The sequence below is a fragment of the Stegostoma tigrinum genome, chromosome 15 (genome assembly GCF_030684315.1).
Source record: "Stegostoma tigrinum isolate sSteTig4 chromosome 15, sSteTig4.hap1, whole genome shotgun sequence".
NCBI classification, from domain to species: Eukaryota; Metazoa; Chordata; class Chondrichthyes; order Orectolobiformes; family Stegostomatidae; genus Stegostoma; species Stegostoma tigrinum.
In genome coordinates this window covers 49,709,041-49,842,572 of record NC_081368.1, presented here as the reverse complement: position 1 = coordinate 49,842,572, position 133,532 = coordinate 49,709,041, and the positions used below count along the sequence as shown (strand labels likewise).

General features: G+C 42.0%; 1 protein-coding gene across 1 annotated transcript; it reads right to left on the bottom strand.

The window, feature by feature from the left end:
- Window positions 1-13,771: 13,771 nt before the first annotated feature.
- On the bottom strand, window positions 13,772-97,728 carry f8 (coagulation factor VIII, procoagulant component). Its single transcript, XM_048544030.2, has 25 exons — window positions 97,433-97,728; window positions 96,556-96,659; window positions 82,187-82,309; window positions 79,529-79,741; window positions 78,264-78,446; window positions 76,535-76,756; window positions 74,941-75,202; window positions 71,683-71,863; window positions 68,573-68,654; window positions 64,095-64,306; window positions 61,741-61,891; window positions 58,572-58,781; window positions 55,491-56,679; window positions 52,224-52,392; window positions 48,461-48,700; window positions 47,941-48,169; window positions 39,859-40,041; window positions 38,094-38,210; window positions 34,676-34,747; window positions 30,041-30,126; window positions 28,147-28,302; window positions 25,826-25,970; window positions 24,461-24,606; window positions 24,080-24,262; window positions 13,772-16,553 (listed from the first exon to the last, which is right to left on the bottom strand). Exons 1-25 carry the CDS (start codon window positions 97,726-97,728, stop codon window positions 16,398-16,400), a joined length of 5,310 nt encoding a protein of 1,769 aa, XP_048399987.2. The 3' UTR covers window positions 13,772-16,397.
- Between the last annotated feature and the right edge of the window lie 35,804 nt (window positions 97,729-133,532).

Below are 133,532 nucleotides of genomic sequence, written 5' to 3'. Positions count from 1 at the left end.
AGTCTGTGATGTTTTCTCATTTCCAATGCAGAAACAATTAACTTTAATTCAACATCTTGCTCCTGATAGCAGCTTTTGCTTATGTTAGGAAAATGATGGGACCTGATTAGGTTAGGATGGAAGGATGTTTTGGTTAGTTTAGGATGTTTGAAATAGGTTCCGCCCCGAGAATGAAAGCAGACTAGGCTTTGATTGAGTTAGCTCTGTGCGGATATTGAATGAAAAGCCAAGTCGTGTCGCATTTCATTCTTATTATTTTCTTTTAGTGATAAATTATACCTCACATATAGTCTGCTTGGCAGTCAAGCCACTCCTAAATCATTCTGTTTGGAACCTTGTAGTCGGCTAGCAGCACAAACAAACTCTCCACCCAATATTATTCCCATTTCCTCTGTGGGAAGATAATTGCCCGCTTAGTAGAACTCAGGAAGTGGCTGAAACTTTATTTCCCTTCACTCACCGAATATTTGTGGTCTCGGCTTCAGCAAGATTAAACTGCTCCAATAAATCACTTTACAGCTAATAAGGTAACTTAACTTCCTATAAAACAATAACAACTGAAGAACAGACCTGGTAGAACAGCTGTCTGAATGAGCTGTGCATACTGCCTCACCACAGCTGTGATGGTGGTCATCTCTGCAGGTGACATTTATCAAAATGAAAATGAACATGCAAAAAAGTTAACAACTCAAAAAATGGTAAAAATAAGCATGTTATCAAATGATATTTTCCTAAAGGTAGAAATACAAAACTAAGAACTTACTTTTGTTCTCAAAATTATTTTTCAGAAAGTTATGTATTTCATTTCTTATGGAGGTAAGAACAGTTGCAGCTGGAACAAAAACAATTGGAAAGAAATACAGAGCTATTCAACAAGCACAGCAGCAAATTATTAAACAGATTGTTAATACTTCTAACAATAGACTGGTCAGTATGGGACAATCATTAGCAACAGGATACACGAAAGAAGTTATAATCTTTTCATGTTGATTTTGGCAGTAGACTATGCAGGCTGTAAGTGTCGTACTTTTGATCTTTGATTTTTGGCTAAGTCATTACATCTTAGCCAGAGTGACTATAGTTAGCGACAATAGTACTGGCTTATCCTTTGAAAGCAAAGGATAAGGGCTGTTGTGCCACAGTGGTAGAATCCCTGCCTCTGAGCCAGGAGACCTGGATTCAAGTGCCACCTGCTCCAAGGGAGATGTAATAACATCTCTGCACAGATTGATTAGAAAGTGTCCACAATATTGACACAGGCAAGGTCTAGATTAGAAGCAACTCAGATGGATTTGCAACGAATATCTGGTGACAACCTTGCCTGATGCTTGGTGCCACGGAAGAATGATCATCTAGGCATGCTGGATGGTGGCAAAGCATTATCGAAATGAAAAACTTCCCTTTTCCAGCATCAAAATCTTTCATTTTCACAAATGTCAAATGAATACAAACATCCTTAGAGTGTTAAATCCCATCTGATTTGCGTGAGCAATTCTGAGAAATAAAAAAGTAAAAAAAAAGAAAAATAAGAATTAAAAGCAGAGATAGGTCATTTGGGCCCTTGAGCCTGCTCTGCCAATGAAGAAGGTCATGTCTTAGAGGCTACCATCACAATAAAGTGTTGAGTCCAAAGACACTGACTCTTGTTATGATTCACATATAGGTCTTTTTGCAGTTAAAAACTTTACCATAGTGATTGACTTATCTCCTACTTATAGGAAATATTGTTCAACCAACAGTAGCAAGTAATAAATAATGTGACTAGATCCCAACACATGTTCTGACATCAGAGTCCCCTCTGCAGGCGCCATTTATCAAAATGGAAATTAACACAGGAAATGAACAACTAATTAATCTGGGGTACCAGTTCTGGTGTAGTCAAGTCCCATTTTTCAGTCACTTCTGAGGCTTTCTTGCTTTTAACCTCAAGAATGCTCTGCCTTAAAAGAATCTGGTTCTCTTCTTACAATGCAACCTGGTTCGTCCTTACATTATGCAAAGAATATGCATTTAGCTGAAGCAACTAGCTTAGGTGTTTATTCAACCCATAAACTGCATAGTCTTTGCCTCTGTAATACATACGTGCTCTGTTAATACTTCAGTAAGTATGTATAATATATCTTATCCCCTGGTGCCACTGATGCTGAGATTGGAATAGTTTATAGTGCACTTGTATAAAGATAAGGTAAACATAAGCATTTTCTCCAAGTTTACTAATATATCAACCAACAACTAAAACTGAAACAGAGAATACCAGAGAAACTTAGCAGGTCTGGCAGTAACTCTGGAGAGAGAAACAGAGTTGATGTTCAAAGCCCTGTATGACTCTTCTTCAGTTCCCACCCACCTTCCTGCAAAAGGAATTAATATGTTGTGAAGAGCAAATAATTCACAAGCAATTTAAAATTAAAGGTATCTGCAGTAGGATTAACTGAAACACAATTCAGAGTGAGGGAGAGGCTCTCATCCTGTTTATGCCATCGTTCTGAAACAAATTTATAAGACGGCTAGAGAACAATTGGAGGCCATTGTCAAATGAAGTGCCTCAAGCAAAAGAGGAGAAAGGAATTTTAAATTTTTTTAATAAACCAGAAAACTATTCATACAGATTTACCTGCTAGATTGAATTTAACAGGGCCTGCGTTTTCTCCAGTAAAATAGGAGGACTCACATCAAAAGCAAGGGCACGATATGGTTTTCAGCAAACATCCCATGATGCTCCATTGTATCAATCAATTGACCCAAGATTGGAGCAAGTTGGGACTCCATCAAACTGATCAGATAAGCATGCCAAGACTGTTACCTTCCTTGTCTAACTGCAACAAAATGCGAGTGCAGGATGAGGCCCTTAAGGGTTGTTAATTGACCACCTTCGGGTTTCAACGGGAAGATTGACCATGGGCCTTCCTATCTGGAACATAATTGTCAAGGTCACTTCAAGATTGGCGTTATCTGCCTGGTGTCAACCTGCCCAATTATTTGCCTTTCTCGCCAGCTTCACCTCCACTTCTAGAAGAGAGAAAATCTGGGCCATGACTCTATTTCTGACTTTACAGATGCTTCTGCTCCTGCTGCGCATTTCCAGTTGTCGTTATTTTCAATATCTGCCGAATATTGCTATTGTATCATAAGAAGCAAGCCTGTCCATATTCAATACACTGCTAAATAAAAGTTACTTAAATGCACATAGATTTCACATAACTAAAAGAGCCTTCAATCCTCAAGCACCCAATCTAATTAGCACTGGGCATAAGAGTCTAACCCTCTCTGTCTCCATCTCAGGCAAGCACCTAGAAACAAACATCCATTTCAAGCCCGCCGATTCCCACAGCTACTTAGAATACAGTCTTCCCACCCACCTTCCTGCAAAAATGCTATTTCCTGTTCCGAATTCCTTCACCTCCACCACATCTGCTCCCAGGATGAGGCTTTCCACTCCCGTATATCTCAGATGTCCTCGTTTTTCAAGGACAGCGACATCCCCCCGGCAGTGGTCGAGAACGCCATCGACGGTGTCTCCTGCATTTCCCACAACTCATCTCTCACACCCCATCCCCGCAATAACCACCAAAAGAGAATCCCCCTCATCCTCACGTACCACCCCGCCAACCTCCGGATACAACACATCATCCTCCGACACTTCCGCCATCTGCAACCTGACCCCACCAGCAAAGACATTTTTCCCTCCCCACCCTTGTCTGCTTTCTGGAGGGACCACTCTGTTCGTGGCTCCTTTGTCTGCTCCAGACTCCCCTCCAGGCCCACCACACCTGGCACTTTTCCCCTCAACCGCAGGAAGTGCTACACCTTGCACCCCCACCTCCTCCCTCACCCCCATCCCAGGCCCCAAGAAGACTTTCCACATCAAGCAGATGTTCACCTGTACATCTGCCAATGTGGTATTCTGCATCCGCTGTACCCATTGTGGCCAGCTCTACATTGGGGAAACCAAGCGGAGGCTTGGGGACTGCTTTGCAGAACATCTACACTCGGTTTGCAGTAAACAACTGCACCTCCCAGTCGCAGACCATTTTTACTCCCCCTCCCATTCCTTAGACGACATGTCCATCCTGGGCCTCCTGCAGTGCCACAACGATGCCACCTGAAGGTTGCAGGAGCAGCAACTCATATTCCACTTGGGAACCCTGCAGCCCTATGGTATCAATGTGGATTTCACAAGCTTCAAATTCTCCCTTCCCCCTACCGCATCCCAAAATCAGCCAGCTTGTACCCGCCTCCCTAACCTGTTCTTCGCCTCACCTATCCTCTCCTCCCACCTCAAGGCACACCCCCATTTCCTTCCTACTCATCCTGCCCCCTTGACCTGTCCATCCTCCCGGATTGACCTATCCCCTCCCTACCTCCCCACCTACACTCACTTTCACTGGCTCCATTCCCACCTCATTAACTTGTCTGTCTCCTCTCCACCATCCATCTTCGATCCGCTTTCCCCTCTCTCCCTATTTATTTCAGAACCCTCTCCCCCTTTTCTGATAAGGGTCTAGGCCTGAAACATCAGCATTTGTGCTCCTAAGATGCTGCTTGGCCTGCTGTGTTCATCCAGATCTATACTTTGTTATCTCTTGTACTGGGCATAATCCTACTGCAGATAAATTTTAATTTGCTTTTCTCACAGAACATTTGGAAATAACTTAGAAACAGATGCAAAGATTATTCTAAAGTGACATGTACAAAATGATGGCATTTTATGTACAACTGTTACAACTGGTTTTGTAGTACTGATGGGATTACCATAGTTTCAAAACAACCAAATATACCTGCTTAGAGATCGTAGGAACAGCAGATACTGGAGTTGGAGATAACACAGTGTGGAGCTGGGGGAACACACCTCCACACTGTGTTATCCCAAATATACCCACTATCTAAATATACAAAAATATTCAGAATCTGAAGCACTGACACACAGCATTGTCATCCATTCATGTACCCTGAAGCAGTAAATTATAAAGGAATTCCTTCAAACCATAACAGCAGTACTTACATAACTCTGTAGGATTGGCCAGTTCCTTATGAATGTTCTCTGTTAATGGCAAGTTCTGTGAACCCATGGACAGTTTCTTCCCTTGGAGGAAAGCATGAATGAAAGTAAGTTGTGTTACGTGATTACTACCACTTGGATATAGCCGGATCTGGTAGTCAATGAGTTTCAAGGTAGATTGAATTTTCTTTTCGCATTTCAAACAAGATGTCTCCACCATGGACACTGAGGATAATCCAAAAGCAGAAACCCACAGCAAAGCTAGATGGCCAATGTTAAAAGTGATCATCATCTGCAGGTCGTTCTGGGCCAGCAGATGCGACCACATTGGTGCGTTTTCCCCTTGTGTTAAGTCTAAGTGAGCTAACTTGTTCCTGTCTATTGTTTCTCTTTACCAATCAGGATCCTAGTCAATGGGAGTTGTAAAGCTCCATGTTGTTGAATTTGATTGAAAGGCAGCCTGGGTCCTTGTCCTTTCCCACCAACTCTGCACGAACCAGCCTTGTCTTATGACGAGTGATTGAGCATGCTCCGAACTCAGACACGGGCACGCGTTCCCCTGTGACGGCACAGAGATCGAAGAGCGAGCGCAGGCGGATCAAACCATTCCAATTCCAGGAGGGAGCGAGGGAAGAGGTAACAAGGTGTCGAGCTGGATGAACACAGCAAGCCAAGCAGCATCAGAGGAGCGGGAAGGCTGACGTATCGGGCCTAGACCCTTCTTCACAAATTCAGAGAGGGAACACGCTTTTACCCCAACGTGCCATTTCCGTACTTTTTTTTGCAATTAGATCTTAATTTATTGGAGGGAAAAAAATCTTACTAATGTTACAGCCGTACACCCCCAATAGGTTTGCTTCAGTAAACATGGGTTTATCTTTTTTATTTGCCTGTTTGTCTCCCGTACGTCGGGTTTCGTCCAGAATGTGTCTAGACGATGTTTCACGTTGGAAAGCTAGCTCGGGAGGATAACGATAGTCGCGAAGCGGAGGTGCCACTGCAGGATTTATGGGGTGGAGGGGTGGGCAAACTGAGAATAGTTCATTCCGCTAGCCCTCACGCTTAGCTTTCTGTGACGTCACAGCGGAGCACGTGCCGCGTGGCCAACTTCGGAGCATGCTCAATCACTCAACATAGACCAAGGCGGGAGCTGTGGTTTTAGGTATGTTATTCCAAATAAACCTTATATTCATTTTATTATAATCCTGTTAGATTATAACCTGGTGTCGTGTGACTTCTGACTTCAAGAGGAGAGGAGTTGCGTGATGAGAAAGACTGGCTCTTCGCTGCTGATACCAAACGCAGCTCATCTTCAGCCAAAGGTGGTTGAACCAACGGAAGTTTAGAGCAGCTTAACCCACACATTGCATTTAGCAGACGTTCACATTAGAAACCAATTCACTTCCAGGGCAGCATCCTGACTAGTTTTCATAAAATACAAGAGGCGGGACCAGACAATTTGTTTTAATTTGTGCACTGCCCACACGATGCACTGCAGAAGTTAACCAAAGATCTTCAGCGCCTCACAAACCCACAACTGCTTACATCTAGAAGAACAGGGTCACCTGGTATATGGGAACACCAAGTTCCCCCGAAGCCACTCACCATCCTGACTTGGAAGTATACCACCATTTCTTTGCTGTTGCTGGGTCAAAATGACCTTCTTCTCTCTGATATCATTCTATAATGTACAATTTTTTGATAAGTTAATGAAACTCAGTTTACCTTTGTAAATGTTGGTGGTCATTTATTAACCCCTATGCTTCCAAGTGACAATTCAGTTTGTCCAAGATGATTATCCTTAAAAAAACTCTCTCAATGGTCCTAACTATGATTCCAACTAAGCCTGGCTTATAGTCGTCTGATTTATTACCCTCCCGTTTTGAACAAATTTTTTGGAAATTTTTGAGGACATAACCAAAAATATTGATAGGAGCAGAACAGTTGTCTACGTGGATTTCAGTAAATCATGGACATAGGTCTGCACAATAGACTATTTAGTAAAATTAGATCATATGGCATTCGGGGAGAACTTGCCAAATGGATACAAAATTGGCTTGACGGTAGGAGGCAGAGGGTGGTAATGGAGGGTTACTTGTTGGAATGGAGGCTTGTGACCAGCGCTGTTCCACAGAAATTGGTGCTGAGTCCACATTTGTATGTAATTTATATTAATGATTTGGATGAGAATTTAGGAGCCATGGTTACTAAGTTTGCAGATGACACCAGAATTAGTGGTATAGTTGACAGTGATAAAGGTCATCTAACATTACAAACAGAGTGGCAGATGCAGTTTAATTTGGATAAATGCAAAATATTGGACTTTGGTAAAACAAACAAGGGCAGGACTTATACAGTTAATGGCAGGGCCTCAAGTGGTGTCATTGCACAGAGACACCCAGATGTTCAGGCACACAGTTCTTTGAAAGTTGTGTCATATGTAGACAGGATGGCTAAGAAGGCATTTAGCATTCTCGCCTTCATTACTCAGCCGATTGAGTACAGAAGTTGAGATGTCATGTTGAGGTTGTACAAGACATTGATGAGGCATCTTCTGGACACCTGTGTCCAGTTCTGGTCATCCTGTTATAGGAAGGATATTATTAAAGTGGAGAGGGTTCAGTAAAGATTTGCCAAGATGTTGCTGGGATTGGAGAGTTTGAGTTGTAAGAAGAGGCTGGATAGGTTGGGTCTTCTTTCATTGGAGTGTAGGAGGTTTAGGGGTGACCTTACAGAGGTTTATAAAATCATGAGGGGCATAGATAAGGTGAATAGCAAAGGTCGTTCCCCTAGGGTGGTTGGGTTCAAAATTAGGGGACATATTTTTAATGTGAGAGGAGAAACATTTAAAAGGGATCCGAGGGGCAACTTTTTCAAACAGTGAGTCGTTCATGTGTGGAATGAACTGGCAGAGGAAATGGTAGATGCAGGCATGGTTACAACATTTAAAGATGTTTTGACAAGTACATGACTAGGAAAGGTTCCAAGGAAAATGGGCCAAACTCAAGCGAGTGTGACTAGTTTATTTTGGGAAACTTTGTCGGCATGTACAAGCTGGACTAAAGGGTCTGTTTCAGTGCTGTATGACTCCATAAACGTGTAACATTTGCAAATCTCCAGTGCTCTGACACCATGCCCATTTCTGATGAGGATTGGAAAATTGTGACCAGAGCCATCCTTTGTCCACCTTTTCTATTATTGATAAGTTTATAAAAAGACTTTTGGGCTCCCATTTCTGTTACCTCCTAGTTTATTTTCATGCATTTCTTTTGCCCCTTTTATTTCCTTTATCCGTTCATCTCTATACTTGCCATTTTCAGCTTAGTTTTCCAAGTATCCAAGAACCTGATATTGTAAGAATCCCTTATCTATTTCATTTTAATCACTATAACTCTCGTCATCTTGAGTGCTGTTATTTTGGATGCCCCTTCTTTTCTCCTAACGAAACTATGTAAGTCTGATACTCAACTTATCTCTTGTTTGAAGGCTTTTCATTGCACATTTACAGGTTTACCTTCCAGTCATTAATTACAAACCATTTGAGCCAGAACCCGTTTCAACTCCGTGAAATCAACCCTTCTCCACCTAAGCCTTTGTTTCGCATTTGACTGTTCCCTATACTTTCATAAACTAATGTAAAATTAACTTTTGTCCACTATATTTCTCTCATTCATTACATCTTTTATCCTCTTGTCCAGACGTTCAGTGCAGAAGTTACATATGTGAACATCAAAATGGCAACTTCCAAGGTTTTTGTTACATCATGGAGAACATACTACAACAACACAAATAGTTTGAAAATTTCAAAGGAACAATGCTGAGGCTTTGTTCTTTATTTGAAATACAGTGTCAGAGGACCCACAAAGTGACAAGAAGCCAGATATTGGGATTAATCACCCATGAGGACATAGAGAAGCTAGAGTAGCGTTGGCACCCATGAAGTAAGACATGGTGAAAAAGGTTAGTGGTAGAGAAATGAAAAGGCAGCCATTATAGGGTCAGTGACCCAAGAGACATAGAGAGAAGGAGAGAAAACAGTAAATTTAAAAGATGCAAGAGGGGAAATGGCACAGTACCCAAAGTGGGAAGAAGTTATAAAAAAGTGCCTGTATGGTGGGTTGACCGATACAGTGAGCAAATATTGGGTCTGGGACTGGTGAGACAGAAGTACTGGGAGGCAGTCCGGAAAGCTTGAAGGGAAACTGTGCCAGGATGAGGTGGGGTGTTTGGATAGAGTACGTAATAGGTTTACCCGGATATTGTATCATCCAGGCCCAAAATGTCAGCTTTTGTGCTCCGAAGATGCACCTTGGCCTGCTGTGTTCATCCAGCTCCACACTTTGTTGTCTTGGTTTACCCGGATACTGCCTGGTTTGGAGGGTATTAGCTATCAGGAGGGATTGGACAAACTTGGTTTGCTTTTACTTGAACATTGAAAGCTGAGGGATGACCTGATAGAAGTTTATAAAATTATGAGGCATGGGTAGAATGGTTAGTTGGAGTCTTATTCCCAGGATAAAAATATCAGTTACTAGGGGATATGGGTTTAAGGTAAAAGGGGAAAAGTTTAAGGGGGATGTGCAAGGTAAATTTTTACACAGAGCGTGGTAGGTACGTAGAATGCACTGCCAGAGTGGATGGTAGAAACAGATACAATAGCAGTGTTCAGAAGCCATCGTGAACAATCATAGAATTCCTACAGTATGAGAGCAGGCCATTCGGTCTATTGAATTCACACCAACCGTCCAAAGAGCATCACACTCAGACCCACCCCTACCCTATTCCTGTAACCCTGCATTTCCTATGACTAATCCACATGGCCTGCATATCCTTAACACTATCAGCAATTCAGAATGGCCATCCACCTATCTTGCATATCTTAGGACTATGTGAGGAAACAAAACTCATGAAGCCACAGGGAGAATGTGCAGACTCCACACGGACAGTCACCCAATGGTAAAATTAAACTCGGGTCCTTGGTACTGTGAGGCCGGAGTGCGAACCACTGTGCTACCCTAAATTTATGAATAAGCAGGGAATAGAGCGATATGGACTGCATGGAGGCAAAGGTTGTTTAGAAAGGCTTCATGTGTTGATGCAGGCTGAAGGGGCTGTTGTTGTGCTGTCCTGTTCTTTGTACTATTCCATAAGACATAGGAGTGGAAGTAAGGCCATTCGGCCCATCAAGTCCACTCCGCCATTCAAATCATGGCTGATGGGCATTTCAATACCACTTCGCTGCACTCCCCCCGTAGCCCTTGATTCCTTTTGAGATCAAGAGCCTTGAAGGCATCCAACGTCCCGGCCTCCACTGCACTCTGCGGCAATGAATTCCACAAGCCCACCACTCTCTGGCTGAAGAAATGTCGTCTCATTTCAGTTTTAAATTTACCCCCTTTAATTTTAAGGCTGTGCCCATGGGTCCTAGTCTCCCCGCCTAACAGAAACAACTTCCTAGTGTCCACCCCTTCTAAACCATACATTATTTTGTAAGTTTCTATTAGATCTCCCCTCAACCTTCTAAACTCTAATGCGTACAATCCCAGGATCCTTAGCCGTTCATCATACGTTAAATCATCTGGGACTTTCCCTGACCCCAGTGACTTTTGAAAGATCATGACCAAAGCCTCCGCTATTTCTTCAGCCACCTCCCTCAGAACTCTAGGATGTAGCCCATCGGGGCCAGGAGATTTATCAATTTTTAGGCCCGTTAGCTTTTCCAGCACTTTCTCTTTTGTAATGCCTACCATACTCAACTCTGCCCCCTGGCGCTCCCTAATTGTTGGCATACTACTCATGTCTTCCACTGTGAAGACTGACGCAAAGTACTTATTAAGTTCTTTAGCTATTTCCTTATCTCCCATCACTAGCCTTCCAGCATCAATTTGGAGCGGCCTAATATCTACTTTTGCCTCTTGTTTGTTTCTTATGTATTGAAAGAAGCTTTTACTATCATTTCTAATATTACTAGCTAGCCTACCTTCATATTTGATCTTCTCCTTCCTTATTGCTGTCTTTGTTATCCTCTGTCTGTTTTTGTCGCCTTCCCAATCTTCTGATACAACTCCTCCCACCCACCCTCCTGCAAAAATTCCATCCCCTATTCCCAATTCCTCCGCCGCATCTGCTCCCAGGATGAGGCAATCCACTCCCACACATCCCAGATGTCCAAGTTCTTCAAGGACCGTAAATTTCCCCCCACAGTGGTTGAGAACGCCCTTGACTGCGTCTCCTGCATTTCCCGCAATACATCCCTCACACCCCGCCCTGCCACAACCGTCCAAAGAGGATCCCCCTTGTTCTCACACACCACCCCACCAATCTCTGGATACAACGAATCATCCTCCGACACTTCCGCCATCTACAATCCGACCCACCACCCAAGACATTTTTCCAGCGCCACCCTTGTCTGCTTTCCGGAGAGGCCAATCTCTCCGTGACTCCCTTGTTCCCTCCACACTGCCCTCCAACCCGACCACACCCGGCACCTTTCCCTGCAACCGCAGGAAGTGCTACACTTGCCCCCACACCTCCTCCCTCACCCCCATCCCAGGCCCCAAGATGACTTTCCATATTAAGCAGAGGTTCACCTGCACATCTGCCAATGTGGTATACTGTATCCATTGTACCCGGTGTAGCTTCCTCTACATTGGGGAAACCAAGCGGAGGCTTGGGGACCGCTTTGCAGAACACCTCTGCTCGGTTTGCAATAAACAACTGCACCTCCCAGTCGCGAACCATTTCCACTCCCCCTCCCATTCTTTAGATGATATGTCCATCATGGGCCTCCTGCAGTGCCACAATGATGCCACCCGAAGGTTGCAGGAACAGTGACTCATATTCCGCTTGGGAACCCTGCAGCCCAATGGTATCAATGTGGACTTCACCAGCTTCAAAATCTCCCCTTCCCCCACCGCATCCCAAAACCAGCCCAGTTCGTCCCGTCCCCCCACTGGATCACACAACCAGCCCAGCTCATCCCCTCCCCCCACTGCATCCCAAAACCAGCCCAGCCTGTCTCTGCCTCCCTAACCTGTTCTTCCTCTCACCCATCCCTTCCTCCCACCTCAAGCCGCACCTCCATTTCCTACCTACTAACCTCATCCCACGTCCTTGACCTGCCCGTCTTCCCTGGACTGACCTATCCCCTCCCTACCTCCCCACCTATACTCTCCTCTCCACCTATCTTCTTTTCTCTCCATCTTCGGTCCGACTCCCCCTCTCTCCCTATTTATTCCAGAACCCTCACCCCATCCCCCTCTCTGATAAAGGGTCTAGGCCCGAAACGTCAGCTTTTGTGCTCCTGTGATGTTGCTTGGCCTGCTGTGTTAATCCAGCTTCACACTTTGTTATCTTCTGATTTCCCAGTGCTCTTGGCCACTTTATAGGCTGTCTCTTTTTCTTTGACATATTTCCTGACTTCCTTTGTCAGCCATGGCTGTCTAATCCCACCCCAGATAATCTTTCTTTTCTTTGGGATGAACCTCTGTACTGTGTCCTGAATTACACCCAGAAACTCCTGCCATTGTTGCTCTACTGTCTTCCCCACTAGGCTCTGCTTCCAGTCGATTTTTGTCAATTCTTCTCATGCCCCTGTAATTACCTTTATTTAACTTTAACACCATTACATCCGATTTTGCCTTCTCTCTTTCAAACTGCAGACTGAACTCTACAATATTATGATCGCTGCCTCCTAAGTGTTCCCTTACTTTGAGGTCTTTTATAAAGTCAGGCTCATTACATAGCACTAAGTCCAGAATTGCCTGCTCCCTTGTGGGCTCCATCACAAGCTGTTCCAAAAAGCCATCCTGCAAACATTCCATGAATTCTCTTTCTTTAGATCCACCAGCAACATTATTCACCCAATCCACCTGCATACTGAAGGCCCCCATGATCACCGTGACCTTGCCTTTCTGACATGCCCTATCTATTTCTCGGCGCATCTTGCGCCCCTGGTCCTGATCACTGTTAGGAGCTCTGTACATAACTCCCATTATAGTTTTTTTGCCTTTGTGGTTCCTCAATTCCACCCACACAGACTCCACATCTCCTGACCTTTTGTCATTTAGTGCCGTAGATTTAATTCCATTCTTAACTAACAAGGCAACCCCACCCCTTCTGCCCACCTCCCTGTCTTTTCGATATGTTGTGAATCCTTGGATGTTTAACTGCCAGTCCTGAGATCCCTGCAACCATGTCTCTGTGATGCCTACCACATCATAATCATTCAAGAGGATTTATGCTGTTAATTCATCTACTTTGTTGCGAATACTACGAGCATTTAGATAAAGTGTCTTAATGCTAGCTTTCTTATCATTATTAGAGAGGTTGGAAATCCCAAGATGTCTTAAGCTATCCTTCCTTTTTGCTGTATTCCTAGTCTGCCTCGAGCTTAAATCCACATGTACACATGCTATCCTGTTGCTTATCTTTCCATTTGACTCCATATTCCCTCTCTCTTTCACTTTCCCTTCCCCCCGACTCACTAGTTTAAAGTCCTACTGACCACCCTATTTATCCTTTTTGCTAGAACACTGGTTCCAGATCGGTTCAGGTGGACACCATCCCAACGGTACAGATCCCCCCGGTTCCAAAACCAATGCCAATGCCCCCTATTCATACAGTTGTGTTTAAAATGTAACTTTGGGTTTTTAGGAGTACATATTGAATGCTTGAACAGAACTTTCAGGACATCAGTTTAATGTTTTTCATCCATCTTGCAAAATTAATTGCGTTGTGAAACGTTCTTAATGTTGTAAAAGGCCTCTCAGATCATTGGCAAATGATGGTCTTTTCCATATTTAAGGATGTCATTTTTTGGTTTACAAAACGTTGTTATGCTCCGACTATTTTGTCAGAGTTGTAATTCTACCAAACTACAGCATTGATAAGTAGCTGCCATTGCCCTAGCAGACAAGAAACAGCTCCACACAAACCATCAATTCGAACAGATTTAGGGTATTTACTTAACAAATGAAATATTTTTAACACATTGTTAGGTCACATCTATCCAGATGACCTGATGGACCATCATCTGTCTACACATCTGTACATTTGTGATACTAAATTATGCACTGTGTACGGAGAGGGAAATGCATTCATACATGTGTAAGGATAAATGCACTCCATTTGGACAGATAAACTCAAAACACTCTCTACAAATTATGACAGAAAGTCAGTCTTGCATGGCAGGTAGTTTTAATGGCCTATATATATATATACCTTGAAATACTCAAACAATACTTCTTGTTTCATTGTCGTGGTGAACTTCAAATATTGGACATGAACCAGTGGGCAATGAACTAAAAAATAGTATTGGATACCATAGAGTAGATTTTGTTTGCCTCTGACTTAACTCAATGGAATGTATCCATTATTATATCCATACAACCATGACCTCCTGAGTTAATTAGGCTAATTAAAATTCAGTCACCATAATCTTCAATGTAAAAGGACAGCAAATAATGTTTTGGCAAAGGAATACAGAGATTTACTGGGCCTTTCCAAAGGGGAGTGTGATACAACAAACTGATTGCCATGACGTTCTGTGTTTTATCAATGAAAATTTAACTGCCAAAATTCTCTTATTAAAAAGCATTTATTTTGTCAGTTCCTTAGAATTTCATTAAATATTACCAATCTACACTTGGAACAGTGCAAAATGCACAAACAATTTTTAAATTATGGAAGTGCAGAAAGCTGGGAATGAGTAATTTTTTTTCCCCAATAAGGGCACTTTTCAATCAACATTCGAAAACAAAGGAACATACTTGAAGTCTTCTTACAGGTGGCCATGGAGAAAGATGAAGAAGGTCGAGGAATATAACAACAATTTGAGATTGTACAGCACTGCTGCTGTTTCTGCGGCAACAACCTCATCATCCAGTTGCAGTTCTGAGGAAGGGTCACCAAACCCAAAATGTTAACTCTGCTTTCTCCTCCACAGATGCTGCCAGACTTGCTGAGCTTTTCCAGCAACTTTGTTTTTGTTCCCTATTTACAGCATCCGCAGTTCTTTTGGTTTTTACCTGATCATCCTGTCACATGTGTGATTCATATTGCTTGTTTAACTGACCTGTACTTCATTGTGGCCATCATGAGAGCAGCTTTCAGTGGACCATCACTGATATTGATACCAGTAAATGATGAACCCACTAAGAAATCCTTGACACCTGTCTGATCAACAGTGTTAGTAGCTCTCATTCCAATATAAAAATCAACATTGATTATGTGACAAATGGATGTGAGAACAAGTTTCACAATGATGTCATTTACCAATGAAGATAATCAGACTTTGTTTCTTAAGAATTACGTAAATCGTTGAAGAACACAAAAGGCACTTATAAAGTATGTGGGATACTTGTGGGATCATCTGGTAATATTGATATTTGTTACTCATGACATAATGAATCGAGATTCTAGTTGCTGTCATTCGGGGAGGAAACAACAGGTGAATATATAATAAGGGTAGATAAATAAGTAATCATACTGATAATCTTGGATAAATGCGAGGTATTGCATTTTGGTAAAACAAATAAGGGTAGGACTTACACAGTCAATGGTAGGACCCTGGGTACTGTTGTTGAACAGAGAGACCTGAGGGTTCAGGTACGTAGTTCTTTGAAAGTTGCGTCACGTGTAGACAGGGTGTTTAAGAAGGCATTTCGTATACTTGCCTTCATTGCACAGACCATTGAGTGTACAAGTTGGGATGACATGTTGAGGTTGTACAGCATGTTGGTGAGGCCACTTTTGGAGTACTGTGAACAGTCTGGTCGGCCTATTAGTGGATGAATATTACTAAAGTGGAAAGGATTCATAAAGATCTACCAGGATGTTGCTGGGACTGGGGGATTTGAGTTATAAGGGGAGGCTGGATAGGCTGGGACTTTTCTCACTGGAGCATCGGAAGTTGAGGGGCGACCTTTCAGAGGCTTATAAAATCATGAGGGGCATAGATAAGAGGAATAGCAAAGGTCTTTTCCCTAAAGTGGGGGAGTTCAAAACTAGGGGACATAAGGTGAGAGTGGTTCATCAGTGTAATGAACTGCCAGAGGAAGTAGTAGATGCAGGTACAGTTACAACATTTAAAAGAGGTTTGGGTAAGTAAGCATATGCATAGGAAAGGTTTGAAGGGATATGGGCCAAATGCAGGCAGGTGGGACTAGTTTAGTGTGGGAACATGATCATGGGAATACAGGTTGGACCAAAGGGTCTGTTTCCATGCTGTATGACTCTATAACAGACTCAAGGTAAAAGTGCCACACTCACACACATACATTGACATGATACACTGGAATAGAAGCAGAACTTGAAAATCTGGCTATCTACAATACATTTTCTTTCAAAAATCTTTAATATATTCAGTTTTATTCATTTTTAATACATTATTTTGTCTTTAAAGTCTCTGTTCCGTCTCACATCCCAATACCTCAACACGTAAGGCAATATTTTGTTGCCAGGTTTTTGGAAAAATTCTCAAATACTGAGCAAATATGGGAGGATCAAAGGTGTTCTGAACTTGGCCTTTACCATCCACATTCCCTTTGAATACCTGTGGAAAAAAATGTTCAAGCTAATCATGAGCATTTAGTCAAGGATCATGAGATGCCATTAGACTAACACAGATAAATCTTGCAGGGGAACTGGGAAGAAAAACATATTATAGCCAGATTGTAGGAAAGAAAATGTATATACTGCCTTCACAACATCAAGACATCCCAAGATACTTTACAGCCAACTAAGTATTTTGAATTGTAGATGGTAATGTAATGAGGCAAACGTAGCAACAAATTTGTATATGCGTAGCTCCTTCAAATGAAGACTTGAAAATAATGAGACTTTCTCTTTTTGTGTTTGAGACTGAAGGATAAATTTGGTCAGGATACTGGAAATAATTCCCTTGTCTTTTTTTGTGAGATTTGAAGCCACAATCATCTTACTCATTTAAAAGTATTTTCATTTCACTCTTATTTCAATGCCTCACCATCCCACCATTGTGTTCACAATGTGAGAGACCGGAATAAAACAAAGAACTGTGGATGCTGAAGAACTGTAGAAGGGTCAATGGACTCAAAACATTAAATCTATTTTTTTCTTCATAGATATTGCAAGAGCTGCAGAGTTTCTCCAGCAATTTCTGTTTTTGTTTGTTTTATGAGGGACACCAGTTATGGTGATGGAAACACTGTGTCACTGTCACAATAAGTTATACTACATTCCTGAAGCTAAATTTGGGCAACAGTTGGGTATTATTTAATCAAAAGGATGTTGATTAATTAGACAATGCTCAGGGAAGATTAATGAGTATGAATTCAAGGCTTTGGTTATACAAAATCTCATAGCAATAATCTTGTTTTTGCTAAGACGTGTGTGAGGCAATAGCATCCCTTTTTTTAAATGATGAGAATCGATAATGTGATCAAAAATATCTTAGCTGAATTTAAAACCTGTTTTGACAAATTATGTCAGCACAATTTGAGAGTGGAACCAGTGTTTTCCATCCACTCACTTGTACAAAATAAATCCTCAGATTGTTTTGGGGTTATTGTGTTATTGAAAATTGTGTTATTGATGCATGAGTATCTTGTAAAGAAAGGGATTAAAGATAGAACAAATGCAGAAGACGTAAGAACGTACTGTGTGAAATATGAAAGTTATCAAATGATGTGGTCTCTTTCACAGAGGGATACAGTTTCTTATAAGCATTGAAGGTATGGGACTGGATGTGGTGAATATGTTTTTGCCTCAATTACTTTTGGAAGCAGGAAAACCTTTCAGGTCAGTTGTCTGTGATAGAATGGACTGTCTGTGCTCTGTAAAAGAGTGTGCTAGGCAAGCAATTTAATATTATCTTGTACCATGCTCACTTACAAGTTACCTCCACTATATTTTATCTGAGATTTACAGGCCAGTTGGAATATTTGTCCAAACTATCCAAATATCTATCTTCTATCCAAACAAATACAAACAGAGTGGAACAATTTTTAGTGATAGTGGGAACTGCAGATGCTGGAGAATCCAAGATAATAAAATGTGAGGCTGGATGAACACAGCAGGCCCAGCAGCATCTCAGGAGCACAAAAGCTGACGTTTCGGGCCTAGACCCTTCATCAGAGAGGGGGATGGGGAGAGGGAACTGGAATAAATAGGGAGAGAGGGTGAGGCGGACCGAAGATGGAGAGAAAAGAACTTCACCAGCTTCAAAATCTCACCTTCCCCCACCGCATCCCAAAACCAGCCCAGTTCGTCCCCTCCCCCCACTGCACCACACAACCAGCCCAGCTCTTCCCCTCCACCCACTGCATCCCAAAACCAGTCCAACCTGTCTCTGCTTCCCTAACCTGTTCTTCCTCTCACCCATCCCTTCCTCCCACCCCAAGCCGCACCTCCATCTCCTACCTACTAACCTTATCCCACCTCCTTGACCTGTCCGTCTTCCCTGGACTGACCTATCCCCTCCCTACCTCCTCACCTATACTCTCCTCTCCACCTATCTTCTTTTCTCTCCATCTTCAGTCCACCTCCCCCTCTCTCCCTATTTATTCCAGAACCCTCACCCCATCCCCCTCTCTGATGAAGGGTCTAGGCCCGAAACACCAGCGTTTGTGCTCCTGAGATGCTGCTGGGCCTGCTGTGTTCATCCAGCCTCACATTATCTTGGAACAATTTTTACTGCAGTTAAGACCTCTTTCCATGGGTTTTCTAAGTTGGTTTCAGTTTTGTTGATGTATGGGAAGCTTTGTACTCTGCCCAGAGGTACCAAGATTATAACACTTGGGAATAAAAAAAATTATTGCCCAATGATGGGCTCGGAGTGTGGTGTGCGACCAATTTACACCCGTTGCTCACAATCAAGGTGACAGGAGAACTTCATTCAGCCTGCTCATTTAAGTGTTTGCATTTTGCAGCCAGCTCTAAATACATGCTGACTGGCTGCACATTTGAGTAAAAGGCACAATGTCATGAGCGCCTAGCATGAGTTCAAGTCAGATTGTGCAAGTGAAAAGCCAGCCTGCAGCACCTTAAAGGGAGTTCTGGAAGTCATTCTAGAAGTTAGTTTGACCTGGGAAATATTCAGTGGCAGAGAACGAACTGCAGGACTCTCCAATGCAACACCAGATACCTTGGTGCAAGAGGTGCACAGGAAGAGAAATGTCCTGTATCCATGGGGCCAGAGTTTCACTGTGCCTTTCTTCGTTCAGATAGCCAGGAACTATACTTGGCCAACTCTAGGTGCAAGAGCATGAAGCGGAAAAAAAGAAGTGATAGTACAATCTCTCTCCCATTGCAACTCTCTTGTAATCTCTTCGGCCTTGAAACTGCTCGACCATGTCCTGAAGCAAACCAGGTACTACAGCCACATCACCTTCCTCAGCACCTGCCTACGGAACCAGATCATCCCCAAGGGACTACAGTCCACATTTCAGCCTTCCCAATTTGGCCCCAACCGTGACCACCTCTACACCCAGAATATTCAGACCCTTCAGAAGCGTTTCTCCCTGCGAGTCCTCAAACAGACACTTGCAGCCATGCGCCGGCACCTCCAGGCACTGCAATCCAGCCTGCCCCAGCTCAGAGCCTCCCTCTCCCAGACCTGCAAAGGACCTCTGCTGTTTTTTATCCTCCGCAGGATCCACAGACTGAATACCCAGTTTCACTCAGCTTTACTGGACACCAAACATCGTAAGTACAACCAACTCACGGGCCCCTGCCACACACAAGAGGATTCCTGCCCCTCCCCCACCATGCACCCGCCGCCATTGACCATGAGGACATGGCCGGAGACCCCACCGATGACGTCACATCCGCCTCCGCCGGCCACAGAACTTCCGGAACGGCTGCTGCAGTCACCACCTCCACTTCCGGGTACAACACCTCACACACCACCCTCACCTCAACTGCTGCCGCCCACCCCGCTCCTCCAACCGCCGACGGAACTCCGCCCACGGCCGATGCCGGCGGAACCCCGCCCACGGCTGACGACCTCATCGCTCCGCCCACAACCTCCACAGCCAGCAACCCCAGAGAAGACAGCCACACTGAGCCCTGCCGCATCTTCACCATCCCCCCAGACCTCCCACTGACTGAGGACGAACGGTCAGTCCTTAGTAAGGGGCTCACCTTTGTCCCCCTACAACCACACATCAACGAATACCAGTCACGGTTGGACATAGAGCAGTTTTTCCGCCGTCTTCGCCTCCATGCCTACTTCTTCAACCGGGAACCTAACCCTCCCTCCACTGACCCCTTCACCTGCTTCCAACACAAGTCCTCCTCCTGGACACCACCCCCAGGCCTCCTACCCTCCCTCGACCTCTTAATTTCCAACTGCCGTCGAGACATCAACCGCCTCAACCTCTCCACCCCTCTCACCCACTCCATCCTCTCCCCCGCAGAACGGGCAGCCCTCCGCTCCAACCCCAACCTCACCATCAAACGCGCAGACAAGGGTGGCGCAGTGGTAGTATGGCGCACTGACCTCTACATCGCCGAGGCCAGACGCCAACTCTCCGACACCACCTCCTACTGCCCCCTCGATCATGACCCCACACCCGAGCACCAAACCATCATCTCCAACACCATTCACGACCTCATCACCTCAGGGGACCTCCCACCCACAGCCTCCAACCTCATTGTTCCCCAACCCCACACGGCCTGTTTCTATCTCCTTCCCAAAATCCACAAACCTGCCTGCCCTGGTCGACCCATCGTCTCAGCCTGCTCCTGCCCCACCGAACTCATTTCCACCTATCTGGACTCCATTTTCTCCCCATTGATCCAGGAACTCCGCACCTACGTCCGTGACACCACCCATGCCCTCCACCTCCTCCAGGACTTCCAATTCCCTGGCCCCCAACACCTCATATTCACCATGGACGTCCAGTCCCTATACACCTGCATTCCGCATGCAGATGGCCTCAAGGCCCTCCGCTTCTTCCTATCCCGCAGGCCCGAACAGTCCCCTTCCACCGACACTCTCATCCGCCTAGCTGAACTCGTCCTCACCCTCAACCACTTCTCTTTTGACTCCTCCCACTTCCTACAGACTAAGGGGGTGGCCATGGGCACCCGCATGGGCCCCAGCTATGCCTGCCTCTTTGTAGGTTACGTGGAACAGTCCCTCTTCCGCACCTACACAGGCCCCAAACCCCACCTCTTCCTCCGGTACATTGATGACTGTATCGGCGCCGCCTCTTGCTCCCCAGAGGAGCTCGAACAGTTCATCCACTTCACCAACACCTTCCACCCCAACCTTCAGTTCACCTGGGCCATCTCCAGCACATCCCTCACCTTCCTGGACCTCTCAGTCTCCATCTCAGGCAACCAGCTTGTAACTGATGTCCATTTCAAGCCCACCGACTCCCACAGCTACCTAGAATACACCTCCTCCCACCCACCCTCCTGCAAAAATTCCATCCCCTATTCCCAATTCCTCCATCTCCGCCACATCTGCTCCCATGGTAAGACATTCCACTCCCGCACATCCCAGATGTCCAAGTTCTTCAAGGACCGCAACTTTCCCCCCACAGTGATCGAGAACACCCTTGACCGCGTCTCCCGTATTTCCCGCAACACATCCCTCACACCCCGCCCCCGCCACAACCACCCTAAGAGGATCCCCCTTGTTCTCACACACCACCCTACCAACCTCCGGATACAACGCATCATCCTCCGACACTTTCGCCATTTACAATCCGACCCCACCACCCAAGACATTTTTCCATCCCCACCCCTGTCTGCTTTCCGGAGAGACCACTCTCTCCGTGACTCCCTTGTTCGCTCCACACTGCCCTCCAAACCCACCACACCCGGCACCTTCCCCTGCAACCGCAGGAAATGCTACACTTGCCCCCACACCTCCTCCCTCACCCCTATCCCAGGCCCCAAGATGACATTCCACATTAAGCAGAGGTTCACCTGCACATCTGCCAATGTGGTATACTGCATCCACTGTACCCGGTGTGGCACCCTCTACATTGGGGAAACCAAGCGGAGGCTTGGAGACCGCTTTGCAGAACACCTCCGCTCAGTTCGCAACAAACAACTGCACCTCCCAGTCGCAAACCATTTAGACTCCCCCTCCCATTCTCTAGATGACATGTCCATCATGGGCCTCCTGCAGTGCCACAATGATGCCACCCGAAGGTTGCAGGAACAGCAACTCATATTCTGCCTGGGAACCCCGCAGCCTAATGGTATCAATGTGGACTTCACCAGTTTCAAAATCTCCCCTTCCCCTACTGCATCCCTAAACCAGCCCAGTTCGTCCCCTCCCCCCACTGCACCACACAACCAGCCCAGCTCTTCCCCCCCACTCACTGCATCCCAAAACCAGTCCAACCTGTCTCTGCCTCCCTAACCGGTTCTTCCTCTCACCCATCCCTTCCTCCCACCCCAAGCCACACCCCCATCTACCTACTAACCTCATCTCACCTCCTTGACCTGTCCGTCTTCCCTGGACTGACCTATCCCCTCCCTACCTCCCCACCTATACTCTCTCCACCTATCTTCTTTACTCTCCATCTTAGGTCCGCCTCCCCCTCTCTTCCTATTTATTCCAGTTCCCTCTCCCCATCCCCCTCTCTGATGAAGGGTCTAGGCCCGAAACCTCAGCTTTTGTGCTCCTGAGATGCTGCTTGGCCTGCTGTGTTCATCCAGCCTCACATTTTATTATTATGATAGTACGTTATCATGCCCACTAATAAGCCTCTTGTGACTGTCAAGGAGCCCAGATAAAACTTTGAGCGTGGCTTTGAACAACACTTGAAGTCATCTCTTCCAGTGTGGGAAGACGTCATCAACAAGAATACATATTCTATAAGCTGGTATTATTAATTACATTGCAGCTCAAGTAGACTGTATGATGAATGCTGCAGAGCATACTCAGACCAAGATCAGGCATGTTCAGTTTACTGGCTCATAACCACAGACTACTGCCTGAATGACTGCAGATATCAACATTCAAAGAGGTGTGCAGGATCTGGCTGCAGTCTGACAATTGACCCACGTTATAGCAGTGGTTCAAGGACCATGTACCTTCTATTTCTTTCAAGAATAGAGCATTTATCCTCCCACCACTGCCACTCTATCTTGCTGTTTCCTGTCTGCATTTCCTCACAGTAAATATATTTTTAAGTGTTATTAATTCTCGAGAAGGAACCGGTTTTGTTTGAGATAATCAGGTAATTATTATCTTGTCAATCTGGAATGGTATTTGGCATAAAGAAATCTAAAGAGAACTTCATATACAACATAACAAAGTGTGAAGCTGGATGAACACAGCAGGCCAAGCAGCATCTTAGGAGCACAAAAGCTGACGTTTCAGGCCTAGAGGGCCGAGGCACGAAACGTCAGCTTTTGTGCTCCTAAGATGCTGCTTGGCCTGCTGTGTTCATCCAGCTTCACACTTTGTTATCTCGGATTCTCCAGCATCTGCAGTTCCCATTATCTCTGTTCATATGCAACAGATAAGTTCATTGTTTATCATTGAATCACTGACAATTTCAAGTTAGAAATAATTGAAAAATGTTTTTGTCTGACTTGAAGGAACTAGTTTTGTGAGGATGATATCATGTATTGCCCAGCTAATTTGTACTAATGAGGCCCAAAAAATTCTCAATTCCAGTATTATTATCTCAACTCAATTAAACATATAGCTGGTACAGCACCGCTGGTATTTAGTTAATAAAAGAACTTATATTTGCATTTTTGATTAAAGTAACAGTGATTAAGGTCCCTTGAATGTTCACCATTGTATTAAATCTTGCTCATTGTGGTCACTTGCAAAAAATAAGTTTGCTTCCATGCATTCATGATGCCTCATTGAACGCTGTCTCATTTTTGCTGTGTTTGATGGGAGCAGTGGGAGGTGAAAATGAGCATAAAGAGTGAAGGTATTCTTTTGGATTTAAGAGTGTAACGAATAAATGGAGAAAGCTTCATACTTAGAAAATTGAAAGAATTTATCAGAACCTATCTAGTTTTTAATAATGAACTACAAAGCATGATCAACAATTAGACTCCCATTACATAAATAGTTAATAGTTAGATTATAATTCCTTTTTTTTCAGAACCTACCTTTTCCTTTAAGGTTTTTCTCTCTTTGAATACTGTCCAGTTGTTACGATTATCACTGTAGGAGACAATAAACTCCTTCACAAACATAGCCCGCCCTAGGTGACTGGCACCTTGGGTTATGATTCCTGTGATCTTTTTCCTACGTTGGAAGTTGATCTGGAGCCATTCATGAGGGTTATTTCTCTGTGAATAGAAGACAGTTTGTCACATTTGGACTTTGAAAAATTGTCATTTGTTAGTTATAGACAGCAATGTAAATAATGTATTAGCATCATAAAATTGAATGAAAATTGTAGTATTCTATTATATAAACTACTGGAATAATTTCATAAGGCACCACATGTAACTCACTCCTGAGTATCTAAGTTCTTTATTTGTTACCTTTGGTACCCATGCATTTGTGAATCCTTCTTTGTTGAGTCGAGCCAGTGACGGGGTCCAAGCACTAATGCTAACCCAGAATGAAGAGGCACTGAGTTGGTGGTCTGCAATGACTCTATTCTCCATCCCTAATGGCAGAGAACAACCTGGGAAGCATAATGGAAGACAGTCTGAGACACAATTTTGTGGTGCTGTTTAGAAAGCTCAGCTCATAAACTCAGAATAGCCCGATGGAAGCTTCAATTTCTCAGCTAATTCCTTTGGAATCTGCTACAACTGGGTCCCCATGTTCAACTCCCATGTATGTCGGAGTAACAACTCAGAATCGAGGCCTAGGTACTTAAATCTGACCAAAGCAAACAACAAAGTTGTGTTAAGCGTGTTGGTTAAGGTAGATTGGCAAACATATACCACCATAAATAAGCCTTGGTAAGCATTTAAAATAAATTGTTCACCAATTGTCAAAATACATGTCCTAAAAGGATAAAATCTTTGTAGGAAAAGTGATTTAATGCTGGTTATTGAGAAGCTGTAAGTGAATTAATTTAAAGTAAAGAGGCTTACAACGTTGTCTAAAAAAGGAGTACTGAGGTGATTTTACAGCTCAGTGAAATATTACAATGATATTGTTCAAAGGAGAAAATTTAATGGGATCAAACTAACAAGAGACATAAACGTGAATTTTAAGAATTTCTAGAGTTACGTAATGGCAGAGATTAGTGCAAGGTGGAAGCTACCTGCAGAGCATGAGAGAAAAGGCAGATGCAGCTATGCCAGCTTTTTTTTTTGTTTTTCCTGTTTTGTTTAGGTTTTCCTTTTATTGCTGATTCTAGTTTGTTTTCAGTCAATGTTCATGATCCTGTTGTTTATGCCTTTTCTGATTCATCTTTTCTTTCTTGTCCTATTTGCACAACATTTGGCTATGCACTACCCATCCCTTTACCAATTTGTCTCATTCGCCTCGCACCCTATCTGTTTCTGTTTTAGCATCACAGGCTAACACGTGCATTTTGCTGCCATTTCAATGAGTGGTTTTAACTAAATCAGATATGAACAGAAATGGTAATCTTGATAATGAAAAATTATAATGTCTTTGAATCACCACACTTTCCTTTTATTCCTTTCCTCTCGTACTTTCACTTGCTTAAAACCCATTACATTTCTAACTTCTCCCAGCGTTAATGAAATGTTAGCCCTCCCTACCAATGCTGTTTGACATTCTCTGCATTTTTACAATTTTCTGCTTTTGATTCAGATTTTGTACACATACAATATTTCACTTTCTTTACCCTTTTTTGTTACTCTCAATTCTGACCATTCAGTGATGAATTTACAAAATTATTGGGATTGTGTCCCTGAACTTACTCTGTAGATCACAGCCCAGCAGTTCCATTCGTAGTGCTGACTGTCCTGTGCTTGGCTTTGGGTAGACTCTGATATACCGAGCTATGATTGGTGGATTGAAATAGTTTTTCACTGTCCCTGTTGCATCAGTGTTTCCTTTAAAGATCTGGAATTAAAATGTGGAAATCTGAAGTCCTGCAATTAGAGATTCATACTTCTAAGCAATAATTAAAGAGAAGTCTTTATAAAAAATAAGAATACTGTAAGATCAAGTCCGTCAGATTTTGCACTATATTTTAAATCACATTGTTTCAGAATAACTTGAAATTAATATGTTGCCTACCCATCAAAGAAAGTCCTTTGTAAAATATTTCCTTTTCCCCTTATTACAAGCCTTCACTCTCTGTTAACCAGCTGAATTGGTTATCTGCCGTTTGTTGGTGGATAACCCTACTGACTGCACCCCCACTCTGCCTCAGAGAAAAGTGGAATGGAGTCAGGGGAGTACAGCAGCCAGCAATACAAACCAATATGCCTGTCCATCTTTACTCTGCCTGTCCAAGGCTTACAATTTCAGTGTTTTCATTCATTGAAAAGTCAGACAGACAGACTCCCACTTTATAGATTTTCATTTCCATTGCACACAATGGATATGAAAATTGGGATAAGGTAATGAATGGATTTTGCCCATACACACCACCCAATTACCTTCAGTGAGTTCACTTTCCAGTGATAAGGCAGTGGAAGAATTGTAACTTTGATTTTATTGCCATGTATTGAAATGCAGTGAAAGCTTTGTTTATGAGTGATACAGGCAGATCAGAGCAAATAAAGAATATGCAATTCAGAAGACTTAAGAGGCAAACAGGTTACATCGCAGGTTACATTATTTGAGGATACAGTCCATTCAACAGTGTGATAACAGCTGGAAAGAAGCTGTTCCTTTGTCTCCCGCATTTCCTGCAACACACCCCTCACACCCCGCCCCTGCCACAACCGCCCTCGTTCTCACACACCACCCCACCAACCTCCGGATACAACGCATCATCCTCTGACACTTCCGCCATCTACAATCCGACCCCACCACCCAAGACATTTTTCCATTCCCACCCTTGTCTGCTTTCCGGAGAGACCACTCTCTCCGTGACTCCCTTGTTCGCTCCACACTGCCCTCCAACCCCACCACACCCGGCACCTTCCCCTGCAACCGCAGGAAATGCTACACTTGCACCCACACCTCCTCCCTCACCCCTATCCCAGGCCCCAAGATGACTTTCCATATTAAGCAGAGGTTCACCTGCACATCTGCCAATGTGGTATACTGCATCCACTGTACCCAGTGTGGCATCCTCTACATTGGGAAAACCAAGCGGAGGCTTGGGGACCGCTTTGCAGAACACCTCCGCTCGGTTCGCAGTAAACAACTGCACCTCCCAGTCGCAAACCATTTCCACTCCCCCTCCCATTCTTTAGATGACATGTCCATCATGGGCCTCCTGCAGTGCCACAATGATGCCACCCAAAAGTCGCGGGAACAGCAACTCATATTCCGCTTGGGAACCCTGCAGCCCAATGGTATCAATGTGGACTTCACCAGCTTCAAAATCTCCCCTTCCCCCACCGCATCCCAAAACCAGCCCAGTTCGTCCCCTCCCTCCACTGCATCCCAAAACCAGTCCAACCTGTCTCTGCCTCCCTAAACTGTTCTTACTCTCACCCATCCCTTCCTCCCACCCCAAGCCGCACCTCCATCTCCTACCTACTAACCTCATTCCACCTCCTTGACCTGTCCGTCTTCCCTGGACTGACCTATCCCCTCCCTACCTCCCCACCTATACTCTCCTCTCCACCTATCTTCTTTTCTCTCCATCTTCGGTCCGCCTCCCCCTCTCTCCCTATTTATTCCAGAACCCTCACCCCATCCCCCTCTCTGATGAAGGGTCAAGGCCCGAAACGTCAGCTTTTGTGCTCCTGAGATGCTGCTTGGCCTGCTGTGTTCATCCAGCCTCACATTTTATTATCTTGGATTCTCCAGCATCTGCAGTTCCCATTATCACTGTTTCTGAGTCTGAGCCTGCTTGTGCGTGTGTTCAGGCTTCTGTATCTCCTCCCTGATGGAAGAGGTTGTGGGAGGTCATTACCAGGGTGCGATGGATCTTTGATGTTGTTGGCCACCATTCCAAGGCAGCGAACCATGTAAATAGAGTCCATGGAAATAAGGTAGGCTTCTGTGATGGTCTGGGCTGTGCACAACACTATAGATACTTTAGAAAGATGAAGTTCTGATTGTATCTGAGGATGCTATTTGTTTTATTTTTGTTATAAGAAAAAGTGTGACTTACTTTAATGTCCAAGGTTGAATTGCTTTTGTATTTTCTCCAAGTATAAGTGTCCAGGCTGTAAGCAATATAGAAGTGGTCAACATAGAGGTGTTTAAAATAGTGACGGGCTCCCTGTGTAATTATTCCATGAACAAACATTGGTGACTTTAAATCAACCTGGAAGTAAAAGTCAAAGGTTAATATTCAATCAATAAATGGAATAGCTGTACTTTACCAAAGTGTTTGAAAAGATGAGGTGCTAATTTATGTATAATATAGCAGTAAGTGTATATATTCAATACAAATGGAAGGGATGCATAATTGGTCAAGGCAGAGATGTGTTCAGACTGCCTGTACATACTTAAACCTTTCCATCTTGTTTAAAAATATCCCACAGCCTCTTTTAAAAGAATGAACTTAAGGTCTCATGATAAGACTCAAACAACAAATATTCTTCTATAACAAACACAGAAATTGCTGGAAAAGCTCAGCAGGCCTGGAAGCATCTGTGAAGAGAAATCACAGTTAATGTTTCAGGTCTGGTGACCCTCAGAACAGAATATTCTTCTATGGTTAGTGAGTGGAATATAATGTGGCAAATGTGAGATTATGTACTATGGCAGGCAGAATACACGTGCTGAATATTATTTAATTGGAGAAAAACTACAGAAAGTCCCAGCAAGGAGGGACTTGGGTGTCCTTGGACATGGATCTCAAAGAACTAGCATGCAAGTTCAGCAGGTAATAGGAAAAGAAAATGGACAATAGACAATAGGTGCTGAAGTAGGCCATTCGGTCCTTCGAGCCAGCACCACCATTCATTATGATCATGGCTGATCATCCACAATTAGTATCCTGTTCCTGCCTTATCTCCGTAACCCTTGATCCCACTATCTTTAAGAGCTCTAACTATCTCTTTCTTGAAAACTTGGACTGTTAGCCTTTGATTCAAAGGAAATGGAATATAAGGGAATGGGAATGGAATCTTGTTAAATCTATACAAGGCAGTAGTTAGGCCACCCTAGAATACTGTGAATAGTATTGATCCCTTATTGAAGGAACGATAGGCTGGCATTAGAGACAGTTGACAAAAGGTTCACTAGGTTGATCCTGGGTATGGAGGCATTTTCTTCTGGGAGATGTTGAGTAGCCTGGTTCTGTACTCAGTGGAGTTTATAAGAATAAGAGGAGACCTTGTAGAAATATATTAGATCCTTAGGGGCTTGACAGGTAGATGTTGAGAACTTGTTTTCCAATGCAGGAGCGTTAAGGAACAGAGGGCATAATCTCAGAATGAGGGCTCATCATTTATGATGAGGAATTTCTCCTCTGAGGGTAGTTATTAATCCGTGGAATTCTTTGCTGCATAGACCATTGAGTTTGGGTCGTTAAGTGTACTCAAGGCTAGGAAGACAGATCTGTAATCAGTAAGAGAATCAAGGGTTCTGGGGAAAAGGCAAGAAAGTGGAGTTGCGAGTTATTAGATCATCCATGATCTCATTGAATGGCGGAGGAGACCTGATAGATTGAATGGCCTACTTCTGTTCCTACATCATATGGTATTGCAATTTGAACTAGGCTTTCATATCTAAATGCTTGGATCATCTTAGACCCATTACTGATTATGCGATCAGTGATCAGCAATGTTGCTAACACTAGCAGCACAAATCTTTGGACTTCCAACAAGACTCATTTCTTTTCATTTGACTTATTTAGATAGGTTGATTATGGGAAATAATAACTTTTCTGTTTAAACCTACTGCTTCTAAAATTCAGAAGTACCTGCAGCTTGTATGAGCAAGCATTGAGGCCATCTCCCCTCAATAACGCATTACTGGGTGTGTGCTCATATTCTGTGTCAAAGTATAGCATTCCGCATTATAAATTCAATAAAATCTCCTGATGGCAGTTGTACCTGAATCCATGGTCGACTTCCTTTACCCCGCCATGCATTGGTGAATCCAGAGTTGTGTAATCTTGCCAACTGAGGTCTCCATTTTCCTATAAAATCCAGTAAGAGTGAACCTCAGTAATTTGTGATTACCTTACCATCTTACCCAACTTGTTGGTTGAATAAAAATGATAAAATGGAGTTAGATAACAAGCTTCTTCTTAAACCAGGTATAATTGAAACAAAGGCCATGTTTGTAATTTTAAAGATGAACAAAAAGGAAAGAGGTCAAGTAACAGGGACCTTACTTTGAGTTTACTCCATGAAAGGAATAAGTAACCTCTAGTGATTGTTCAACAGAATTGTAAATGCAATTGCATTTTTAAGTGAAATCAAAATATTTTTTGAAGCATTCTTATTATAAATAGAGTATATTTGATCTTCATATTTGTTTATTTTATTCTGACATACTGACACACCTAATCTCTTCCCTTCTCTTGAAAAACGTAAGATACTTTGTCTAAAATTGGCTTCTCTTCACATTTATATTCACAATTGGTAGGTGTTAGTAGACTATAAAACTTCTAAGGTAGTAAGCAATATGGAACGTAGTAATAGGCTTCACACTTGCAGATGAAAAGTCTGGGATACGCTTTGGTAGGAAGAATCGGAAGAGACAATAGACGTTAAATTGTACAATTTGAAAGGGGCGACACGAAGAGGGTCTTGGGGATGCTTGTGAATACATTTTTGTAAGTGACAACACAGATTGACAAACCAATTATTAACATTTACGTAATCCTAGACTTTATAAATAGAGGCATTGGAAACAAAAATCAGGAAATTATGCTTAATCTACGTAAAACACTAATTGGATCCAAATTGAAGTATTTTGTTCAATTCTGTGCATTGCACTTTCGGAATGATATGAAAGGATTGGACAGGAAGAGAGAATAGATTTCACCAGAATGGCTCAAAGCTATATGGTTACATTTTTGTGGTTAAGCTAGTTGTTCCTCCCAGAGCACAAAATTAGATGAAAGTTGATAGTGGTGTTAAAGTCATGTAGGATTCCGACGAAGTAAGTGAGGAGAGAAGGGTTGGGCTGGTGAGCTCAAATGGCTAGTGTTTGATGCAAAGTAATGCCTTCAGTGGGGGTTCAGTTCCTGTCCCAACTGAGGTAGTTCTTGGAGCCTATTCTTTCTCATTCTGCCTGTGGCTATATCATGGCATGAGTAATGATTATCAACCTGCAGACAGTGAGGACCATGCATGGAGCAAAGAGAGAGAAACTATTAACAGTGGTCAGTAGCCTAAGAGTTGTAAGGTGAGGTTGGATAGTCTGGGACTGTTTTCTCTGAAGCATAGGAAGTTGAAAGGTGACCTTACAGAATCATGACGGTCATTGATAAGGTGAATAACAAAGGTCTTTTCCATAGGGTAGGGAAGTTCAAAACTAGGGGGCATATTTTTAAGGTGAGAGGAGAAAGATTTAAAGGGTTATAAAGGGCATCTTTTTCACACACAGGTTGATTCGTACATGGAATGAACTGCTAGAGGAAGTGAAAGATGTTTGAACTGGTACATGAATCGGAAAGATTTAGAGGAACATGGACAAAATGCAGCAAATGGGTCTGGTTTAGTTTGGGAAACTGGTCGCATAGACAAGTTTGACTGAAGGTCTGTTTCTGTGCTCTATGATTCTAGCTGAGTGAGCACAGATTAAGATAATTGGCAAAAGACGGAGGTGGCAAGAGGGATAACTATTTTACACAATGTGGTGAACTTTACCAGCCCACATGAGTTAGGAGTAAGATTGAAGACGTAATAACATTGGGGGGACCCATGAGACAGATATGCTTCTGCAGTCAATAAGTTTTGCTGATGGCAACTAAGGGAGCAGATAGCTTGCCCACCACAAGGAACCAAATTAGATTGTGTAGTACCCCTGTGACGACCAATCAACCAGAGTGTCAGCATCTTGCTGATTGTGGATTGGTCTCTTGCTAGGAGGGGAAGCCACTGGCTGGATATCGATGGCCTCCCAGCAGCACATAGGAAGAGAAAGATTTTTTTTATTTAAGATAAGAAGTGATATTGGGTAGGAAGGCAGCTCCAGTGCTTTCCTTGGAGGACTGTCCCCTCCATCAGTGCTAGCTTTTTGTAATTATCTTCAGCTCATCTTCTGGAGGCTGTTGGGAGCACATCTTTCCTCAGCAGTTGGTGGCATCTGAGATGCAAGCCAAGTTCTCTGAGATGAGACTTCATTCTAAGTGAAGGGGGAGGGTGAAATCCTCTCTTCAAACAGTTGGAAGTGGCTGTGTTGATCAGCAGCCCTGCAGCCATCCGCTGGGATGCATTTCCTGCTAACTTTTCCGGTGGTAGGACACAAACTAAGCCAATTAAAAACTGCTGCCCACTGAGTTGTAAGGATATGGGCTGCACTGCCTGTTTGGCCAGTGCATGTAGATTCAGTAGGGGTTTTCAAAAGGGAATTGGGCAAAAAAACTTAAAAGATGAAAATTTGTATTGTTGTAGAAAAAGACAGAGTACTGAGGCGAACCACATTGTTCTTTAAAAAATCTTCACAACTCAGTGGTTAGAGTTGCCTTTCTGTGTGTTGTGATCCTATGATTCAATTCTGTGTTTTTATTTTAAGAGGAACCACAGCCAGCCCTGAACTATGCTGCTTTCTAAGAGTGATACATTGAAGTCCTAGCTGTTTTTGAGCTCCATGGTAGAATTAGACTTAGATTTATTGTCATGTGTATGCAAGTTACAAAGAACAGTACAGTGAAAACTGTACAATGTCACCAATACGTGGTGCAATCTTAGGTACAAAGTATCTAGGTACAAAAATAGAGAAAATAAGAAAAAAGTTATATTATGTTACAGATTTACATAGTACAAGTATGAGGTACTGCTGCCAATTTAGGAATTGAACCTTGCTTGACCTTGATGTGGCTCTATTCCTACACTTAAGAAAAGCATCCCAAGAAAATCTTGAGTATGTGGCTTGTTGTATTTGTTCTGTCAGTGTTGTGATATAAATACACAGCTATCCAATAAACAGAAATCACAACAATCATGCAACATTATATTTATTTTTTGTCTTCAAGGGGCTACTGAAATAATAGTTCAAGAGAAATGACTTGTGTAGGTAAAAACTAAAAGAACTGTGGATGCTGCAAATGAGGAAGAAAAACAAAGCTGCTGGAAAAGCTCAGCAGGTCCAGCAGCATCTGTGAAGAAATAAAAACCAAAGTTAATGTTTTGGGACCCTTCCTCAGAACTGATGGTAGCTGGGAAAACATCAGTTTATGTGCAGAAAATAGGGAGGTGGATGGGGTAGGGAGTAAACAATAGGATAGAGCCTAAAGACACAGAAGGGCATTTGGATATGCAAAGAAGTTGATAATAATGTGGCTGGGAGTGTGAATAGTTGTTAATGGGGACTGTTAGTGACTAACAACAGGTAGTGTGTAATGGCAGGCTATGTGATAGCAAGGTCTCTGGACTCAATATCAAGTTCAATCATTTTAGGGCCTAAACTCTCCCATGTCCCAACCCCCTACTCCACACACCAGGCCTTGTTATCACATAGCCTGCTCTTACACACACCACCTGTCAAAAGTTCCCGTTAACAACAATTCACACTCTCAGCCTGATTGTTATCAACTCCTTTGTCTTTGGGCTCTATCCTATCGTTTACTGTCTACCCCACCCACCTCCCTATTTTCTACATATAAACTGACATTTTCCCAGCTACCCTCAGTTCTGAGGAAGGGTCACTGGAACTAAAATGCTAACTTTTGATTTTTTTCTTCGCAGTTGCTGCAAGACCTGCTGAGCTCTTCCATAAACTTTGACTTGTGTAAGTGCACAGTTTGAGCAGGTTTTCAGCGCAAAACTCAGGTTATATTACTTTTTCGGAGATAGCAAGATGTAGAGCTGGATGAACACAGCAGGCCATGCAGCATCAGAGGAGCAGGAAGGCTGACGTTTTGGGCCTAGACCCTTCTTCTCTCCGTTCTTATTACTTTTTCTGTCTGGCTACAGCGGCAAGAGGCCAAGGGGCTTTTGACCATTGGGCCTAGTTACTGTGATGCCAGTGCACTTTACAGCTGGAATGAATTTCCTGCTCAGGCCCAATGAAAACACCAGTAGAGTTTGTTTGATTTTTGTCAGACACTAATTAGCACATTGATATTTTCCCTGCCTAACCTGTTCTTAGATATTGTTATGCTGTAATGAACTTGAATGCATGCCTCCTGGTTCAAAGGTAGAGATACTATCACTGAGCCACAAGGATCCTTTTGCTGATTAGCATATTTAGAAGGAAAACCTACAGGCTTTGTGTGAGTGTCTTTCATCCCCATGCAAAAGGACTGATTAAATGGCCCAGGTTCAAGTCCCACCTGCTCCCAAGGTGTGTCCATAACATGAGCGGACTGGTTGAATAAAAAAAACCATTAAATCGGACAGGTGGGGACCGGTTGGTTTTCTGGTATTTAGGTAACCTAGACCATTTTAATTGTCCACTGTGGGACTGAGAAAGTAAGGCCAAACTCTGTCCTCCACCACTGCCCTCCAACATACCTCAGTGCTGAAGAATTCAAACTAATCAACATTAGAAGATTGCAATAAAGTTTTACTGACCTATTTGTCCAGAAGCTGTGAGCTGTGAATCTGCTATTCTTCCAGTGGCCAGACCTAGGGGTACTACGCAATCTGAAAGATGCAGAATATTGTTACAGCCTAACCACCAATCCATTATGATATTTCACTCCAAGTCATGTTTTATTTGTTAATGAGAAACCCTGTTATATTCACAATATGATTGAAATTGTTTTTTCTGGCTTGTGTCTGGAAACTCACTCCCATAGTTAGGAAGCTTAAAGGCCACATCCTCTCCGGTTAGGGAGCAAACAAATTTGTGCAAAGTTACCTTCAATTTGAATATGAATTTGTCATACTTTTTGATGTCCAGAATCTGTGAACACACTAAAGCATTCCATTTATAAAAATATATTTTTGATTAGAATATAAATAGCAGCAAGTCAGGTAGTATTCAAACCACACTTTAGCCCGCCCTGATAGCGGAGGCGAAAATGGTCTTGGAATCTGTGTTGACACCCAGTGGAATACTCACAAGTGGGGTAACAACATGTGAGTTGTGAACACTTATTAGATCTTCTGTCTTTGTGGGACTAACAACTAACTGGCTGAAATACCAGTGGTTACTACCAGAGAAGTTGTGTTTACATTGCAGCCTTTCAGACTGTTAATCAATCCACACATTTTCCTAACTTTATCCTGTTCTGTCTTGAAAAATCACTGTTGTCTTTTATCTCAGTCCAGTGAGAGCTTATGGTGTCAGCATTTACAATAGATAAAGAAATATTACTGTACAGTTCCAATGTTTATTGTTGTCTCATGTGCTTTAAAGTGCAATCACTCCACCAATGGTGAATTGGATGAACTTGTTTCTAAACAATAAAGCGATTGAAAATTCTGAAGTTCAATGTGTTTCAGTCTTGTTATTTCTATAGTTCCTTTATTTCACTCACTGCAAGTACAGATATTTTAATTATGCTGGTGCCTTCTGGAATTTTGGGCTGTTTTATATATCACTGAGCTGGACAAGTAGCAGGAAGATGATCAGAGTTCTGTGGACTTTAACAGATTTAAATTACTTGCACTCCAGAATACGTCTGTGTTCATTTGGGATCCCTACTGTTATCCCTACCCATGTTGTTTCTGACCAGTTGGGCTAACAGCTGACAAGGAAGGCATTTGCATTTTGAGTGAGGTGCCCTAGCCTTTTGGCATAACTCTGAATTCTCCTCTGTATCAAATGTTTGTCTTCTTTTCCTTAAAAGATACAAGTGTCTGTCTCAATTCTCTGTGTGACAAAGCAATCCACTCTGTAACAACGCTGTAAATAAATTCCTTCTGTCCTTCCCCTACACTCTTTGTGATGAATGAATATTCCACAGACAAAGGAAGTTGTCTTTCCCTCTTTACTGTGGCAAAACAGTCTATAATTTTCTAACAACTTAAATTTCCTTTTAGCCAGGGAAATAATTCCAGGGCTGGATTTCCACAGAGGCAGGCCAATTCTGGAGGCCTTTATAAAATGATAGGTCGGTCTCAGATCCAGCTTTCCTGCAGATCCTGGGAAAAAGACTGAAGTGTGAATCACAGGCAGGAATCCAAAACTTAGGTTGTTTGAAACTAGTACTGAGTTCACACAGACACCCACTTTTACTGAGCCTCTGACTTGCTATCCCACAGATTAGTTGAGCAACAGTCCAACATAATCAGTTTCATTGTATCTGCATTGTATCTTACAATGTTACAGACACAAATCATTGTACTTGGTATGTTTTGACCCAACAGCAGGATAGACCCACCAGAGGTGGGAGTGCAATGGGCCACAGTCTGAAGAATGATGCCCTTAGAGATTTACATCTCAAAAAATGGCCTCTGCCTACACACATATATCTTCATTCAGGAGTTGAATAGTGATCAGCAGGAATCTTGGTTAATTTAGCTCCTCCTTTAAAACTTAGTCTCGAGACAGTGGAAAGTCTGCCACCTACCACCATGGTTGTGCTCGGATAACTAATCATGACTAGGAATCAACTATTGACCTTGTTAGTCACTGTTATTGATATTAAACTCTGAACAGTGATTGCTGATTCATTGATAGTATGAACTGCAGATGCTGGAGAATCTGAGATAACAAGATGTAGAGCTGGATAAACACAGCAGGCCAATCAGCATCAGAGGAGCAGGAAAGCTGACGATTTGGGCCTAGACCCTTCTTCAGAAATGGCTGCCTTCGCAGTGGGGTTAAAATTGTTTCAGAGATAGTAGGAACTGCATTTCTGAAGAAGGGTCTAGGCCCGAAACGTCAGCTTTCCTGCTCCTGTGATGCTGCTTGGCCTGCTGTGTTCATCCAGCTCTACACCTTGTTATTGTTGATTCATTGTTCTTTTAAGATTCACAAAACAACTGCAATGTTCAATGTCGCCAGTTTAGAAAACCGGATGGAACGTGTTGATAATAAGCAGTATGTCATCAAATGTAATTATTGCTCTATCAAAACACTGCCCTTTCTATACAGTGAACAATAGGTTATGAAGAAGTTGGCCTGGCTCCATTAAAAATGTGATGGTTTTCAGATTCCTACGCCCACAACGGGCTGGAAAGGTTATAGTGCAGGGCGTGGGCTTACTACCTATATCTTTACCCTGCTCCAGTGAAAATTGCTGGCACTGGGCATGAAGGTGGGAACCCTGGGATCACATTCTTTCACCATTTTTAAATGGCTCTGGATTCATTCCAAATCCACAAAAATCCAACCCAAATCTTCCCTCAGTCTATCTTTTTCTGACAATTTTCAATCTTTTAAAGGTGAGTTTTAACATAACCACTTAATTAGTGGCACAGCAATCTTTATTTTAACTGGCATGCTATGAATTGGCACTCTCGATAAATCAGCAAATATTATGTACATCAAATACCATGAAGTTTACTGTATTATTCTGTCTAATTGTTATAGTTTTATAAATTTATTTACTTTGATGTAAATATACTTATCCAATCGAATTACCACATGAAATATCAACAGCTGGTTCAATTTCAAGTCAATTTCTCCTCAGATGCTGTGATCTACCACAATGACGAGCAGTCAGTTGAGGTTGCAAGTGAGAAGGCTCTCTGCTGGTAAGTTTTATTTAAGACAAAGTCAAGTTATTATTTGAGTGATTTGTGCTGTAAATAAAGTATAACAGCAGTGTGTATACCCCCTGCATTATGTTTCTGTTAATTAGTATGTGTTTTTACATTGATTATATGGAATATTTGATCAACCGGCGCACTCCCTGGTCCCAGAAGTCCCAGTTAATAAAAAGTTTGATGGATTTGGAGCCGGGGTCCTTGATCTTGGATCCCTCAGCCAAATTCCTGTATCTGTTCAAATAATTATTTGTGTCTTTTGCAATCTGCTCATTGATGTAGCATTATCTAATTCCCTTATCCATGATTCACATAGGACAATAGTACCTACAGGTATTGTATACCAGGAAGATGGCACGCATCCCTGCCTGTTGGTGTTCAGCAGTCTCACAGTCCACAAGCCAATAGCCTACTTTAGTTGGAAGCATTTCAATTGTACCAAACGAACCTGTAACAATGATCATATTGAAGAAATTCAATAAAATAGAAGCAGAAAAATACAAAAATTAAAGCTGTTGGTGAATTATTACAAGTCAGTAGTGTTGCTTTCCTTCTCTGATTTCCTTGTCTGTCCTGTTCTTCTATGCCAAGTGCATAGGCACCAGTTTTTCTCCCATTCTTGTCCAAACTGTCATTATTTTTGTTTGAGCATTATTCAGTCAGAAGGCATAATGTAACAATGCTTGATTTTGTCCATCAATGGCCACCTTTTTTAATGTGGGCATCTCTGGCTAGAGCAGCATTTATTGCCCATCACTATTTGTTCAGAGGACAGTCAATGGTTAATTGCACTGCTGTGGCTCTGGCGTCACAGATCAGCCAGACCAGGTAAGAACAAACGATTTCTTTCCCTAAAAAAATATTAGCGAACCAGATCAGTTTTTCCTCACAACTGATAATAATTTCATGGTTATCATTAGACCCTTAATTCCAGATTCTTTATTGAACATATCCAATGGCGAACTGGGTGGGCAGAATACTACCTAGGTCTTTGCATTAATAGTCTAGTGATAATACCACTAGGCTATCACCTACCCAACTCCATTCCCAGTGCCATTTGCACATCTTTTTCTTGATAATCTCTGAACTCGGCCTATGGGCTCGGGAAGTCCAAATTTGGATCACCTGCCATTGTGGGTGTGATGACCTAACACAGCCTGACTGAGATCAATCACATTCCATAATTATGCTAATGGTATAAACCTGCTTAATGATAGCTGTGCCATTGCCCTTTTAAGACAGGGAAATAGCAAAACGTTTAACAATACCAGTTTAGGAAAGCAAATGGAATGTGTAGAAGGTAAGCAATGTGCTATTAAATATCATCACTGCTGTGCCAAAATGCAATGTTACTCAATGCTAAATGTGATCTGACATTTTAGGAGGTGACAGCACCATTTTACTGCCTATGTTAAGATAGAGGGAAATAAACTACTCATTATCTATCATAGATACTTGATGAATAGTCAACCTCATGTAAGAGTTGACCCTCAAATCTAGCTTAAAACCTTTAATGTTTCACATAGCTCTTGCTAGTTTTGGAAGCAAGTTTAGTGCCAACAGTCTGGTGAGTTCTTTTTTAAATTGTTTCAGAGATAGTAGGAACTGCATTTCTGAAGAAGGGTCTAGACCTGAAATGTCAGCTTTCCTGCTCCTGGGATGCTGTTTTCTCACTTAAGCAATCAAAAATAGATAGACTGGGACAGCACTTCTCGTTGAATTCAGAACCATGGATTCCATCCACTTCAAATTCTACTTGTATGTGTATCAACCGCTTCCTTTTGATTAGAAATTTGGTTTTAAAACCTGTGTTTACACCAGAATGTACTGTTTTGCAACATCATTTAGCGAGGACAGAAAGGAGTGGACATTGCAGTTTAGAGGAATAAACATTTAGGATATCACAAGTGGATGATGATAAAAATATATCTGTAGCTTAAACTCTTAATAAATAGTAATTAATGTTTAATATATCCATGTGTACCAAATGAGGAGCATAAAATACATCAGATTGTGCTACAATAATTGGTGTAGTGTGTATTGGAGATTGCAACATGAAGAGTTGAGATCTAGAAGTTATACTTCAAAGTACTTACCAGGGAATAGTGTGTAAACACCCATCCTGTGCTCTTTAAATCTTCTCATTATAAAAGGTTGGCCATGGAAATGCACACTGTAAATATCAGTTGATCCACCCATGTTTATGAGATACCAGCGGACTAAGCGGTTCTGTGCCATTACCAGCCCAGGCAGACTTTCTGCCACGTGCCCATTGATTGCTGCAAGAAAAATCAAAGACTAAAGGCATGTTACTGGATTACTCTAAAATGAGCTCTAGTGCTCAAGTGCTCAATGGTTAAGCAACTTAGACATTCAACAATTTACATAATCTCTACTCTGTCTTTGATCTGCAGAAAGCTGGCCAGTCCTGGATGAAATACTTTATCTGACTTTCTTCGCTCCTGGGGAAGGCATGCACCCAATTTGTTTAATTGAAAATCAAGCTTGTGGAAAAAAATATCAGAAGCATCTTACAACATTCGTAAAAGATGCCTTGAATTGCATCCCACCAATGCAGGCCTACAAGAAAAATATTTAACAACACTTAACTGCCTTCTTTGTGAAAAGCATAAATCCTTTGAAATAATTCAAAAAAATCCTTGTTGAGTCCAGGACACAATCCTCAGACTGAATCTTCAGGCCTTGCTGATGCCAAGAATGGAGGTGATAAAGGCCTGAATATTCCTGCTTTCAAACTTTGTTCCTATTGTCAGCCATTTTGGACGAGGTGGGTTTGGGGATGGGAGGTTGCTTCTTTACGTCATCCCCACCCAGTATGAGACAGAGACCCAATTATGATCCTTAAGGCCCTCGTGAAAATTAGGTTTAAGAGGCTGACTGTGGTCGTTCAGTTGGATTTCCATTTCTCTTGGGGTTTGGAGGGTGCAGGGGGGAGGTGGATGTGAGGGAAGGTTTAAGGGGTGATCATGCAGATCGATTGCCGAGGTGTATACCAAACATCATTCCCAATTAGGCTGACACGCTTGCCTTTCTGCTTGCATGGGATTGTAGCTAAGGTCACCCTTTAGTGAGCTCCTCCCTCCTTGTTCTAATACCCGTCTCAGGAATTGTGTCAGAATTATAGTGTATATTTGATCCCATGATTTCCAGCAATGATTTTAGCTTTGCACTGATTTTGTTTCTCCTGGCACACACTTCTAAATCTGAAAGTAACTCTTCATAGTTGATTAGCTTTAAACCTCGAATTACAATTGGTTGTGAAAACTTAAATGAGTTAGAAGTGTGAATTATACAAACTGAGAACATATAATAAGTCTGCTTTAATTTCATCCATTGCAATAAAATCCTATTAAGTGTGGAAATCAAGGAAAAATTGACTTAGAACTTTTAAAGAACTGGTGAGCTGTGGTGAGTAGCTCCACACTGAGACCAAGTCAGGAATAGACAGTCTTATAGTCTAGATTGTCAGTGACAGAAATATCACAAAATACATTCAATTTTTGGCACCCTCTGAATTGTGACAGTTTGGAAAGTTTTTTATTTTCTTTACTAGCACATAAAGTTGGATACATTCTCTGAGTTTCAGAGCTGACCTATACAACCCGGTTCATTAAAAGAAAAAGAACAGAAAAGGTTAGAATAGAAATGGCATGAATTTACAAAGCGAGAATGATCTATTAGAGATGTTCTTTTTTTGATTGTCTTTGTTATATTTCCAATTGCTTTTGTCAGGCATGTTAACGTTGTGAGCGCTGCCCCTTTGTCGGTCCAAGTGCAGAGAGGCACATAGGCACAGACTCTATAGCAGAGATATCAAAATATCATATGGTAGAGGGTAAACAGGTTGAATAATAAGTCTCTGCAAGTGACCAAAAGTGTCAGATAGTGTCAGTAAAGTGTCAACAGCTGGATAACATGTGAAGGGATGACCTATAATTTGATCAATTTAGGCAAAGAGATAATTGCAAAAAATTAATAATAAGGCGGTGCTGGAGACAAACTAAATGACTGAACGAACATGATTGATGTAAGAGCCACATGCCAAGGGTCAAACCAAAGTAACAAGTAATTCAAAACAGTACAAACTAATCAAGGTAGAGAGATCATATCAAATTATCAAAGTGATGGTGTCAACACAGAACAGTGAGGAAGATTTTACAAACACAGAACAATATGGTAGGGTTACAGGTAGCATGACATGAACCCTAGATCATGGTTGATGTTGTCTTCATGGGTGTGGAACTTGGCTATCAGTTTCTGCTCGGTAATTCTGCATGGTTGTGTATTTCAAAGGCTGCCTTGGAAGACACTTACCTGAAGATCTGAGACTAAATGTCCTTGACCACTGAAGTGTCTCCCGGCTAGGAGGGAGCATTCCTGTCTGATGATTGTTGCCGGTGTCCATTCTTCTGTTGTTGTAGCACCTACATGGTCTCGCCAATATACCATGCCTCACGGCACCCTTGCGTGCAGTGTATGGGAAGATAACATTGGCCAAACCACATGAGTATCTGCCATGTGCATGATGGGCGGTGTTCCCATGTGTGATTGTAGTATCCATGTTGAAGATCTGACATGTCTTGCAGAGATTGCTCTAACAGGGTTGTGTGGTATTGTGGTTGTTGGTGGCCTCATGGATAGGTAGTTTGCTGTGAATGATGGTTTATTTAAGGTTTGGTAGTTGTTTGAAGGTGAGAAGTGGGGGCAATTGGATGATCTTAGCGAGATGTCCATCTTCGTCAATGACATGTTCAAGTCTGCAGAGAACTTGGCAGAGTCTCTCTGCTCCAGAGTAGAACTGGACCACAAAAGGTACTCTATTGGTCATGTCCTGTTTCTATCTTCTGAAGAATTTGTTATGGTTTTACATTTTATGGTTTGGAACTGGTGATCAATGAGGTGAACATCGTAGCCCATTCTTATGAGAGTGTCCTTCAAATTCTTTAGGTGTCCACCATGTTCCACCTCATCTGAGCAGATTGTGTGTATGCGCAGTGCATGTCTGTAGGAGCTAGCTTCTTTAACATGTTTAGGATGGAAGCTAGAGAAATGCAGCATTGTGAAGATATCTGTTGACTTGCAATAAATGAGGTACTGAGGGGTCAATCCTGGATGGAGATATGTGTCCAAGAATGAAACTAAATCTGAAGAGTAGGCCATGGTAAATCTGATGAAATTTGTTGATACCATTGTGCAGTCATTTTCAGTGATTCCTCGCCATGAGTCCAAAGGGAGAAAAGTCGATGATGTAGCTGGTGTATAGCATTAATTGAAGGTCCTGAGCAGAAAAGAAGTCTTGCTTGAAATTGTGCATGAAAATGTTGGCATATTGGGATGTAAGCTTTGTCCCCATGGCTGTTCCGTGTGTTTGGATGAAGCACTGGTTATCGAAGGTGAAGATGTGTGGTCGAGGATGAAGCAGGTGTGTTGTAGGATGGTATCTAGAAATTGGCAGTTTGTGACATTGAGTACTGAGCCCGTTGCAGCGATGCTGTTGTTGTGGGCGATGCTGGTGTAGAGTGCTGAAATGTCCATTGTGACAAGAAATGTTCCAGATTTGGCTGCTGTGTGGATCCTGACTTTCTGTAACAAGTCTATAGCGTCGTGATGGAAGCTGTGGGTTTCTTGTACAATGGGTTTCAAAATGCTCTTGACATAGCCAGAGAGATTCTCACACAGGGTCCTGATGTCTAATAAGATGGGGCATCCAGTTGTGTTGTTTATCTTGGAAGGCAGTAGAAGTCTCTGTGAGAAGAATACATGATGAGAGTTTATTGGATACTCTGGAGGTCTGGATCAAAGGTCTTAATTAGTCTGCTGTATTGACGGGTATGTTCTTTGGTCACACCAACAGGTAATTGTTTATAATGTTCCGAGTTGTTCAGTTGTCGGTGTGCTTCTTTGCTGTAGTCTGTTCTGCTCTGTATTACGATGGCTCCTCCTTTGTCTGCTCATTTGATGACGATGTTGTGATTGGTCTTGAGAGCGGATGGCGTTGCTTTGTGCCTGGGTGACATTCTGCATGACCTTGTGTGTGTGGCTGATGAATCTGTCGTTCATGCATCTCCTGAGCCCAGTTCAACTGTCTCTCCTTTGGCCTCTGCATTGCAGATGTCTCTGTCAACTGTTCCACCTCATTGGTTGTCTCACTCAGCTTGTTGCAGAGCATCTTGGGGCTTGTGGAAGAATCCCCAGAAACTTATTCACCTGATGAATTCCTCTGAGTCCGCTGCAAGACCAATGGGGTTCGTTTTGGTAATGCGGCAGAAATTGCCCTCAGCTGCAAACTTTGATTTGGCTGGTTGAAGGGTGTGGTCAGAGAAATTGACAATGGAATTCCCTATTACGGTACTGGTTTCAATTGTGTTACTGAGGAAGGCTTTGTTACTGCTGGTGGTGATGCAAAATTTCTCCAGTTTCCCATTCTTAATGTGCATGTAGGTGGCATAGTTCCATTGCCTCATTTGATTCACAGTGTCTCGTAGCAGGCAAGCATGCCCCAAGGCATGGTATATTGGTAAAACAATGCACATTCTACGACAACGGATGAATGGACACTGCACAACAATTGCTACATAGGATTGTTCCCTCCCAGTCAGGGAACCTTTCAGCATTCAAGGGCATCCTCCGATCTTCGGGTAAGTGCCCTTCAAAGCAGCCTTGGTGATACACAACCAAGGCAAAATCACCAAGCAGAAATTGATAGCCAATTCTGTCCCCACGGAGATAGCCACAACTGGAATGTTGTACTACATGTGACCCCACAATACTGTTCTGCAAAATCTTCCTTACTGTCCTGTTATGTAGCTGTCACCTTGATAACTTGTTATGATCTCTCTACCTTAATTAATTTGTACAGTTTTGGATTACTTGTTACTTTGGTTAGCCCCTCAACATGCAACACTTATAACCTATTATGTTATTCCCAGTCGTTTAGTTTGTCTCCAGCAACACTTTATTTTTAATTCTTTGTAATTATCTCTCTGCCCCTTCTAATCAGATTGTAGGTCATCCTTTCACTTGTTATTCAGCTGTTGACACTTTACTCACACTGTCTGACACTTTTGATCACTTGCAGACTTATCATTCAACCTGTCGACACTCCATTCACACCATTCGAATGATTTTTTTCATCTCTCTGTTATAAATTCTGGGTCTATGTGCCTCTCAGTATGTCACCCGATGAAGGGGCAGCGCTGAGAAAGCTTGTGATTTCAATTAAACCGGTTGGACTATAACTTGGTGCCACAATAACTTACGACCTTGTCCTTGCCAGTCTTACTCTGACACCTCTACATCATGGCTACTCGGAAAAAGGAACTCAGATGTCAGTTAAGTAGTTTTGATGATAAAATATCAATAGCTATGTAAAGAAAAGTGTCTCAGAATTCAGTGATTTAATAGTGGAAATGTGAAACAATTTTGAATATTTTGGCATATTCTTTAGGTGGATGCTTGCAGCAAACTGAGAGCTAAATTATGATGAATGAAGTAGAGCTCTCAGAATGAAGAGAAACACTTATCTAGTGGCTGCACTATACTTTGAACCTTAAGGATATGATATTGCACCAAATGCTGGGAAGTGCAAGCTGAAACAAGTATAGTGAGACTCTACTGACAGCATGACTGAAAGGGTACAGTTTCCATGATGGTTTCAAGTTCAGTACAAATTTGTGGAAGTGGATGAACTATTGATTCAATCCACATGATTAAACTATGGATACTAAAATACCTTATTCCAAGTTTTTCAAGCTGGAGAATTTAACGGTTATTGGAGCTTGAATTCCTTTCAATTTTCCAAACAACTTAAAGTGCTTATAGTGGAATGAGGAAAACATTCATGGAAAAATTGTTACCCATCAACCATATGGAACCCAGGGAGAAGCAATGGTTTGACTTGTGATTGGAAATAGAGGAGAGTCATGCAGAGTCTAAAGGGTGAGAAGAGATGGCAGAGGGAATGGGGAGCAGTAAATGGGATGTCATTGAGTGATGTTACTTTGTAAAAGTGAAAAGCCATCTTTGTATCCGTTAACTTACGTGGCGGGACACATATGCTGGGGGATGTAATGTGTACCGACTGTACTTGGTAACTGTTCTTGTTTTACTGGACAGTTTGTGTCAGGAGTTACAGTGTGAAGTGTACTCAAGTACAATTGGGAACGTAGGAACAGAAGTTAAAAAAGTAAAAGCATGCAGCGCCCCCCCCCCTCCCCAAACCTACTTGGAGAGCCAATGACATTATGTTTGTTATATTTACTAACTCTGACTGCCTTATCTATCAATTCTCTTGACCTGCAAAAAAAATCAATATGATTTTTGAAATTATTGATTGAGGAAATATTTACTTTTGGCTTTTGGCCCCAGTTGGGATTTCCCATGCATGAATCACAAAAAGATAGCATCCAAGCTCAGCGGGTAAAAGAGGTTGGCAAATGGAATGTTGGGCTTTATTTCAAAGGGAATGCAGTATAAAAATTCTAAGGAAGGGTCACTAGACCCGAAACGTTAACTCTGATTTCTCATCACAGATGCTGCCAGACCTGCTGAGCATTTCCAGAAATTTCTGTTTTTGTTTGTACAAGTAGAAAGGTGTTGCTAAAACCATATAAGACACTAGTCAGATCACAGCTGGAGTAATGTGAACAGGTTTGAGTCCCTTATCTAAGGAAAAGGTATACTGTATTGGAGGCTATGCAGAGAAAGTTCACTAGGCTGATACAAGGTATGGAGTTTAGAAGAATGAGAGGCAATCTTATTGTAACTTAAGGGAACTTGACCAGATGGATGTGGAAAGGTTGTCTCTTCTTGTCAGAGACTCTGGGACCAAAGGACATCATCTCAGAATGAAGGTTGCCCATTTAAGGCAGTAACGAGGATGAATTTCTTCTCTTAGACAGTTGTGAATCTGTGGTATTCTTTACCGGGGTTGTGTGTGTGTGTGTGTGTGTGTGTGTGTGTGTGTGTGTGTGTGGGGGGGGGTGGGGGGCGGTCATAGACAATTTTTTTAATCAGTAAGGGGATCATAGGTTATGAGAAAAGAGAGTAAAGTGTTGAGGAATTTCAGATCAGCTATGATCTCATTGAAGCAGACTAATGGGTTGAATGTCTTACTTCTGCTCCTACATCTTATGGTCTTTTTGCAGAAGGAAATATTTCCACCTCCTTTCTTGAATGCTGTAGCTCTGATTTTAAGGTTACATCTTCTCATCCCAAATGCCCTCACCAGCAGAAGAAATGTTTTCCCTTTCCGCAAGTATCAGTATATTCCAACATCTGTAAAGGACAATTAAATCACCCAGTATCTTCCAAATTCATGAGATTACGAGCCTATTCTGTATGTTCTGGTAAATTTCAGATCAATCTGTACTGCATGCCTACCAGAAGACAATACACAGAACTCAAATCCAATCAGGGTTGCAGCACAACTTACTCAGTCTTCATTTCTTGCCTCCAGTTATAAAAGATAACATTCCAGTCATCTCTTTGACCTCTTATTGTACCTATTATATTTTAGTAATGTGTATACATGTGCTCCTTAATCTTTTTGGATTTCCGTGTTCCGACCTTGCAGCGATTCAGAAAACTTGAAATGATTCTCTATTGCATTGAGTTATTGATAAATACGGAGTAAACTATAAATTCCTTTGCAGTACTACAAACCATTTCATTCCAATTTGAGTACATACCTATTAACCTTAGTCTGTGGTTCACAATAATTTACTTTTAATATGAGTCTTAATTTTAGTTGACAATTAATTGTACATCAAGGTGCAAACTCCTCAGTGAATAGCTGTTCCACTTGGAGAATTGAACACGCTATAAGTAGAAACGCTGACCATAATCACAATAGATGAGACATTTTGACCAAATTAAACAATGGCCAGAGTGAAACAATGGGAAAGTAGAATTTTGTAACCAAAGCTAGTTTGTAGCTTGTCTTCAGTGCCTACTGTGGGGAATTATAAGGCATGATCCTGTGCTGGAGTGCTGAAGATAATAGTGTAGGTTAGATGGGCTTGAGATCAGTATGACAGGTCGGCACAACATCGAGGGCCTGAGGGCCTGTACTGTGCTGTAATGTTCTATGTTCTAAGAGCTGAATGGCAATCTCCTGCCCAAGCTTCAAAAGCTGGAATCAGTTTATGAACTCTTACCGTGAAATTTATTGTTGTTTTGAAATGCGGGGTCTTCGGCTCTGACATGACAAGGGTACTTGCAGAACATTTTGATGTTGTCTTCCAAGTACCAGCTTTTGTTTTCATCAAAAGTCATGAAAAGCAAAGAGAATTCCTGAATCTTTAGCTGCCCACTATAGATCTTGTTCAGCGTCCCTTTTCTACAGATGATTAAAGGACCAATCAAGCCTGTATGGATGTCTCGTTCCTGGTTAGATAAACAACACAGTATAAATCTGTAACAATGCAGCCAGCTTCATGTAACCCTTTAAATTTACAGCATCATACCTTTATGTACGCTCAGCAGTATTAAGCATGAAGTTATTTAAATGGGGAGCTGAAAAGTAGTAGAGTTAAACATAGCTTAAAACTTAAGTTAAAACTTTAAAAAAATCATCTTCCTTAAAATCCAGAGGTTGCAATAAGCCTGAAATTCAGTTCATACCACAGACAGCTCAACTCACCAGGAAATGTTTGCAGAGTTTGATTTTTGCCTTACCGGATTGACATCTGAATGATATGTCCAGGCTCTGCAATCAAAGTCCTTATCGGTTGGTGCTGATCCCTTTGTTACGTGCCAAATGTAAACCTTTGTTTTATTTGGATAAACAATATCATCAGCCTTTCTAGGCCAGTCTATCACCACCTCCTCTTCATATTTGTATTCGTATGGTATCTCACGTGGCACTCCATGAGTGTGAATGGAGAAAGGTCTGGAGGCCATATTCTTGAACTTCACCTGGATGTATGGAATAATTTTACATCAGGGTAAGGAGTAGCTTTCAAACCACAGTTCTGATCATTGTTAGATTAAGTCTCTGTTTTGAAGTTTGTTCCTGTTTTTTCTGAATAATGTGCAATCATCTGTTTTTCCGAATTAGCAGGGAAATCAAAAAAATCTTGTAATAGCAAACAAAAATGGCAGCAATGATTATTCTAAGTCGTGATTTGCAAAGGCATCACCATTAAAATAACTGTGTAGAGAAAAGGGAAGGGTTTAGATTGGGAGACAAAGATAAACTTTTCCAAAGATAGAATGACCAGTAACCAGAGAGGATCAGTACAAGTGATTGATAATACAGGTGACACAAGGAAACCTTTCTTCTACATGAATTTTTGAATGCATGGCCTGGTAGAGTGTGACTACAGATTAAAAAGCAGTCTTGTAAATAAATTTGGATAAATACTTTGAAGGAGAAAAATATTTCAGGGACATCGACAAAGAACTGAAAAGTGAGGATAACTGGATTTTTCTTTGAAAGATTCAGCAGACACTAGCTGCCTCCTTTTCTGCAGCAGTACTGTGATTCTTTTCTGTGAGTCACCTTAGGTGCCTTTGCAAGCAAACATTGTTTTAACTGGCACCTGTGAATAGGTGATCTTGATAAACTGGCAATAGCTACACCTAAATACCAGGAGTTTATTGTCGTGATCCCTGTGTAGTTAGCTGACTGTGTGAATAAGAAGGCTCTCGGGAGGCTGGAAGAACACAGCAAGCTGGGCAGCATCTGGAGAAAAGGAGAAGTCAACATTTCAAGAGGTCCTGAAGAAGGGGAATATCCGAAACATTGACAGTTCCTTTCCTCCAGATGCTGCCTGGCCTGCTGTGTTCTTCCAGCCTCCTGTTTGTCTACTTTGGATTCCATCATCTGAAGTTTTTTTTGTCTTTCAGAAGGCTCTCTGCTAGTAAGTTTTGTTTAAGGCAAAGTTGCATTATCATTTCAGTGATTAATGCTGTAAAAAGACCAAAACAGAGATATGTATACCTCCTGCATTATGTTTCTATTACTTTGTGTGTGTTTTTACATGGTTAGGTTGACCTATTGATCAACCGGAAGATTTGATCAACCGGCACTCACCTGCACCACCACTATACCGCAACCCCCCCCCCCCCTGCCGCAACCCACCAGGCACCAGTTATTAAAATGTTTGTATAATTGTTCTTGATGCAATTGATCTTGTTGTCAAATAGAAATTGTTAACCATGAACTTTGGTGTATAAATGCTGTCTCATTTGGGTTGCTATGACTCCAGCTTTCATCTTGACTCAATAAATATTACTTGCTTATTGTATTAAACTGTGGGTGGAATTTTATAAGAATCTGAGTGTTGTGGGTTATTATGAGGAGCAACTGTTAGCTAGGTAGCAGTGAATTGCCAAACAAGGGGGTTTGCAGATTGTTAAATGCCTTGTCAATAGCCCAACTTACCCTTTCATATCAATTTCCTATCCTACCCAATGTGTCAAACTACCTAGATGTTGTGAAACCTCAACCTGGGAGTTAGAGCAGGTACCTGACACTCAGCTTGCCACCAATTGTGATGAGCCTCCATGTTGATTAGTGCTGATTTGAGACATGGCTGCATGCATAATGCATGTGCAATGTGTTTAGTGTGTAAACTGCTGACACATGATGAGCTGTGAGATTGACATAGTTCACTGCTGTACAGCATGATGTATTTGCCCTTGACTCTGGACTGCTGAAGTTAACACTGTCTGGTTTTGAGATTGTTCTACTTGGCACAGCGAGCAAGGCATGGCAGGCTTACTGTGAGCATGCAGGTAGGTGTAAGTGAGCGAGTGCTTGGAGACTGAGTAGCTCAGAGGTACAGCCTGGTCCAATATGTGAGCTGAGTGCCTGTCCCTGTGTGCAAAGAGTCCTTGCAACAGCCTTTCTAAGCTAGTTGCTATTGCACCCTGCAAAGCAACTCTGTACTTCCTCTGTACTTCCTGTGCCTTGATCAGATGGTTATAAGCAAATGGCAGTTGGCAAATTCCAGTGCCCATGGCTGAAGGCTGGTAGTTGTGGATCATCCCCTGAGGTGTTGTATGGTGCCAAGTAACATGGAGGATTCTTGCAGCTAGCATTAAGCTGAAGTCATCAGGTACTCACACCGACTTCCATGTCGAGATTTCTCAATGTCTATATTGCTCGCCCAGTTTGGTAAGATCGGAAGCTGAATATTAATTAGATGGCTTCCAGCTCTACTAAGACATTTAACAAGCAGTAATCCATTTTAATTAGTAACTCACCACTGCCTGGTAAGAAACTTGCCACACCGCTATGCAAATGCTTAAAAAATGGAACGAGATACTCCTGTCTTTGAGATAGAATCATGCAAAAAGTCGAGAAAGGTCTACACAGGTCTTGCCGCAGCGCGCATCATTCAGGCCACTGGGGGAATTCCACTCTAATTGACAGAACAAAACAGAGAATGAAGGGATAGCAAGGTGTGGAGTTGGAGGAACACAGCAGGCCAGGCAGTATCAGAGAAGCAAGAAAGCTGACGTTTTGGGTCTGGACCCTTCTTCAGAAATGGGGGAGGGGAAGGAGGCTCTGAAATAAATAGAGAAGGGGGAGATGATAGAAGGTGAATAGTGGAGCAGATAGGTGGACGGACAGGTCAAGGAGGCGGGGATAAAGCTAGTAAAGGGGAGTGTAGGTAGGAAGTTGGGATAGGAGTTGGTCAGTGAGGAGGCAGGGATGGATAGGTGGGAGAGAAGATGGATAGGTCAAAGAGGCGGGGATGGGGGCGGGGTGCTGGTCTTGGAATGTGGTCGGGTCTGGGGAGTTTTTGAGGCTAGTAAAGTCAACATTGAGACCATTGGGTTTTAGGCTTCCAGATCAAAATATGAGATGCTGGTCCCACAACCTTCGCGTGGCATCATTGTGACACTGGAGGAGGCCCAGGATGGACATGTCATCCAGGGATTGGGAGAGGGAGTTGAAGTGGTTCGCGATTGGGAAGTGCAGTCGTTTGTCGCGAATTGAGTGTAAGTGCTGCACAAAATGGTTCTTCAGCCTTCGCTTGGTCTCCCCGAAGTAGAGGAGGCCACATTGGGAACAGCAGGTACAATAGACTGCGTTAGCAGATGTGCAGGTGAACATATGTTTAATGTGGAAGGTTTTTTTGGGGAATGGGATGGACGTGACCCGAAATGTCAGCTTTGCTGCTCCTCTGATGCTGCCTGGCCTGCTGTGTTCCCCCAGCTCCACACCTTGTTATCTCAGACTCTAGCATCGGCAGTTCCTACTATCCCTGAGTGAGAGAATGAAGGGAGATGTTTAGCAAATTAAAAAAGAGGAAAGTCCGAGTTCTGCGGTGCACACATAAGTATCTGGACTGGAGCTAATTGGATTAGCGACCCATTGAAATCCATTTAATGTAAAACTAATTTATGAGCCTAAATGTAGCCTGCAATCAATTTACAAAACTTCAATTTAAATCCATATATTGGTTTTGAATAAATAGTGACTCACCACAATGATATCATTGACCTCAGCACTGATAACAGGCCCGAGAATACCCAAATGTTCCTCAGCCTCTCCACGGACTACAGGATGTTTAAACATGTTGTCTTTGTATTGCAAAAACATTGCCTTCTTGAATTTGCTGCCAAGACTCTTCCCCTGTGATTGCTGTCTCTGCCTATGTAAAATTGGCATTAGTTTAATATGGAGCCGATGATATTTATCTCAGTTAGAAACTGAACAGGGTCATTTCTGCAAAACATCATCAGTTTCTTGCAAATAAAATTTAAATATTTTTCTGCACCCAGAAAGTAACAAAGGTATTCTGTACATACTCAAAATGCCTAGTAAAGCAGATAATTGCTAAGTGCTTAATAACTCAACGAATGTTGCAATACTTAATGCCTGACTAGACATTTATGAAATAACAGTTAAACAACAAGCCCCAAAACAAGCTCAGTAACTGAAGTGATTTCTCATTATCTCTCGATTAAAACCTTGACAATCATTACTTTTTGTTTAAACTTCATGATTTATTGCTTTTGTTGCTTTACATCTATAAACCCTCTGCATTTTCCAGTTAATAAGCTAAGCATGTTGCATCTGTATTTGTATTTGTTCATGTTAACACTTGCTCATTTTATCAAAATAGCCCTTTGCAGCTGCAAAAAAAGCAGATTGCAACTCTTCTAGAATACCTGCTTCTTCCTCAGGGAAAAATCAGTTCAAGAAAACTCAGTAATTCTTGGAAAATAACAGATGGGGTGTTGGAACTCCATTTTGTAGCATTTGTGATGTGCCACGTTATTACATGTCGTACACAATAAAAACTGAAAGAACTGCAGAGTCTGTAAATCAGAAAGAAAAACAGAAATTGCTGCAAAAGCTCAGCCGGTCAGCAGCATCTGTGAAGAGAAATCAGAGTTAATATTTAGGGTTAATCCCAGGCTAGTTCTGAGGAAGGGTCACTCAATCTGAAATGTTAACCGTGATTTCTCTCCACAGATGCCAAATGACCTGCTGAGCTTTTTGAGCAATTTCTGTTTTTGAATATCACACACAAGTTTTACTTGATTTTTCCTTTCGGCTTTGCAATATGCTTCAACACCTCCATGGAATTTCAGTATTGCTGTCAAGATCAGTATTGATTGCTCATCCCAAACTGTCCTTCAAACGGTAATTATAAATCACCTATTTGAACTGTTGCAGTTTTGATGGTGTAAGTATACCAACAGTACTGCTATAGCGTGATTTCCAGGTGTTGACCCAACAACAGTGAAGGAACACAACACATTGTCAGGATGGTGTCATGACAAGTAGATTTGGAAGGAGCTTTCAAGGTCCCTATGGCGAGTTGTTTCTTATATAGGGTGCACATTGTGGAAATAGTGAAGTTGAGTGGCTTAGAGACAGTTAGGATTGCAGATGCTGGAAGCTGTAGTCAAGAAATGTGGAGCTGGAAAAGCACAGCTGATCAGACAGCATCCATGGAGCTGGAAACTCAACATTCCATGCTGAAACCCTCCGATAAGATGGATTGGGTGCTGATCAAGCAAGCTGCTTTATCCTGCATGGTGTTGTGCCTTATAAGTACTTAAGTACCACGCAAGTTGAGAATATTCTCCTGATTTGTGACTTTTGGATGATGAACAAACTTAGGGGAGTCAGGAGCTGTGTTGCTTGGTACAGAATTCCTAGTCTTTGACTTGTTTTTGTAACTAGAATTTTATGCTTATCCTGGTACTCTTCTAGTCCCTGATGATTTCTAGATTGCTGATGGTGAGGGATTCAGTGATGACAATCTAACTGGGTGCCAAAGGGAGAAGTTTAAATTTTTCTCCATTAGGAGATGACCATTGCCTGGTTGTTCTGTTGTGGAACATGATTGGCATTTATCACTTATGTGCTCAAGCTGGGATGTTGACTTAGTTTTGATGCATATGAGCCCAGACTGGTTCAGTAACTGAGGAGCTGAATGGTGTCAATCAGCGAACGTCCCTCATTAATGACCTTATGATGGAGGGAAGGTCATAGATGCAGGAGCTGGAGATGGTTGGTACTAGACAGTATCCTGACAAACTCTTGCCTTGACACTGAAATGATTAACGTCCAGCAAACACAACCAACTTCCTTTGTGCTAGCTATGATTCAAATGAATGGAGAGTTGTTCCTTGATTTCCATTGACTTCAGTTTTAATCATGATTTCTTGATGCCACACTCAGTCAAATCCTCTCAATATCAAAGGAAATCACTCTCAGCTCAACACTGACATTTAGCTGTTTTGTCCATAACTGGATCAATACTGTACTGTTTGGAGCTGAATGGTCTTCACAATCAGAAAACTGGGCATCAGTGACCACGTTGTTTCTCAGGAAGTGCTGCTTGATAGCAGTATCAACCATATGTTCTCCCACTTTGCTGATAGGGCCATAATTTCGTCCTGCACTTTGTGGACACAACATGGTAATTTACTATATGTCTTTATTATTTAAACTGTGTAACTGCTAACAATATTTTGTCCATTATTTTGAATGGTTGTTATATTAATTTTGTGCTTTTTTGGCTAGGGTTGTGGATATACAATCAAACTTTTCTAGGGGTATGGATAATTCTTAAGCATAATTCTTCACTATTAAATCGGGGAACTTATTGAGATCTGGAGTCTCAGCTGTGTCAGGTGAATTGCATTTGCTGAAGACTGACATCTGCAATGTTGAAACTCAGAAGAAGGCTAAGATAAATAATTTGTTTGACATTTGCCATTCAGAATGTGCCTGTGACCCTTTAGCCATGTTTTTGGTTAATGTGTTGGGCTCTCATGTCACTCAATGTGGTGACATTCGTTGAACCTACTCCTCTGGCTCATTGTTTAGTTCTGAAGTAGGGTCAGTGGATCCGAAATTCTGCTTTCTCTCCAAAGATGGTGCCAGACCTGCTGAGTATTTCCAGCAATTTCTGTTTTCCAATACTGCAGTTCTTAATGAATTTTTTTGTTCATTGTTTAATTATCTGGGCCATTTATGACTGGATGTGGAAGGGCAATAGAGCCTTATTTAATCTGCTCTATGTCACTTTGTCTATAATGTTCTGTTTGCTGTTTAACAAGTTTGTAGTCCTGTGCTTTACCTGCAACACGTTGGTAGCTATTTATATGAATTGCAAAAGTGTTGGGCTTGAATGGGATTGCTACATGTGCAATCATTAGTTAATTGATTAGATATTGTTATCTTTTTTGATATATCCACCCTTATGATGCAAAATTGATATTCACTCACCTGTGCTTAGAAGCTTCAGTTGTTTGCTTGGCTGCATAATCCCAAATCAGTTCCTCAGCTGCAATGTAATAGTATTTAGACTGCGAATTAGCTGTTCGAAGGATCTGTATTGGAGCCTCCTCTGGGCACCACTCTCTATTTGAGAAATCTCCAAAGTTAGCATTATGCTGATTTCTGTAGTTGGAATCATCACCACCTCCACTGTTAATGTCATCTGCGTAGTCATCATAATCAATTGACTCTTCCCTGGCTTGTTGAGGATTGATTATAGTTTCAGTGGTTGAAGTTCTGTTAAAAGATGTTTGATTAGACGTTATATCAGATTCCCTGAAGGTTGCTGCTGTATCATTGTCCCAGAGTTTCACCCCAGTTGTTTCATTGCTAATTATCTGCTCAAATGTAAATGTTTTGTGAAGCTGTTTTTTTGCGATAGTTCCATGGTCCAGTTTTTTACTTTGATTCAATTGCAATTTGTTGGTTGATATGATATCTTTTTTAAGAAACTGATTTGCATACAGGAAGTCTAGTTTTCCATCCATTCTTGTAAAGGTCAGGTTATGTTCTGGATGATCATGCAATGGCATCTCTCTCATTCTGCCTTTCCAAACAAGTTCATCCAGTCTGTGATCTGGTTTAATTAACTCATCAATTTCCCCTTGTTTATTGTGTTGTTTAATTTTGCTATTTTTAATGAAGGAAGAATTATCAAGTTCCTTTGTACTTTGCTTCTTGCTGGTTTCAGTAATGTGAGACAAATCCTTTCTAATAGCTTGATTCAGTTTCTTGGAGTCTTTAGATAAATGATTGGTATGATATAGAAAGTCATTTTCTTTTTTGCCGTCAGTGTATTGCTTATGTAAGATGTGATTTGGCCTTGGTCTGCAATGTGACCAGATTGGATCTTTCTCAGTCATATTTTCCACATCATTAGTGATATTCATTAATTCCTCCAGTTCAATTGCTTCATATAGTTTTGTTATGTTGTTGTTGTGTGCGTTGAATGATCGGGGTTTGAAAATAAGTTCCTCTGTTTCCTCTTGAAGTATGTTTCCATATGCCTCATCAGGATCAATTTCCTTCAGGGACTCTTCCAAGGCTTCCAGGTCATTGTCACAGTTACGAACTCTGAACTTTGCCCTCATGCCCTGAACTTGATAATGATAATTGAGGGGCTCAAGGAACCACAAACCTGAAGGTTGAGAGATTGACAGCAAAGTGAGTAACCAAGTAAAATAATAAAGCCAGAAAGAATTAATCTTTATTAAAATTTAAGTGTAACCAAACATAACCAGTTTAAATTTGGTATTTGAAGTGAAAACAGAGACTGCTGGAGAAACTCAGCACATCTGGCATCATCTATGGAAAATGAGACAGAGTTCACATTTTGAGCCCAGTGATTCTCCTTCAGAACTAGCAATTCTTCAGTTTTGAGAGTGATTTAGATGGGATGTCAGTCCTAGATTAGAAATATTCAGAAGGAAAAGGAATCCAGATAGATTTTTTTTATGCTTTCTGGATGTCAGCGTTGCTGGCCAGGCCTGCATTTACTGGCACATCCATAATTGCTCCCGAGAACCTGGTACAAAAACATAAATTGCTGGAAAATCTTAGCAAGTCTAGCAGCATCTGTGGAGAAAAAAAAGTTAACATTTCAGGTCCGATGACTTCTCTCCACACATGCTGCTAGCCCTGATTAGATTTTCTAGCAATTTGTTTTCATTTCTGATTTCCAGCATGAACAGTTCTTTTGCTTTTTTTTTTCTTGAGAAGATGTTGATGGTGAGCTCCCTTCCTGATCTGCTGCTTTCCATGCAGTGTAGGTACACCCTGCGTTGATGTTAGCAAAAGAGCATGCAGGTGGTGGTGTTCCCATGCATCTGCTGCAGGGTACAGATCATGGGTTTAGAAGGTGCTGTTAAAGGAAGCTTTGTGAGTTGTTGCAGTATATCTTGTAGATGAAACACAACTGCTGCCACTGTGCATTAGCAGTGGAGGGAGTGGGTGTTGAAGGTATTGAAGGTGGGCTGCTTTGTCCTAAGTGGAGTTAAGTTTCTTGAGTGTTGTTGGAACTGCACTGATCCAAGCAAGTGGGCAATATTACCTGACACCCCCAATGTATATTATTGATGGTGGACAGGCTTTGGAGACGTAAGAGGTGAGTTATTTGCTGTAGAATTCCCAGTCACTGACCTGCTTTGGCATTCATTGTATTTAAATGGCTGGTCAAGGTCAATTTTTGTCAGTTGTTTTCCTCAGGACGTTACTAGTGGGGTATTCGACAGTGATACGACCACTGAATGACCCGAGAAGGTGGTTAGATTCTCTCTTGTTGGAAATCATCATTCCCTAGCGTTTGTGTGGCATGATTGTTATTTGTTACTTAATTGCACAAGCCTGATGCTGTCCAGGTTATGCTGTATTTGAACTGTTTCAGTACCTGAGGAGTTGCGAATGGTGCTGATCAGTGAACATCTTCCACTTCTGACCTTGTATGGAAGGAAGGCCATTGATGAAGCAACTGAAGATGGTTGGCTAAGGACATTACCCTGAGAGAGATATTCTGAAGCTCAAATTATTCCATTTGAACTAACATTTGCTGGATTTTTATGACATGCCTTGTAAAGGGCAAAACTGCTAACCATCTTTACAAACTAACATTGTTGATCTTCATGGAGTGGAAACAAAGCCAGACCCAGAGTCTTTCTATGCTAGAAGTTTTGACTTAGGGCTTAGTAAGTTCCAGCATGTTGGTTTCTAGGTAGTCCCACTGACTAAAGTGATCTGGACCCTGTCTCAAAGTTAGGGAGTGGGAATGCCAACATTTACTTGCTTTGTTGCCTTCAGGATTATGACTGGATCAAATTTTCTGACTGCATAAGAGAGGAGATGCTGGAATTTACAGCTGTCAGTAACTGTTTGCTAATTAGATCCCAGTCCACTGCTGCCATACATACTGGGGAAGCAGGGGCTGAACTAAAACAGAAGCCATGATCCCACCATAACTGCCAGGATCACGTACAAAGGATTTGAAGGGTCCCTATATTTCCCTGCAAGCTAAGCACAAGATTCTGCATTACTGACCAATGTTATCCATGTGCATGTGGATTGTTTCACTCGAAAGTGGGAAGAGAGTCAACACATCTTCATACACCCCATCATGTTTAAAAGTTTGTCCATGGAAGTAAATTGAAACAAAGTTGTCTTGAGCACCAACGATTACGTGCCAAAAAATCACATCATCCTCACAGAACTTCAACTTGGGTACATTTTCATAGACAAACCCATTAATACCTGCAAAATAACATGCACACATATGGATCAGTACCTGAAAGATAGCATACAGATATGTTAACAATGCAGACAAGCCACAAATGTCAAGAAAAAACATTTGGGATAGGGTTTCATTTCCTGAATTGAGACTCGAGCATGATATTCGTTTCTGGGTTCCACATATTGCCCTTTTAATTGATAATCAACTTAATTTGCCCGAAGTTCATTCGCTGCTCGTAGTCCAATTAGTGAAAGCAGCAAAGAATGGAAACGATTCAGAGGAAGTAGCAGGCTCAGTTTAAAGGGCAAGTTGCAGTTATTGCAGTTTATCTCAGTAGTTGAAAGATGTGTTGAACAGAGGGGCAATGAATTGGGGAGTTCAGTAAGCCCCACACCATTTCTCTAATTCCTCAGTTGCTACATGTTGGTGGTGATGACAGCAAGAAGAAACATCCACTTCATTGTCAGTGACATGAGAGAGCCCCTGCATGGCAGACTGCAAACCAAGGCTGCCAATGGCACGGGGGGAGTCAAACAGCAGAAGGAGGTGAAGAGGAATCCGGTCTAGTGCAGTTAACATTTCAATGACTTTAGCAGTTCTGGCTGAGTCAGTCCAAAGATAGGCCCACAAGGCAAGCATTGAGACCAGCAATCACGAGAATGTAAAATATGTGGGGACTGAAGTTATGTATAGTTTTCCTGATCATAGGAGAGAATGTGTGCTCTGCAGCATTGAGAACCTATAAGCAGTGCTAATGGCCAGTAGGCTACAGGGTTGCCAGAAATACCTTTCATGAATGAAAATCTGCAAGTGATTGAGGGAGAGACTTATTGTTTCTAAAGAATTATTCTTCAGCTTGTGGGTCAAATAAACGCTAAACAAATGATACCAAAGAGAAAGAGAACATGTTCATGTGGTGGGATACCCAAGTGCACACCATGGACCCATTTTGAGGATGGCTGTTGATCTGGCCACGGCATCAAGCCACTGGAGCAGATGGAGCAACAACAGCCTAACATGGACAGGGCTGAAAAGATCTGGACATCTCCATGTCCTCTTCAGCCAGTGAACTGTCATCTCATTATTTTAAGCAGCAGAATTGCTGCATTAATTGTGCTGAGATCTCATGATTACCTTTTTTTCATGTGTTCTATAGGGCCGGCTGCAGAGGAGGCGGAGTTGACCCAAAGACAGCAAGTTCCAGAGGGAGAAAACACATTAGGGTGTGTCTGTACTATGGCATCTTCCTTGTACAACCTCCATCAGTGCACACACCCAAACCTCTGAGCCCTCGTACCTTTGTACAGATGTGAGATATATTTCCCCTTTTAACCCACTTATTAACAAACTGCAGCTGGGTGAATGTTTGTGCCTTTAAAGGTCAGACAGGCTTTCTTCTAAGGTGAAGAAAGCTGAAATTTTTACTTTCAAGAACACTTGAAACGCAATCACAACGAACACTCCAGATTCACACAAAACATGTACATACACATAAGAGTAGAATGATTGCTAAAATGTCACATGTGCTTAGATTTCTTAAAGTGCTGAAATATAACATTGACGGGACAGATGTGAGATTCGTCTAGAGCTATAATTGAGACTGAGTAACGAGAATTGGTTTAGAAGGTGGATGGTCAGATATGTGGATACAGGAATATGACTCCATGCATGGAGCATCTGTCAACCCCATGATGCAATGATGTCCTCCTGCCTGTAAGACGCCACCAGTGTCAGCTGCCAATTCTTGGAAGGACCTGGTTGCAAAGAAGTGGAGGTCTTCTGCATGTTACAGTCATGGGAGGTCCTTGGCAAGGGTTCTGTTAATCTTTTGACAACCCTCATGAAGGCACGCAGGTGATTGACCCAATGCTGACTGCATAACTTTCTCCAACTCCTCATTCCTCTCGAATGCCTGCTGCCCAGGGATTTGCCTCTATTGATCTGACCTTCTGGGTAGCACTTCTCTATTTCTTGTGAGGTTCTTTCTTCCTTTTCGTTTGGAATATGGAGTCATCCTGTGCCTCAGTGATGAATCTCTAAGGTCCATATGTAGAAAGACATGTCCACCATCAGAACCTTTCCGTTCTCAAGCCCATACCAAGAATAAAGGGATGTTGCAAAGAATTATCTTAATACTTTGAGTGGTTGTTTGTGAAAATGGGCCTTCTATGTTCATTCCCTTATCAATGCTGTCTATGGCTACTGTTGCAATATTATTATGTACTTTTCATTATTTCATTGCTTTGTCCTCCCTGTTGTGGGTGACACTGTGCATGCATGCAGTGCTTTATAACAAAATTGGCCTGGGCAAGCTTACAAGTTTGTGAAGAGCCTCAACTGGCCAATTATTCATTGCAGGCAGGATGCCTCACCCTTCTCTTCTTGGAGTATTTTAAGATCTGAACATGCCACTGCATGGAGAAATGGGCATGCCAATCTGAAGGGCAGGTTTAAGCACCTGCCCACCTCCAATGTCTCTCTTATATTTAATCCAAAAGCTCATCCTTATTGTCTGGAAATGTATATATCATAATTAAGAGTGTTTATGTCATAAATGCACAGACACACACCCCAAAGATATAAAACTAAAGGTTTTCTCCTAATATATGTTAGAATAAAGGTTATTGACATCGTCTACTATCTAGTGGAATACCACTTTATTGCTCATTCCTTCTGCCTCTTAACAGAGTACAGTTTCACTGATGTCAGTTTCAAGTGCTTGTCTTAGCAACTCGATACTGAAACCCATAAAACCAGGCCTAGGACTTCCCAATCTAAGCTGAGAGCTAGAACAGGTCAATTGTATAATCCTCCTAACATCCAATTGCTGTTAATATCAACGTCAAATTGTATAATCCTCCTAACATCCAATTGCTGTTAATATCAACGTCAAATGCAAACTTTAGAAACATAAAGCTTGAAAGCTATTTAGAGAATTATTTAGGGCTGAGTTGGGTTAGTGAAACATTAATCACTTACTGTACATGAGGTTGGAATCATAAAAATTGGGATCATTTGGATTCACCCGTGATGGATCCTCACAATATTTTTCAATATTATCCTCTATATACCAGCTTTTATTCTCATCAAAGATGGAGAAAAAAAGATACTTGGCTTTGTCAATTTTTACCTGTGAAGAAAATAGAAAAAAAAATTGGCTACATTTAGTCACACTGGAGATATATTACCTGCCTTATCTAGAGAGTTCAGGTTTTAAAATTGTACTTGCAACTCCTTTACATCCAGTGTCTGAATGTGGCCCTCTGAACAGAATTTCATGTCTACTCCAATGATTGTCAAATCATTGCAATCATTCTAAATCTGTGAAAACATTTTAGTTGCATTGTGATTTTATTTACACTTTCTTTTGAGGGTTTTGAAATCCTTTTGGAATATCTGGACGATGGACTAAATATTTGACAGATTGAAGAGAAGGTTAAGTTAGAAAGTAACAAAGTTAAGATTACAGGAAGTTGGAAAGATTTCAGGAGATAAAAAGATGCTTGGATTTGGGATCCAAAGAAGGAGTGAATTTAGATTTGATTTTATTGTCACGTGTGCCTGAGTACAAGCTTACAGGAGTACAGTGACAAGTGTACAGATTTGTAACTCCCTGGCACCATCTTAGAATACAGTAATTAAAATCAAAAACAAGAACCAAAATGAAATGGAAAAGAAAATGTCCAGATCACCCTCGCTGCCATCATCACCATGAATCTTGAGCTGGGATGACCAATGCCACCTGCACTGAAATCAAACAAAGTGATAAATCACTCAGTCCCACCGTAAAGCCTGTACTGTTGCACAAGATAACCGAAATAAAATTCCAGAAGGACATTAATCCAAATTAAGTGTTAACCATCAATCCTTCTTGACATGTACATGATGTAGCCTAATAATTCATTGTTAGACCTGACAGAAATCTAATAGTTTAAAGTAGTGGCATTCTATTCTGCATTTCTCTACAGTTTCCAATTCATTGTATTTTCATGTGGGACTGACATCTTTAGTTGTAGCTGGCTCTTCCTTCAATATTTCCATTTCTCTAAAGTTAGAAAATGTTCCAAGCATCTGATAAATTTTAAATAAAACAAATGTTCGGTTAGTTTTCCAAAAAAGTGGAAGTGAGTAGTTGGTGAGCCTTTATTTTGAGTAGTAATGTTTATTAATAGTAGCAATGTTAATCATCTAATAGGTGGAGGGATGGTAAGACAGCTCTGATGTCTCAAATGAACATGTGGTGATATGTGGGAACTTCATGGCACCTCTTGTGTTCTGGATAACCATTTGCACAGGAAGTATTGTTGGTTGCAGCAGCTCTAACATGGTGTTTCAGAGCTTTAGCAGCAACTAGCATCAGTGAGGTTGAGTGCTTTGTAGGTAACAGATTTATAGATGTAGTCACCCTGCACAACTTTCAGGGAAGGAATGAATGGTTGACCACTGGGCAGTCAAGTAGAAACCGACGAAAGTGATGTTTCATCTGGGGACCTCAGCCGAAACCAAGTACATGGCATTATGACTTGCTGAGCTGTACAGAGGGCACAAAAAAGATTCCAAGACAAGTGGTTATGGGAACTTTGATTTTTATGTGAACAGACTAGTGTTTGTACAGCTACAGATTTGAATCTAGGATGAGATGCTGCCTTCTTAGTTGAAGTGTCAAGGATGTCACTGAATGACTACAGAACACCCTCAGTGGGAATTGGGTGAAAAGCCAAATGTTGTGTTCCATTTTGTACCAACAACATAGAATTGTATGAACTTGGGTAGGAAATTAGCAAAAAGGATCTCAAGAGGTAGTAATCTCTGGATTAGTCCCAGTGCCACACACAATTCACTAAGAAATAGGATAAAATCGATGGATATGTATCTGGAAAGATGATGCAAGACGGAGGGATTTAAATTCAAGTGAAATTCAGTCTGGCTGTGGGCAGAGGGATATACACAGACCAGATGGATTTCAGCCTAAACAGAGCTAGGACCAATTTCCTTGCAGTGTGATTTATTACTGTTATTGGAGAAGGTTTAAACTAACTTGACAAGCTGGAGTAAGAAAGTAGTAAAGTCTTCAGTGGGTTCAGCATAAGAGAGAAAGTCACAAAATCTAACTTCGGGGTAATGTGTATTTATGTTAATGCAATAAATTATATTGATGAGTTTCATATGCAGGTGATCATGTTAAAAAATGATGCTGTGATGATAATAGTGAAAGGCAGGATTGGGTATTAAATGCTCCTAGATGCAAGATGTTCAGGAAAGGAAGGTTGGGGGAAGTGTGGTATTACTTAAGGAGAATAATCTCAAATTATTAACACATAGCTTCTCCTCACCATTCGTGCATTGATATCCAGCATGTTTGTTGCACAGATCAACAGAGGCCCAATAAGCCCTGAGGCGATATCACGATCCATATCCACATTGCTGAAGTAAAATCGAGTCAGGCAGCCTGGGTCAGAGTTGGTTGGTCCATCATTTTCAGTCACACTCCAAAAATAAGTGACTGTTTTATTGGGTTGAACAATATGGTTTCTTACATTGTAACCTGCAGAGCAAATCCAACCAGAATGTATGCAGCATGCAGAATTGGTCCCAGAAATTGGGGGAAAACAAAAAATAAATTGTTAATACAATATATGAATCTAACTGCCATAACTCTTAAAAACATGTAATTCAACAATCTATTCAGATATATATTCAAGTGAGGACATTGACCAGCAGAGTACATAAAGTAGACATTTTGGTAAAGATGAAATATGGATGCTGTGCAAGATGGAGCAGTTCTGGTTACCATTATGTATTAACTCAGTTGAAATTTGTGTATTCTGTCTGGGAGTAATATTTTTGTTCCTAATGTTGTTCCATACTTAACTACGACATTTTTCAACAGAAAAGTTTTTAAATGAATGAAGTGCACAGGAATCTGAGTTTCCTAATGCATGAATTAGCATCTGGATAATTAAAAAAGCTAATATAATGTCATCATTTATTTTGAGGAGAATTGAAGATAAAAGTCAGAAGGTTATGCTTCTGTTATACAGTGCACTGGTGAGACAATGTCTGAAATGTTGTGGGAAGTATTAGTCACTTAAGGATATAAGTGCATTGGAAATGGATCAAAGATAGATTACTAGAATAATACCTGAAATGATTGGGCTATTTTAAGGTTGGGCAGTTCAGGCTAGAGTTTAGAAGAGTTAGTAGTGATTCAATCGAGTCATACAAGATTCTGTGAGATCTTAACAGGGTAAATATCAGAGGATGTTTCCTCTTGTATGGGAGAATTAAGAACTAGGAGTCAATGTTTAAAAATATGGGGTTGCCTGTTTAAAACAGAGGTGAGGTAACTTTTTTTTCTCTCATGGTGTAGTCAGCCTTTGGAGCTTTCTTCCTGTAAAGGTGGCGGAAGCAAAGCCCTAGAAGATTTTTAAAGCAGAGGTAAATAGATTCTTGTTGAGCAAGGGGATGAAAGGTATTAAGGATAGGTAAGAATGTGGATTTGAGGTTACAATCAGATCAAATGGTGGAACAGGCTGAAGGTGCTGAATGGCCTACTCTTGCTCCTTGCTCGTATATTTGTAAAAATAAGGAGAATTGAGAGTTGTATTCAAAGTTCACATGCCAATTATTTACTATGACGAAATTAATTAAATCCAGATATTTACCAGAATTGCTCATTAGTAAGAATCTAGGGAAAATCTGAAAAAAGTCATCCAACTTTCCAAAAACAAAATCACTTACTCAGCTGGATATCTTTTAACTTGCTCACATTTTGCAAGTCTTTGACCTTTGCAAGATAAAGCTCATATGGAAATGGATTATGTTACCAGTAGACAAGTTTTGCATAAATAAATCATGTCAAGTAAGAAAGCAATTTTTTTTTCATTTAAATATGTGGCATAAATTTTCTGTACCAATGTCATCACTACAGAAAAGCTGTTCTTCCTATTTCTGTGATATGGATGAGGAAAAAGATGGATATTATCTGCTATTAAGACTCAGTTGGTAACAAAAACAGAAATTGTTGGAGAAACTCAGCAGCATTTGCAGATAGAAGGCAAAATTAACGTTTCAGATCCAGTGACTCTTCTTCAGGACTGATTGTAGTTGGGAGAAGTTTGGTGTATTTGCTGAAGGTAGGGGTTGTGGAAGGATTGTGAGTAAATGTTAGGTGGAGATGGAGCCCAGAGAGAGAGAGAAAATACAGTAATTATGCAGATAAAGGAATAGATAATGTTAGCAAGAAAGCAAAGCTGCTACTGGGGGTCATTAGTGAGAAAGTTCATTGGCTGTGAGCTCAAGGCCTGGTGTGGGGTGGGTAAAGGACATGGGGGGAGATATTCAGGCTTGAAATTATTGAACTCAATATTAGCATGAAGAGTGCAGGGTCCCAAAATGGAAAATGTGTTGCTTGTGCTGAGTTTCACTGGAGCACTGCAGCAAGCCTGAGACACTGATGTTGACCAGGAAACATGGTGGTATGTTAAAGTGGCAGGCAACCAGAAGCTCAGGGTCATTTTTGCAGAGAGCATATAGGTGTTTTGCAAAGCAGTTACCCAGTCTGTGTTGCCACTCCCCTGTATAGAGGAGACCTCACTGTGAGCAGCAAATACATTAGACCAGATTGAATGAAGTGCAGGTAGATCACTGCTTCACCTGGAAGGTGTTTCTGAGGCCCTGACTAATGAGGAAGGATGAAATAAATGGACAGATGTTACAACTTCTGTGATTGCATGGGAAGGTGCTGAGGAGAAGTTGACCAGAGTGTTCCAGAGGGAACTGTCCCTGAGGAAGGTTGACATGGCAGTGGAAGGTATCATGTCTATGGTGGGTGGTGTGCCATTGGAGGTGGCAAAAATGGCGACTTATGATCGTTTGGATATAGATGCTGGTGGAGTGGAAAATAAGGACAAAGGACACCCTAACAGTTTTGTAGAAAGGAAGAGAAGGGGTGAGGGCAGAAGTGAAGGAGATAGGTTGGACACAGCTGAGGGCCCTGTCAGCCACGATGCTGGGAAGTCCTCAGTTGAGGAAGAAGGTGAACATTTTGGATCCCTCCTTGTTGAAGTCAGCAGCCTCAGAACATATGTGGCAGAGATGGAGAAACTGGGAGAATAGAATGGAGTCTTCACAGGAAGCAGGGTGTGAGGATGTGTAGTCAAGCTAACTGTGGGAGTTGGTAGGTTTGCATTGGATACCAGTGACCAGTTCTTTCCCCAGAAATGAAAACAGATGTTGAGGGAGGGAAGGGAGGAGTCAGTGATAGACCAGGTGAGGGTGAGAGCAGTGTGGAATATGGAAGTGAATTTGATAAACTTTTCAATTTCTGGACAAGGGTGGGAAACAGCACTGATGGTGTCATTGATGTACCATGCTGGTACCCATGGCTACATCTTTGAAATGAAGAAAGTGAGAAGAGTTAAAGGAGAAGGAATTCAAAGTGAGGATGAGTTTGGCCAGGCAGAGGTGGGTGGTGGTGGTCAATGTGGATGGTTCAGGTCTTTTATCCTGGAAGAAATAGAGAGTCTGAAGACCATCCATGATTTGTTTTTTTGTGAAGTCTCAGTCAGTGTTGCTTCATTATTTGTGTACTTAGTTCTTATATTCCCATAATAAAAACATAAAATTGCTATTTTCATTTTATTATTCCTGGTGGTAGCTTCATCTACCAACGTAACAGCTACTTCAAAGTAATTCATTCTAGAAGAAACCTTTTGGCATGCTTAGGTTATGTAATAATATTGTGTATCTATGTAGCCTTTAGTTTTCATTTAAAGGTAAGGATTACATGTAAAGAAAATTATTTGGTAGCATAATCCTTTTGTCTATGATCTTTGATTTGCGAACAGTGACTGAATTGATCAGCACCTCACATACGTCTTTAGGAACTGTTCCAGCAAGTGGTCAATATCAAAGGGAATGATAAACATCTGAGCAGATGCTTTCATAAAGAGATATTTAGGAGGGTTCTTCTTAAGCCATTAAGTCATTTTCCCCCTTGTTTATAAAATTCTTCTGTGCCAATGTGCCAGTAAGCAAAGGTTAAAGGAAAGACCAAAGGGTCTTGCTCTTCAAAACACTTTATTCTGTAACCAACCTGTATATGAATAGATTTATCTCAACTGTAAATAACCATGGAAAATATTCAGTGTAACTCTCTTCATAAGCTAGGAAGCGATAGTTTGAGGGCTTCAAACAAAAACCAGTTCTGTTTTCAGGGGACTGCTAGACAATTATTGGAGTCACATATGGAGCAGAAAGCAAGTTGCCAAAAATCACCTGCTTGAGCCACTACTTCAGGTATTTTTTCATCTCTATTGCAAGAATCTGTTAATCTGTAAAGTAAGATGTACCTGTGTTCCGCCACATTGCAATAGTTTTTCTTTCTGCAACATAGCAAGGTACACTGACATAATAAAACGAAAAGAAACTATGGATGCTGGAGGTCTGAAACAAATAAAAACAGAAATTGCTGGTGAAACTCAACAGTTGTGGCAGCATCTGCAGAGAGAAAGCAGAAACCTAAATGTTTCAAGTCTGGTGCAGTTCTGTTTGTTACAAAGTACACTGATGTTTTGATCACAGAGGATTCTTGCAAGTTCTAAGTAAAGTGGGGACAATGGGGGCTCTTGTGGTGTCATGGTAGTGTCCCTACCTTTTGGGCCAAGAGACACAGGTTCAAGTTTCACATACTCTAGAATTGTATAATAACAAACCTCAACAGGTTGATTAGGAAACATTTAAAGCCAGGGCAATACTTTCCAATTAGGGGCTGCTTTGACTTTATCACTCTAACAATATACTTTCTTACCTTCGATTGTGTCAACCCTTATTTCTGTCAGTCCATGTGGATTAATATTGTATGGTCTGCTAGCAAGATTCTTAAAGATGATCTGTGATGTATAAAAAAGAACAACATTTATAGATGCAGAGAGCAATTGCTGTCAAATATGTTTTCCATAAAACAATTTTCAATGGGATCTCTATAAATATAAAGATAATGGGAAATGTCCAATGGGACTCAGAATATTTGACCACCGCACGGAATTAAAGATTGGCGGCCGATGACATTTTGGTAACATGACAGCATTGGGGATCCATATCTCATCTAGTTTAGGTTAGGATGTGTTCACTTTGGCTAGCATCTTGGAGATTAATCCCTGAAGTCATCAGGAAAATGAACAACCTTCAAGTTTAGCAGAAAATCAAAAGAGCAGAGAGTATTTTATAAAGCTCTGCAGTGAGTTAGATAATTTATTTTAAAATTCGACACAATGGAAGAACAATCTCTAAAAAGGAACAAGACAGCTGAGGTGAAGTACCGACCAGAACCACCACCTGTCCCATGCTCCCACGCTCATGAAACAGCATGTGGTGCTGGGAGGAAGTGCATGAAGATGTGACCAAGTCAGTAAGAGGATTTGATCGTCACTTTTAAAAATGAATTAACATGAAATGAATGGGGTATAGTCCGTGCATGTATCGGTGCTGACATCACCACACACACAGCACGTGCACTCTGGCATTCTGAAGCTTGTCACAGCCAGCTAATGTCACCAGCCCCACCTGCACGTGTGCCATCTTATTCACCAGTTTGGGGTTTGGAGTAATTGCTCCAGCTTTCAGGTTGTAGGAAAAAGCACAGACATCAGGAATTGTGGGTATTTCCAGTACTGATGGACTCTCCAAGTTGGAGTTGACAGAACTGCAATGTCTCCTTAGCCTAAGGGAAACATAAATTGCATGAGAAAGTGATAGAGCAAAGCAAGAAATGTATCAGTTAATCTGACAGGCAAGGATATGAGTATGTTCCAGAGGTTTATAGTGAAGGCTGAACGATGTGATCATTGTTGGTGTGTATTACAAAGAGGTGTTTGGTATGTGCTTTTTGGGCAGATCGTTGACAGTCATTTGTTCAACACGTACTAACTGTGCTCATTATAGGCAGCTTGTCACTGGGAGGGTGCAAAATCTGACTTGGTGACGGCTGCTTAGATTCAGCCTGCAGTACACAAAGCACACTGATCAAGGCAGAATAGAGGGAGCTGGTGTTATTGGCACAGCATAACAAGGTCAAGAGCCCATGCATTCTCTGAAGCACATATTGATGTGTTTCTGCTGTATGAGATAGCAGTGGCCAATTAAATCTACCATTGCAAGCGGAAAGAAATATCTGATAAGATCAATGCCAGCTTCATTGTTACAAGAACCAGTGCAAGAAGGAATGGACTGAGATGACCAGGCTTGTCAAAAGCGTATTTCCCAACATGTCTACCTTATTGGTGGCTATGCCTACAGCTGTCTGGCCCTAAACTCTTGAATTCCCCCTTTAAAGCCTTTTGCCTCACAATCTCTGTTTCCTGCTTTCAACCACTCCCTAAAATCCCTGACCAAGATTTTGCCACCCAACCTGGTATCACATTATATGGATAAGTGTCAAATGGTATTTGGTAACACTTCTGCGATGTGCCCTTCAACGTTTTTTTTATCACATTAAAGGTACTAAATTAATGCAAGTTGTCGTTGGCTGTAGGAGCTGTCCTGCTATGTAAATCAACTACTTTGCCCTGTCTCAGGGTGACAGTACACTTACACCTTCAGTACCACCACATTGGTGCTAGAACACCACTCACTCTGGCCATCACCGAATAATTGCAGACAGCAGAAGCCTTTAGACTATCATTGTGGTACAATAATGGTAAAATATGGGCTACTAATTTTTGAATTCCATCGTCTGTTTTTAACACCTGCAAGTTTCTAATACTGAACTGGTTTAAAAACAAAACACGGATGTAAAAATAGCCATAGTAAATATCTGACTCCAGGTTAAACCTAGCTTCAAGAAGCCAACAATAAACATCAAGCAATCTGAAGCAAAACTACATTTTTAATTGAAAGGGGCTGAAACCAACCAGGCGTGAAGAAATCTGCATCACTTACCTTCATTTAAATCTGTATGATAAATTTCACATATTAGAGATGAAAGATATTGCTTGCAACTGTCCAGTTTGAAAACAGAAATCTCAAACATTGGAACGTACAAACCAGCTGTATTTTAGGGATCTGCTTTTGGTAGAGCAGGAGAGATGGATTTGTGACAAGAACTCTAGAAGGGTTTCTCCCTCTCTCACACACACACACATACAGGAAGGACAAATCCCATTGCCAAAGTGAATTGGAAAAACATTGAAACTCTGGGAATTCAGAACAATTCATTGTAACCACTGCTGCTGTTGACCCAGAATGTTTCTAACCAATCATGATCATAGGTTAAAATGTAGCAGCCCAAAAATACTCTTAAAAACTTTAAACAATGTCATTTTTTATCTTTTTCGTAGTTGACACTATTCTCTTTGAATGTGTGTATTTGAGGTTGTGTCTTTAATGTTTTTCTTGGTGTTAGCAATTACTAAAATTGCTGTTCCTATCACTCAAGAAAACCTTGTGAGTGTCATCTTATTATTTCTGCTGAACTAGTTTACTGCATATTAATAGGACTGAGGTACAACTACTTGCTAATTAGAACATATATTTGTTGCAGCCAATGTAGGAAGTTGACGAGAGAGATACCAATTCACTCCTCCTCAACCAGATTTAAGAATTGCCAAAACAAACTTACACCTAGAAGAAAATTCAGCAGAAGAACTGACTCTAGTGGAAGATTTTCCATTGAAAAGAATAGTCTGGGTATTTACCTAGTATGGATCTGGTGACTCAACTTACTCATTTGTGTGTTTCAGGCTAACTTTAAGACCTACCTAAAAGCCACTTCTCTCAATACAACATTTAAATTAAACGCAAACATAGATTTTAAAAAAAGCACTGTTATCATAATCTCAGTTGACATGCCTCAGCAGAATGCTCCATGTCATCACATTTTGCTTCTATTACAAACTACCCAAGGATAATGGAGTACCTTACCTTAAAGCGATCTCCAACCTCTCCACGTAAAACTGGGCCCAGAATCCCCTTTGACGACTCTGGATTCGGTTTGTGTTTTATAACCATGAAGGTGCTGTCCGTATACTCCACGTAAACAGCCTTTTTATATTCCTTTCCAATTCGGTCTGGACCCCTTTCCAGAAATTTGCGTCTTAACTCGCTATAGGAAGAAATGAACGTGGAGAGGAACTATTTGGAAGCACTTTTAATTAATTTTTTTTACAATCCTCACCTTTAGCTGTTTCTCATTCTAATTTAGTTTTCATAGTTTTTTTTTTCGGAGTATTACTTATTCCAGGGCTGAGATCAGACATGAGAGGAAGGTTCCTGAAATCTGCTGAAACTGTTTAATGCCAAACTGTTGGGACATAGACAAAGGGGACCTGCAAAACTGAGGATCTGCTGAATAGATTTCATCTAGCTCCACTCAGGGCCACGGTTTCCTTTTTCCCTTTCTATTTGGATGCTGAGACTGAATGTTACAATTAAAGAATAGAATAATTATTCTGTTACCCTTTATTATTGTGTCATTCTGTGGCAAAATTGAACATAATGGCCTGAATCTTCCCAGACCCTACCCTAGGCAGCAGCAAGTTGGGAAAGTCAGAAAAATTTATTCTGGATATTGTGATTAAAGTACGATTTTTCCACTCAATATTTTGGCAACTGCACAATAATCCCATTAGTGAGAGGTAAGATAACAAGTTGTAGAACTGGATGAACACAGCAGGCCAGGCAGCATCAGAGGAGCAGGAAAGCTGACGTTTTGGTTCTGCATGCTTCTTCAGAAAAAAATGAGAAGTGAGAGGCCTATTTGCATGCAATAACATCTCATTATCACCTATTCTCACCTCATTTATAGGCAGTTTCTTACTCTCCCAGACAGAAGAGAGAAACCAGAAGGTAAAAATTCCCAAAATGCAGGAACAAATTACTGCACGTGCTGGAATCTGGACGGAAAACAACAAATGCTGGAGATTACAGTGGATCAGACAGCATCCACAGAGAGAGAGCAAGTTGATGTTTTGAATCTACATGACTCTTTATCAGAGCTAAAGTATGGAGGGGACAGGATTTATGGTATAGTTTGTAGAGAGTGAGGCTGTGGGCAGGGGTTGTTGAGCGTGTGTTGAGGTAGTGGATATAGGGTGCTGTTGGAGAAAAGATGTTGATAGTTCAGATTAAGTGATTGGAGTGTGAGAATGGCAGAACAATGGCGTGTCTCCTGCTGGACTTGAAAGGACAGTAACTTGGGGAGTGAGGGGAGGACGTGATAACAAAAAACAAAGGGAAGAAATAGTTCACAGTTTGAAGGTGTTGAACTCAATATTAAGTCCTGAGGGCCATAAAGTGTCAAGCCTGAAGAGGAAGCGTTTTTCATCCAGTTTGTGCTGTGATTCACTGGAACACTGCAGCAAGCCGAGGACAGATATGTGTTAAAAGAATTGTGTTAAAATGACTGCCTACAGGGAGCATCAGGGTCCTGCTTAGGCACAGACCGGAGGTGCTCAGTAAAGTGGTCACCCAGTCGGCGTTTGGTTTCTCCAGTGTAGAGGAGGCCATATTGGGTGCAGTGAATATAATAGACCAGATTGGAGGAGGTAAAGGTGAGATACTGCTTCACCTGGAAAAACTGTTATGGCCCTTGGACGGTGAGCAGGGAGGAGGTGAAGGGGCGGGTGTTGCACCTTCTGTGGTTGTATGGGATGGTGCTGGGGAGAGGGCTGGTGGTGTAGGTGGTAGTTGCGGAATTGACTAGGAAGTCCCAGATGGAATGATCCCTATGAAATGCGACAGGGGGAGTGAGGGGAAGATGTGTTTGGTGTTGGCGTTTTGCTGGGGTTGCCTGAAATGGCAGAGAATGATCCTTTATATGCAGAGGCTGCTATTTCAGCATGTCTGTGCGCAATTAGGACCTGGACCAGTTATTTTAACATAGTGTCCTGATCAATGCCCATACGCTTGCCCTCGGCATGCTGCAGTGTTCCAGTGAATCACAGTGCAAACTGGAGGAACAACATCTGATCTTCAAACTAGGCAATTTACAGCCTTCTGGACTTAATATTGAGTTCAACACCTTGAAATTGTGAGCCATTTCTTCCCTTTCTTAGAGCTTGTTATCATGTCCTCTCCTCCTGGCCACACAAAATCAGGATTATATCATTGGTCATTACAAATTAATCATAGCTCTCTCTGTGAAAACAGCAGCAATCACAATCAACACTGAAGTGTTACTGTGTGTTGCAATTCAAAGAAAATCCAAAGCCTCACAAGCTTGCAAAAGGGCACAGAGCTGATTTGTTCTCACTTTGAGCTATAAGTATTTGACAACATCTGTTTATATTCAATGCTGCCTTTCTTGAGTGTCATGGAGTTGGTGTTGGGGAACAGGGTTTCAGTAAGCCTACCATATTTACAATCTCCTACTGTATTTGTGTGACATGACTTGTACTGCATGCATCAGAATACAGTCCTGAAGTTAAAGGTACAAGCAGTGGGGCTTACATCACTGGTGAATGCAGTGGCACCTTAGAGGCATAATACACATGTAAACTGCTGAGCAACTAAGAACTGTATGAGCTAACTCATTAGAGTTCACAGAAAGGACCTCTTCATGAAATTCCCTGAAAACTGGACAATTCTTAACTACCCTTTGAAATGGTCCCATAAACCATTCAGTTCAAGGGGCAATTATTGGATGGGCAATGAATACTAGCCCAGTCAGTGATGCCTATATCTTATGAATGAATTCTTAAAAATCCCTGAAATTGAAATTCAACCAAATTTTGGTAAAATTCACCCCGTTGTTCCTCATTTCCTCATGAGAGGTGATAGTTTAGTGCTATTATCGCTGGACTATTAATCCAGAGACCAAGTAACCTTCTGAGGGCCCAGGTTCAAATCCTGCCATGGCAGATGGAGGAATTTGAATTCAATAATAATCTGAAATGCATAATCCAATGATGACCATGAAACCATTGTCTTGCTCATTTAAATGTCTGCTTTGCACATCCCCATAAAGCACTTATTTCCCAAACCCTGAAGGTGGACATTCTGTACAAATGTGTCTGATTGAATACTGTCCTACTCTTGGAGACTTCTTTCGGAAGGAACCATTATTAGAGATACTATTGTAGGTGATATGTTGATTAAATTCAGCTCTACCTATGATATTTTTGTAAGTAATGATAGTTCAGAAAGCACCTGAAGGGTTATTAATGAAGATACGGACTGTACCTGTTCACATTGTCTGGAAGAGTTGGAGCATAATCCCAATTACATTCCACAGCAGCAATATAATAAATCCATTCCATTGACCTGCTTTTGGTTACAGTTGTTCGTGGCAAATAGTTAATTTGTATGTGATTGTCCTCCTCATCTTCAAATTCATAATAATAATCATTACTGTCAGTCTCCTCTTCCACTTGCTTAGTTTTCCAAATTGAAGCATTATCTTCTTCACAGATTCCCTTGATATTAATGTAAGCCTTCATTCCAGCTGTTGTACAAACAACAGCAAAGAAAGACGTAAGAATTTGTCATGTACTTCCAATCTAGCAAGTAGACCACTCTCGTGAACAAAATATCCCTATTAAGTAATTCCCAGTCACTGCATTTATATTGATCGGTAACATCAGTCAGCTTGTATTTGAAGAACTCAGTTAGCCCACTGTAGTCCCCACAACCACATACAAAATTTTGTGAAATAATTCCATTCTTCTCAAAGTTTGTGTATTTTTCTTAATAGATTTTCAAGTCTTTCTAATGCAAAATATTATAAGAAAAATGGAGTAAATCTCATTTTCCTAAATGCTGAAAGCGCAAGTATTGTTAAGTATTTGGATACTTGTCATACTTTAAATTGACTGTATGGGCTTGACAATAAAGACCAAGCACTGATGTGCCATTGAAAGTGCAGTTGAGTGGGAAACTGAACCTCTTAAACCCTAAGAATAAGTTTCTTTCAATTGATTTTGCTGGGCAGCCCAAATCTTGACTGGTGCTATTGGGTTGCCCAATTCAAAGATATACTTGGAAACCAGGAAAACAGAGTACTTTTCCTGAGACTGGCTTCTAATGTCTCACAGGTGGGCAACTTAAACACCCACCTCCCTCAGCTTGCATGAAAAAGAAATCATGGTAAACAAAGACCCAACCCACATTTGGTTCCACTCAGTTCTGCCTCCCTTAAGCTTATATCTTCCCGGCATTCAGAGATGATTCATCTTGGTTTTGAGTATAAATCCAATTTCCTCATATTGACATTTTGTTGTACTCACCCAGGTAAGAGATGGGAATGTTGGGGGTTAGAATACGTTCACATCTGTCAAAAAGCAGCAGAGAAGGTAAGCACCGTCTGTATGAGATCCATTAAAATCTGCACTGTCCTATTAACCTCCTTTAGGTCTTGTGTTAGAGACAAAATAATGGACATTATACTCTGTCTCGCTTGCCATAACTTGACCAACAATGTGACATTTCTATTTCCTGTATAATCTACCTTTATGTTGTGTTAGTGCGAGTACCTGTATTTACCACATTGTGAGCAGTTATGGATCTCTTTGTTGGATTGCCTCAAACTAATTTCATGTAGATTCTGGCTTTTGGGTATAGGCATTCATTTTATTCTACTAGGTAATATTCAGACTCCTGTACGAAAGCTGTTGCAAAATCAGTTACTGTTTTTACTAAAGTTGAGAACTTTAAACTTTACAGTTCCTTGACAAGCTGTCAAAGTGATGTGGCTCCTTTTGTTTAAGGAACTGATAGTTTATGAGCTGGTTCCACAAATAGACAGTGTTTCATGGCATTAACTTGGTATAATTCTTACCTTGTTGATGTTTTGAGTTTTGGCTGCTCAGCAGCCATTTGCTTTCATGACTTGGGGTCATTTCTGCAGTCACAAATGCAGCTGGAGCCAATTCAACTGAGACAACTCTGTGGTCACGCAGTAGAAGCCCATATCCACCAAAATAAATAGAGTACAATTCTGGGGTCGAGCCCATAGCTATTAAGTGCCAGCTGATGACTTTGTTCTTGCAAATATTCAGATCTGACAAGCAGTAATACCAAAATAATTAATGTCTTTTGAAGGCAGATAAAAAGAAAGTCAAGCCTTAAGCATTTTATTCGTTAATCTTTGAGGGTAGAGTAAGATCCATTTCAAATAAACCAAAATGCATTTGCTTGAGACTGAAATTCAAAATTTCTGAACACCCATTTCCAGCAATAAGACCAAACGGCATTCCTAGCACCAAAAAAAATCCATAGGTCAAATCTTCCCAATCCTGAACAACATGGTGGGAACGTTGGCAATGTGGCACGAGATGGCCAGTAAGTTTCTTCCCAACATCAAGAAGGAAAAGGTCCATTTTCCAATAAAATGTTGTACTGCGAGATGAGAATCATCCTAGTGAATGGTAAGAGGCTTATTGTATGAAAACCTCACTATGTTGTCATCTTGCCTAATTGATATACAGTTTTCTGTTCTCCTACAAGCTGGTAGTGTCATACTTATTGGGTGTTGTCATCTTGCCTAATTGATATACAGTTTTCTGTTCTCCTACAAGCTGGTAGTGTCATACTTATTGGGTGTTGTCATCTTGCCTAATTGATATACAGTTTTCTGTTCTCCTACAAGCTGGTAGTGTCATACTTATTGGGTGTTGTTGACGTGTGGGCTGTCTAAATACAGCATGAGTCACATTTATACAGGACAGTTCCAATAATTTTCGTACATTATTCAGATATTAACAGGTTTCTGATACTAACAGATCTTGATAGTAGCAGTGCTGAGAAATTTATTTTTACCGAGCTGCAATGTAGGAAGTTCATGTGGAGTAAATCAGTGAATAAGAACGTTTAACTCTAATAGAATGTAGAAGCAGTCAGCAATTTTGTCCAGCGAGATCAGGGCTGCTCAGCAGCTCAACAACATGTGCCCATCTTTGATCCATTTCCGTGGATGCCCTTCAATCTTAGTAATAAAAATTTCAATCAGTACAGCACTACAGCCTTTCAAAACAACTCTTTCACAGTACTACCACCTTTTCTGTAGACATTGTTGATTTCTGTCCTGAATAATTTAGTTCTAATTTTCAGATTTTTGTGGAACCTTAGTTCTGAATTTCCACACCAGAAACTTCTCTACTCAATCAAATACTTCATAATTTTTGGCACTGCTACCGGATCCCTCCTTGTCTTCCAAAACTGAAGGAATACGAGCCAGGCTTATACAACCTGTTCTCTTAGTCTAACCCTTGAAACCCCAGAATTATTCTATGAAATGTGCACTGTACTCCCTCAAGCTCAATATAACTTTCCAGACATGTAGAGTCCAAAATTGAAAGCAGATTCCAGATGGGGCCTGACCAAAACACTATACAACGCGTATCATTTTTTCACTTCTGTATTTCCAAACCCTTGTAATAAATTCCAATATTTCATTAGCCTTTTTTTTGTTTAATTATTGTGTTTAATTATAATTTCACACCTTAATAATAATCTGCCATCATGAATAAATAAGCACTCAGCTCTAAGAAATGTGTGTTTGTACTGACCTGGTAAGGAAACATTGGTATACCCATTTATTGAATACATCCTCCCTTTGACATTCTGACGGCCAGGAAGTCTATATCTGATCCTGTCTGTTTCAAGATACATGCTTTTACCCTCATCAATGATCGAGAACAAAAGCACAAACTCCTGCCGATCCATTTGCTTCCCAAATTCGTTTAGAGAACCTGAAGTGACAATATTTCCAATTTAGGAATTTGTATCATTCAAATAATATATTTTTTATTTGAAGATGCAGAACAAGTTAAAGCAAAAAAGAAATGTTAAATAACATTGACTTAGAAAATAGATTACAGTATGTAACTGTACCTGTGTATATGCAGATCAGGTTAACTCAGTTGGCTGGGTGTCTGGCTTGTAATGCAGAGTGATACCAAGAGCATGGGTTCAATTCCTGCTCTAGCTGAGGTGACCACAAAAGATTCTCCTTCTCAACATCTTCCCTTGCCTGACATGTGGTGGCATTCAGGTTAAACTACCATCAGTTGTCTCTCTCTCTCTCTCGCTCTCTCTCTCTCTTGCTCTCTCTCTTGCTCTCTTGCTCTCTCGCTCTCTCGCTCTCGGAAGAGAGAGCAGCCCTATGGTCTGATGAGACTTTGGCAACTTTACCTATATGCAGTTAATTGATAACAGCAGACCATACAGACAAAAGTAGTTTAGGAAAGCAGCAGAATTAAAGGAGATGATTTAAGTTCAATAGTAGTAGGGCTAGAGAATGGGAGAGCTAAACTGTGCTACATCAATTTCATCTGATAACATCAGCAAATGGAGACTAGTGGTCTTTGCTGCAAAATATCACTTGGAATAGACAGACAAAGTTTAACAGTGAGAAAGTTGAACGTTGGCTGGAATTTTACAAACCTCCCAGAAGCTGACAGTCAGCGAATGGGCTGGGTTGTTCAATTGCGTGCCAGAGGAAGGTGTTTCCATGCCAGCAATCCTCTGCTGGAATTTAGTGACTGACTTGGTCGGTGGTGGGTGGCCTGCCTGGATTTGGTCTAATGAAAGCCCTTCAATAGCCAATTAAAGGCCATTCCTCTGTCTCTATTGGAGTCCAACACTATGTGTCTGCCAGGTAGACTAAAGTGGCCTGACTGGGGCAAGAGACAGCAGGCAGAGGCTGGTTCAGCCCTTCATCCGGATGGAGGGAGGAGTTGTGGTGATGGTGGGGAGGGGGATTGGTTGTGGTATGGCACCATGCCACCCCACACAGATTTCAGTCTTATTCCTGCATCTTATTCACACTCACCTTGTCTGCATACAAGCATTGCTCCAATTAAACCTGAGTTGAAGTCTCTCACAGGATCCACGTATGAAGAGTACGCATAGGTAAGACAATTGGAATCACCATTCATTGGGCCAAGATTGTCAGTAATTTCCCAGACGTATATGTATTCACCTTTGGGTGGCACTATGTCATCTTTCTTTTCGGGCATGGATGTGTGATCATTGTATGAAGCTCCTTGGTACAGAACGTTCTTAATTAGTTATAACTCACATAAAGATATACAGACATTCTGGAGCAAAGGAATTGTAATAACCAGTTTGTTAATGTGTAGTAAAATCGCCTTAACTATTAAACTGTCAAACTTTATTTATTTTATTGATTGCATAATGGTTTATGACATCTTTTTAATACTTATATTAGGAACTATGACAATATAAATGTCTGCATATATGGCCTGAGTAAGCCTAATTGAGTGAACCTCAACCCAATCATGTTTCAATATCACCATGAAAACGACAGTGTGACATTTAGCCTCACTGTGCCAATTAATAGACTTGTTTGTTTATATTGAATTTCATTGTCATTTTGTCAAATGGTGCTGTAAAGAAGATGAAAGTAGAGTATCATGATTTTTGTAACTATTATTTGGGAGTGAGGTAATTATTCTATTTGCTGGTGGTCTAGTAGGCTGGGCACATTTATGTTCCATAGCTATTAATGGAGAGGGTTTATGTGCATTCATCCAACAGCAATCAAAACAGCCTTGATTCTTTCTGCTTGTATTGGCCAGTCACTTAACTTGAATGCAGGTAGACATTTCTTAACAATGCAGTATGAAAGGTTATGTCTATCTCTCTGCTATTCGAGTAGTAGGTTCCAACCCACTGGGGTATTCCAATGTTCCAAACAGTCTGATGACTTTGGATTCAGGCTTTCATTAATTCCACAAAGTTAGAATTCTTCATTCTTTTCTGTTTACCTGTCTTAAGGCTGTCAAGTTGTGCAAATAACAGAAAGCCTATTCCTATAATTGGGGTTAGGGTATAAAGCTTAATATGTAAAGACAGAGAATTTCTTTGTGCTTGTTGATTCTCATATATTTGCCAGTCTGAAAAATTGGTGAAAGAATATAAATGCTCCTAAATGTAGGACTCTGACACACACTGGTATTGAAAGTAGAAGGGCATAGGCTTGTCATCATTCATATTCTGCAAGTCCATCCAACATTATGGGGCAATTTAAGTGTTTCCTTGATAGCAGGAACTGCAGATGCTGGAGAATCTGAGATAATAAGGTGTGGAGTTGGATGAACACAGCAGGCCAAGCAGGAAAATACAATACAAGCAGAAAGAATCAAGGCTGTTTTGATTGCTGTTGAAAGAATGCACATAAACCCTCTCCATTATTAGCAATGGAATGTAAATGCGCCCAGCCTACTAGACCACCAGCAAATAGAATAATTACCTCACTCCCAAATAATAGTTACAAAAATCATGATACTCTACTTTAACCTCCTTACAGCACCATTTGACCAAATGACAATGAAATTCAATATAAACAAACAAGTCTATTAATTGGCACAGTGAGGCTAAATGTCACACTGTCGTTTTCATGGTGATATTGAAACAAGATTGAGTTGAGGTTCACTCAATTGGGCTAACCTTTCCTGAAGAAGGGTCTAGGCTTGAAACATCAGCCTTCCTGCTCCTCTGTTGCTGCTTGGCCTGCTGTGTTCATCCAGCTGTACACTTTGTTATCTCTTATTTAAGTGTTTCCTTGGTTACATTTGAAAGGATTGTATACTCTTGCAAATACGTATATTCTTTTGTGTGAGATATTTTCAAAGTATTTTGGAAATTATAAGTGCAGTTGTCACAACGTCACTGGCATTTTGTGGTTGTGTCAGCTTGGCTCAGAAATCAGGAGACTACGGATTCAAACCAAACACTTTGAACACAAACACTTCAACACAAGATGTCAAAGGTGTGACTGTGTTTTTTGAAGCACTGTCTCAAAATAATGATGTGAGTCTAAATTGTCATCTCAGTTTTGAAACCTCAAATATATCATCATCATGGATTTTTTAATCATAGAATCCCTACAGTGTGGAAACAGGCCCTTTGGCCCAACAAGTCCACACCGACCCTCAAAACACCCCACCCAGACCCATCCCCCTTTAGCCTCCATAATCTACACATTCCCTGAACACTACAGGCAACTTAGCATGGCCAGTCCACCTAACCTTCACATCTTTGGACTGTGGGAGGAAAACGGAGCACCCAGGGGAAACCCAGGCAGATGCAGGGAGAATGTGCAAACTCCACACAGACTGTCGCCCAAGGGTGGAATTGCTCCTGGATCCCTGGCGCTGTGAGGCTGCAGTGCTAACCTTTGAACCACCATATAGCTCTTATTTATTAGCTATTACTATATGAGTAACATTGCTTTGTTAGGCCAGTCATATTGATGCTAAAGAAAGTGAAAATGAGTTTTGTAGAAATTAATTCCCTGCTTGATTTTCAATAGACACATATTTAATATGTAAGTGAACAGGAATTCATAATAAATATTCATATCATGGATATATTATTATTATCAACTTTATGGCTGATATCTTTTCTTTGAAACATTATATAGATAACTATCTGAAAGCCGATCATACAAATACATTGGTCTCACCTTCTGACATCTTCCAGTAAGAGATCCCAAATGGGTGAATGCTGAAAGGTCGCGAAGCTAGGTTCTTAAAGTGGATTATCACTTTGTCATTGACTTCAGCTCGAATTGTGGGACCAAGAATCCCTAGGAAATACAAATGCCTATTAAATCTAGTTGTGTAAATGAATAAATAGAATGTTTTAAGTGTTGCATTTAACTCCTACATTGCTTTGTTTTATCTGTCGTTTTGGGTTCATAAGGCAGTGTCAAAAGAGTAAGTAGGTAGGACTCAGAATGTGTTGCGTCACCACCAAGTGCCTTCATCTTAATAAAACATTTTAATATATCAAAAATTATCCTATGAGCTCTATTTGGTTTAATTTATTTTAATCAAATATGTTCTTTATATTGTGCAGGGTTTGCAAGGAAGTTGCTGCAAAGGATCAAGCTGGTGGAAATTCAGAATAATAAACAACAACCAGCCTGATATAGTGTGAAAGAGATCAATTAACTGAGATCAGTGACTTTGTCTTACTGCTCATTTCTCACTGAACAATAGAATTTTCCAGATATCGTAGATTTTTCTCAGTCTCACCTTTGCTGAACTCCTCTGAAAGTAACCGATAACTAGCAGACATATAAATTATTGCTTGTAGGAGGAGAATAGAGATGTTTTCCTCAGCTGGGGCACAAATACAGAGTGTGGGAACCAGTATCCAGGCCCAAGTCAGAGAGAAAATACTTTCCAAATTTCCAGAAGGAAAATGTCTGTTGTATTATGGCACAGATTCTCCACTTGTGCCGTGAAACAGTTACATCGCAATATGTGAGGTTCCATCATGTATCTGCCTCACCTTCAGTCATTCACCTTGTGTTACAGAGTAGTGTAGTCAGTTGGTTATGTGTGTAATATAAAGCAACGTCAGGAAGCATGGAACCCAGACTCTATGTGTAAGTTCACGCTATTGTGGCTTTGCAAATAGTTAACTTTGAAAGTAAACTTCAAATATATGACTGAAGAAGAACCAAACTATGTTGTGTGAGCTAATATATAGTAAATTATAAATGGCATCATTGAGGCAGTATATGAGTACTAAAAGACCATGTATTCTAAAAGCTGGCATCAATAATTGGGCCCTAAAAGTTAGTCTTGACAGTCTGCTCACAGCAGTAAGTGTATGGTAAAAGCCGAAAAAGTAACAGCACAGCAAACAGTTGTGAAATGTGTTTTCCTAACAGTCATCTATCATCTATCCAAATACAGAGCTGAAGTTACAACTGCATTCATGATAAAAGGCTACAAACCTGTGCTGGAGCTCAACAATCTTAACAGAAGCAAGACACATCTGTGAGTACTCTCTCTCTCTCTCCCTCTCTCTCTGTCCTTAGAATAAATAAAAATGGGAGGCATGTCTGACTCTAGTTAAAAAAATTGGATTTTTAATAGGACCTGAAAGGACAGCTCCAAAGTGCTTCGAGAAGAAAACACAGCTTAAAAATACTGAAAAAGTGGTTTTCTACATTAAAAAAGGTTTGCCTGCTTATAGCCATCTGTTGATTCTACCATTTTTCCTTTTCAAATCGATGTAAAAATAGAAAAATGCCCACCTGATCAGGTATGTTGCTATGGTGGAGACTCAGCCAGGGCCTGTATCCAGTAAAAACTGAAAGAACTGCGGATGCTGTGAATCAGGAACAAAAACAGCAACTTTGTATCCAGCAGCTATGATATTCATGCTCCTGTGGGTAGTGGCACAGACTGCAGGAAAGATGAGCAAACTGACTAAATCATTGTCGTACAGAGTATCATTCAAATGGGAGGAGAAAAGAGAAATGTAGTAGTAATAGAGGATAATACAGTATGGGAATGGACACAGTTCTGTGCAGCCCATCTGACTGCCAAGGTACAGAAATTTCTTTGAGGTTGTGAAGAAACTTGGAGTGGAGGGAAAGGATCCAGTCACTGTGGTACATGTAGTTACCAGTAATATAAGTAGGATGAGGAACGAGGCTCTACTGAGGGATCTCGTAATGTGTAATGAGGCAGGATTAATAAGAGATGTGGCTAAGGACACTGCAGAGTGTAGAACTCACAACATTATAGAATGAAGAGGGACAGCAACGTGAGTCTCAAATAATGTCATTTACTGAAATAAGTGTAATTACAGAGGAAGTTCTCTAAAGCAAGCTGGGAAAATAGACTAAGCGGCAGGTGAGTAGATGAGCAGTGACAGTCAATCAAGTAGATATTTCATAGTGCTCAGAAAAATATTATTCGGGTCAAAAAATGAGGAGCTGAATGAGAAGGATAACCCACTCGCAGTGAACAAAAGTGGTTGAGGAAAATATTCAATCAAAAACTTAAGTGGCAGCAATTTGTGATAGGTCTGGGAATTGGGAATTTTGTCTTGGAACTAGCAATAGATGAACAAATAGTTAATAAGAAGGGAGAAAAATGACTATGAAAATAAATGATCAAGAAATACAAAAAAAACAGCATATGCTTCTATAAAAATATAGAGCATTGCGAATATGAGAGTGGGACTCCTAGCAGGTGTGGCTGGGGTTTGATGCTTGGAACAGGAAAATGGCAGAAAATTTAAAGCAATATTTACTTTGATTTCCATGGTGGAGGACATGGTAAACATCTCAAATATGAAAGGTAAGCAAGGTGCTATTGGGAGTAAAAATCCTGTAACAGCCTCTATCACAAGGGTCAAAATATTTGATCATCTAATGGAATTAAAGACAGTCAAGTCACTAGGACCTGATAGCCTGCAGCAAAGGATTTTAAAGGAAGTGGCTTGTATTTAGGGTGGCACGGTGACTCAGTGGTTAGCACGGCTGCCTCACAGTCCCAGGGACCTGGGTTTGATTCCACCCTCGGGTGACTGTCTGTGTGGAGTTTGCACTTTCTCGCCGTGTCTGCTTGGGTTTCCTCCGGGTGCTCCAGTTTCCTCCCACAGTCCAAAGATGTGCAGGTTAGGTGGATTGGCCATGCTAAATTGTCCGTAGTGTTCAGGGATGTGTAGATGAGGTGGGTTATCGGGGGATGGGTCTGGGGGGAATGCTGTGAGGGTCAGTGTGGACTTGTTGGGCTGAAGACCCTCTTTCCAAACTGTAAGGATTCTATGATAGGCTTACATAGGTAAAAATATTTCGGAGCTCACTGGATTCCAGGAATGTTGAAGTGACATCCTTGTTGAAGAAACAAAGTGGAAATGTAGGCCAGTTAGCCTCACATCTGCCCCTGCGTAAGTGCTAGAATCCATTATTAAGCAAGAAATAACAGGATCTTTAGAAATGGTTAAAATAATCAAATATAGTCAAAATGATTTTGTGAAAGGGAAATTGTGTTTGATGAGTTTGTTAGAGTTCTTTCAGGATGCAACAAGCAAAGTTGATAAAGGGAAACAAGTAGATTTGGCTCCTTTTCATTTCCAGAAGGCATTCAATAATATACCATTTAAAAGGATATTCACAAGACAGGAATTCACACTACTAGGGACTAATATATTCACATGGATTGAGGATTACTTAATATACAAGAGATGGAGTCAGGATTAATGTGTCTTTTCAGGTAAGAAAGACAGTGTGGCTTGTCACAAGATCAGTCATAGGACCTTAATTATTTATTATCTATATTAATGACATTGAGGAAGGCAGAGTGTAATATATCTGTATTTGCCGATGATACAAACACAGCCGGGAAGGCATATTGCGATGCAGGTTAGAGTTGGAGTGAACAATCTGCAAGGGAATATGGATAGTTGAATGAGCGGTCAAAAATTTGGTAGATGGAATTTAATGTAGAAGTTGTGAGGTCACGCAGTTCGGTAGGAAGAATCATAAGGCAGACCATTATTTAAATGGAGAGGGACTCCAAAGAAGTGCAGCACAGAGGGACCTGGATGTTCTTGTGCACGAGACATGAAAAGTTAGCACAGAGGCCCAGCAAGTAAGTAAAAAAGGCAAATGGAATTTTGCTACGGTGTTGGAGTTTCAAATAGGGAAGGTTTATATACTGTTTGGTCCTTGTATGTAGGAAAGGACACACTGGCACGGAAGGCAGTCAAATAAAAAAAATTCTCTAGGCTGATTCCAGAAATGAAGATGTTGATCTACTGTGATTAGTTAAACAGATTAGACCTTTATTCATAAAAGTTCAGAAGGATGAGTGCTGATTTTGTTGAACAAATAAGATCCTGGGGATAGAAGTTGAGAGAGTAGATGTTGAGTGTGTTTTCACCAGTGGGTGAGTCTTTAACTAGGGGATATGGTTATGAAATAAGGAGACACACACTTAGAACTGAGATATGAAGGATTTTATCCTTTCAGAGATAAATGAATGTCTGGAATTCTCGACACCAGAAATTTGTTGAGGTTAGATCATTGGAAGTATCTGAAGTGCAGGGAGATAGCCGTCAATTCCTTGATATTTCAAAATCTGCCAGAAGCTGAGATGAGAGAGGATTTGAGAGCTGGGACAGGTCAGTCATGATCTTTAGAAAGATGGGCCAGGCTTTGGGGGGCTGAATAGTCTGGTACTATTTCTTATGTTCTTATATTCTCGTGATATCATCACTCTACTTTTGCCATGAATGCCGTCTATAGGCAGAAAATTGCTACTACAAGACTGCAATTTTTAAAGTGACACTAACATAAATTTACAAAGAGCAGACAAGCTGACAAAAACTCAGAAACACACTACTACATAATACTAATTCTTACACGGGCATTTTAAGGTGCAAAGAGATGGAAAGTAAATATTTAATCATGGATTGGTACACTTTTGAGCTTCTGTCAGATCTTCAGTCCTTTAAAGAAAGAACCAATCTTTACTGTATAGATTGGCATTCTTTATCAGTTATCTGCCAATCAGTCATACCTCTTTTTGCTTTGGACACGGGTGGGCTAAGAAGAAATAAATCCTCTGGTGCCTCTGATGATGAATGCAAAGATCCTATCAGTTTTTTTTTAAATTTTACAAGATTAATTTAAAGTTCAGGTGAATTTCAGGATGAGCAGGCTGAGTTCATATCATACTGCCAACAACCAGGTGAAACAATCCACTGGTTTATAGGCAGCTGTTGATGGAAATCTAATCTAATGAAAGGCTAATAGAACTTGTCACTTCTTTTACAGCTATCCAATCTTCTCTATAATTCACTTCTGGACAAACATGAGGCATGTGCCATTGACACACTACCACACAAAAAATGAAGTTCAAAACTATAGCAAGTGCTTGACACTGGAACAACTATAACAGCCATCAACGTGTTAAATGGAACATCCAAATCTTGCATGAAATATGGCATGTTTTACCCATCAAGACAGCATCTCGCATTTTGTGATATACGCAAGCTAAGTTCACAGGAGGTTATTGGGCTGTAATGTGTAGAAAGTCTAATCACCCAGAGAAACTCAAAGTGCAGCAAAACACTCCTAGCAGAAAGTGGAAAAGAGTGAATGAAGGAGCTATGCTAAAGAGACTAAAACTCTGCCTTTGGCCTGCAAGCATGTTAATGAAGTCAAAGAGGTAACAACAATGTTACAGCTTGCAGACTTCAGTCTGCATGTGGTCAACCTGATACAACACACAGACATCATCAGAAAAGTGAAAGCATTTCCCTCCAGTCGAACTGATATATCCCAGAAGGAATGGACGACATGTACTGAGTGCCAAGATTGACCCTGTTGTAGATCTAATCATCAACGTTTCACAAATCTGACATGAGAAGTACTCAGGAAACTGGCAAAATGTGGTGTAATCCACACAGCACAAGGTAACTGCTTACAATCGTTCCAACATCCCGTCTGTGTGAGAGACCATATATTTTCTTTTTTGTGGATATAAACTGACATGGGAGTTAAAAAGCTATTACTAAAAACCAGGAGAGATTTTTCAACATAAAAATTCAAGTTTTGCATGTTGCTGAGCTGTGCAATGCAATGTTGAAGCAGTGAAAGAGAAAGTTTGAGACTGCATAACACAGAGAATCTTTCAAGTTCAGGCAACTCTGCCTGACAACAGCTCTCTTATTGGTTGAGCTGCAGTGTATTACAAAGCTCTAAGTGTCAGGAAGAGGAACACCCCAGAACCTGTGGACAGAAAGCTTCTCTCTCCCTTTAGGAAAAGACCAAAAAAACCAAGAAAGCTTAAAATCTAAAATAAGAAAAGTCCTGCCTCCACCGTTATCAACCGTTGAATCAAAGAATGATCATCATACTACAGACAATAGCATGCCATCATTGCAAACCTCAAAAGGACTGTGAATGGGCATGTGTGTATTTGGGATTTTGAAGGAGTATAGTTGAAATTGCAAAAATTAGTCACCTTTCATTTCACACCCCTTTTAAAGTTAAATATGTCTCAATAAATAGAGGTATTTTTCACTGTTACTGGGTAATCCAATGTAAATAGCTTTAGCCTGAGTAGCAGTCAGTCAGACAGATTGGTTATCTGGAGAAAGTAGGAATTGCTAATGCTGAAGTCTGAGATAACAGGGTGTAGAGCTGGATGAATACAGCAGGCCAGGCAGCATCAGAGGAGCAGGAAAGCTGACGTTTCGGGTCTGGACTCTTCTTCAGAAAAATGACCTTTTGGGAAAGGTCCATCAACTTTCTTGCTCTTCTAATGCTGCCTGGCCTACTGTGTTCATCCAGCTCTACAGATTGGTTATTTGGATAGTTTCATCAGGATTTTACGTGATTATACATTTCATAATAGCAATGTGGTATGATTATTGTCACAATCTTTCCGGTTATGTTAACGCATGCATTGCCATTATACATCTTAAATGCCAGTGTGGATCCTTGGGACGGACACCAGAAACATCTTACACTTTTGAAGCTGATTCACCAGCTATTATTGGTCTAACGCTATGCTTGGACCTATATGTTATTATGATCCATGAGGTGACACATCTGTCAGTTGCAACAACAAAAATCCGACACTGAAACATTGATCTTGTCCATTTTGTCAGGATCAAGCAGAGCAGATCTAGCAAGCTCCATCAGTTGATAGTCAGCTGTAATAGCTCAAGAAGACCATCATCAATAGATGGCCTGAATGTATCCAAAAGGTGCCCGAGTTAACACATTCTTTTTGTCACTCTGATGAACTAGTACTCCAAGAATATAATTTTCAAGGCTAAATAACTCATAGTCCACAACCTCTGCATCGAGACAGGCCAGACCATACACATATAGGTCTAATGGGTGCAGAAAAGAACAAGAGGTTGTCACATGAAACTTTACATTGATGGGCCAAATGGCCTGCTTCCGCACTGTAGGGATTCTTTGATTTCTTCTACGAGTCACAATGAAATAGTTACAACAAGAGCAAAGTCCTATTGATTGTAATTTTTAGGGCAAACTTAGTTGAAAATGTCACATTCCTGAAAACCTCTCATGTCTCAGACTGAGGTCTCATTGTGTTGTTGTTTTTATATTGAGTTCTTTGTCATTTTTTACAAAAAAGGTTGAATATGCAGTTAGCTGAGATGGCTGATTACGGCCAACAGTAGCAGCTAAGATGTTACAACTGGTCTGAGCACCTATAGGCTAAGGAGTCAAAAATGAGCTCAGGTTTCCTCTTGTGATTAGTATACTGTCATCCTGTTAGAAATGCATAGTTGTTCTACGGCACGATAACGCCAGTGTCCAAGTTACCATTGTGTAGTTGATTGATCATGCATAATTCAGATATGTGATCAGTTTCTTTGCAGGAGTTGACCATTGCTTATTACTCTTACAAACACCAGTGATGCTGTTGCAAATTCACAGATCTAGGCAGGTTTAGATTTATCTATAATCTCATACTTGAGTGGGAAAACAACTATTGTATTGAGGGTTAAACATTGACCGCTTGTGAAGGACATGCGAAGGCACATAATGTAATTCAAACCACATTTCAGTAAATGTCTACACATTTAGGTTAGGCAGGGGCATGAGGGTCAAAAACTGAGGGGAAAGGAAGGAGTCTGACAACAACTGTCGGATACTGTATAAACAGAAACTCAATTCACACGAAAAAAAACATATCATAATATGACCCTTCACATCTTCTGGTAAAAAATTAACTATGCATTTGAGTTATTGTGTTTATTGTTTCTAGCTGCTCTGAGAGGAAATGCTGTCAGTTGATGGATCTGCCTGATAGCTGACTGTGAATAGCATAAGACCTGAGCTATTGAACTTGGCAATGGCCTTCATGAAGAGTTGAATGACTCCAAATAGATTGTAAGACAGAACAAGGTTAAATTGAGGCAGTGTGCTGTGAAGATTTCTGAGTGCATGTGATGGATTAGTGTTGTAAAATCTTCTCTGTATCATTCCAGTTTTAGTATATGTGCTTGCTGAAGCAAGCATTATGTACTTTGACACTGAAAGTGGTTTCTCACAAACATATATACGTTCACACAGGGCTACAGTAAATTCTGGAACAGTATTAAAAAGAAATGCATTGTTGGAGAAACCTTCTCACACTGAATTGAGGACCCAGTCAAGAATAGAAAAATCCTAGCAGTTAAATACATTTGGAAGGCTGCCCTGTCACACAGATTTGGAAGTCTGACTTCTGTTGCATAGTTACTGATCTCAGTGATATCACCGAACGCAGGTCGTAAACTCAGCAGGGCCGTTTTTTCCCTGGTTGCGAGAGGAATGGTAGAGTTCTCTGCCTCTTGCCACTTCCTCCTAATGGATAATTAAAGATTTCTTTGTAATGCTTGAGATAAGGTCTCTCAACTTCAGTTTGTGTGCAGCCTGAAGTGAATAGAGGAAAATAAGACTCAGAAATTTCTTTGAATCAGCAAAAGATGTAAAAGAATTAAAAACATAATATCTGGAAATAGACTCCAACTTTTCTTTATGCTATACAGTGCTTTTATATCGAATCATGTGAAAGTTATGGCACAGGAAGAGGTCATCACGTCTGCCCCAGCTAACTAAATTAGCTGCCTGTTCTAATCCCACTGCCGGTACCTAATCTGTAGCCATGCAGGTTACAGTATTCCACATGCAAACCCAAGCTCCTTTTAAATGAGTTGTGGGTTTTTGCCTCAGCCACTGAAATTGGGCAGTGAATTCCAGAAACCAAGCACTCAGAGGGAAAAGGATTTTCCCCATCTCCCCTCTAATTCTCCTACCAATTACCTTAAATCAGTGATGCTTCTTAACTGACCTATCCTCTCTACCCAAGTGCCTCATTACTTTGAACACATCAATTAAGTCTTCCCTTGGCTTTCCAGTCTTTCCTCATAGTTGCGACTTTTAAGCCCTGGCAATATAAATAAACTTTAATTGTTGAGGTTTTGTTTTCAAAAATAGACAGAACAAAAAAGATTTTCTCATTAATTACTTCCTTCTAACCAGTCCTTGCCGCTCAATGCCTCCTATTTTTCCTCACCTAACTTAATTGGCAAACCGTCCATTCCCTTCTTAATATGCTTGTCTCAAACTTTTCTTTAAAAACACTCAACCATTTCCTGTGGCAATAGTTTATTAATATTTTCTGGTAATTTGTTGTGGTACAAACATTTACGATTCATGGACCAAGACTTGAGCTGACAGGTGGCAATTGATGTTCATTCCACACAAGATGTAAGCAGCAGCCATCTCCAACGAGAGTTGTCATCGGCCTTTGACATTCAATGGCATTACCACTGTTGAAACCTCCACAGTCAACATCTTAGTGATTGCCATTGACCAGAAACTGAACAGGGATAGCAATATAAATACTGTGGCTTCAAGAGCCCATGAACAATGATTGAATTAAAAAAGATCCCTCTGCACCTCAGATTCCCACAATCTCAATTCTTTGTTCTCTGTTGTGCAGTACCAATTATTCATGTTGCTACTTGCTCCTGACTCTGCAGCTCTGATGTTATTGCATTCGTCTTCTATGTGCTAATTTACCAATTTCTATTTTGGAAATCTTGATGTATTCTGTGTATACTAGATTGCGCTTGTCTGCACTAGCAGTCATCACATCAAAAAACTCAATGATGTTGGTTAAGCATGACTTTCCCTTAAAATATCCATTTTGACCATTAATTCTACACTTTGAGTTTTTACTGTTCTGAAAGAGAGTGTTTAGTGTTCAGAATTTCAATGTTATAGGTGTTGTTTTGGCTGTTAAGTAATATCTGCATCATATTTCTGGTGTCAGTCATGGTGGGTGTCATTGTGAGTCAGGTCTTAGTTTGGGTACAGGAAGCCTGCCTTACAAAAACACAGAGTGAGCTGTCAATAAATGTGTAATGCTTTTTTCCATTGCAATTTTGCAGATAGCGCTCCAGCTAATGCCCTCTTTCAAACTTGCACAATTGAGTAAGAGTATCAGGAAGGAACCCCACCCAACAGCTCATAGCAGTGATATTAAAATGGATTATCAAATATGTTCAGGTTAGTTATATAATAAAACAAAGAATTATGGATGATGGAGATCTGAAAGAAAAACAGAACTTGCTGGAGAAACTCAGCAGTTCTGGCCGCAACGGTGGGAAGTGAACAGATTTAATGCGTTGAGCCCAGTGACTCTACATTAGAACACTGGTTTTACTTTCAGATTAGTCCCTTATTGATATGTACTGGCTCTTGCTGCATTTATGCAAGTGTTTTGATATTTTTGGTTTTTTTTTTAAAAGCTGTTCAGGTCTCTAGGGAACAGTGTAACACATGCTGAAGAAATTTGTTGTGACCACAAGGCTTCTGCACAGATTACTTGCTTCCAGTTATGGGTACAATAGTTTGGCCTACAGCATGGTAGGGGGAATAGACAGAGGCAGCGCAAAGGAGGACAACCTGTTGGAAGAAGGAGGAAGTGGAAAGGGAGGAGACCTGTTAACTGGAGGACATGCTTGTCAAGGGTCTTCAGGAAGCAGTTCACTTACTTCAAACCTCAGCAAGGAACAGTGCGTCAGTAACTCTGTTTTTCTGATGAAATATGCCACCCATTTCCACACATCTGCCACATCAGAAAGGGATGAGGCCAACACCGTCAGTGGCTATGAATGTGATTGCAGTGATGAATCATTGTGTGTCTGGCTCCATCCAGGATGGAGCAGGCAAATTTACATCATCTCCCAGTTTGCCACCCATTGCTGCATTGAGGAAAATAATTGAAGCTCGGTGTACCAAGAGAGTTGAGTATATTTCAATCTCTCTTAAAATACACAAGCAGGCAAAGTAAAAGCACATCTCTCTCTAAGTTGTTACAGAGATAGTAGGAACTGCCAATGCTGGAGACTCTGAGATAACAGTGTGAAGCTGGATGAACACAGCAGGCCAAGCAGCATCAGAGGAGCAGGAAAGTTTGATGTTTCGGGACGCGATTCTTCTTCTGAAGAAGGGTCCCGACCTGAAACGTCAAACTTTCCTGCTCCTCTGATGCTGCTTGGCCTGCTGTGTTCATCCAGCTTCACACTGTGTTATCTTTCCCTAAGTTGTTAGCTTCATTGTGATGCCTTATATGGACTAAAGGAATGAGAGGAATACTTAGTAGCCAAATCCAAAATTCAGAGAAAACAATAAAATTGTCTTTTCTCCATCCGGATGAATATGCTTCACAAAGATGGGGCAACTATTCAAGATTGTCAGAAAGACGATTTCCAGAACTTTTCTCAATTAACACTATCAGACAAACCAACAAAGCAATCCCACAATAACTAGAGAGATTAAATTTGAGCATATTCCATTGCTGACTGAGATGCAAAAAACTATCCAACTGAAGAACAATGGGTTCTGGATAATGTTCCTCCAGCAATCAATAAAGCTGGTGGTCAAATACACTTGCTCAAGTTCACAGATACTTCCAAATATCTGGGAAGAAGAGGTAATTATGACTTCCACGCTGCCATTATTGTACCACTTTTCAAAGAAGGTGCTAAATCATATTGTGGAACTTATAGAACCATATCCCTCCATCCACTGTGGACCTCCTGAACAGCTTCCTATTCATCAAATATTCCATATTTCCAGAGATCCAGCATAGTTTCCAGCCATCCAGAAAAACTACTGACATGATCTTTGTAATTTGACAAGTCCACGGAGGAGTCTGCAGTAGCACAAAGAGCTCTATGCAGCCAAATGTTAATCACTAATGCTGCTCCTGCTGCCCTTCCATTTTTATCATCTTTCCTGTAGATCCTATAACCTTATATATTAACTTCCCAGACCTGCCTATCTTTCAGTCATGAATCAGTACTGGCTACCATGCCATAATCTTAGGTTGAATTTGTGTCTGCATTTTACTCCATCTGTTTGGTCAAAGAAGCTTATTTGAACCATATACTATGAGCTGCCCTTCTGCACTAACACTCTTTTTTTCTTTGACTAAGTTTAATCACTTTACATTTTTAAATCTTTTCCTGCACCAGTAATGCATATAGCACAATTACTGATTATTATTCTATCCTCTTCCCTTTTGTTTGTTCTTGAGTTACCGCTTAGCTTTATTGTTTCTAATAGGCCTACAAGTCAGCTTATGCTTGTACCGGGCAGGCAAGGTGCCACATGTGGCTTTCAATCGTGCTTACAAATGATTGTTCCCGTATTTATTGAGTCCTCTACATCTACCATATTATGTTTCTCATCCTCTTCCTTGCTTTGGACAAGATCCTGCTCTGAGATGCCATGACCTGCATTCTAGCTGTTCTCCCGGCAGTCATGACGTTTAGCTTCACAAGTAACAAATAGTTGGTATGTGTTTAATATGATGAGGTTCTGCATGTCTGCATTATCTGTCTTACTTGGATTTCCTTCATACTGTTGAGTACAGGTTGCACCAACCAGGTTCAGAACCTACATCTTTCTACAAGATATGATTGAGGTCTGAAATTGCTCACATTCTGTCTCCCTCCCTGACATGTCAGAGTCTCTCCAGCTCAATGACACTGAGGCAGAGGATTTAATTTGGAGTATATACTAGAGATGTGTTCAATATGGACAGTCTCTGTCTCCAAAAAGTCATACGTCTTGCAGCCCAGACAGAAAACATGCCCTGCCATAACTCAGTTTAGATTATTCATATCTACTTTTTAGGTTATTGTGGGTTGTTCTTCACTATAATTTGCAAAGAAAAAGACCCTAAAATCACTGGATAAAAATGTCATCCATTTCTGTCCAATTAGCATATGATTGATTGCAGTACCAGTAAATGCAACCCAAAATTACCATTCACCAATTATTTTTACCTTCCTTGTGTTACTGAATGTCATACTTTGTCACAATGTCAAAGCTCCAATAAAGCTAACATTTCAAGCCAACTTTATAAATTGAAACCTTCAATACTCCAACAAATCATCCTCGTACATATGCTCAATGCCTTTATTCCATGTGTCTTTGCCTGTCCTTGTGTTCCTGTGTGTTGTTATTCAGTGGCTGCAGTATGGCAGGTAGACACCTGCTGACTTGCAGTGGAGGCAACCACAGATAACCTTGCAGGACAATATTGAAAAGCTCAGGCCTAAGAAAACCCACAATCAGTTTCCACCACATCAGCAAGGGCGGCAGTGATCTCAGCTGGCTGGCTTGCTGATGGACATTGGTGGAGCAGGAGAGTAGGAGCCATGGGATCTACCAACTTGAGTTTATGCCTGCTAACACTGCCACTTCCTTGGGATGTCGTAGCGAGATGTTAAAGGGCAGGTAGCTGCACTGCTGTGGCATGTTGCTAACTCCTTTTCATGTTTGCATCTGCAGCTATGATGACAGCACACTCTGAGTTTATGTGTGAAAAAAATGAGGCTGCGCAAGAATAATCTGAGCTACCATGCAACTTGTTAGTCACATGTTCAGCACTAAGCTCCGTATTAACATCATTAAAATGAGCTGTCAACTTGAAATGTAGAATGTTCTGCACTAATTTTCAAAGGATTTCAATTTTTTTCCCTCAACACATCTGCACCCCAACCTTAACTCCAAGATCTTTCTCTCTTCTTTTCCTTTATTCCTTTACCAAGCTTTTTCTTTTGTCAATATTAGCTGACTAGTTATATAATTCCCTGGACATATTCTATCTCCCTTCATAAATGTAGGTGCCTACATCTCAGTTCACCAACACTACACTTTCTCCTAAAAAAACACTCTTAATTATGTGCAACATTTCCTTTTTTTACCTCTTCCCCAGATTATTTTAAATACATGAATGCAATCTGTCTGGATTAGACAGTAGTTAGAAATGAGTCTGGGATTCTTGACACTAAACAATCAGTATGGTATTTCCACTGCAGTGCTGGTTAAACAGCAATTCCTCTCAATCAGGGAGCCCATTGCTGTAGTTACATCTAAAAGACCCATGAATACCTGAAGCAGGAGTGAAAGAAGGACACCAATAATTTGGAAATGACATGTTGATGTTCACACGAGATGAAAACATTTCTTACCCATCCATTCGGGCCTTGGTTCCGGTGTGAGGAATGAAGAGTCTTTGAATTCCACAAAAATTGCCTTCCTGTACTGAGGGATCGTTCTGGAAGAATAAAATGACCTGTGCAGAAATCCACATTTAAGCATTAATTTATTTCGTCAAATGGTTGTATTTCGAGACCATCTCTGATTATCTCGTGACTTCACAATTACTGCTGCCAGCCAGGCTGCAAGAAGGTTAGCTCCAGAAAGTCTTTCCCTTCCTTACATTTTGCGTCTCACCATGATACCACGACCAAGATCAGAGCTCAGGCTACTGCAACAACACTACCGAGTGCCCTACTCAAGCAATATCTGTTACAAGTTAAATACAGTTGCAAAAGTCTAATCAAGCTCTGAATTATTGTTTTAAAAAAAACCCACAAAGAACTGTGACTGCTGGAAATCTGAAACAAAATGGAAATTGCTGGAAAAGCTCAGATGTCCGGCAACACGCGTGGGGAGAGAGAGACAAAGTTAACATTCCAGGTCCAGAGACTCTTCTTAAGGACCATTCTCTCCACAGATGCTGCCAGACCTGCTGAGTTGTTCCTATAATTTCTGTTCTTTACTATTATGTTTGTCTGTAGGAGGGTCCCATAGTTGTATAATGATTTATTGCAGAGTACATGGCTAGTAGATCAAGCAAATCATGGACAGGTAAAATAGTAATTAGAGTTTTTAATTCACAGTCCGTCAGACCGCTAATCAGTGCAGAAATTTGCCCTTTTCTCCAAGAGAAGAATTCAAAATTACAAATACAAAGCCATCACTTAAAATCATTAGTTGTCGGGAGCATTGCAATAGGTGTTTCACATTGATGATACTACCATACAAAAAAATGCAAACTCTTACCTCACATTTCCAGCTCCTGACCCTGGTAAGAGATTGCTGTTTCTGTAATCCCAGTTAAACTCCACTGCAGCGATGTAATGCTTCCTCACCGCCGCTGAAGAATCTTTGATCAGGAGAAGGACCAAAAACACACAAAAAGCCAGTGCTCTCATTCTGTGTTTGGCAATTAATGCTTCGAAAATGGTCCCGTCTGTGGCACAGTTTCCTACTTGTTTGCTAAGTACGAGAGTCACACCACAATCAATTAAGGATGGACTACGGAAAATAACACTGATTCCTTGAAGAAAGCAAAACATCCCCAGGAAAGCAACCTAATGGCAGGAACTCTCAAGGAACATTGGGTCAGCTTTTTGGCATCAGCTCAAAAAATATTACACTTTGCAATTAACAAGAAATATCCAGAAATTGACTAAAACCACCCGGAAGTGTCTAAAACATAATTTTTTTCTTTTTTATTCAATTAGGGGATGAGAGCACCACTGTCTAGGCCATTTATTGCTCATCCCTAATTGCCCTCTGTTATGAGTCAACCACATTGCTGTGGGTCTGGAGTCACATGTGGGCCAGACTAGGTAAGGATGGCAATTTCCTTCCCTAAAGGGCATTAGTGAACCAGATGGGTTTTTCCAACAATCAGCAATGGACTCATGGTTGTTATTGGGCTCTCAATTTCAGATGTTCATTGAATTCAAATTCCACCATCTGCTGTGGCAGAATCCAAACCCAGAACATTACCTGGGTCTCTGGATGAACAGTCCAGCGATAATACCACGAGGCCATTGCCTCACCGATTGCACAAGCTGGTTTTAAAATCCATGCAACACGCTTGCTGTAATGCAAAAAGGAGAATTAATACATTTCTAGCTGACCTAAGAATTGCAAACGGGATCTGTTTAGTCATCAGTAACACATTTCAAACTGCTAAGGGGTCATTTAGGTCAGTGTTTGGTCAGCTAGTTTGCAATACAGAGTGGTGCTAATGACATAGGTTCAATTCCAGCATCATTGGAGATTACCATGAACTGACTGCCCTTGTCAACCTCTCCCAACGCCTGGAGTGTGATGATCCTCAGGTTAAACCTCCACCTGTCATTTTACTCTAATGAGAGTGCGGTGCTATGGTTTGGTAAGGTTATGGTAACTTCATCTTTTCAAATTAACAAGCAAAACACTATCCTAAGTATTTTCCTGATTCTTTGAATTCACTAGCTATCATGTACTGACAGCACAGGGGAAGAGGTGGCCTCGATGGCAATATTGCTGGACTGTTAATCCATAAGACCACAGTAATGTTCCAGGGGTCCAGGTTCAAATCCTGCCATGTGATTAAAAATCTGGAATTCAGACTAAAATGATGACCAGGAAACCATTCTCAATTGTTGGGGGTAAAACCCATCTGGTTCACTAAGGTACTTTAGGCAACGAAATATGCCGTCTTTACCCACTCTGGCCAGGTGAGGTGGAGCTGGAGTGGAGTGTGGAGCTGACAAGGGAGTTGTGGAGAGAGTGGTCCCTCTGGAAAGCAGATAAAGGTGGGGAGGGAAAAATGTCTTTGGTGGTGGGGTCGGATTGCAGATGGCGTAAGTGTTGGAGGACGATGCGTTGGATCCGGAGGTTGGTAGGGTGGTATGTGAGGACAAGCGGGATTCTGTTTTGGTTATTATTGCGGGGAAGGGGTGTGAGGGATGAGTTGCGGGAGACACGTTCGACAGCGTTCTCGACCGCTGAGGGGGGTGAAGTTGCGGACCTTGAAAAATGAGGACATCTGAGATGTACAGGAGTGGAATGCCTCATCCTGGGAGCTGATGCGGTGGAGGCGAAGGAATTGGGAATAGGGGATGGCATTTTTGCAGGAAGTTGGTGGGAGGAGGTGTATTCTAGGTAGCTGTGGGAGTTGGTGGCCTTGAAATGGATATCGGTTTCTAGGTGGTTGCTGGAGATGGAGACAGAGAAGTCCAGGAAGGAGAGAGAGGTATTAGAGATGGTCCAGGTGAACGTAAGGTTGGGGTGGAAGGTGTTTAGTGAAGTGGATGAACTGTTTGAGCTCCTCATGGGAGCACAAGGTGGCGCCGATGCAGTCATCAACGTAATGGAGGAAGAGTGGGGTCTGAATTTTGAACTTTGAATTGTTTAGTGTCCAACCAGAGCTAGTCCTTTTCATCATTGGTGAGGCCCATCAGAACTATCACAATGACTCACACCAATTGAAGATCACTGTCTTGAACCTGTGGAAATGCATAGATTCATAGTCATAGAGATGTACAGCATGGAAACAAACCCTCAAGTCCAATGCATCCATGCTGACCAGATAACCGAAATTAATCCAGTTCCATTTGCCAGCATTTGGCCCATATCCCTCAAACCCCTTCCTATTCATGTACCCATCCAGATGCCTTTTAAATGTTGTCATTTTATCAGCCTCCACCACCTCTTCTGGCAGCTCATTCCATATACGCTCCACCCTCTGTGTGAAAATGTTTCCCCATAGGTCCCTTTTAAGTCTTTCCTCTCTCACCTTAAACCTATAACATCTAGTTTTGGACTCTTCTACCCTGGAGAAAAGACCTTCACTATTCATCTTACGTGCCCGTCATGATTTTATAAACTTCTGTAAGGTCATCCCTCAGTCTCCGATGTTCCAGGGAAAAAAGCCCCAGCCTATTCATCCTTTCCACTCTAGGTCAAACCCTCCAACCCTGGCAAATATCCTTGTAGATCTCTTCTGAACTCTTTCAAATTTCACAACATTTTTTCCTATAGCGGGGAGACAATCTTCCACAACTTGCATCAAAGTACTTGTATCAAATATTTGACAGCAGCAAAGTGCTTTGAAAAGGGGCTGCATGCTCGCTGACATGGATATGTTGACACTTTGGAGCATGTCTCAATTTACGTCAATTTGGGTAAGTATTTACCTCCTTCACCATACTTTGCATCTTCAAGTCACTGTATTCAAGAAGTCTTCAACAGATGCTTTCCTTGTGATTTCTCAGCGTTACCTTGTGGTCATTTATCTTTCCCTGTTGCTCTTCAGGGTCCTCTGAATAAAAGGCAAGTGTGTCTCCCTTGTTATGACCAAGCTTTAGGACTGATCCTTTGAATTTTCTTACAAATTCTAGGCAGAATTATGAGTTACTTCTAAACAACAGTTGTTAATGGATTGTAAATGATGAAAAGGCTACAGAGCTGTATACTCTGTGTTATACTGAGATGTGGCTACAGGGACACCAGTTCTGGGAGTTGAATATCCAAGGGTACTCAGTGTTTCAGAAGGATAGATAAAAAGGAAAACAAGTTGGTGTAAGAGTGATAATAGGAACTGCTGATGCAGGAGAATCTGAGATATCATGGTGTAGAAGCTGGGTGAACACAGCAGGCCAAGCAACGTCACAGGAGCAGGAAGGATGATGTTTCAGGTCTGGACCCTTCATCAGAAAAGTAAAGAAGCAAATTAGCACTGTAGTGACAAATCATTTTGGCAATTAGAATCTATCTGGGCAGAAATAAGAAATAGTGAACGAAAGATGTCCCTGAGAGGAAATAATCTATAGGTACCTTGACAGTCCCATAGTAGGACATGGTATAAATGAGAGAATAATGGGCTCTTATAAGTAATGTATGAAAATAATCATGGGTGATTTTAAGATACCTATAGACCAGATTAGTCAAGTTAGCAAGGGTAGCTTCGAGGGTGAGTTCATAGAGTGTAATAGTGGTTATTTCTCAGCGCATTGTGTTGGGGAACCAACCAGGCTTCCTCGGGTTTACTACTGTATAATAAAGTGGGATTAATTCATAGTAAAGGATTGTCTAGGGAAGCAAGGTCAATTTCAGATTCAGTTTGAGGATGAGAAAGTTGGATGCCACACTAGCTTCTAGTGTTAAACAAAGGTAATTATGCAGGCATAGGACAGATTTGACACAAATGAACTGGCAGAAAGACTAAAAGGTAGGGCAGATGACGAACAGTCGCAAACTTTTAAGGAGATATTTAATTCTTCCCAACTAAAATATATTCCAGAGAGGAAGAAAGAGTGTAAGAAAGGGAAAAGGCTAAGCATGGAATTTAAAGATAACATAAAGCATAAAGACAAAGGATGGTGGAAGTCTGGATGATTGGGAAACTTCTAAATGCCAATAAAGGGTTACTAAAAAAATTAAAATGAGGAATCATTATTTCTGAAAGAAAGCTAGCACAAAATATATAAAAACAGATAGCAAAAGCTTCCATATTTACATTAAAACAAAGAGTGTAGCTAAAGTGAATGTTGGCCCATGTGAGTTGAGGCTGGGGAGTTAATAATAGGAAACACAGAAATTGCAGAAACACAAGTAATATTTTGCCTCAATGCCAACAGTCAGGTAACAGAGAGCAGCGGGAGCCGGGCAGAAGTGAGGTCGGAGCAGAGAGGCAGTTGGGAAGCTAAGTGACTGTTATTTAAGCACTTACCTCGAAGCCCCAGGTCCTACACAGTAGGGCCTCCCTCCCTCCCTCCTCCTCTAACCTAATTATAAGTCTACAGACTCGCAGCAGGAAGAGCGGGAGCATCGATCAGAGGCCTACAGGTGGGTGAGTCTCTGCTTTAAAGATTAGCAAATACCTACCTGGACCATCAGAGCCCTCCATTCCTGTTCCAGCAGCAGAAAGAGCGGGAGCTCTAACCGAGAAAGACTCTCATGTGTTGTTAAGGTAAGGCTTTTCAATTTATATCCTTGTGTATTGTGTAATTTGTTAAAAGTTTAATTGCTTAATTGAAAAAGAGTGTAGCAGAGAAGTACTAGAAAGCATTTAATACATAAGTTGTAAAAGTTAACTAAATAAGTAGTAATGGCTGGACCGGTGATGTGGGAGCTGGCTGATCCCATTGTGAACGGCAGTGACCACATCTGCAGCAAGTGTTGGTTGCTGGAAGAACTCCGGATCAGAGTAAATGATCTCAAATCTGAGCTTCAAACTCTGCGGCACATCCGGGAGGGGAAGAGTTACCTGGACACTTTGTTTCAGGACACAGTCACATCCGGTAGATTAAATAACTCAAATTCAGAAAGTGTTCAGGGACAAGGTGTGACTGTAACTGAGGCAGGTAGGGGGATTCCGAGTTCAGGAGTGCAGGAGCCTCAGCCCTGGACCTTGGGCAACAGGTATGAGATTCTTGCTCCCTGTACGGTTGAGGAACAGGACTGTGGACAGGATGAGCCAGCTGACCACGGCACCGTGGTGCAGAAGGCCGTTCAAGAGGGGGGAGCAAAAAGACCTGTAGTTGTTATAGGGGATTCTATTATTAGGGGGACAGATAGTATCCTATGCAAGCCGGATCGGGAGTCCCGCATGGTGTGTTGCCTGCCCAGTGTCAGGGCGCGGAACATCTCCGACTGGGTTGAAAGGATATTGGAGCGGGAGGGGGAGGATCCAGTTGTTGTGGTCCACATTGGGACTAACAACATGGGCAAAGCTCGGGTAGAGGACCTGTTCAGGGATTATGAAGAACAAGGAAAGAAATTGAAGTACTGGTCCTCAAGGGTCATAATCTCCGGATTACTGCCCGAGCCATGTGCCAATTGGCGTAGGGAAAAGAAAGTTAGGGAAATAAACACGTGGCTAAGGGATTGGTGTGGGAAAGAGGGATTCCATTTCATGGGGCATTGGCATCAGTTTTGGAACCGAGGGGATCTGTACCGTTGGGATGGTCTCCACCTGAACCGATCTGGAACCAGTGTTCTAACAGAAAGGATAAATAGGGTGATCAGTAGGACTTTAAACTAGTGAGTTGGGGGCAGGGAAAGTGAAAGAGACAGGGAGTGTGGAGTTAAATGGAAAGATAAGCAACAGGATAGCATGTGTACAAGTAGATTTAAGCTCGAGATAGACTAGGAATATAGCAAAAAGGAAGGATAGCTTAAGACATCTTGGGATTTCCAACCTCTCTATTAATGATAAGAAAGCTAGCATTAAGACACTTTATCGAAATGCTCGTAGTATTCGCAACAAAGTAGATGAATTAACAGCACAAATCCTTTTGAATGATTATGATGTGGTAGGCATCACAGAGACATGGTTGCAGGGATCTCAGGACTGACAGTTAAACATCCAAGGATTCACAACATATTGAAAAGACAGGGAGGTGGGCAGAAGGGGTGGGGTTGCCTTGTTAGTTAAGAATGGAATTAAATCTACGGCACTGAATGACAAAAGGTCAGGAGATGTGGAGTCTGTGTGGGTGGATTGAGGAACCACAGAGGCAAAAAAACTATAATGGGAGTTATGTAGAGAGCTCCTAACAGTGATCAGGACCAGGGGCGCAAGATGCACCGAGAAATAAATAGGGCATGTCAGAAAGGCAAGGTCACGGTGATCATGGGGGCCTTCAGTATGCAGGTGGATTGGGTGAATAATGTTGCTGGTGGATCTAAAGAGAATTCATGGAATGTTTGCAGGATGGCTTTTTGGAACAGCTTGTGATGGAGCCCACAAGGGAGCAGGCAATTCTGGACTTAGTGCTATGTAATGAGCCAGACTTTATAAAAGACCTTAAAGTAAGGGAACACTTATGAGGCAGCGATCATAATATGGTAGAGTTCAGTCTGCATTTGAAAGAGAGAAGGCAAAATCGGATGTAATGGTATTACACTTAAATAAAGGTAATTACAGGGGCATGAGAGAGGAATTGACGAAAATCGACTGGAAGCAGAGCCTAGCGGGGAAGACAGTAGAGCAACAATGGCAGGAGTTTCTGGGTGTAATTGAGGACACAGTACAGAGGTTCATCCCAAAGAAAAGAAAGATTATCTGGGGTGGGATTAGACAGCCATGGCTGACCAAGAAAGTCAGGAAATATATCAAAGAAAAAGAGACAGCTATAAAGTGCCCAAGAGCACTGGGAAATCAGAAGATTGGGAAGGCTACAAAAACAGACAGAGGATGACAAAGAGAGCAATAAGGAAGGAGAAGATCAAATATGAAGGTAGGCTAGCTAGTAATATTAGAAATGATAGTAAAAGCTTCTTTCAATACATAAGAAACAAACAAGAGGCAAAAGTAGATATTAGGCCGCTCCAAATTGATGCTGGAAGGCTAGTGATGGGAGATAAGGAAATAGCTAAAGAACTTAATAAGTACTTTGCGTCAGTCTTCGCAGTGGAAGACATGAGTAGTATGCCAACAATTAGGGAGCGCCAGGGGGCAGAGTTGAGTATGGTAGGTATTACAAAAGAGGAAGTGCTAGAAAAGCTAAAGGGTCTAAAAATTGATAAATCTCCTGGCCCCGATGGGCTACATCCTAGAGTTCTGAGGGAGGTGGCTGAAGAAATAGTGGAGGCTTTGGTCATGATCTTTCAAAAGTCACTGGAGTCAGGGAAAGTCCCAGATGATTGGAAAATTGCTGTTCTAACCCCCTTGTTTAAGAAAGGATCTCGGCAAAAGATGGAAAATTATAGGCCGATTAGCCTAACCTCAGTAGTTGGTAAAATTCTAGAATCCATTGTCAAGGATGAGATTTCTAAATTCCTGGAAGTGCAGGGTCAGATTAAAACAAGCCAACATGGTTTTAGTAAGGGGAGGTCATGCCTGACAAACCTGGTAGAATTCTTTGAAGAAGTAACAAGTATGTTAGACCAGGGAAACCCAGTAAATGTTATCTATCTAGACTTCCAAAAGGCCTTTGATACAGTGCCTCACGGGAGGCTGCTGAGCAAGGCGAGGGCCCATGGTGTTCAAGGTGAGCTACTGGCTTGGATTGAGGATTGACTGTCTGACAGAAGGCAGAGAGTTGGGATAAATGGCTCTTTTTCAGAATGGCAACCCGTGATGAGTGGTGAGCTGCAGGGTTCATTGTTGGGGCAACAGCTGTTCACTTATATATTAATGATCTGGATGAAGGGACTGGGGGCATTCTGGCAAAGTTTGCCGATGATATAAAGATAGGTGGACAGGCAGGTAGTACTGAGGTGGTGGGGAAGTTGCAGAAAGATTTAGACAGTTTAGGAGAGTGGTCCAGGAAATGGCTGATGAAATTCAATGTGAGTAAATGTGAGGTTTTGCACTTTGGAACAAAGAATACAGGCATGGACTATTTTCTAAACGGTGAGAAAATTTGCAAGTCAGAAGTGCAAAGGGATCTGGGAGTCTTGGTCCAGGATTCTCTGAAGGTTAACTTGCAGGTAGAGTCCATAATTGAGAAAGTGAATGTAATCTTGTCGTTTATCTCAAGAGGGTTGGAATATAAAAGCAGCGATGTGCTTCTGAGGCTTTATAAGGCTCTAGTTAGGCCCCATTTAGAATACTGTGTCCAATTTTGGGCCCCACACATCAGGAAAGACATAGCGTGTCCAGTGGAGATTCACACGGATGATCCCTGGAATGGTAGGTTTAACGTATGACAAAGGCTAAGGATCCTGGGATTGTACTCATTAGAGTTTAGAAGGTTGAGGGGAGATCTAATAGAAACTTACAAGATAATGTATGGTTTAGAAGGGGTGGACGCTAGGAAGTTGTTTCCGTTAGGCGGGGAGACTAGGACCCATGGGCACAGCCTTAAAATTAGAGGGGGTAAATTTAAAACTGAAATGAGATGACATTTCTTCAGCCAGCGAGTGGTGGGCTTGTGGAATTTATTGCCGCGGAGTGCAGTGGAGGCCGGGACATTGGATGCCTTCAAGGCAGAGATCGACAAATTCTTGATCTCAGAAGGAATCAAGGGCTACGGGGAGAGTGCAGGGAAGTGGTGTTGAAATGCCCATCAGCCATGATTTAAATGGTGGAGTGGACTTGATGGGCCGAATGGCCTTACTTCCACTCCTATGTCTTATGGTCTTATGGTCCTAAAACAATCAGCATCACACGGGAAAAAGTACCAGGCAAAATATTGGGATTAAAGACAGACAAGTCACCAGGGCCTGATGACCTATATCCTAAGGTTTCAAAGGAAGTGTCAGCAGTGATAGATTGGCTAAAATTGCTTGGATTCTGGACACATTCCAATGCATTGGAATGCTTATTTAAAAAGGGAGCAAGGCAGAAAGTAGGAAACTATAAACCAATGTTTGCCATTAGGAAATTGCTCGTATCCATCATTAAGGAAGTCAAAATGAAATTGATCAGAGTGCGCATGGTATAATGAAGGATAAATCATTTTTGACTAATTTTCTACAGTCATTTGAAGATGTACCAAGCAAAGGAGATTTGGGAGTCCTGTAGATATAGTATATCTGGACTTCAGGATGGCATTTGTTAAGGTGCTGCATAAAAGATTAATATACAATGTAAGATCACATTAGAGGTTAGAGCATCTTGTTCGCTTGGATAGAGGATTAACTTTCAACTGAAATAAGAGAGTCAGGATAAATGGGTTGTTTTTCTGGTTGATAAGCTGTAACTAGTGGAGTACCACAGGTTCTGTCCTCAGGCTGCAACAATTAATAAACTATGTTAGTGAATGACTTGGATACAGGATGTAGTGATTGTACTGAGGTCAGCCAGTTGGATCTCAGAAATTATGAGTTCCCTGATTGAGGTTGTTAATCTTGTCCAATCAGGGAGCCTCGCTGACTAATATAAACGTGAGTGTCAGAGGTTTAGCTGACTCTGACAGCTGGCAGAGGACGCCAGGCCAGTGTCGAGTATTATGCATGTGTAAATGAAGGGTGACTTGGTCTTGAGATACCAGCCTCTGAGGAGTTATTTCATCGGGATTGAATGTGCTGCAGCCACATTTGCTGATGACACTAAAATAGATGGGAAAGTAAATCAAAAATGAAGAAATAAAAAATGTACAAATGGGTATGGGTATGTTAGGTAATTGGGCAAAAAATTCACAGAAATTGATAGTGTGGATAAATGTGAAGTTATCCGTTTTGGTCAGAAGAATAAAAAGGTGTCTTAATATCTAGATGGAGAGAAACTTCAAAATGTTTTGCTGCATAGAGATCTGGATGTTCCTGTGCGTGCATCATAGGAAGTTAGTATACAGGAAAAGCAGGTTATAAAGAGGGCATGGATATTTCACAGCTTATCATACAGGCACGTCCATATATCCATTAAAACCCTATCTCTTCACCTGTTATATGAAGTCCTGTAGATTTCTACAACTTAAGACAATTGTAGAAAGTACCAAATACTTGCAAGTCATAGCAAGGGCTAGAAGACATTGACAAAAAGCCATATAAGTGAACAATGTTGGTGGATGAGGGGGGAGGAGACTTCCTGCTACTGAACCTATGTTTAGCAGTGCAAAATTAACAGCAGGCATTAACTGGCATGTTTAACTCTGAAACAATACTGCTGGTATCAAACCAACATTGCATGTTGATCGACGTCATGGTCTATCAGCTCTGCACAGCAACAGTGACATTCACTGCTGTTAATGGCTGCACAAATATGGTGTTCAGATTATTTCACTCTATAAGGATGCATGTGCATACAATTGGACACAAATTTTCTGCTTCAAATCAATCATAGTCTTCAAAAACATCAATCATTTATCCAGTTTCTCATCAAATAACTTGTAATGGCAGATTGTAATCTATAAGTACTGACTCTAACTGACCTGTAACTGTTTACCATGTATGTCATCTGGTTTGTTCTGTGCCGCTTTTTATTTCATTCTCATTCAAATGACTTCAACATGACAAGGGCAGCTCTTCTGAACAGTGCAAATTTGAAGTACAAACAGAAACTGCTGGAAATATTCAGCATATTGAGCAAAACCTGTGGAGAGAGTAACACAGCTAACATGTTTACAGAATGATGTTTTTTAATAAGCTAATTGTAAAGCACTTACCATATATGTGGTCTCTAAGTATTTCATTATGTGAAACATCTTTATACTTTTTAAGCTGGGGTAGTGGGTATGGTATTGGATAAGTATTCCAAAGATAATGGCCCTGATTTTATGATCATTGGTGAAAGAACAGCACTCATTATGATGATTTTTAATTTTTAATAGGATCTAGAAGTTGCTGACACGACAGATTTATTGGCCACCTATACTAACTTTGAAAGGTTGGTGGTGAGCTGATTTCTTAAACCATTTGTTACACCTCGCTGGAGAGCTTGGTGGAAATCAAACCTCATTCTTAAATCATCATAAAACTTTAAAAAACTTTATCAATGTATGCAAAGTCCCTAATTTGCCTGTCAGATGGACCTAGGTTCATAGAAAGTGCATGTTTCTGTACTTAACAGGAGCTACTACAAATTGCAGATAAATAGGTTCTCAGCATGAGTAAGCAGTTAGTTCCTATCAATGTGAGGGTCTACTGGTTAAAATCTGACCCTCTTCTAAAATTCCTATATAAACAAAAAAATTTGGTTTTATGGGTGAAGGGAAGATAAAGACTGGGAACCACAGTTGGGATAACACCAGTCCAAGGGTTCATTGAGATGATTGTTTTGCCCCCCAGATTTTCTTTTCTCCAAGACCTTTTCATTTCCTTGTAGGAGGCACAGGCTTTTTGTACCGTAACTGCAAAATCTGGCCAAAGGCCTCGGTTTAGAACAACTACTCAGAAAAAAGAACAGACTTTTTCAGACTTCAGGTATTTTTACTACAAAAAATCACACCATCTCCCCTTCCAGATGTCCAAAGGCTTGTCGCTGTATTGCTCACACCCACAAGCTGTTTGTCAGACCAGGAACCAATAGACAGTTGTTGTCAGGCTGATGACCTCAGGCATCTGCAACAGGTTGCAAATTCTCAAACCTATAAGTGACCTGCTGCCAACTGAATCTTCTTTTGTACACACATGCTGGTACCATGCCACCACCGATTACATTTTTCCCCTCTGCTTGCAAGGCAACAATATAAACACAAAATACAATGAGTTTCAGTAAATTTGCTTTTAAAAGTATAGCAATTCCTTCCTTGGTCCTTTGTTGGAAAACAGGCCTTTCCCAATTCGGTCCACAGTTAGAAATAACATAAAATAAAATGATGTATGTGATCTTTACACATTGGAATCCTTCTTGTGTGAGTAATCCTACAGTGCTGTTAGGAATGGAGTTTTATTTTATTCATTCAGATGATGTGGATGTCACTGTCTAGGCCACCATATGTTGCCCATCCTTAGTTGCCCTTGGTGTTGGTGGCCTGTCTTCTTGGCCCGCTGCAGTCCATGTGCTCTAGTTACACACATAGTGCTATTATGAAAGGGGTTCAAAAATTTTGATCCAATGACAGTGAAAGAACAGTAATAAGTTCCAAGTCAGGATGGAGTTTTGCTTTGGAGTATCTTGTCAATGGTGATGTTCCCATGTATCAGTTGCCCTGTTCCTTCTATGTGGTAGAGGTCATTAGTTTGGAAAATTCTTGGTGAGTTCCAGCATTTTAATCAGCAAAAATAAAGGAATAATAAATAATTCTATATCAGAATGGTGTGTGGCTTGGAAGGGAACTTGCAGCCTGTGGTGTACCCATGTGTCTGCTGTCCTTAGTTCTTCCATATGGTAGTTATAGTGGTCATTGTTTTGGGAGTTACCATCAAACTAGCCTTGGTGAGATGCTGCACTGCATCATGGGTACATGAGAACAGGAGTAGGCCATTCAGCCCATCAAGGCTGCCTTATCATTCTGCATCATGGCACTCACTGCATCTTTTCTGTACTGTCTCCAGGTCATTTGATTTTATTAGTCTCCAGAAATCTATTGACTTCCTACTTAAATCTGTTTAGTATTGAACTTCTGCAGCCTTCTGGAGTGCAGTATGTCAAAGATTCAATTGTTTCTGCATGAAGAAATATCTCCTCATCTCAATCTTAAATGAACTACGCTTTATTCTGAGACTACATTCCCTGCTACTAAAGTCACAGGCAGGGGAAGCATTCTATACTACTGTGTACAAAATTTGAAAATTTCTGTGAGTTCACTTCTCAGGCTCTGTCCAGGGAATACGGACCCAGTTCCCTTAATCTTTTCACATTAAACACACTTGCCAGGAATTAATCTGGTGAACCTCTGTTGCACTATGCTGAGATGACTGACCTCCACCATATGACTCCAATAAGTGATGGAATTTCCACAATCCTATTGACTCCACTTACTGGGGCTCCTTCATGCCATGTTTGATAAAATGCTGCTTTAATGTTAGGGGGCTGTCACCTGACATCTGGTCTTGTGCTCAGCTCGTTGGACATGTTCGGAATCAGGCTGCATTGAAGTCACAAGGCATTTGACTCAGGTGGAACCTAAAGTGGGTGAGCAAGTTATTTCTGTTTTAACCGAAATGTTCTGCAGGCGTTTGACTAGAATATATGGTTTTTAAATACTGTTTTCAGCATGGCAATCTCGAATGGAGATCTGTGGCATGTGTGAACAGGATAAAGAACAGCGCGGTGTTTGCATCAATCAGATTGAAGACTCCTCATGGAAACTAAACCAGGAAATATAATTTAGAACAATTAAATCCACTGTAAAACAACGTACAGAAAGTGAAATAGAAAGGGGAGTTAGGGTATTTTTAATGGAAATAAGAAACAGAATGAAAATGTTAAGAAAAACATTAAAAATTCCAACCCTAACTAAATTCTGTGTGAATGAATTTCAGAAATTCCAAAATTAAACTTATTAATTCTAAAATTAACTATATCTTTAACTGTGGGTCATCAAACCAAGAGCATGTAAATTTATCATGTAAATTATTCTGAAACAGACATTTCTTGCTGAACCTTTCATTGTCCAGTAGAGGGTGTGCTTTTAACCTCAAAAGTCTATTCATGTAAAACACCCCTATTTTGTTCACACCATTGCCAAACTGCAAAATGGCTAGGAATGCCATAGAGCCACTATAGACCAGATGAGCGTATCAATAAACCTCAGGCTCTCTCTTTGTACCTCTGTCACATATTCGAACCTGGTTCTGAACTGGAGTCCCAGTATATAATCTTGCCATCTGCTTCCTAAGTGTAGGCCTTGCCTTCGGTTCCCAGCGGGTCAGTTTTATTCTGGACCATAAAAGTATAACAACATGAATCACTAGATCGGTTTTACCAAAAAACAAAAACAGGAGCTGCTGGAAAAGCTCAGCAGGTCTGGCAGCATCTGCGAAGACAAATCAGTTAACATTTTGGGTCCGGTGACCCTTCCTCAGTTCTGAGATCCAAAATGTTAACTCTTGATCTCTCTTCGCAGAGGCTGCCAGACCTGCTGAGCAACTTCAGTTTTTGTTTCTGATTTACAGCATCCACAGTTCTTTTGGCTTTTAGGTTTTACCAAATTCCTTTATTTTGTGTTATGTCCTTTTCTATCTGTGCAGGGAAGTGAGTGTCGCTGGCAACAGCAACATTTCTTGCCCATCCTCAATTCCCTTGGTAAGATTGTGGTTAGATATATTTTTCAGTTTGCTGAAATGCATGTGGTAAAAGTGCTTCCACAGTATTGTTGGATAAGGAGCACAAAAATTTTTATCAGTGATGATGGAGGAATGTACTGTCTGTGAAGCAATAGGAACCAGTTAATCAGGATCCAATTGTACATATGTGTTCCAGTGGCAGCACTCATGCCAGCACTGAAGAGTCAGCTGTTATGCACAACACGAGGGGCTCTAAATTCTCCACATTTAAAGCATCACTCATCAGGGGACTAGATGATAGCCAGAAGATTTAACAATGATATCTTCTGTCAGAGTTCAAGAATACTCTACTCTCACATGAAGGCTACATATAAAAATTACAACAAATTGTAATAAAGTGTTCTGAAAAAAGGTCTCCAGACATGAAACATTAACTCTATTTTCTCTCCACAGATGCTGCCAAACATGCTTAGTTTCTCCAGCAATCTCTGTTTTTGTTTGTTTAAATCTCCAGGATCCACAGTTCATTGGTTTATTTATATCAGATTTAAGGATGCATCCCTATATGCTGGATAGAGTTGGGGTCCATAGGGATATGCTTCTCCCCACCTTTGGGGGAGGAAACCGCAATTCTCACCAAAACGGTGTGATTGGAGATTCTTAACAAAGTGAGCAGGTTAACTTTGTTCCCATTCTTGGATCAATATAGAAAGTGGTTTAATGATTTAATCCCAATAAGAAAAGAAAACGGCCTGATCTACATCCTGTGTGTACAAAATGTCCTCTTACTCTGCCTTATAAAGGTTACTCCATTATATTATGCACATTCATTTAAGTTTCTGCAGAACTCATCCTTTGCTTTTTGTTCACTTCACCTACCAATTAATCCAGCCACCATGCCACATAATCCCTTGCTGATGCAATGGAAGCATTTAACTTATTGACACCCCCATCAAATACACTGCACTTCTCAGGGAATGCCTGGCATTCAATAACTTGCCACACTGTTTTCTCACTCCTTGTAAACCAAGACAGCAGAAAGCACAAAGAAGTGGCACAGGACTGAAAGTGGACTACTACAAATTGTCCACTACATAAATGCAGAGGAGAATGCTGTGAAGACAAATGGTACATCTGTGGCCCTGTCAATCAGAAACAGAGAGAAAACACACTCACTGATAGCTGGTTACTGATCTTTGATACACATTCTGAGTTGATTTCATCAATGATTGGGCTATGAGAAATACTGAATGTGGCAACTGTTTTCTTCGGTTTTTTTTGCCACGATTAATTCATATCTCATTTCTTTTCTTTCCAGGATCTTCACATTTACAGCAAATATTGTTGGAAATGCATGGGGTTGGTTCATCCTAATCCCACTCAATATTGCTAGATGTACAAGCATGCACCTGTCCGAATCCTTACACATCAGAACAGTCATGTTAAACAGAGATAATGGGAACTGCAGATGCTGGAGATTCCAAGATAATAAGATGTGAGGCTGGATGAACACAGCAGGCCAAGCAGCATCTCAGGAGCACAAAAGCTGACGTTTCAGGCCTAGACCCTTCATCAGAGAGGGGGATGGGGGGAGGGAACTGGAATAAATAGGGAGAGAGGGGGAGGCGGACCGAAGATGGAGAGTAAAGAAGATAGGTGGAGAAAGTGTAGGTGGGGAGGTAGGGAGGGGATAGGTCAGTCCAGGGAAGACGGACAGGTCAAGGAGGTGGGATGAGGTTAGTAGGTAGCTGGGGGTGCGACTTGGGGTGGGAGGAAGGGATGGGTGAGAGGAAGAACCGGTTAGGGAGGCAGAGACAGGTTGGACTGGTTTTGGGATGCAGTGGGTGGGGGGGAAGAGCTGGGCTGGTTGTGTGGTGCAGTGGGGGGAGGGGATGAACTGGGCTGGTTTAGGGATGCAGTGGGGGAAGGGGAGATTTTGAAACTGGTGAAGTCCACATTGATACCATATGGCTGCAGGGTTCCCAGGCGGAATATGAGTTGCTGTTCCTGCAACCTTCGGGTGGCATCATTGTGGCAGTGCAGGAGGCCCATGATGGACATGTCATCAAGAGAATGGGAGGGGGAGTGGAAATGGTTTGCGACTGGGAGGTGCAGTTGTTTGTTGCGAACTGAGCGGAGGTGTTCTGCAAAGCGGTCCCCAAGCCTCCGCTTGGTTTCCCCAATGTAGAGGAAGCCGCACCGGGTACAGTGGATGCAGTATACCACATTGGCAGATGTGCAGGTGAACCTCTGCTTAATGTGGAATGTCATCTTGGGGCCTGGGATGGGGGTGAGGGAGGAGGTGTGGGGACAAGTGTAGCATTTCCTGCGGTTGCAGGGGAAGGTGCCGGGTGTGGTGGGGTTGGAGGGCAGTGTGGAGCGAACAAGGGAGTCACGGAGAGAGTGGTCTCTCCGGAAAGCAGACAGGGGAGGGGATGGAAAAATGTCTTGGGTGGTGGGGTCGGATTGTAAATGGCGGAAGTGTCGGAGGATAATGCGTTGTATCCGGAGGTTGGTAGGGTGGTGTGTGAGAATGAGGGGGATCCTCTTGGGGCGGTTGTGGCGGGGGCGGGGTGTGAGGGATGTGTCGCGGGAAATGCGGGAGACGCGGTCAAGGACGTTCTCGATCACCGTGGGGGGAAAGTTGCGGTCCTTAAAGAACTTGGACATCTGGGATGTGCGGGAGTGGAATGTCTTGTCGTGGGAGCAGACGCGGCGGAGGCGGAGGAATTGGGAATAGGGGATGGAATTTTTGCAGGAGGGTGGGTGGGAGGAGGTGTATTCTAGGTAGCTGTGGGAGTCGGTGGGCTTGAAATGGACATCAGTTACAAGCTGGTTGCCTGAGATGGAGACTGAGAGGTCCAGGAAGGTGAGGGATGTGCTGGAGATGGCCCAGGTGAACTGAAGGTTGGGGTGGAAGGTGTTGGTGAAGTGGATGAGCTGTTCGAGCTCCTCTGGGGAGCAAGAGGAACTCCCCACCTACGTCCGTGACACCACCCACGCCCTCCACCTCCTCCAGGGCTTCCAATTCCCTGGCCCCCAACACCTCATATTCACCATGGACGTCCAGTCCCTGTACACCTGCATTCCGCATGGAGATGGCCTCAAGGCCCTCCGCTTCTTCCTATCCCGCAGGCCCGACCAGTCCCCCTCCACCGACACTATCATCCGCCTAGCTGAACTCGTCCTCACACTCAACAACTTCTCTTTTGACTCCTCCCACTTCCTACAGACTAAGGGGGTGGCCATGGGCACCCGCATGGGCCCCAGCTATGCCTGCCTCTTTGTAGGTTACGTGGAATAGTCCCTCTTCCGCACCTACACAGGCCCCAAACCCCACCTCTTCCTCCGGTACATTGATGACTGTATTGGCGCCGCCTCTTGCTCCCCAGAGGAGCTCGAACAGTTCACCCACTTCACCAACACCTTCCACCCCAACCTTCAGTTCACCTGGGCCATCTCCAGCACATCCCTCACCTTCCTGGGCCTCTCAGTCTCCATCTCAGGCAACCAGCTTGTAACTGATGTCCATTTCAAGCCCACCGACTCCCACAGCTACCTAGAATACACCTCCTCCCACCCACCCTCCTGCAAAAATTCCATCCCCTATTCCCAATTCCTCCGCCTCCGCCGCATCTGCTCCCACGATAAGACATTCCACTCCCGCACATCCCAGATGTCCAAGTTCTTTAAGGACCGCAACTTTCCCCCCACGGTGATCGAGAACGTCCTTGACCGCGTCTCCCGCATTTCCTGCGACACATCCCTCACACCCTGCCCCCGCCACAACCGCCCCAAGAGGATCCCCCTCATTCTCACACACCACCCTACCAACCTCCGGATACAACGCATTATCCTCCTACACTTCCGCCATTTACAATCCGACCCCACCACCCAAGACATTTTTCCATCCCCTCCCCTGTCTGCTTTCCGGAGAGACCACTCTCTCCGTGACTCCCTTGTTCGCTCCACACTGCCCTCCAACCCCACCACACCCGGCACCTTCCCCTGCAACCGCAGGAAATGCTACACTTGTCCCCACACCTCCTCCCTCACCCCCATCCCAGGCCCCAAGATGACATTCCACATTAAGCAGAGGTTCACCTGCACATCTGCCAATGTGGTATACTGCATCCACTGTACCCGGTGCGGCTTCCTCTACATTGGGGAAACCAAGCGGAGGCTTGGGGACCGCTTTGCAGAACACCTCCGCTCAGTTCGCAACAAACAACTGCACCTCCCAGTCGCAAACCATTTCCACTCCCCCTCCCATTCTCTTGATGACATGTCCATCATGGGCCTCCTGCACTGCCACAATGATGCCACCCGAAGGTTGCAGGAACAGCAACTCATATTCCGCCTGGGAACCCTGCAGCCATATGGTATCAATGTGGACTTCACCAGTTTCAAAATCTCCCCTTCCCCCACTGCATCCCTCAACCAGCCCAGTTCATCCCCTCCCCCCACTGCACCAAACAATCAGCCCAGCTCTTCCCCCCCACCCACTGCATCCCAAAACCAGTCCAACCTGTCTCTGCCTCCCTAACCGGTTCTTCCTCTCACCCATCCCTTCCTCCCACCCCAAGCCGCACCCCCAGCTACCTACTAACCTCATCCCACCTCCTTGACCTGTCCGTCTTCCCTGGACTGACCTATCCCCTCCCTACCTCCCCACCTACACTTTCTCCACCTATCTTCTTTACTCTCCATCTTCGGTCCGCCTCCCCCTCTCTCCCTATTTATTCCAGTTCCCTCCCCCCATCCCCCTCTCTGATGAAGGGTCTAGGCCCGAAACGTCAGCTTTTGTGCTCCTGAGATGCTGCTTGGCCTGCTGTGTTCATCCAGCCTCACATCTTATAGTCATGTTAAACAGTTTGCTTCTGACCTGGTTATTCATAATTTGCATGTGAAGATGAGCAAACACTAGTGGAGGTGCAGCACTGGAGAGTTAAGGTTGGGGTAGAGACGAGGAGAAATGCATTGAATAATTGTTTATGTATGAGGGCTTCAGATCCTGGAGAAATTGCAGTGTAACATCACAGGGCTACATATTGTGGGGTATAAATAGTACAGTGTGGATGGAGTTAGATCATTCTACACTGGACCAAACTAAATTAGACTACATTACTCTCTGGAAGATTCACATGAGCACATGGGCATGAACACACAAAGCTCATACAGCATGTATAGCACTGTTTAGCATCAATGGACAATATGTCGTGCTATATTGAAGTCTTTATCCTGAAGATAGTTCGTGTCTTTGCCTTCTCCATAACCATTCTTGCTTGAACCTAAATTCATTGTGCAACATTCAACCACAAAATAAAAGGCAGATACTAGAGGAACAGCACAAACTTTGTGAGGTATTGCCAGATATGCTACCCACACCATTTATAATAGTAGAAAGGACAGAGGAATCCAACTTAATCATGTACGAATTGTATGTCAACTTTGGGTTTTACAAGAGGGGGTAGATATATAAGGGGCAACTTTTTCATGCAGAGGGTGGTGTGTACATGGAATGACCTGCCAGAGGAAGTGGTGGAGGCTATGACAATTGCAACATTTAAAAGGCATCTGGATGGCTATATGTGTAGGAAGGGTTTAGAGTAATATGGGTCAAACACTGGCATATGGGACTAGATTTACTTAGGATATCTGGTCGCCATGGATGAGTTGGGCCGAAAGATCTGTTTCTGTGTTGTATATCTCTATGAATCTGATTGTTCTTTTTTGGTGCTGCAATTTTAATTTAGATAAAATGATGTCAAGTGATCTTGCTGAAGTCGACCTGGAGGCAGGCTGGTTGACGTGGCTGCTAAATATTAATGGGAGAAGCAAAAAATTATTTTGCTGGAAAAAATGTGTAAGGTATTAAAGACTTAAAGACAATGGCAGGAACATTTATGTTTGTGGTTAAACTGTTTACCTTCCAAGTCCCAGGAAGGAGCTGAAAGTGTTGGATGTAAATAGTTATGCTTTAAACTGTCCAGTTACTTAAGTGACAAAAGAGTGTTGGTGTCTCAAAGATACCTGTTTCTACCTTTTACAATACGTTCCTGATAGTAAGGTTTTTGTGTGTGTGTAAAAAACGTTCTCCAATTTAATGTATAAGTTGCACAAATAGATTGTTGCCTATAGTACTTTGAGTTTGTTTGTCGTCATAAAGTCTTATAATGTTAAATCATGTTGTGTTATCTACTCAATTATTACATTGAATTTCATTTTATTACTAATCAGACTCAACACAGATCAAGCTGCAGACTGCTTTGGCCAGTTTTTAAAAAAATAAGATTTCAGAATGACTTTTCCTGTAAATATTGAGAACATTAAATGAAACAGCGACACAATTGCATAATTTCCATGAAAGCATGTGACCCAGACAACCGACAAACAGGACACATGGATGGAATGTTGATACTGCTGAGTTTACAACAAGTCATTGGTTTAGCTTTTGACCTTAGTTCAGAGGAATCAAGAATTCAGTTTCAAAAGAAGAGTAACTTTCCTCCGAGAAGCAGAATGAGGTTGTCAGTTCTGGGGAATCATTGACCCTGGTAGACGTGGCTTCAGCCTGTGAAGCATCCAGGTTGTGAGCATGTTTAGAAATGTTCTGGCTTTCTAAACTAAAAATAGGTTTAAACCATCAGTTTTGAAAATCGTTCTTGGTAGTACACTTAGAAAAAAGTCAGACAACTATCTCAGCAGTTCAAGAAGAAGAGTCAGTTAAAGAAATGATAGAGTGATAATGGGAACTGCAGATGCTGGAGAATCCAAGATAATGAAATGTGAGGCTGGATGAACACAGCAGGCCCAGCAGCATCTCAGGAGCACAAAAGCTGACGTTTCGGGCCTAGACCCCTTCCTCTCTGATGAAGGGTCTAGGCCCGAAACGTCAGCTTTTGTGCTCCTGAGATGCTGCTGGGCCTGCTGTGTTCATCCAGCCTCACATTTCATTATAAAGAAATGATAGAGTTGAGATTGGAATGCTACTTCTCTGGTATTGAGTGTATGTAAAAAGTTATTGTTGGAAAAAAGTTGACCCTTTGTTTTGCTGAACACGTTAAAATCTCTCTGAGGAAATGTTAACTCTGATTTCTCTCCACAGATGCTGCCAGACCTGCCAACCATTTCTAGCACCCTCCTGCAAAAATTCCATCCCCTATTCCCAATTCCTCCGCCTCCGCCGCATCTGCTCCCACGATAAGACATTCCACTCCCGCACATCCCAGATGTCCAAGTTCTTTAAGGACCGCAACTTCCCCCCCACGGTGATTGAGAACGCCATTGACCGCGTCTCCCGCATTTCCCGCGACACATCCCTCACACCCCGCCCCCGCCACAACCGCCCCAAGAGGATCCCCCTCGTTCTCACACACCACCCTACCAACCTCCGGATACAACGCATTATCCTCCGACACTTCCGCCATTTACAATCCGACCCCACCACCCAAGACATTTTTCCATCCCCACCCTTGTCTGCTTTCCGGAGAGTCTCTCCGTGACTCCCTTGTTCGCTCCACACTGCCCTCCAACCCCACCACACCCGGCACCTTCCCCTGCAACCGCAGGAAATGCTACACTTGTCCCCACACCTCCTCCCTCACCCCCATCCCAGGCCCCAAGATGACATTCCACATTAAGCAGAGGTTCACCTGCACATCTGCCAATGTGGTATACTGCATCCACTGTACCCGGTGCGGCTTTCTCTACAATGGGGAAACCAAGCGGAGGCTTGGGGACCGCTTTGCAGAACACCTCCGCTCAGTTCGCAACAAACAACTGCACCTCCCAGTCGCAAACCATTTCCACTCCCCCTCCCATTCTCTTGATGACATGTCCATCATGGGCCTCCTGCACTGCCACAATGATGCCACCCGAAGGTTGCAGGAACAGCAACTCATATTCCGCCTGGGAACCCTGCAGCCATATGGTATCAATGTGGACTTCACCAGTTTCAAAATCTCCCCTTCCCCCACTGCATCCCTCAACCAGCCCAGTTCATCCCCTCCCCCCACTGCACCACACAACCAGCCCAGCTCTTCCCCCCCACCCACTGCATCCCAAAACCAGTCCAACCGGTCTCTGCCTCCCTAACCGGTTCTTCCTCTCACCCATCCCTTCCTCCCACCCCAAGCCGCACCCCCAGCTACCTACTAACCTCATCCCACCTCCTTGACCTGTCCGTCTTCCCTGGACTGACCTATCCCCTCCCTACCTCCCCACCTACACCCTCTCCACCTATCTTCTTTACTCTCCATCTTCGGTCCGCCTCCCCCTCTCTCCCTATTTATTCCAGTTCCCTCCCCCCATCCCCCTCTCTGATGAAGGGTCTAGGCCCGAAACGTCAGCTTTTGTGCTCCTGAGATGCTGCTTGGCCTGCTGTGTTCATCCAGACTCACATTTTATTATCTTGGAATCTCCAGCATCTGCAGTTCCCATTATCTCTAGCAGCTTCTGTTTTGTTTAAGATCTTTCTAATCTGTTTTAAAGATATAACTTTGTTTTTTTTTCCTTTTGTATAATAGATTTATATTCTGTTGTAGAAGAACAGCATCAAACATACCTAAAAAGAGTAACTATGTTTCTGTCTCTAACCACCCATAAACTGTTGAAAAAATTAAACATATGATCTTTGAAGCCAAGTTCCATTCTGGGATTTGACTTGCCCTGTATCACTATCATCTAGGATCAAAACAATTGCTCGTGGAAATAGTTCAAACAGAGTCAGATACTGTTTTAGATACTGGTGAGGGGGATAGTCTCTCAGAGGAAAGTGGCAGTCAGATCTTGGGCACGAAGAATGAATCTTATGGTAAGGAGGGTTAGTCAAGATTTAAAAGAATAACTGTTATAGGAGAGTCTCCTGTCAGGGGAACAGACAGGAGATTTTGCAGCCATGACTATGAATCTAGGATAATATGTTTCCTCCCTAGTATCAGTCAATAATTGAATCATATTGTTAAAGGGGAGAGTAAGAAGCTGCAAGTTGTTGTACGCATTGGTAAGAACGACATAGCTAGACAGAGGGTTAAGGCTTCATAGAGTGAAAATAGGAGGTTAGCCAGAAGGTTAAAAAGTAGAACTTCAAAGATAGTAATCTCTGGTTTACTCTTGGTGCCATGTTCTAGTGAGAGTAGAAATAAAAAAAAATCAATAGCTGAAGATATGATGCAATATGAAGGACTCAAATTTTTGGATCATTGTGATCTCTTCTAGAGCAGAAAAGACCTGTTCAAAAGGAATGGGTTTCATCTCAGTTGGAAATGGACCAACACCCTAGTGGGGAAATTTGCTAGTTCTATTTTGGGCACCTTTAGGTTGTTCCTAAGTAGCAATAAAATTGGAAAGAAAGATGAGGATAGTTCTGAATCAAAAAAAGAACAAATTAATTAGAAAAGACAGACAAGAGCAAGTCAAAAAACAAGGTAACTCTGAAGAATTAGACAATATTTATTCACTAAGCCAGATGAACTCAGGGCATGTAAGTAAACATAAGACTGGAATTCTTTTCATAATCACAGAATTATGACAGGGTGGAAACAGGCCCTTCAGCTCATACTGACCTTCAGAGGATCCCACCCAGACCCATCCCCCTATAACTTACAAAGCCCTGAACAGTACAGGTAATTTGGCATGGCCAAACCACCTAGCCTGCACATCTTTGGACTGTGGGAGGAAATCAGAGCACCCAAAAGAAACCCACGCAGAAACAGGGAGAATGTGCAAACTCCACACAAACAAGGGTGGAATCAAGCCTGGGACCCAGGCACTGTGAGGCAGGAGTGCTAACCACTGAGCCACCATTCTGAGGCAAGGACAGGACTGGCAGCTCAATGTTTCAGGCTTTAGGTGCTGTAGGAAGGCTAGACAAGGAGGCAAGAGAGGAGGGGACGTGGTGTTTTTGATTAATGAAAGCATTACCATTGTATTTAGAGATGATATTTCTGAGGAATCATCCAGTGAAGCTATATGGGTAGAATTTAGTAATAAAAAAGGGATGATCACCTCAATGGGATTATACAGTAGGGTCCTCCAGCAGTCAAAGGCAAATTGAGAAGCAAATATGTAGAGTCATCTCAGATATATGTAAGAATAATACAGTTGTAATAGTAGGGAATTTTAATTTTCTAAACATTGACTGGGACTGCCATAATGTTAAGGGCTGAGATGGTGAGGGATTTGTTAAATGTGTTCAAGATAATTTTCTTTATCAGTATGTAAATGTGCCTAATAGAGAAGGAGCAAAACCAGACCTTCTCTTGGAAAATAAGGCAGGAGAAGTCACTGAAGTGTTAGTAGGGGAACACTTTGGGATTAGTGGTCATAATTCTATTAGTGTTAATATAGTTATGGAAAATGAAAAGCCTTCCATGAAAGTTAAATATCTTAATTGGAGCAAGGCAAATTTTAATGGTATGAGACAGGAACTTTCAAAAGTTGATTGGAGTAGACTGTTCACAGGTAAAAGGGATGACTGACAAGTGGGAGATTAACAGGGGTTAAGAGGCATTATGTTCCTGTTAGAGTGAAGGGTAAAGCTGGTAAGAGTAGAGAACAATGGAAGAATAAAAATATTGAGTTTCTAGTCAAGAATAAGAAAGAGCCATATATTAGACCTATTGATTTATTGCACCAGGACCTCTCAGTGAATGCTATCCCACTTGACTTGACTGAGGAGGGCTGACAGCCATGACAACTTCCTGGCTTTGTGGCTGCACTACGTAGCAAGGCAATATACAATACAGTGAGACTCCTTTCTCTGGCAGAGGAGCAATGTACAAAAAGGCATGACAAAGCCAGGCAGCAATGCAGTGGAGTATCCAGGAAGGCCGTGACTGAGTGAGCATGAAGAGAGCAAGCAGACAACCTGGAGCTGCAGCCTGGCTGAATCCATGTGCTATGTGCCTATCCCTGAGTACAGTGCCCTTGCTGCAGCATTACATTGAGAGTTGCCTGTGCAAGGTGCGGCATTTGAGTACCGAGCCTACTCAGAATGAATCAGAGATGTGCCAAGAGGGCTCAGAGGATACTAATGCAAGTCGATTGGGTGGCATGTGACCAGTGCCTATGGCACAAGCTCTGAGATGTTGGTGTGTGGTGTTCAACAAGAAGGTCCTTTGCAGCAAGCAGCGAGCTGGAGTCACCAGGCACTTCTTGTGACTTGCATGTTAAGAATTGTCAATGTTCAGTTTGTGTGTGGTGGATGTTAGGATATAACACTGCAAATTAATGAGGTGAGCTTTGTAGTTTGCAATGACATTAACAAGCAATCATCCCTCTTAATAAGCAGCTTATTGCTGCCTAGCAAGATTGACTTCCAGAAATTAGGCAAAGAATGCAATAGGTTGGTCTCAATGTTGAGATAGGCTTCACTGAATTTCTCAAATAATTCTACCAGATTTCTCATCATAGCCCACATCTTTCAGGCCCCTATATATTTCTGCCCCCACAGTCAAAAGAGGTATCAGAATGTGCAACAAAATAGGATTAAGTGGAGTTTTAAAGGATGAAAGAGAGAAGTGGGAGTTTTTCATCACACTCATGACTTGTGCCTTGTAGATAGTGGGCAGGTTATGGGGAGTCAGGAGGTGAATTACTCACCTCGGTATTCCTAGCCTCTGACCTGCTCTTTTAGCCATTGTATTTATATGGTGAGTTTCTGGTCAATGGTAACCCCCAGTATGTTGATAGTGGGGGATTCAATGACATCAGTGAATGTCAAAAGATGGTTAGATTATCTCTTTTTGGTGATGGCCATTGCCTGGCACAAATGTTACTTGCCACGAAGCAGCCCAACGCTGAATACTGTCAAAGATTTGGTTGCATTTGGACATGGACTGCTTCAGTATCTGAGGGCTTGTGAATGGTGCTGAACATTGTACAATCATTGGTGAACATCTCCACTTGTGCTGTCAAGCAGCACCTGCTAAGCAATAACATGCTCAGTGATGCCCAGTTTGAGTTCCACCAGGTCTACTCTGCAAATTCCTGCAGAGATGCCATGGAGCAGAGATGGCTAATGTCAGACAACACAACCATCTTCCTATGATGCCAACCAGTGGAGAGTTTGCCCTTGGTATCCATTGATTCCAGTTTTGCTAGGTATCCTTGATGCCATACTCTGTCGAATGCAGCCTTTATGTCAAGGATTGTCATTCTCAACTCTCCTCCGGAATTCAGCTCTTTTGTCCATGTTTGAACCAGGGCTGTAATGAGGTCTGGAACTGAGTAGACCTGATGGAACCAAACTGGGCACCACTGAGCAGGTTATTGCTTAGCAGTTGCTGCTTGACTGCACTGTTGATGTCACCTCTCATCACTTTACTAATGATTGAGCATAGATTGATGGGTGGTGGGGGTGAAAATTGACTGGATTGAGTTTGTCCTGCTTTTCATGTACAGGACATACCTGGGCAAGTTTACACATTGTCAGGTAGATGCCAGTGTTGAAGTCTTACTGGAACATCTTGGCTAAGGGAGCGGCAAGTTCTAGACTTCAAGTCTTCAGTACTATTGCCATACTGTTGTCAGATCCATAGCCTTTGCAATATCCAACACATCCAACTGTTTCTTGATATCATATGGAGTGAATTGAATTGGCTGTGACGCTGGGAAGAGGCTGAAATGGGTCATCTACTCAGTACTTCTGGCTAAAGATTGCTGCGAATGCTTCAGCCTTATCTTTTGTACTGATGTGTTGGTTCTTGCATCATTGAAGATGGGCATATTTGCAGAGCCTCCTCTTCCAGTTAAATATTGTCAACCATTTTTTATGACTGGATGTGTCAGGACTGTAGAGCTTAAATCTGATTCATTGGTTAAGGGACCACTAAGGCCTGTCTATTATTTATTGCTTATACTGTTTGGTGTGCACGCAGAGATAATGGGAACTGCAGATGCTGGAGAATCCAAGATAGTAAAGTGTGAAGCTGGATGAACACAGCAGGCCAAGCAGCATCTCAGGAGCACAAAAGCTGACGTTTTGGGCCTATGAAGGGTCTAGGCCCGAAACGTCAGTTTTTGTGCTCCTGAGATGCTGCTTGGCCTGCTGTGTTCATCCAGCTTCACACTTTATTATCTTGGTGTGCACGTAGTCTTGTTGGTAGCTTTATCAGGTTAACACCTCATTTTTAGGTATGTTTGATGCTGTTCCTGGCATGTCCTCCTGCACTCTCCATTGAACCAAGGTTGATCCCCTGGCTTGATGGTAATGTTTGAGTGGGGGATATGCAAAACCAGGAAGTTGCACATTGTATTCAATTTGTTTGAATTTGGTCCACAGTGCTTCATGGATGTCCAGTCTTGATTTGCTAGATTTGTTCAAAGTCTGTCCCATATATCACAGTCATTGTGCCACACAACACAATGGAGAGTACTGTTTATGCAAAAGTGTGAATTTGTCACCATAATGACTGTGTGATGGCCACTCTTACCAATACTATTGTGGACTGGGGAGGTGGTTGAGGTGGGAAGCCTCACGACCTTTAAAAGGTATTTGGATGAGCATTTGAAATGCCATAATATTCAAAGCTATGGGCCAATGTTGGAAAATGGGACAAGTGTAGATTTAAATTGTCTGTGCAGACTCGAGGGGCAAAAGTTTTTTGAATGATTTGATGATTCTATGTTTGATTATTGGAGACTACTGACATTTGGAAGTAATGAGAGATAGGATCAGCCATGATCCACTTGAATGTTGGAGCAGGACTGATGGGCTGAATGACTTACACTTATTCCTATGTTCCTAATGAATGAACATGACTTAGTGTGAATTGGAACATGGGCACCAGCGATACGTGTGTTCAGACTTATGCAGGCCAGCCAGAAGTGCTTGAAATAGATAATAAGTGTTGCAAAATATCCAGCCAAAGTCTGTATCTTCCAGCACAAGTCATTGGATTGTGATCAGGAATGGAAATTTCAATTGGCCATTTACCTCCCTAATGTTAAGGACTTTGAGCCTCATTGTAATAGATCATTGTGTTTAATCATTTCTGACATGAGGCAAATTGAGTTTGACATTTTCTGGGTGGAATCAGGTCTGAAATTCCCCCAAATACAGTAATTCTTTGATTTCCTTTTTAAGTCTTAAGAGAGATCTCCAAGTCTTGCTCAAAGAGGCCATTTCTCAATGTTGGTGAACAGACTGCTGGGGACAAAATGTTGCTTGAGCTTAAATCATGTGGGAGTGACAATATCAGAGTCTCTTGCAATTTCATTTTCAGTCACTCCTTGTTGGAAGCAGATGAATTTGATGTTCAAGGGGCAGCTTGCTGTCATCTGAATAAAACATGGCCATTTTGTCCCATTTTGGAAACAAGTGAATGGGGCTAAAATGGAATATGAGATCATTAAACCTTCATCCTTTTTAATCTGTCTCCTTGCTTCCAACCAGAATCTAAAAGGTTACAGTTACTGTGGGGGAAGCAGAGGTCTATGTTTACAGTTATTTCCTGTGTCGCTGAGACAGAATGTTTCCTCATCTGTTTCTATCTGCAAAATGATTCACCAGCAGAAAGAAACTCAATGCAAATTAGTGTGTCACTTTAAAGTATGAGTAACTTTGACATTCTACAACACTTTGATTTTCCTACAAGTGAGGTCATTGATTCTAAAAATACCAACACACCTATGGCTGAGCATGTGTCTAAGAAAGCCCCCTCCCCTCCCCATGTGTGACTCACCTGGTTCTGCAGATTGTGAAATTCCATTTAAACACCATTTACAAAGACGTTAATCACATCGGTAGTCTCAGGTGAAATAGAGCCATTTTGAACCTGTTCTTTAATCCTATGCACATACACTGGACGTGTGGTTCAGGTATCTCAGCGTCTATCTTCATGGCATTGGTTTCAGGTTTCTAATAAGCAGCTTAAGCGTGACTTTGTGGTTACATTGTGACAGCCACCACTCATTACTGTGCTGCCTGCTGCCGCCTAATCTCTTCCTGTAGCTGTGAGTAAGATTGATGATAGTTCAGCGCTGAATTGCTGGGAAAGTCCTGCTAGGATTATACCTCTAGTAATCTCTCCAATCTTGTGGTGTTATCCACAAAATTGCAAACAGTGAATCCCCTAACTTCAGAAATGCTTTTAATAGTTTACTTGAGTCTGCAGGTGAGACTCCTGGCATGCCAATTTAGCAAATTAGTTATGTACAGAGTGGATGGGCCTCTTCATAATACAAATCATCTCATATTCAGAAGTAATAGGATGTCATCAATAACAATTTGCATTTATATAGCACCTTTAATGTGCTTACAGCAACATTATTAAAGCAAAATTTGAACTGTACTACATTAGGGGTATTAAGGCGATTGTTCAAAAACTTAGCCAGAGATAGGTTTTGAAGGATATCTTAAAGGGGTAGACAGGTGGTGTTGTTAATGCAGGGACCTTCAGAGTTTAAAATTAAGGCCTTCAAGAGGCCAGATTGAGAGAAGCACAAATACCTTGAAGTTTTCTCCAGTTGGCAAAGATAATAGTTATTGGAATGGAGTGAGTCTGTGGATGGATTGGGAAATAAGAATTTCAAATTCAGAGCAGTATTTAACCAGGTGTCAGTGTAAGTCAAGCAAGGAAAGGGGCAATAAATGAACTGAATCTGGTTCAGATTTGGATGGCAGAGTTATAGAACCTTGAGGATTGAATAAGGTAAGTGTATATTGGAATTATTGAGTTTAGTCATATCAATGTGAATGAGGGCTTAATTATTATTTGCACAAACACAGAGGGAGAGTCTGATAATGTTACAAGAGCAGAATTGCTAGCTTTAGCGGTGAAACAGCTGTTTGGCTGCAAGTTCATCTCAGGGTCAATACTTTATTGCACTTGTCTTGATGGGCTATGGGAAGGGAAGTGACAGAGACAGCTGTTAGACAGTCTCACACTTGCTGGAAGTGAGGATGAAGAAGCGCGGAGAGGGTTTAATAAGGTGACTTGTGGTAGAGAAAATAAGTCAAGGTTTTTTTTGCATATAAATACATGAAAATACAAACAAGGAACAAAAGTAAGCCATTTGGCCCTTCAAGCCTGCTGCTCCATTCGATAAGATCAGGGTTGATCTGATTGTAGCCTCAACTCTACATTCCTGCATACCACAGACAATCTTTCATCCCTTTGGTAATCATCAATCTATCTACCTCTGCTTCAAAATATTTATAAAATCTGCATCCACTGCCTCTTGAGGAAGGGAATTCCAAGGACCCCCTAGCCTTGGAGAGAATTCTTTTGTCACCATCTCTGTTCTAAATTGTTGTTCCCTTTATTTTTAAACTATGCTCGCTAGTTCTAGATTTTCCCACATGAGGAAATATGCTTTCAACATTCACCAGGCCTAGTCCCTCCAGGTGTCATATGTTTCAAATAAGTCACCTCTGTCTCCCCTAAATTCCAGAGGATTCAGGGCTAAGCTGTCCAGCCTTTCCTTATAAAGCACCTCATTCTAAGTATTGGTCAAGTAAACCTTCTCCAAGCAGCAATAACATCCTTCCGTGAATATAATGACCAGTACTGCACACAGTGCTCCAGAGGCAGTCTCAGTCGTTAGAAGTTCTTGCCACAGAGAGCTGTGGGGAGAGAGTCCTTCTGCATATTTAAGTCCAAGATAGATATATTCTTGAACTGTTGGGGAATCAAGTGTTATGAGGATTGGGCAAGAAAGTGGATGTGAAGAGTGTCAGATCAGCTGTGATTCTATTGAATGGTGGAGCAAGTTCGAGGGGCCAAATTGTCTACTCTTGCTCTGATTTTTTTTATGGTCTTACTACTGCTTTTCTCACTGTAGCTGCTCCCCTGGTAGACATTCCACAGAGATCCTAAAATAAAGAAATGTGAGGCTGGATGAACACAGCAGGCCCAGCAGCATCTCAGGAGCACAAAAGCTGACGTTTCGGGCCTAGACCTTTCATCAGAGAGGGGGATGGGGAGAGGGTTCTGGAATAAATAGGGAGAGAGGGGGAGGCAGACCGAAGATGGAGAGAAAAAAAGATAGGTGGAGAGGAGAGTATAGGTGGGGAGGTGGGGAGGGGATAGGTCAGTCCGGGGAAGACGGACAGGTCAAGGAGGTGGGATGAGGTTAGTAGGTAGGAGATAGAGATGCGGCTTGGGGTGGGAGGAAGGGATGGGTGAGAGGAAGCACAGGTTAGGGAGGCAGAGACAGGTTGGACTGGTTTTGGGATGCAGTGGGTGGAGGGGAAGAGCTGGGCTGGTTGTGTGGTGCAGTGGGGGGAGGGGACGAACTGTGCTGGTTTTGGGATGCAGTGGGGGAAGGGGAGATTTTGAAGCTGGTGAAGTCCACATTGATACCATTGGGCTGCAGGGTTCCCAAGCGGAATATGAGTTGCTGTTCCTGCAACCTTTGGGTGGCATCATTGTGGCACTGCAGGAGGCCCATGATGGACATGTCATCTAAAGAATGGGAGGGTGAGTGGAAATGGTTTGCGACTGGGAGGTGCAGTTGTTTATTGCGAACTGAGTGGAGGTGTTCAGCAAAGCGGTCCCCAAGCCTCCGCTTGGTTTCCCCAATGTAGAGGAAGCCGCACCGGGTACAGTGGATGCAGTATACCACATTGGCAGATGTGCAGGTGAACCTCTGCTTAATGTGAAAAGTCATCTTGGGGCCTGGGATAGGGGTGAGGGAGGAGGTGTGGGGGCAAGCATTTCCTGCAGTTGCAGGGGAAGGTGCCGGGTGTGGTGGGGTTGGAGGGCAGTGTGGAGCGAACAAGGGAGTCACAGAGAGAGTGGTCTCTCCGGAAAGCAGACAGGGGTGGGGATGGAAAATTGACTTAGGTGGTGGGGTCGGATTGTAGATGGCGGAAGTGTCAGAGGATGATGCGTTGTATCCGAAGGTTGGTGGGGTGGTGTGTGAGAACGAGGGGGATCCTCTTTGGGCGGTTGTGGCGGGGGCGGGGTGTGAGGGATGTGTTGCGGGAAATGCGGGAGACGCGGTCAAGGGCGTTCTCGACCACTGTGGGGGGGAAAGTTGCGGTCCTTGAAGAACTTGGACATCTGGGATGTGCAGGAGTGGAATGCCTCATCGTGGGAGCAGATGTGGCGGAGGCAGAGGAATTGGGAATAGGGGATGGAATTTTTGCAGGAGGGTGGGTGGGAGGAGGTGTATTCTAGGTAGTTGTGGGAGTCAGTGGGCTTGAAATGGACATCAGTTACAAGCTGGTTGCCTGAGATGGAGACTGAGAGATCCAGGAAGGTGAGGGATGTGCTGGAGATGGCCCAGGTGAACTGAAGGTTGGGGTGGAAGGTGTTGGTGAAGTGGATGAACTGTTCGAGCACCTCTGGGGAGCAAGAGGCGGCACCGATACAGTCATCAATGTAATGGAGGAAGAGGTGGAGTTTGGGGCCTGTGTAGGTGCGGAAGAGGGACTGTTCCACGTAACCTACAAAGAGGCAGGCATAGCTGGGGCCCATGCGGGTGCCCATGGCTACCCGCTTAGTCTGTAGGGAGTGGGAGGAATCGAAACAGAAGTTGTTGAGGGTGAGGATGAGTTCGGCTAGGCAGATGAGGGTGTCAGTGGAGCGGGACTGGTCAGGCCTACGGGACAGGAAGAAGTGGAGGGCCTTGAGGCCATCTGCATGCGGAATACAGGAGTATAGGGACTGGACGTCCATGGTGAATATGAGGTGTTGGGGGCCAGGGAATTGGAAGTCCTGGAGGAGGTGGAGGGCGTGGGTTGTGTCACGGACATAGGTAGGGAGTTCCTGGACCAAAGGGGAGAAAATGGAGTCCAGATAGGTGGAGATGAGTTCGGTGTGGCAGGAGCAGGCTGAGACGATGGGTCGACCAGGGCAGGCAGGTTTGTGGATTTTGGGAAGGAGATAGAAACGGGCCGTGCGGGGTTGGGGAACAATGAGGTTGGAGGCCATGGGCACCCGCATGGGCTCCAGCTATGCCTGCCTCTTTGTAGGTTACGTGGAACAGTCCCTCTTCCGCACCTACACAGGCCCCCACCTCTTCCTCCGTTACATTGATGACAGTATCGGCGCCGCCTCTTGCTCCCCAGAGGAGCTCGAACAGTTCATCCACTTCACCAACACCTTCCACCCCAACCTTCAGTTCACCTGGGCCATCTCCAGCACATCCCTCACCTTCCTGGATCTCTCAGTCTCCATCTCAGGCAACCAGCTTGTAACTGATGTCCATTTCAAGCCCACTGACTCCCACAACTACCTAGAATACACCTCCTCCCACCCACCCTCCTGCAAAAATTCCATCCCCTATTCCCAATTCCTCCGCCTCCGCCGCATCTGCTCCCACGATGAGGCATTCCACTCCCGCACATCCCAGATGCCCAAGTTCTTCAAGGACCGCAACTTTCCCCCCACAGTGGTCGAGAACGCCCTTGACCGTGTCTCCCGTATTTCCCGCAACACATCCCTCACACCCCGCCCCCGCCACAACCGCCCAAAGAGGATCCCCCTCGTTCTCACACACCACCCCACCAACCTCCGGATACAACGCATCATCCTCTGACACTTCCGCCATCTACAATCCGACCCCATCACCCAAGACATTTTTTCATCCCCAGCCCTGTCTGCTTTCCGGAGAGACCACTCTCTCTGTGACTGTCCCAAGTCTGTATCACTTGGATTTAAGTAAGCAGAAATGATAGCCGTATCAGGGGAACAGCCATGGTGAGAGAGGCAGTAATGGATTTTCTGGGAATAAGGACATCCAAGTTGCAGGTAAGGATACAAATCAGTAGCTGCAGAAATGTCATCTGGTTAAAGGCTCAAATTTTGGAATGTTGAAAGTACAGTTGTAGGTGCAACAAGAATGCTTTTTCTCCCCCAGTGCTGAATACAGAAGGATGTAGGGTTTGGTTGTGGAAGGGGCATGTGATTGGTAAATGATACAAGGAAGTGATAAGAGGTGGCCTTATTTGTGATCGTTGATTATAGGTGTAGTGACCGATGGTAAAGCCAAGGGTGTAACTCTGAATATGAGTAATGGAATTTACGTGGAGGGAAAATCCTGGGCAGAATAAGATGACAGTCAACTCGGAGAGAGCATGATGAGTTGCGAGTTGTGAAAGGATGTACTGGCACTGGAGATGGTGCAGAGAAGGTTCACTAGGTTGATTCCAGAATTGAGAGGGTCGCCTTAAGAGGACAGATTGAGTTGACTGGCAGTACACTCATTGGAATTTAGAAGAATGACGGGGAATCTTATTGAAACATATAAAATTATGAAAGGAATAGCTAAGAAAGAAGTAGGGGCAGTTGTTTCTACTGCAGGGTGGAACTAGAACTAAGGGTCAAAACATCAACATAAGGGAGAGCAGATTTGGAATGAGGTTGAGGAGAAACATCTTCATCCAAAGGATTGTGAATCGGTGGAATTCCCTGCCCGGTGAAGCAGTTGAGGCTGCCTCATTGAATGTTTTTTAAGGCAAAGATAGCTAGCTTTTTGGACAGTAAAGGATTTAAGGGCTATGGTGAGCAGGTGGGTAAGTGAAGCTGAGTCCACAAAAAGATCAGCCACAATCTTATTGAATGGCAGAGCAGACTCAATGGGCCAGATGGCCTTTCCCTGCTTTTATTTCTTACGCTCTTAAGAGTTCAAAAGGAGTTTGAAATAACTGGGACTGAGCATTTGCTCATTCCAGAGACTAACAGTGAGGTTAAATTAGTGAACAATTTTTATAGTTCTTTAATGGGAAAAGAATAGACAAAGAAGATTTAAAATGGAAGTGACAGGAGCTCAACAAAGTGAGATGTTTAAAGGAGAATTAAGTACCAGAGGAGCAAGGAATGGAATTGGGCCTGATTTAGTGATGATACCAATGTAATCATTCACGATATGGATAACAAGGAATAAGGGAGGAAGGAAGAGGACAGTAATAACTGATATGCTGGCATGTTCTACAGGGTCATAGTGAGAGGATTGAGTTGGATGGGGAGAAGTTAGGAAAGGCTAGTCTTCAGCATGGTCTTTGTGTGGGAAGATCATTGACAGAATGGGATGAGAGGGTTCAGTTGCTGCTTGTAACTGGTCTTGAGTGCCTTGATCGGTCCTTCAAAGATTTCCAATAAAGGCTTATAGGAAAGCTACAGAATGAGTTCAATAGTAAGTCAAATCTGGGAAGGTGGCATTCGAGTAGGCTGGTCGGGAAAACTGGTGGTTTGGGAATTAGAATGGCAGAGTACTGGCAAGGAGAATATGAAAAGAGGCATGTTGACAGGAGGGAGAGAGATCTGGTGGAGGTAGATAAGAAAGAAGTGGAAAAGGGAGAAAATATTAACATAAAAGTCAGATCAGAGCAATGCCAAAATGCACATGCAAATGCAAATGGGTATTAAAAAAGCTCAAGTTACATTAGAGACAATAGGAACTGCGGATGCTGGAGAATCTGAGATAACAAGGTGTCGAGCTGGATGAACACAGCAGGCCAAGCAGAAACCTTCATCGGGTCTAGGCCCAAAACGTCAGCCTTCCTGATCCTCTGATGCTGCTTGACCTGCTGTGTTCATCCAGCTCTACATCTTGTTATCTCAAGTTACATTAGCTTGATTACGTGGCACATAAAAACCATTGCAAATAAGAAATAGATAAGAGATAACATAAACAAACTATGTCCAAATTTGCAGATATATGTGGCAGCTGATCAAAGTCAAGATGATATTTGAAGATGGAGCATGAGTGGATGCACTGATTAAGGTAGTTCTCTGGAAGTGAAGATACAGATCAGGTACATATGTGAAGTTGGACGTCATCCTAAGATCCAGAATTGATGGAGAAAAGCGCTGCAGTCTGCAATGCGTGAATCTCTGGCCAACACCACATCATAGGTGTAACTGAA

Bases quoted from the DNA above. Each gene is read 5' to 3' on its own strand.
- f8 (XM_048544030.2), bottom strand. From the start codon at position 97,728: ATGTTTTGCTTTCTTCAAGGAATCAGTGTTATTTTCCGTAGTCCATCC. The intron at 61,892-64,094 runs GTGAGGAGAAGC...TTTTCTTCACAG, and splicing joins TGGATATCAATGCACGAATG to GTAAAAATTGACAAAGCCAA. The intron at 38,211-39,858 runs GTAAGTACTTTG...TCATTGTTACAG, and splicing joins TGTTTACACACTATTCCCTG to GTTCGTTTGGTACAATTGAA.